Source organism: Agelaius tricolor, unplaced genomic scaffold, assembly GCF_023055355.1.
Source record: "Agelaius tricolor isolate 1412-34295 unplaced genomic scaffold, bAgeTri1.0.p SCAF_6, whole genome shotgun sequence".
Lineage (NCBI taxonomy): Eukaryota > Metazoa > Chordata > Aves > Passeriformes > Icteridae > Agelaius > Agelaius tricolor.
The window spans coordinates 21,166,330-21,286,549 of record NW_027269266.1 but is presented as its reverse complement, the minus strand read 5'-3'; the positions used below and the strand labels follow the sequence as shown (position 1 = coordinate 21,286,549).

At 38.0% G+C, this 120,220-nt stretch overlaps 3 protein-coding genes across 9 annotated transcripts; 1 reads left to right on the top strand and 2 right to left on the bottom strand.

Moving 5' to 3' along the window:
- Nucleotides 1–1,909: 1,909 nt before the first annotated feature.
- GATAD1 (GATA zinc finger domain containing 1) lies at nucleotides 1,910–6,746 on the bottom strand. The gene is made up of 5 exons (XM_071428993.1): nucleotides 6,386–6,746; nucleotides 6,151–6,276; nucleotides 5,798–5,857; nucleotides 4,555–4,738; nucleotides 1,910–3,759 (listed from the first exon to the last, which is right to left on the bottom strand). The coding sequence occupies exons 1-5, from the start codon at nucleotides 6,599–6,601 to the stop codon at nucleotides 3,569–3,571; spliced, it is 777 nt and encodes a 258-aa protein (XP_071285094.1). The 5' UTR covers nucleotides 6,602–6,746; the 3' UTR covers nucleotides 1,910–3,568.
- A 4,622-nt stretch (nucleotides 6,747–11,368) lies between these two features.
- Nucleotides 11,369–98,212, bottom strand: ANKIB1 (ankyrin repeat and IBR domain containing 1). 5 transcript variants are annotated; one of them, XM_071428988.1, is made up of 20 exons: nucleotides 97,768–98,212; nucleotides 65,646–65,911; nucleotides 52,791–53,091; nucleotides 46,453–46,635; nucleotides 41,493–41,610; nucleotides 37,856–38,064; nucleotides 35,553–35,641; nucleotides 33,725–33,869; nucleotides 32,267–32,433; nucleotides 28,023–28,111; nucleotides 26,874–27,004; nucleotides 22,376–22,510; nucleotides 21,735–21,821; nucleotides 21,575–21,641; nucleotides 21,062–21,207; nucleotides 20,290–20,468; nucleotides 19,682–19,733; nucleotides 16,608–16,719; nucleotides 14,980–15,023; nucleotides 11,369–14,542 (listed from the first exon to the last, which is right to left on the bottom strand). In XM_071428988.1, exons 2-20 carry the CDS (start codon nucleotides 65,831–65,833, stop codon nucleotides 13,790–13,792), a joined length of 3,195 nt encoding a protein of 1,064 aa, XP_071285089.1. In that variant the 5' UTR covers nucleotides 65,834–65,911; nucleotides 97,768–98,212; the 3' UTR covers nucleotides 11,369–13,789. The 5 variants fall into 5 exon arrangements, with proteins under 5 accessions (XP_071285089.1, XP_071285084.1, XP_071285088.1 ...); XM_071428983.1 differs by having other exon boundaries at nucleotides 14,890–15,023; nucleotides 97,768–98,210; XM_071428987.1 differs by having other exon boundaries at nucleotides 14,890–15,023; nucleotides 16,608–16,701; nucleotides 97,768–98,210.
- A 32-nt stretch (nucleotides 98,213–98,244) lies between these two features.
- On the top strand, nucleotides 98,245–119,530 carry KRIT1 (KRIT1 ankyrin repeat containing). 3 transcript variants are annotated; one of them, XM_071428991.1, is made up of 18 exons: nucleotides 98,245–98,364; nucleotides 99,474–99,546; nucleotides 100,462–100,583; nucleotides 100,871–101,030; nucleotides 102,149–102,241; nucleotides 103,019–103,148; nucleotides 105,288–105,531; nucleotides 105,817–105,932; nucleotides 106,359–106,502; nucleotides 107,684–107,840; nucleotides 108,107–108,214; nucleotides 109,850–110,006; nucleotides 112,165–112,316; nucleotides 112,948–113,114; nucleotides 114,965–115,052; nucleotides 116,735–116,941; nucleotides 117,247–117,363; nucleotides 117,804–119,530. In XM_071428991.1, the coding sequence occupies exons 3-18, from the start codon at nucleotides 100,482–100,484 to the stop codon at nucleotides 117,870–117,872; spliced, it is 2,211 nt and encodes a 736-aa protein (XP_071285092.1). In that variant the 5' UTR covers nucleotides 98,245–98,364; nucleotides 99,474–99,546; nucleotides 100,462–100,481; the 3' UTR covers nucleotides 117,873–119,530. The 3 variants fall into 3 exon arrangements, with proteins under 3 accessions (XP_071285092.1, XP_071285091.1, XP_071285090.1); XM_071428990.1 differs by having other exon boundaries at nucleotides 99,474–99,603; XM_071428989.1 differs by having other exon boundaries at nucleotides 99,474–99,791.
- Nucleotides 119,531–120,220: the final 690 nt, after the last annotated feature.

The following is a 120,220-nucleotide window of genomic DNA, read 5'->3' as shown; positions in this document are numbered from 1 at the left end:
GAAACAATTGCCAAATAAAAAATTCTGTTGTCAGTGATCACGAGATTGTGTAGTAGGGAGCACACAAAAAGAACTATTAACAACTGTTAACTTTTGTAAAAGTGTTTCTGCTTGGGCACATAATCCTCATCCTCCATAATTTTGGAGGGATGTAGTCTCCTATCTAACAGATGTACCAATTCTATCTGTGTGAAAATATAATTTTATTTTATAAAATATAAAAAGAATAAAATTATAATTGGTCGTCCTAATTCAGTAACTGTAAAGAGCAGTTTACACTTCAATACTACACCTATTGATATTTTTGTTCTCAGTTCTGTAAGACTATTTAGAGCCTTTATTAATCATAATGAATTATAAACCACCAACCACAATAAATGTATGCTTTGCTTCTTGTATAATATTAATGTTTAAGTTGAAGGCTGCATTACATGAAAGCAAAGCTATTGGATTGGCTTGGATACCAAGCTGTAGGGGTTTAATCCAGCCTCTGCCAGGATGATTGAGATGATTGTCATGTAACACAGCACAGCAGCAAGAGAGGAACCCCAGCTTCAGTTTAGGAGCTCAAGGAGCCACACACTTATTTATCCATTGTGTTTGCATCACATTTTCCCAGAAAGTATTCTGCTCCCAACAAAGCCATTGCCCAAATGGAAACCCTTCTCCAGTAAGTATTGTTTAGGTACGGTGAAGTTCACATGAAAGATAAGGGCTACTCATCCCACAAATTTCCTGCAATGTGTGCCTTAGGGCACAGGCCACATGTCTATGTAGTACTCAGTATTTTATATTGGCTCTGTGGCTTTTAGCTCTTGGCTGCAAGTTCCATCTTTAGAACTTAAATGCCTTGATGAAAATTATTGTTGGCTGGTCACAACTCTGGAGCTCAACCCGGGGCCATAAATTCAGCAGCAGTGTATCCACTCACAGTCCAGTGATACAAATATGAAACCTACCTACATTTTGGCATGGGGAATTGCCAAGCTAGAAGACAGAAATGGGTGAGCTCAGCTCCCTCAGCTGCAGGGCATCAAAGCCTGTCCCCACAGGATCCTCTGATATCCCTTCTGCTCTTGAGTCCATTTTGCAGGTCTTCATTTTGTCCTCCATTTTCTTAATATGAAAGAGATGAAGAATTTTCAGAGACGTTGCCCTTGGAGGTCCCACTCTTCAGCTTGTCCATCCATAAGAAGCTGTCTGGAGAGTTAATAATTTTCCCTGTGTTACTGGGTGATGTTCTGAACACAAGAAAAACAGGACAGTGCAACCATTCAAACTCCTATAAATGAAGAATAACACTTTAGTAACAGTCATTGCTGGCAAATCCACTCTCTTTTGAGACCTTACACTCAGAATTCTTGTTCATCTGAATTATTTTTAACACTTCCCAGTATAATAAAAACTAAACTAAAATAAAAATACGTAGTGTTTACTAAAGGAAGTTGTTCCATAGCTCTCTGAAAAAAAAATGTTGTCTGTTTAGACTGCAGTTAGAAGTATAATACTTGAATCACCAGCAGCACTGAATTTTAGAAAGGTGTATTCTGATGAAAAATGAGTTGTCCCTTTTATGGTACAATTTACTGGCAAATAAGGCAAATGGCAAAAAGTACTTTTGAGTTCCTATAAGGTACACCAAATGAAAAAACCAAAACAATGTAAAGCATTGTTTCCCTCATTATTCCTGAGGATTTTACAAGGAACACAGCTAAACTTCATTGGGCTCAATGACCATCAAGGCCTTTTCCAACCCTGGTTATTCAGATAAGGTAAGACAGCCCACAGAAGAGGACAGGTCCATGGGTCATGCTGAGGCAGCACAGGGACTTTACAGTGATCCCAAGTGAAAACCTTGAGGACTGCAGAGAAAGGAAGGAAAGCATTTGAGTCAAAGAAGTCAGTCTGGTTACTGTAAATATAGGATTTGTTATTTTTATTTTCTTGGAATTGCTAATAAAGAAATAAGAAGAAAAAAACCCAGAGGAATTGAAAGGAGAGAATGGAGAGAAGGGAGGTCACCTTGGGATTAATCACTGCAACACACTCAACACAGGCACACATCTCATCTTTGTAAGTGATTGAAGATTAAGATTTAACTCTGCATTACCAATCTACTGCTAATTTCTGAGCATTTTGAATTACTGACAGTATCCCTTAACTTTAGCATCTACTCCCTTAAGGCTGATTGTTCTTCCTTGTATTTGAAGAGGGCAGAACAGAAGCTGCAGGCCAAAACAAATCTGTCAGGTTCCTGCCCTCACAGGTCCCACTGTACTGAAAGTTGTCAATACCTGAGACTTTCAGATATGTTACATCTTAAATCAAAGCCTTTCATAAAGGTAGAATATAAGCCCAGTGCAACATTTTCATGCATTCATGCAGTATCTTAAAGGTGATTTGGGCCTTCTGGGTGCTGGTCACATATCCCATACAAAATTTAAAAAAACCCAGAAAATATCAGTACATTTAAATTTAAGGCCACTTACAGCTCTCATCCTTCACAGGCAGCAGGAACCACTAAGCCCTTGGAATTCAGGCCATTACAAGCACATCTCACTGTGTTTGGAGCTGACTGGCTTGTAAAAAGTTTAGGGCAGAAAACTTCATTGGTATTTTAGTATGTGGCATTTCTCCCATTCTGGTATTTATACATATTCGTAGTTATGCTGAAACTGTCAATACATAATTTTTTTTTTTCCCTTATTGATTTTTTAAAATTTTAATTGCCTGACCATTTTTTATTCTTACCATCATTAATTGTGAAGAACTCAAAAAACAATTTAAAATCAATTTTATGAGTCCAAGCTAACAGGCAAACAAACAGTAACAGTCTGAAACTCAAATCATATGTCAGTGTTGGCTTGCTCAGGAAATGCAGATACACTTCTGCAATGAGAATGCCAGGATGGCAAATAGCATTAATTTTTGAATAAACATTCAATTTTCCAGGAGATTTATGTCCTTATATAAGTAAGTTTAGTAGAAAGCTACACACATAGCCCACATTTCAGATTCAGATTAACAAAATCCCCATAAAAGGTGACTGTTAGAGTCCCTCTTTGTGGATGAGGTTTTAGCCTGAAGAAATCCAGGTAGATCGCTCCTCTCCATGTAATAGAAAACTGTTAACTGCATCACTGGCCATTTTAGTATTTAGGTGAAGCTAGTCTTAAATTATTTAAGAAGGAAGTAAAACCAGCAGTCACAGTTAACTAAATTAAACAGTCATATAAAATGGAGGATGATTATATCTTTTAAACTCCTCTTCTGGAAAATAACTTAAAAAGTAAGAATGAATACTAAAGGCAACTTTCAGAAGTCAAAGATGACATGAAACTTGTGGTTTTGTCCCAAGATGAGCAATAATGTCTGAAGAGCAGAGCACCGAAATGATGCATCAACTGGAATGAAAACTTCCACTTCAAAGGTCTGATATATCTAAAAAAATAAATATCATAATCTGTAAAATAAACCGGCACATTTTATAATTTTTAAAACTTCTTGTAAGGGGTTTACAAACTGGAGGATACACACAAAATAACTAGTCCAAAGAATTCCTTAAAAATTATAAATTATTGGCTACAGTTTCTTTAATGGAGATGGCAGGAGTAGGTCCCACATGAGTCCATATATAGCCCTTCTCTGGCCTTGTAGGAACAGTAGGGAAGGGAGATGATCGAGACTTGAAATATTCTGAAGGTGCATGACAAACAAATTCTAAATATTCCATTTTTCTTGGGAGATCTTCTTCTGGTCCTAGGAAAAAAAATAAATTCAAAGACAAAACATAAGGGCATAAAACTAAATATGTTGAATAAAAATATGCCACAACAGGCAACATTCCCTTACAGAATTTGCCTTTGCAATCCATGGCTTTCCTAGGAAGGTAGCCTCCTGTATTAGGCAAGAAATCTCTACCTTTAATTTTGCTGGCCTGATCTTCCCCTCCATCCCACTTGAAGCACTCTAATATTTGAGTGAATACTGTAGTTAATGTATTTAAAATACATTATATTCTATTTTATTAACTACAGTCTATTCTATACTGTAGTTAATTTATTTAAAATACATTCTATTTGTGTCCTGCCTGTTAGAAGGACTTTTCTGAATTACCAATTTTATCATCAGTAGCAGGACAGTCTCTGTGCCAGTGCTTGCATGCTATGTTAGGATAAAGATCAAGTAATTCAGGTCACTTTAAAAGAAACAACTTGGACTGGTATATCGGAATCAAAGTTACTATGGTTTAAACCTATCTATAGAGCAATAATTTAATCTTTAAAGCTGCATAACTGTAATTGTACCCACAAACTGTACTCAGATAATCACAGTATAAGATAATCACATACTGCAATAGCAATAATCATATTATATATACAAGATAAATAAAAAGTGTTATTATAGTAAATGAGATGTTTACAAGATTGGAGTCTAAAATGTGGAACGTGCATAAAATACCTTGAGAAGCTAAAATGTTCATTTAAAGAAAACAACTGTGCATTAGCATAGGTACATCCAAGTAGTTGCACAAAGTGAAGGCTCAGAGATTACCTATGATATAGGATGCGGGGTCAAAACAGTCTTTGGGGCTGGCTTGTGTAGGAATGAGCCAGGTTAGTGCAGCACTCTTTTCACAGTATTGGTCCTGAATAAACCCACGGATCTGAGCGTAGTACGTTCTTCCATCCTGCTCATCAACCACTGAAACAACGTCTCCAATTTGGTAGTACACACCCTAGAAGACATACAAATGACACTGAAATCAAACAGCCTGATTTTTGTCAGTTTTACTTCACATCTTAAGTATCAGTACCCAAAATTGTCCTCATTTATGCCAGTCTTGAAAGGCAACTTCAATTCAGCCACATGCAAAAGAATGGTGGCATAAGAAAGAAAGGGGTTTTTAAAACAGATAAAAAGAACACAACCCCAAACGAGCCTATTCACAACAACACTGCAAAGTATCAAAGTAGCAACATTCTATATAAGGAGGACAGAAGCTTTGACATAGTTCTTAGGAATTTCTGATAAAAACAGACACACAAGACAGTAGTTCTTTTCTGAACTGGTCAACAGCAAACAAGAGATCCATCTGGAATGCCAGGCATGAAGCATCAGGTCCCTGGAGAGTATGGAATCTCAGGCCACCACTGGCTGTGCAGTCTCCCACTGCCCATCCTGACTTTTTTGGGGAGGAAAAGGGGGAAAAAGCATTCTGTTTGCTTGTACTGCTGGGAAACAAAAGCAAATTTCAAAACTTTAGAACATCAACACTTTGGCATGCTGGTAAAGCTGCTCTCAAGCACGAATGTGAGGAGGCTCCCTCTTGCTTCACTGCAAATGCCTACAGATCTTGTTCCCAGGGTGTTTGGGACTGCTTGCACCAGCTCTCAAATGGGAGCCAGCTGAGATGCTGGGGCACTGCAACCCACCCCCTGTATGGGAAATATGTTCTGCACCTAAGGTAGGAAACATCACACAAGTCCAAATAATCATCCCCAGTCACTTGACCTCTGCACAGTGCAAGTTAAGTTTAAAAATGCTGACAGCAATAATTACAAAATTGGAAGAGAAAAAGCTGGGACAATGGTAGCTATTTAAGCTACTTAGGTAAACTACCTTGCAAGACTTAACGGCAATAACTATGGCAAACCAAAATCCTACACAACTGTTAGGCAAGGAAGAACAGTTTCTGTGACTGTATCTCTAGAGCTTTCACTGTCCATGATAATTCTTGACATTGGAAACAGAAACAGGAGAATCATTTTTGAAAACAGATTTGCATCAACCATACCTTATAAAAGATTGATTCTGCTGTAATTATAGTGGACACAGACTCAGGAGCTTTGATGGGCTAAAAAAAGAATACGGAAATAGAAAATCAAGAGCATTAAAACAAATCAACCGTAAAGTTCCAGAAATTGTTTTTCTTTTTAGACAACATACAGATACATTATCTTCTAAGAAAACTAGCAAACATCATTACACGAAAGCTCACAGCAACAGAGCTAACGTTTTCAGCTCCACGATTTTATGTGGAGAAGCGCGTGCTGAACTCCCGTGACCGCTTTCTCGTCCCACTCCTCCCGTGGGCTCCGTGGCCGCCCCAGCCCGGCACAGGCTCCCGCCACAGGCGCTCCGCCTTACGTTTTTCAGTTTGAAGATGTGCCTCCTGCCCTTGCCCTTGGTGGAAACCTTCTTCTCCGCGGCGGGCGCAGATTTGTACTTGGTGTTCCTGAGCCGCGCCGAGCGCCGGTGGATCTCCTGCTTGCTCTGCGGGGAACAGCACCGTGAATACGAGGGGGACGGCCCGAACACCCCGGCCCCGGCCCCGCCCAGCCCCGCCCGGCCCCTGCGGCTGCATCGCCCTCGGCCTCCTCACCTGCTTCCCGCCGCCGCCGCCTCCGCCGCCGCCGCTGCCGCCGCCGTTGCTGTGCTGGGCGGCGGCCGCCGAGGTGGTGGCGAAGGCGGCGGGGGGCGGCGGCGCCGAGCGGGCCGTGCAGTTGTTGCACAGGATCTCGCCCTGCCCGCCCTTCTTCCACATGGAGGAGGACGTGCTGCGGCACACGCTGCAGGTGGGCTTCAGCCCCAGCGGCATCCTGAGGCCGGCGTGGGGCCCGCGGGCCCGACAGCGAGCGGCGGGAGCGCGGCGCCCACAGCGGCCCCGGCGCCGGCCCCTTCCCGGCGGCGGCGGATGTGGCTGCGGCGGGGCCGGGAGCAGCAGGGCCGGGCCTGCCCTCTGCTGGCGGCGGCCGGACCCCGGCCCCGGGACAAACGGAGCCCGGCCCGCTCACGGGCTGCTCTCGCCTCGGCCCGAGCCGTGGCACAGAGAGCGGTGTCCCGTCGGTCCCGGTGACGGGGGGAGGCGGGCCGGGGGAGGCCCGGTGGTGCCTTTGGGGCTGGTCAGCCCGGAGAAGGTCTGTGGAGACCTCGCAGCACCTTACGGTGTCTGAAGGGGACCTACAGGGAAGCCATAGAGGGACTCTGTCAAGAACAGCAGTGACAGAACAGGACAGGGGAGAATGGGTACAAACTGAAAGATGGAGCTTTTATATTAGATGCTAGGAAGAAATTCTCTACTGTGAACGTGGGGAGATGCTGCAGCTGGTTGCCCAGGCAGGCTGTGGATGCCTCAAACCTGGCAGTGTTCAAAACTGTGCTGGGTAAGGCCTGGTCTAGTGGGAGGTGTCCCTGCTCATGGCAGAGGGGCTGGGACTAGACGATCTTTAAGGCAGCTTCCGACCCATAACATTTTGTGATTCTGTACAGTAGAAGCCGTCTCTGGTGCTGTTCCTGTTTGCAGGGGATGCCAGGTTGTCACAGACATATTTTATGAAAAATCCTTTCATTAGGATTTTTTCTCCTGAGAAGCTGAGAGGCCTCAGAAGAAAAAAAAAACCCCAATAATTATCTGCTGCTGTAGAATGCAACAGGTGCCTCTTTGATTGGTCTCATGTGGTTGTTTTTAATTAATGGCAATCACAGTCCAGCTGTCTCGGACTCTCTGGTCAGTCACATTATTTTATTATCATTCCATTCCTTTCTATTGCTTGCTAGCCTTCTGATGAAATCCTTTCTTCTGTTCTTTTAGTATAGTTTTAATATATAACTTTCTTTCAATATAATAGATATAATAATATAATAAATCAGCCTTCTGAAACATGGAGTCAAGATTCTCATCTCTTCTCTTGTCCTGGGACCCCTGTGAACACCACCACACCAGATGCTGTCATTCAAGGATTTATAGTTGTCACTCTTTGGCTCAACAGAAAATCAGGGGACAGGAGATGGATTGCAATGATTGTTCTGATTTAGGAGAAAGTGTTGGTGGATATTACTATCAACATATACCAGTTTGGGCCTTCATTTAGATTAAATATTTGGAAAAAATCCTCTGCTTTGAAGGTGGTGAGGCACTGGAACAGGCTGCCCAGAGGAGTTGTGGATGTGCCCCATGCCTGAAAGTGTTCAAGGCCAGGTTGGGTCAGGCCCTGAACAGCCTGGTCTAATGGAAGGTGACCCTGCCCATGGCATGGGTGGTTAAAACTAGATGATCTTAAAGGTCCCCTTCAAACACAAACCACTCCATGATGCTCTGCCCCTCTTGTATGAAGCCTCAGTCATGTCTCAAGTAGTTCAAAAAGCCAGGGAATGAACTTGTGCCTTTGTGAAGCTTTGAGAGCCAGATGTAGGAACCATGGATCTAACAGTGCTTCCTCACCTCCTGCCACTCACGTGGCCCTGGGCCATCCCATGGAGATGTTTTTCTAGTCGGATGATAGGAAAGAAATGCCCAGTCATGCATGAGGATTTGCAGTCTCTTAGTTCCCATATTCAGTTTCTCTTCTTAAGGTTTATTTAAAGCTTCTTTGGTGCAAATGAAATTGATTTTTGCCTTGTCCTCAGTGGACACAAATTTGCAGGGATCTATTAATAGATGCTCCCCTCATGCAGCGTGCTGTTGATGCAGTGTGCCTGGGTTGCTACTGGCTCATGGACAGCTATGTTTCACCTCTGGCATGCCTCTTTCACACCAAATTTGACTTTCTTGTCTCAGATGCCAAATTTATTCCTCAGTTTTGATTTAAATACTGATTTACCCTCATCTCTTTTCAAGCTGTTTATACTTATCAGGTGCATTTTTTCTTGTTTACTCTTTCTTTAATGCATCTCTCTGTAGTTGTATTTTGCAGATCAGTGATCTCTCAGAGCCCTTAAGCTCTTCCCACCACTTTTGTTTTTTGCAGCTTCTGCCTGCCTTTGTTCCCAAGCACCCACCTCAGCAGTCCTCCACTGCTGGGCCTCTCTCACTGCCATCACGTTGGCACAGCTTCACTAGTCTGCCTAGAAACAGGCTAGAAATGAGTGACAATGTCCATTTCTGTCCAGATAAGTATCTAATACTTTGTGAAGGTTTTTATTTTGTGAATTTTAATAAGATTTACTGTTAATGGATAGCAAATAAAAATTGCAATGGTTGTTTTTTTTCAACGCCAGTTCTACCATCTTCCTGGTTTCTAACCCCTTGGTCTTTCTGAAACCATGTGCAGGGTCTTTTCTGTCACAAATATAGAATGTGTGTGGATTACATATACGTGTATACTCTTAATTAAATATGCTACTGTATATTGCTGATAACTTACCCACTGTGCTTATTCTTTCTTTTAAATTATAACTTGAATAAAAAAACCCCCAAATGAATAAAGCTTAAGCTTTAAGAAATCTAATCTGAGGTGGTAGTTTAAGATAATTAAAAAATGGTTTAGACAACCATTTTTATGTTGTCAAAAAGTTTTAGTTTAGTATTTCTTGACAAGTGTGGTTCTGTGATTTCAATGGAACCACAGTAAAACAACATCTTGAGATTACAGTGTTCTTGGTATGATTATTCTGTTGGCCTTGTGTAAGGCCAGAGAGAGGCATGGATTGCTGTCAGTGCAGTCTGATCATCCCTGCCTCACCTGGAAGGTGACACAAAGAACTGTGGTTAGGATGTTTTGTCAGAAATTACACCCAGCATGTCTTTTATCTTGGCAACAGCTGAAATGTTCTGAGACTTGCTGAATACCTGGTAGTTATGGGTAGAAGGAGAGGTGGGGCTCAGGACTTTTAAGTAAAGTACCCTCTTTCCAGAGAACCTCAAGCCTTAAAATGTCAATCCCGAATTTTGAGCATCCTCTTCAGTTTCCCGATTCTCCTTAACAGAACTAGCCTGTCCTTGGAGCTGGAGTGGGTTGACTCAGTCTGAGGCCTCACTGGAAGTGCTTGATGCAGCTGAGGCATTTTGTACTGTGTAAGCTCAGCTAAAGTTGCAGAGTAAATGTTTTCTTCCAATTAATGTGTATTTTCAGTTTATTTTTACCCCAGTAAGAGAAAGGGCTGCCCTTGGGAGTTACCAGAACCCATCCCTGCTCTGTGAAACCTCCAATGTAGACTCCACAAAGAAGTGGAGGAAATAAAATGTTGGCTCCACCTGTGGAGGGGGACTGTGTTAGACACACTGGCTGTCAGTACAGAACCATTTCTCCTCAGGAGCTCTCAGTGAGAGTGGTTTTTATTGGAAGTGATGCAAATCTGCACACACTGCTCATTTCCTGCTTCAGCAGTTGAATTGTTCTGCAGTGAATTTAATTGCATTGCTTCCTCCTAGCTTTTTACTGCTACCCTGCAGTCAGCTGGCTCACAGCTGAAGAATCCTTTATTCTTATTATGTGTGTGTCACTGTTCCAGAGTCAGCTGCAGAGGATGCACATGGACCGCTTCTCCAGAAATCTTTGTGTTGTAAATGCATGAAATTGGGTATAAATGGACTAGTGCACGCTGCATTTCCACATGGTTCTGTTCTAAGGTTCTGTACTTAACAGCTCTCTTGTGAGAAAAGCAGCTTGTATTCCCTTAATTCCCAGAGCCACAACTGATGCATCTGTCTTTGCTGCTTTTGGGTCTTAATTACTCATTCGAGCTTGTAGTAGAGCCAGGAATTCACCCTGGATGTTGTGAGGTCTTTGGTTTTTGGGCCTCATGATGGACGTGGGTAGGTAAAGGAATGGCAGAGATGACATAAAATGCCATGAGCACTTGGTTCTTTCAAGGCACGTTAAAGCTGTCTCTTGAGCCAGACAATTGCTTGTAAACAAACTGGCTATCTTTGTGTCCATGGCTATCTTTGTGTCCATGTTTTGGCTTCCACTGTCACCACCCTCCCTGAGCAGTCCAGTGGGATGCCTTCAGGGAGGGTGCTGAGGCACTGGAACAGGTTGCCCAGAGAAGCTGGGAATGCTCCATCACTGGAAGTATTCAAGGCTGGGGGGGATGGAGCTCTGAGCAGTTTGGGGTAATGAAAGGTGTCCCTGTGCATGGAAGGAAGATTGGAACAACATGGTCTTCAATGTCCCTTCCAACCCAAACCAGTCTGCAATTCCATGATCTTGGCATGTTTGGTGGAGGAGGTTGATGACATTACTGTAACAATGAACAAAATAGTTTAGTGCTATTAATGTAACAGAGGCACTCTGGAATTTCCAGGTGACAATGGAGAGTGGATATTAAGTGGCACTTAAGTAACACTGCTTAACAGAATCTTTCACAAAAATTACTCCCCCCTCTTTAGCACCACTACTCGTAGTGACATGGCATTACTCTACAAAGAACAACTGCAAACATGGCTGTAGCAATTAAGACGAAATCTATTTTAGATTTTTTTCAAAGCTTAAGGATGGTACTTTATATTTACAAATCAAAACATTCAGCTTACTATATGGTGTCAAACTAATCTGGCACAGTACTGAACATACCCTACAAATGTCTGTCAGCAGTCTCAAGGACCTGCTACAGTAAGTCTAAGATGTAATGAGACAGAACGGAATTAGTTTAAGTAATAAATGTTTAATCAAAGAATTTTACATATTATTAACAGCATTCATTTGGCCAAACATCTACATGGTTGTAGTATCCTACCTGTATATAAAGTGGGAATGTATCAAGTATAGACTATGAAAGTGCAAATAACAATTCAAGGTTAGAGTAATTTTTTTACATTATAAAATTAACAGGTTTACAAAATAGTCTTGCCAAACTTTTATTTTTGAATTGTAAAGTCAATGACTATGGTGTTAAAATAAGTACCAAGAAAATACAAATTTAATAGTCTAATTTCATGCTCATAAGAGTAACACGGAAACAATGGATATACTGCACAACCTAACCAAATTACATAAAACCAGAACCCACAAACTTCACTATCTTCACAGAGAGCACTCTTACATATCTTACTGCAACTTTGCAAGACATCTCAATGCAATACACAATCTTTTTGTGAGAATCTTTCTATTCAGAAATTACCATTCAAGGAAGCTATGTGAGTTAAACAACTTTCAGACCAATTCATGATGACAGTTCATGAAGGACCACTTCAGTTGAAGGACTTTATACCTACAGGTATTTTTCAAAGGCTCAATATTATGTCAGTAGTAGGGTGGCTAGAGGAAAAGTTGGAAAATTATTTAGACTATTCTAATTCATTCTCTCTAAAGATGCTTGAAAATGGACAAGGTTTTTATGGGGTAAGGGTAAAATACTCTTATTTCATTTTTTACTACTCTGAACCTTGTAACTGCAAGGTTCCAAAGCTGGATTTGCATGAATTAGTTACCAAAACACTCACTTGAACTCACAGTAATCAATACATAAACTTTGCTATCATGACACTTGCCTATACACACTCAGTAGTAATAAACTTTTATATCATATCAACAAATCCCTGGTAACAGTTAAGCAAAACTTAAAATGGAGTGTATGTAATTTGCTCATGTTATGAAAAGTTTTGATTATATGTAATTAAAACAGCCATTTGAACAACTTATTCTAGTTGTAATTACATACTGTACCATTGTATCTCACTAACTGTAGATTGATGCTTTTAAGCAAATCTAAAACCAGTATTTTTGTTTTTCACGGTACAACAACTAGGAAAAGGTTTTTTTGTATTTTTTTTTAATTTTATTTTTTTTCTTACACTAAACAGTAATCACACAGCAAATGAATATTGTGCAATTGAACAAATACCTAGTAGTGTTTTCTATATGCAAAAACACTGACTGAACGTTTAGTTATTTACTGTAAAGGCAAGGCCATGGGTGGTTTTATGGAGGTCTTTGCAATTAATAGCATAGTTACTCCAGAACAAACACTGAATTTGAATTACTTGTTTAACTGTGGCAACTATCCAGTTGGGTTAGGCAAAGGCACCGTAACATGTTGAGCAGGATGTGTTATCTTTTAATTGTGGGACTGACTAATATATGAAAATTCTGTATTCCTATATTTTTATAAAATGTTATCATTAAAAGTAATTGCACTATTAGTGCATAAAATGCTTTGTAGAATTATGAAAACAAAGAACTATGATTGCACTTCCATTAAAGTGTCTCTTAAAATACAGCATAGCTGTTGCTAACTCACTGTATTTTAATATTTAAAATAACTGTTTAACAGCAGCATTAGGTTTTATTAACTTAAGATACAGGCTACATTTAATTAAATGCAGTCACCATGGCAACATATGCCAGTTAAATTTGGAGATGCAATGCTACCCAGTGGTTTCTTCCATTGCTAAGAATTGTGGAATTAGTTGGATAGGGTAACACTGCACTGTTTCATTAGGCTACTGCCAGTTAACTTTTCACAGTTTGGCACATTTGGACTGTAAATAGACATGAAAAAATCTTTGATTTTAAAGGGAGAGAATATCCCCTAAAACTTGTTCCTGGAGCAGTACTACAGAGAAGCATTAAATACCTCCGTTCACACTGCTAACAAAAATGAAAAATTACTAAGGAAAAGTTATGGAAAACAAAACCAAAATGCAAATGAACTGCTAGATGTTATTTTGGTGAAATTATGAGTTCTAAAAAATGGAATAAACTATTTCTTAGGAAAACCAAACAAAATAATCAGTGTAAGCCTTTAATCCATACTTTCAAGTTAAGGATCATCAACCTAAGGCTAAACAGATGCTGCATTGTATTAGGAATGTGGAATACAACCTACTTATTCCTTTCTCTTGAGAGCAAAAGGCAAATACTACCTAATTAAATGCAAAGGATATTCCTTGAAAGGTTCACATCATTATGAAGAACTGCAATTCAAGAGGAACTCCTAAATATCCGTTGTTACGTCAGTGGTTACAACTGAGCTGCAATTATGTGGATCAAAGCCTCCATAATGCTTGCTCCACATACTGTACCATCTGTCACTGCCATTCTTTTACTCCAGATTTAGTTTTTATTCATACCAGATGCACGTGTTCAGTCCATTCACTTGAGGTTTGAGGAGTCTGACTTGAACTATCTCCTGAATTATCTAGGGTGCTTGTTATCTCCCTGTTACTATCACCAATTTGTGATACTGTTTCTCTTGGAATAATGTTTTCTTCAGAAGTGCTTTCCTCTGTTTGGGTTCCTCTGCCTTCATTTTTGAGTGCATCCTCAAACAGTGCATGCTCTTCCTGAGGCTCCAGCCTTGTGTCTGTAAGATTTGGTTGCCCTGCTGACCCATCTTCAGTGCTGGGCTGCTGTGACTCCTCATCTGTTTCTGTACTTGTTGAAGGAATCAGGGCAATACTCTGTGGGTTCATGTCATGAAACCAGGCCATAATATTTCCAAGCAGATTTTCATTGGTATTGGGATCTTGACTGCTGGAATCAGCATCACTTGAAGTTGAGTATAATCCACTTCTTGTCTCGCTGCAGGGGTGGGAGTGAAGACGATTGGCTGAGAAGGGATCATTGCCTGCACCCAGTCTCATCAGACTGTCACCAAGTTCTAGCAGCTCAGAGCTGCTCAAAGCACCCCTTGGGTTGTCTATACTGATGGGAGCAGAGTCCAGTCTTGTAGGCAAAGAGGTACCTATTGCTCCTAAAGATGCCTCATTATTTAGAAAGTCTCTAGTTTCTTCATCAATGGCCAAGCCAGATTCTTGTAAGGACAGCTGAATAGCTAGCAGGATGTTTGGGTCATCTTCATCCAGAGAACTCAGAGCCTGTGGAAATACATAAGGATGCTCTCAGAATAAAACTTGCATCTTGTTACATATTTTGGATGAATAGCAATTTTGTCTCAATCTGAAATTCATTCATTATTCCTACATGTCCTTTATCAGAATCAATTTTTACCAACAGAGCTGACAACACAATTTAAAAGTTAACTATTGTTACGTCAGCGATTGTTTAGCAGTTCTTACCATTGTGAATGTATAATTTGTTGTCCTAGATTCTCCCTTTCTCCTTGAAGAATTAAGAAAATTTGCAGAGACAAAGTGACACAGAAAGGCAGAGCAGAGGAGAGCAAGCAAAGCAGAGAGAATGGAAAAGAGATTGGGGGAGATACCTGAAGAGAATCCTGGTTTTCAGAGCGACTGACAGGGGTATAGTCATGAAGCGAAGAGCTGTGCAGAATACCCATAGAAGCTGAACTCACCATGGAGGTGCCATGTCTTCTACTGCTGCCACCTTCCTGAGTGTCTGTTTGGGCAACCAAAACAAAAGTGGTTGAAGAACCAGTGAGGAAGCCTCCTCTGCTATGATTTACTGACAGAATGTCTTACTTCCCTTTGGATTCCAGTTGTGCAATTTTACTCCTTTATTCACTCTGAATGAAAGAATCCAAACCACTCCTTCCCATCAGCTCTTACACAGTGAGTAGTGAAACACCAATCTCACTGTTTTAGGAGTGACTCCCTGGCTCATTTGTCCTTTCTGCCCTCAATACCCTTCTCTGAAAGCATGGGCTATGCCATTGGGAGCAGGGGCAGAAGGGGCAAAATGCTTCTAAGGCACATACATGATCTATGGAAAGCCCTGAAAATTACTGCATGTGGACACAAATACAGGATGCATTTATAGGTGGATTACAAATCATGTTTGCCTGTTTCTCTGTTCAAAGACAAAACCTCAGCTATAATGTTAACATTATAATAATCTTTGCTGTAACATTGCAGCACAATTAAGAGTAGAGTTGTTAGGGAATACTTCAGCAATTACTGACATTGCTGTTTTCTTAAAAGCCACAAAAAATAGAAGTAAGATGGTGCTTCCAGAAAAAAACTGCTCTGTAATAAAAATAAATGTAAATCTTTTGACTTTGGAAAATGGAATTTTCCACTCCAAAACTCAAAATGTGATAGACTGAAATAAAATAATCTCTTGCATGCTTTAACAGCGTGTACTTGGCCATCAGTACTATATCCAAGAGTTCAGTCAAAATCTATTCCTTCAGCTAACAAAATAGCTTTGCATTTTATTTGTAATAGGGAAGAACCAAAGTTCACCAAAATTTTGATTACTTTTTCTAAAATAAAGGATGCATGTGATCCTTTCTCCTCAAAAAAGGATCTCTCCTCTTAGTTTTAAAGAACAAGCTAAGTTTTAAGTTCCTGAGACACAGCAATGAGAGTTTGTGCAGCAGGGCAGAGAGACTGAGCACACAGACTGGCAGCTCTGCAGAAACAGTGCCACAGTATGATTTGGGTTCAAGCTATTTCTGTACCTGTGCTAAGGTTCTGGCAGAACTGAGCCAGCCTAGACAGCCAAGTCACAGAGAGACCTTAAAGGACTGCACTACCAGCCCTCAGAAGAGCAGCACTCTGGAAGTCACAGCTCAGGCCAATTTCTTTCCTGGCTGCCTTTGCCAATACAGCTTCTGGGCAGAGTTTTGGAATCCAACCTTAGGATGCTCTTCCACAGGCCTGGAGCCTCTACATTCTATGCACAACTGGTTCTTTTCATTGGTATAGAGGACTTGTGTATGAATGAATGACCTTTAGAATTTCTTCAGAAAAGCAAACCTGCGCTGGACAGCTGAGAAGTTGTTAGTGGGGAGATCAATGAAATTCTCTTTTAGAACAGCAGCAGCCACAGTGAAGTCAACAACACTTCTAAGATCACATAAAAAAACTGCAGAGACAAGCCTTTATGTTGTACCCTGGAAAATACAGCAATGTATTTGAAACTTCTTTAAAGTGTATCCACAGAAGACCAGGCCCTGTGGTCACTAGCAGTGATTTCTGAAGCAGGAAGAGCAAGGAGCCAGCCCAGAGAGGCCCGTACCTAATGTACTCTCACTGGGGTCCTCGGGGTCGGGAGTGTTACTCAGCAGACTGTGCATGTCTCCGCGCCGGCGCTGTCTGTGCCTCCTCCGATACTGAAATTCAGCATATTCCTGCATAAACCAAAGGTTACAAAACACAGGGCAGCATGCAGCACTATTTTTCTGAGTAACAAGCACCACATTTTTATAAAAAATGTGTGATTTTATGTGCTTATTATAAAATCACCCGCTTTCAGAAAAATGAATTGCAAGTTGTATCATGCGACGCTTAACATAAATAACAAAAAAATCCAAGGTAATCCTAGATCTATAAAACAACGAATTAGCACCAAAAAAAAAAAAAAAAAAAAAAAAAAAATTAGATGTACTACCAAAATTTTAATACTTGCAATCTCCTTTTTTACCAATTCCAGGAACACATTTCTTGTTTAAATCTCTGATGCCGAACTTTATATATGCACCTATTGACACACTTTTTAATAAATGCATACTCACTGATTTTAGAACATAAAAACAACTGATGTGAATTAGACCAATAGATTATCTCAGAATCTCTGCTGCCAGCAATTGGCAGTAGAAAAGAACCTTGAAAAGACAACAGAAAGCTGTTAGACATACACTGGAACTTGATATATTTCTCTGAGCCCCCAGGACACTATGGCTCCAGAACGTCTAAAGCCACTTCTGACACTCTTCTACTGGAAAGTCTATGATGGATTTTTATTCCATGGATTTTTTTTATTTTTACTTCAGATCTCCTCTACTTTTGCTTAACTTGAGCTGCTAATGAGCCATACCATATGGATCTGAACTCCCACAGCCTGTATTTTCTCATATTGTGTGTGCTTAGACATTTCATATAGCATTTCATATAGCATCTTGACCACATCAAGCTAACATCCCAAGGGCTAATTATCTTAATACTTGGAACAATTTGCATATCTTTCCTAATATGAAGGAACTAGTTCTATGCTTGAAAGGAAATTTCCAGATATCTTTTCTGGTATGTCCAGCTGACATTAAACCTGTGTAGGCACCACTTTGTGTAATTTCAGTTATTCCTACACACAAGGCAATAAAACTGTGCACACAGGTACTCGCTCTCCTCTTCAAAAGAATATTGTTCTTTATTTCTGTGAGCTCCAAGTTGGGAAATCTGTAATCCAAGGGATTCATTTGGCCAAATGAATTGGTAAAGATAACAGTATCATTAGTTTTCCTTTCCTATATTAACTCTTCAACATCTAAAGTACCTAAAACTTAAATCCAGAAGTGCTATTTCTCTTACACAATGACCTTATTAATGTAGATGGTATTAGGAGAGTATGTTTTCTTCCATGAACTTTCTCAGACCAAGTGCTTACTCATAATGACATAGGCAAGACAAAAGAAATAGTCACAAAATCATGGGTGTGGGCAGATTTTTATCCATGGAAGTTGTGAGAACATCAAAAAGTAGCTTTATTGGACCAGACAAAAGGTCCATTTAGCCCAATATTCTGTCTTCAACAGCAGTTAGTAGTATATGCTTGTTAGTCTAATGGAACACCATAAAGAAACAAAGCAAACATGAAGTGATTCTTCTCTAAAATGTTCTTCCAGCTTTTAGGGATCTCAGGGATTTTCTAAATGCAAGGCAGAGCCTCAAACAACAGAAAATTAAACCTTGATATAGAATAATATAACTGAATTATTAAAAAATAGATATAATTGTATCACTCTGAATCAGAAAAGGAATCATGGGAAGTGATCATTGAACACTAAGATATATTCATCACACCAGATCTTAGTTCTCATTTGTTTGCAATAAATACAGCTCTATGTAAAATACTTTGCAGTGAAATTCACTAAAATAAACAAAGATGACCATTATTAATTCTATAAAATTCCTTTAGCATAGGTGGTTGCAAGTATTCGTGATAGCTACATGGCAAAGAAACCAACTTGCATCACACAGTGCCACATTAGGCAAATCATGGACACTCATAAGCAGATCATCTAAGCACAGCTGCAATTGCACCTCCTGCTAAACAGCTTTTCAACACATTTCTTACCAGCTTCTTCTCATAGCCAGTTCCACTGTCATCAGTAACATCAATCAATCATACAGTAACATCACAATGAGTTTGATGTTGTCAGATGTGGGATTATTTCAAACAGACTAAAGGAAGGAACTGGATAGGAGAAGCAGCTGATTTTTTGTAGAGAAGCGAGCCATGTTCTCACCAGCGTGATGCTCACCAACAATAGCAAAGGAAATATATGGAAAAAAGTACATGGAGTTTTCTAGGATGTTTAACAATGACTAGCTAGAAAGAAAACAGCAAACAAGGAAATGTTGAAATGAAGTTTCCTTCCTGACTGAATGCTTTAATCTAATGTTCTCAAAACATTAACTAAAAATTAAGATGATAAAGAAATCTTTATAGGAAGTTTCTCATTTTTTAGAGCAGAGTCTCAAAAACTACTTACTCTTTCCCATATACAGGTCATAGAATATGAATTAAAAACTATAATTTTCATTCTTGGTAAAGTAGCAGAAATTAATGTCACTTAAGTATGCAATTTCCATCCTGCTTTAATACCTAACAATAAAAATAAATATTTGAAATATTTAACAATATTTAGGAGTACGACTGCATGTTTTTGTTGGGATTTTGACAGAGGATGGAAATTTCATAAACTTTTTGTCAAATTCTGCTGAACTGATATTGCATTCAAAAGTAATCTACATAATTTCATACATTTATTACTTTAAGCCTCTCCAACACACAGACAGCAGTTTATATTCAATTTTAAAACTGCTTCTGTACTTGAAAAATGGATGTGAAATATCTAAGGTTGCATAATGCCACCTTAGATAAGTACATCCATGTGAGAAGCATTATTTATAGTCATTGCACAATTACCTACATATATATTTCCTTCTATTGTGAAATAAATGAAATGGAAAGCTTAACCAACTTGAAATGCTTTGACTCAAGATAAGGAAGCTCTTCATGCAGATTGTGATCATACCTGTGTTTCTAGCAAATGCAGAACTAAGTTAAAAAATTAAAAAGAAATAGTTTACCTCGGGGGATGCAAATCCTAAATACTCCCAATCCCATGTTCCACCAGCAAAGCTATAAAATGGAAAGATACACCATCAAATTTAGAAATAGAACAAATATGAAAAACCTCCAGAGCTTCAAAACCTATTGAAATCTGAAAACTAGGGCAACTGTAGCTCTCTAAACTTAACAAGTCTTCCCCCTTAATTCTTAATTCAAAATTAATTTTGAAAACCTTACAGAGTTAAGTTGTTGACTATTCCAAAACTGCCTGATATGTTTAGAAAATACTTAAAAGAGTTTTGAAGCGTACCAGGGATTTAGTGACAATCTTGATGGAAAAAAGTAAAATGGAAGCCATGACATCTGATCATTAATATATCACAAATGGGGAAGCAGTTTAGGTTGCAACACACATAGCAGTGATCCTCAAAAAGAAAAATATGTTTTTCCCCAAAGGCTGTAATTCCACAAGGATGAGATGCCCAAGAAATTATCGCTATCACAGTGATTTACAACCACCACACTCAGCATCTACCTCATAGTCAGAGAACAGCAGTGGATTCCCCCTCTTTGGCAGCTACCAAAGGAACATTTTCTGCCTTGTGCAGCGTTCTGGGTGGATTACCTGCGCCTGGGTGCCTCTGGGGAGTCTGCAGGGGCAACGCCGCGGGCCACAGAGGCCAGGAACTCCTGGCGCTTCTGCTGCACGAGGCACGCGGCTCGGATGATTTTATGGCGGGGTGTCCGAAGGTAAGGCCGGTTCACTTTCTGTGCAAGGTCTTCAGTGACCATTTCTAGGTCTGTCTGCAAGAGTTAATGATACAGAAAAAACAGTTTTACAGGGAAATGCAGATCAGGAAGAACTCTTCATGAACATTGAGGGGAATGATACCATTTTCCTGAAAACACCTTATGAAACACCAAAATACCCCAAAATATCTGTCCCCATGCCTACTCTTTTACTGACCTACATTCTGTCCTCCAGCTTGGAGCAGGATTTCCCTGCACTCTGAAATACTGAGTATCTTCAAGGGACCCAAGGGACAGGAAAGGAGGCAGCAGTCCCAGGTACTCCCCCAGTTTTGCCTCCTCCCAGATGTCAAGCACATCAGAAGAGAAAGAAAGAAAAGAGAAGCTAGAGAAGGAGATGAAGACTGAAGCTAAAATGTTACCCTCAGAAAGCAGGTTAACAGGAAATTTTCTTACTTTCCCCTTCCATCTGTCCTTATCCTTTTCCTTTGCAAAGTGATATAAAAAATATGCTACTTTTTCTAACTTGGTTACAAATATAAAACAGGCATGTCAGTTTTATACTACAAAAATGGCAAAAAGACACTGATAACTAATATAAAAAAAATAAAGTGCCATTAGGAAAGTAAAATATATCCATATATTACCTGCATAAGTTCAAATATTTCTTTCTTTGTGCTTTTAGGCTCCAAAAAGAATCCATATGGATAAGAACACTTAAGAATGCGGCGAGTTTTTAGAAGCTCTTGCACTGCATCTTCAATGAATGTGGTATCAGGACAGCCTCCCTCAGCTGCAATATGAAACAAGCATTGGGAAAGTATTTTCCTGCTGATGTCAGCATTACTTTTGTACATATCAGTTAAATATTTTGCAAATAAAGAGCAGCAAGTTCTCAGTAACTGCACAGTGTTCTTAGGAAAAGAAATAAGCACAGAACATTAGCTTCTACCTTACTAATGCTACTTCCTCCTTGAGGCTTTGGAATAGGTAAGATTTACTCTACATTTAACTTTCATCCAATGTTTAGAAATTCTAGTACTGGAGGGATGACATCACACAGCAGACTTGATGTGAGCACTGTCCAACAAAGAACAGTTTAGCCATAACTGTGTTGATGTGATTTCAAATCAAAGGCACAGATCACAGCAAATACTTACTTCCACTCAGAGCTCTACTCAATTGCTCCATCTTTTCTTTGGCTGTTTTTAGAAGGCGCTGTTCTAACTAGAAAAAGAAAATAAATAAAATAAAATAAGATCATTATTTTTGGATTAATAAAACAGAAACAAACATCAGTAAAAATGGCTTGACCCACACCTGGTAGCTAAGTTCATGGTTCTTAAATCTTGTATAATAGTGCATAAACCTATCAAGCTCTTGAAATCTTCTATGCTTCTTTTCAGCCTGGAAAACAATGGAGAGACAAAAAAAACTAAAATAAATCTCATCATTTAATACAACAATCAAATATAATTAAATAGTGAACTGTTTCTATTCAGACTATATATAAAATGTTCTGCACAGTGTGTAGTGCCATGTAAGTAAAGAGATAAAGTTAATTTTTGAAATTCACAACGCTGCAAATACTGCAGCCAAAGAACTGATGCACTGACAGTCCCTGCTATTTAAAGCAACTTTCCAAAAGCCAAAATTAAGGTATGTCTTCTGTAGTGCACAGCAGCTAATTGCAGGACCAGTATGCTCATTTCACAAAAGGAAACCATGTCACAGAGAAGTAAAATGACTCGAGTAAAGTCACCAGTGGTTGCTAACTAAGCCAAAAGCAGGAATCTTATGCATCTACCAATAAGTACTGCTTTCTTTCTGTCTCTTTGATATGTTTAAGGTTGTATTTTTCCATTTGGAACTCTGGTGTGGAAGAATTTTGATTACACTTATCCTGAATGGAGAATTGCAACATTAGTGCTATTTTTCAAATACACACGTTCATTTGTTACCTCTACTGTCATCTCCTTGGACTGCTCCTCCACATGCTGAATAACCTCATAGCGAGTGCATCTGTAGTAGCCCCCAGTGGAAGAGCTGTGCTTCTTCCACTCTTCTAAGCATATCCAGCAAAAGTCATATTTGCACTTCAGAACAAAACAGGAAAAAGGAAAGAAAAAAAAAAAGAAGTTGAAATGTCTTAGATTTGTAGTTAGGCATCATCATTCCTCTACGGACAACTTAATTAACCGCATTCTGAGTGTAAAAAAATTTTGAGGAGCCTCCTTCCTATTTTACTTAGTCAGGAGATCTGTTTATCAAACCATATCAAACCATGTCAGTCATCATTTTTGTTCCTTGGATCATTAGACTGTGTTAGATTTACACGTTAAGTTTTAAGCAGAGGAAATGAACCAAATGGTAAATACAGCTGATCAGGCCTGTTTTCTTGTTATTGTTAGAAAATCAGTCCCATTTCTTTAAATAACACAGAAATTATTCATGAGAAAGAATGAAAATTTTTCCCTAATATTACTTAAAAAACCATGATTACTGGTATTTTTGTCATGTGGTGTTCCTGACACAAAATATGAATAACAACTGTTAGAACAAGAGAGAAGAAGTCTGAACATAAACTTTGATGAGTGATTACTTTCAGGTGAGCCTTTTCTGCACTGACTGACTTAAGTGCTTTCAAAATAGGTAAAACCTTACAAGGAAGTGTGAGGTGACTTATTCAGGCTTCTCTGCATCAGAGAAGATCAAACTGTGTAAATATTCTCAATTCAGCAGCGAGTGTTCAGCTAGTTAATTTCAAAATAACTGGAAGCTATTTTTGGACGGATAAGCAAAAGACTTCACGATTTGGTGAACCATGTTTACCTGTCTTATAGATGAGGAGAGAAAATTTACATTAATTAATATTAAGCCTTGGGTATTATTAGTGGCATTGGATAAATTAAATTGCATTTATTCTCTCTTTGGTAAGTTTAACCTTTCCAGGAATACCTACTTCATACCAGATGTGTTTGTCTGTAGTTATTTCATACAATCACTTAGATGTATTACAGAAGGGATGAAATCTAATTCTTGGACTGTGCTTTTGCTAATTTTGTCTCAAAAATCAGTAGTGCTGATTTCCTTCTAAAAAGAAATGAAGACTAGAATATTTCATCTTGTTATTGTGTGTGGTATTCACATAATTCTCTGAACAGAGAGAGACATAATTCTCTCTCCCAGGATTTTCCTGGGAAGCTGTGAGATGCTGTGAGAAAGCTCACAGAAGAAAAAAAATAATTCTTATCTTCACTTGCTGCATCTGTTGTTGTGCACATGTGGAATGTGTTATGGAGACTGTTTACCAAAAGGGATTTCTTAATTGCACACTGGTGATGGTGGTTTTGATTGACTGACCAATTAGGTCAAAGCTGTGTTGTGACTGTCTGAAAAGGTCACAGGTTTTTAGTTTAGTGTTAATATAGTACAGTATTAATATGTAGTGTAATATCATATAGAACAGCTTAATAAAGCATTTGTTCAGCCTTCTGAAATCATGGAGTCAATGCACGTTACTCCCCCATCAGGGGTCTGCTACAATAATTGTGCTGTTCCTTCTTGTTTTCAAACATTTTTTAAAGCTGCTGGCTTATAAAAATGGTGAGAAGTGCTGAGAAAGAAGTACAAGAAGAACTGTGTATAATGTGTTAAGTATCACTGCATCATTTGCCTACCATTCAAACCCATTCATATTCATTATAAAAAAAAGAATCTTTACAAAATATTTAAAAGATCATATGAAACAAGATATTTCACAAGCAACTGAACTAATAAAGCTCAACTTCCTATTAATTTATGTATATATGCTCCTACTGCAGCAATCTCAGCTCTCCCAAATTATCTCCTATCTGACCACTCTATTATATTTACCTTTTAATCAATCTCTCATATCTCCAGAAGCCTCCTCAAAACCCAAGAATCACAGAGTGTTCCCAGATCCTCCTTCCAGTATCTCAGTCTCATGAGACATTCAAAACCACATCAGCTGTTTCTACACACCTCTCAAACCCAAAATCATTTTCAAGAAAGGTAAGAAGGACAACCCTGAAAACTACTGCATGTCAGGCTCCCTTCAGTGCATTACTCAGAGGTACTGAGCAACACCCAGAGGACAATGCAGTCATTGGTCACAGCCAGCACAGCTTCCTGAGGGAAGTCCGGCTTGTCAAACCTGATCCCCTTCTGTGACAGGGTGACCCAGCTGAACAAGGGGATCCAGGTGATAGAACCTTTCTGGACTTCAGCAGAACTTCTGATAAACTCACACAGCCTCCTTCTGGACCAAACATCCAGCACAGTGCTGGATAACCGTGTTACACGATGGCTTCCCTGGACACAGGACTCAAAACTGAGTTTGCACTAAATGGGGAGGAGCTGTCCACTCCCTCGAAGGCAGGGAAAGATTCTTCACCCACAGGGTGCTTGGCCCTGGAACAGGCTCCCCAGGGAAGTGTCACTGCAGCAGGCCTGAGAGTTCAAGAAGTGTTTGAGGCACATGATGTGACTCTTGGGGTGTCCTGCACAGGGCCAGGAGTTGGACTTGCTCACCCTGGTGGATCCCTTCCAACTCAGCATATGATTATTTATGATTAACTATCTATGATTAACTCCTGAGCTCTGTTGTATGTGTCTTTATGATCACTGAGCCTTGTATCACCACCACCTGGGCTTAACAAATCCCATCTGCTGCCTGGCAATGGTCTGAGCCAAGCAGAACAGGTCATTGCTGAGCAGGCAACAGCTGGGTAGGTATTTCAGCCTCTCTCTTGGTGGCAGTACAAATGAAGTCTCTGCACCATCCAGTTACCAAGTTTCATGAAACTTGCAGCAATTTATTATCTATGAACCTCCTCCTGTTCCTTGAAATCAAAGTACCCATAAGCTTAAAAAATGACTATAGACAGTGGAGTGAGAGAGCAGGACTGTGTAAGCCCTGCCTCGTTAGAAGCTGCACTCATAAAACAACAAGAAAATGCCTGCTTAAGTACAGAAACCAGGGTTTCATGAGTAAGGAGTATTATCCTCTACACCAAGGTGCAAGCTAGATGCTACAAAGCAGCCATAGCCCATCAGGTAGTGAGCTTGACCTCACTGCAAAAAAAGGCAGAAGCTCCATCATGAGGGATTGTAACTTCAGCAGAGGAAGCAACAAGTGAGGTGACCACTACTCCTTGTGTCCAAGCCCTGCAATGATCTTGAGGACACCCTTCCTCACCCTCCTCACCAGGGTGAGGGGAGGCAGCTGCTGTCTGTGCAGAGATTACCCCATGACAAAAGAATCTGACTGTTTTAAGGACACTTCAAGCTGCCTATAACAATCAAAAAGGAAAAGAGACCTCTGGTTGCCAGCTAGTGCCTTAGAATGGCAAATTATCTACATTCATCAGTGTTTATTGGCCAAATCCTTCTCCAGCCAGAAGCCACAACTGAGCTCACTGGCAACAGGTGCAACAAACATACCTTAGAGAATTTTTAGAAGTACAGAATTTATGAGCTCTTTTTAAAATAATTTAAGACAAAAAAACCCTGAAACCAGCAAACGTGGCATAAATCAAAGTGTAGGAGAATTTTCTCTGCTGCCAATGATACCAAGAAAAGCCCCAATCTTCAATTTGTATCACAGAGAGAGAATATGTGACAATATGAAGAAAATGGGATTTGTGTAGCAATAGAGACCTGCACATTTTCAGAAAAATAAAGAGAATTCCTTTCTAAATCTGTTAGGCTTTTATTGTAGGCCAACTATGTGAAGTGTTTACTACTTTCTTATTTTTAATGATGCTCCTCAAAGAGGTAACAGTTGTAGTTATAGAAGATATTTCTGACACAAAGAAATGTCTAAATATGCTGCTTTTAACTAACTTGAGTGAAAAAGCATTTTCAAATGATACTGAACTCAAGGCAAAAATATTTTTTCTATTTTGGTAGCACAGTACAAACTTGTGACTAATTCTCTGGCTGCTGTCATCGATAAATTTTCTTTGGAATCACTCTTTGCTGTCTTTTCATTCCTACTGATTAATTCCTGTTTACAGTTTTCCACCTAAACTTCTCTGCTTTGTTGCTATGTTAGAGAACCTTCATTAGACCTAAGCCTGTCTTAAAATTTTACATCTGCCAATTAAAACTGTTCTTTCTCTTCTACATTATTAATGACAATATAACCATCAATTATTTGTTTCATACTGTACTGGTAATTATTCTTAGGTGTTTACGAAATTTCAACCATTTTAATGTAGACCTGTCAGCCAAACAGATTTCAGTAAACATTAGAACATTTTCTAAATACATGTAACCTGCCATTCGCTCATTATCTAATTCTTGCAACAGGTTCCACTAACTATCAGGCATGACCCTTCAGAGGTTCTGGACCTCTGTGATCCTAAAATATACACAGGACATACAAAGCTGAATTCTGATTCCTCAAGAAATCCCACGATGGCTCCTTGTTACCTTTGCACACTGCATGTGGTTGCAGCCCTCGTTCTTCTGGATTGGGGACTTGCAGTTGGCACAAGGTTTGGAGTTGGTCAGTAACCACAGGCAGTTGGCAGCGTCCTCATAGGCCTCACTCACTCCCACAACTTTTTGAAGGTGACAGGAGGGTATGGAGCATGCAAAAAGAGAGAGGTTGAAATTGTACTTGTGTAATCTTTTGTGAGAATCGGATTAGGAATGATGCATATTTCCCTGTTTCTTGACAAAATATTGAAGTTTCTCACTATACATATTTCTCATATATATTTTATTATTACACTTTCTAGTTTATACATATATAATATGAATACACTTATTATTTCAATGTATTTCCATACATCTATTTTAATACAAATTTATATACAGTATATGTGACAATTACAATATATAAAGGGGCAAATTCATATATGAAAGCAACCGGTATAGTTTCAAAAAGCAGGGTGTATTTTGCCTCTTTATAAAATTTTCTATGCTTTCCAACATATTTATAACATACTATGGAAAGGCTCTGAGCTGTGGTAACCAAGTTAGTATGTATTGAAATTGCTGTCATCTTTGCTTTATTTGTTAATGTTGAACTAAGAAAATATCTGTCCTGTGTAAACCCAACCTTTATTAGTTTTTTTTAGTAAATGTTACCTATCATTAAGCCATTTCCTACAACTCCCTTGCAGTTCCCCCTCAACCTTACTATTATTATCACCTATTGGCTTGAACTAGTTTTAAAGCATTAAAAATCTTCACGGAACACTACTCAATCACAGGAGCAGACTGGGCTAAAATTCAAAATTGGACAGGGCAAATGAAGTTATATGCAGGAATAAATTGACTAATTAATGAAAAAAAGCTTTAAAAGGAAGGGAAGGAGTTTTGCAAACCCTGACTGAACCACACATGTATTTGTGGGGAATGGTCTACAAAGAACAGTCTACCATAGTGCTGCAGTTAAAGTGTAAGCAGCCTCTCATTCAGGAGTATAATTTTCTTCCCCTTTTACCCTATTTTTCAACCAATGTTGAAACCAGTTTTTACTTTATGCAACTAAAAAAAATCTGTCTAAAACCAAAAGATCAAAATGGCATCAAAACACCCATGCCCTCCCTGTTGGCCCTGCATGGCTCTTACGTTCTTCTGGTTTCATTTCAGATATTTTCTGTAGCCAGTCCTTCCAGGTCTGGCAGTCACAGGGTTCATGTGCTTCACCAAGACATTCCCTGAAAAAGAAGGTGCATACACAATTACTTAGAATTAAACACAATTATTTAGAATTAAAATGAAAATTGGTTCAAGTTAAAAGGAAAAAAACAACCCCCCCGAAAAAAAAATCAAAAAGAAACATGCCCAGAATTTAATTAAGCCAGGAAACCAAAAGCCAACTAAACAACATTGTTTTAAAATACACTTAGACTATTTGCTCACAAGCTTGGATGACTATTATTGATAAAGAATTTAAATGAGACAGGAAAGGAAAGAAGCTTCTTAAAATTACCAACTGGAATAAATCAGCTGGCTTGCAGTTTGTTCTTATACCTGAGTATTATTTTAGTGCCACAAAAGTGCTCGTATAGTTTCTGTGATAAAGGTAGATCAGATTACAGAGTTTATCCAAAAGTAGGTAGTTTGCTGTAACAGAAATGTATTTTATGTGGAATTACTTCCATCTGTTCAGTTGCAATAATCAACCTTTAACTAGATTCAAGCTTTTAATCTAGAAGAGGATCGAAGCCCTTCAACACCAGCACTAAGTATTTATGGATATTTACTCCTTCCACCAGAGCCTCTTAAATGGGGCCTTGAACTTATTTACATGGACACAGTGGAGTAATGAGTCTCTTGAGCTTCTCCTGAAGTTCCTACTAGGATTAAGGATGGCAATCACTGCTTCACAGTGGCAGCAGATATATGGCTTCCAGATGGTGCTGCAGTGTGGATGTGTCAATATGCACTCTGGATTTGTAATAGCTCCTTTTTTTCTACTGGAATGGCAGCAAATAGCCTCAAACATCTGCCATATCAAAGCAAATAATTTCAGATGGGCACCAGCTGCATCAGAGCATACACAAGTTTGCTGCAGACCCAGTGGTGAACTGCTCTCTTGCAGTGCAGGTTCAGAAGCTACATCAATACTCTTCTGATTGCCCTTGTCCACATTTTAAGCAGGAATTCAGGAAGAAAGAAAAGGTTATGGGAACAGTTTTGAACTTTTTTACCCTTAGCTAGTCTGCAAACAAAAAAGCTTAAATTCAGCACACATGCATCTCTGGTTTGGACTTAAGATCTTAGCTAGGAAAGATTGTACTAGAATGAATAATTGGTCTGTAAGAAGGTGATTTCAGCCTTGGTTCAAAGTTAACACCTTTCACATCTGTGGGACAGTAAGACACTTAAATCATTGACTTCAACAGTGCCAAGACCCTCTCACAGTATATAGTATTTGTTGCCAGAAAGGATGGAAATAGCAAAGATTTAACATTGACAAGCTCAGTTTTAAGTTAAAAGCTGATTGATTAGTCAATTTTTTATGGGGGGTGGGAGGAGGGTCATGTGTCTTCTTGATACTTTCAGGTTTGTAGATGTGTGGATTTTTAATGAAGTTCAGTCATATCAGTATCTAAACCTTTATATCTGTATCTATCTATATAAGACAGTTACAACAGTCGTTCAAAAACAACTTCTCATGGAAGAAGCTCTTTCCTCAGCCCAGCCCAAAACAAGCATTTGTATGCTGGGATGTCATTTTACTAGAGTAAGAGCATTGAGCCTACTGTTCATGAAAGTTTTTATGAAAGTTGTATTTTGGATAGACTTCCAGACAGCAGTGGATGAAAGGAACTCACAGGAGCAGCTGTGCCAATGAACAGCAGGAGCCTCCCCAGACGCCTCGCTCAATGCTCAGCAGGAGGATTTATATGAAGGCACAGCACATATTTATTAAAATCATAGCAAGTTTCAACACAACAAGTTAAAATTCATGGTAGGGCTAAAAGAAGAATGTAATTCTGGATTTTTTTCCTCTCATGATCATACACTTTGAACTAAAACAGCAAAACACTGTTGCAACTTAAAACTGGTGTCCCAAGTGCACCCAAGGAGCTGTGGCTCCTGCAGAATGAGACTCTGCCCCCTGCCCTTATCTAGGGTGAAAGGAGTGAGGACTGGTGGTACAAAACTAAGTATGCACTGCCTGCTAAGACTATTTTCCACAAGTGTCTGCTTGCTACAATTCCTTGTGCTTCTGAAACTGCATGAAGGGGGTTCTAACATGTTGAATGGAACTGATAATAAAATGATGTAGGATTTGTGCACAGTTTTAATGTATGCTACATTTAAGTAATTCAGAATACTTTTTCTGAAAGGGAATAGAATTTTGTATTTGCCACAATTGATTACATTTTGTTGAAGATACTGTTAGTGGTGCATAATGAAAACCGAGTAAATTCTAGGATACTCTGCATTGAAGAGGAACATTCCTACTCCTACATTAAAAAGAGAAAAAAAATTGCTCAATAGACTCAGAGAATTTTCTTGCTTCTATGAGCAGGAAGGCTATAGATATGAAAAAAAGTGATTATCTAGGGGCTGGTTTTCTAATACATAAATTTAGAAGAATCTCATACTAAATGCAGCATCAATTGCTACTACAATGTCTAAGTTGTAGATTACTGGGGTAAAACTTGCAGAACTGACAGAAATATGGGACTGTGAGATGTGCTGATTGAAATTTAAAGAGACAAAGCAAGCTCCCTTTGAGCACACAATAATGATGAAAACTCTTGAATTGAGAATACATTTTTTCTCCAGAGGAACACATTCATGCATAGAGTTTTTGTACTGTAAGACTAGTGGGGTGTCCTTAGCAAATGGTTCTGATTTGAGGTACTGCAGGATGCTTTCATTGCTAGCAGAACTTTCTTGCCATTGCTGAAACTCTCTATTCACTTTTGTGGGGATGAAAAAATAGGCTTTGGAAAGGCCTTCTTGGACATTTTGTTGCTAACTTGAAGTATTTTTCAAGACCTTAACTATATTTGCTTGTGCAGTATTTCAAAGTATTAATGTAAAAAGAATTTACAGAAATATTATCAGGAAACATAAAAACCCCATTTCTCCTAAAAATTAGTCATTCAGAGGACATTTTCACTCTCAGAGAACATTCTAGGGAGCTAGTACATTCAGTCCACATAAAGGCAGCAGAAGCTGCCGTTGTCTGAAGGTTCATGTCAATATGACACTGAAGTGGAGTCAGGTTCCTCCAGGTTAATGGAAAAATTGTTTCTTTACCATCAGAAGTAGGCTGAGAGGATGGTACATGCTTGTGGAATAGCATTAATTTTTATTGTATGGTCATTGGTTGAAAACATATTCTGGTTTGTTTCCATGGGATTTGCTTCTTTCTGAGTTCTCTGTCCATTGTAAATCATGTTTTCTGGCTTTTGCGGTCGTTTCATTAGGTCTGTTTTCTTTTTTTCCCCTTCTTCCTTTCATTCATATGGGAAAAGAACTAAAATCAGAAGCATCTTTCATTAAGAATGATGATACTTGGAATCAACCATTATATAATGGTTTCAATTGAAAAATGCAAAGAATTGCTGAACATTGTCTGAATGTTTGTACTTTGGTTGACCCTTTTCCATTTTCCAAGAACATAAAGATGTCCCACTACAATAGTCATAAATTGTCAGTCTGATAATGTCAAAGAAAAATATGTCAATTTTGTTTTTACTTTTGTTGATGCTCTTATATCCTTTTCTAGGAAGTGCTGAAGATCAGCAATCTGAGGGATATTTTAAAAAATATCTGGCTTTTTGTTCCTTTTTGAGCTTGTATTCATCTTAAAACCCAGGAAAACATAACAGAAAGAAAAAGTGCTGAACCTCAAGTGAAATAAAGGTTGGAGTGATCCTGTAAACAGAATAGCTGTGTGTGAAGGAAATGGTCCTTTATGGCCCCATTTCAACTCCAGCTTCTTTGATGTGATTCTAGTAAAATTCAGGAAGAGCTAAACATTGCTGGTTTTCTACACTACAATAGAGAATGTGCCATGTTTTGATTTTACAACTATCCAGACACAAAAATCCCTGTTCCAGTATCCCACTTTTCCTCTGTTCCCTCAGAACAGAACATCACAACACTCCATGCTGTTGTTTTGCACCTAGCAGAGACAATAATGACTACTGGGTTATAAATCTTTGCAGTGCCCCAAAATACTACAATATTTGTGTAGTGCATGGATAGAGGATAGAACAGTCATTTACCATTCCATACTAATTTCTGTTGCACTCTTGGTACCATGTGGGACTTTTTAATTAGTCCCTGGAATAGCAGTGACTGTGAGTTTATGGAGAGGCAGGTAAGTTTCCAGTACTGACCAGCAGAAAAGATGTCCTTTCCCACAATCTACTGCAGGGGCTTTCAGCATAGGGAAGCTAAGAGTATCTGATCCTGTTGAATTTGACCCTTGTCTTGTCAGCCTTACTGCTCTTTCACAGCCAGGTATAGGACACCATTTAATAGCAGGATTATTTTCAACAAAGGCCTGTGGGGACAAAAAAGAAAAAAAGAAAATATTTTACTACATAAGATCAGATTTCATCCTTGATGTAAAACAATCTGTATTCACAGTTCTCCTTTGGAGGAACAAAGCAAAAAAACTATAAGGACAGTCTTGTAGCTACCTACCTAGCTATCTAAGGATAGACTTTTATAGTTATAGAAAGGGAATAATTGAATTTCCACTTCTTTTTAGTAACAACAGTACTTCAGACTTACACTAAGAATAAAATTACTTACATTCCAAACAAATGTTCAATCTCTGCAAGTTAATTCCTCTGTTATGTGGCTTACAGTAAACTACTATATACGCACTGGTAATACACTCATTAGCAGAATTGATTCTTTCAGTTGGAAAGAATGAAAACCTTACTGATTAAACAAAAATCCCATGGTAAACCAGAAATCAGAACTAGACTATCTCAGTAATTTATTTCCCATCTTTTTTGGTTAATGTAACAGGCCTTTTGTAAAAACTGTATCGAATGAGGAGAAAAAAGGAACTTCCACTACTTTGCTTCAAACCTATTCTGATCAACAGTCACTTAAAATAAAATATGCAAAAGATGAGTCAGAACTGGTAATTTAATTTGCATCTCACTGTGCAATAAAGAGACTTGTTGCAGAGAAAGTACTGTACTGTAAATGAAAAAATATTTCTCAACCTCTGCCCTGCCACCACTGATAAAGTAGCACATTTCTCAAGCCTAGTTCATCACTACACTAGTATAAAAGAATAAAGCTGAATTAAAAAATTGCTTTTAAAAACTAATTGCAATGTTGAAAACAAATACATTAAAAAACCCAGGAAAACCAAATCAAGCTTTTCCCACTCCTCTACCCATATACAGCAATCATATCAAGCATTGTACTAGGAAGTTTTTTAAAAGGAAACAGGTGCTATCTCTGAATGCAGTAAAAACAATCTGAAAACTTTTAAAATTTCAGATTGCAAACACAAACAACTCTGACTGATTAAACTGTCATATCACTTGTTACAAAAATGAGTTTGATCAAATTATTTTATTAATACTGCATTAGGCAACAGACAATGGAAATATGGCATTTCTTTTTAAGGAATACATGAAATGTTCTTTCTTTTTTTCTCCGTGGTACAGCAAACATTGATATCATGCTATATAGGAGCCAATACATATTTGCACATATTTGTTTATGAATTTCTACTTGGAAAGTTACAGATATATTGTAGCATTTCATACAGAATCTTTAAGTTACTTTTTATAAGATGGAATAGAGTTCAAGAGTTGATAATTTACCTTAATGTCAAATTGAAGGTATCGCTTGTCCATCTCCTTGGAAACCACACTTTCTATGATGTCTACAGGCACAAGCTGGAAACAATCATATGCTGGGCAAAAAATGTTGTGAGCTTCACCCTCCTGAATTTTCAGATTCAAAAATCTGCCAGAATTTTGCCAGTCAGTATTTGTGAATAAAAAGTCAAAGTTAAAAAGCTGTTGAGTACTTTACACTATGTTCACAGGTATTCACAATGATTACTTTTCAAATAGAGAAATAGAAGTATCTTTTTCTGCTTAAAGGAGCTACAAATTTGATGAACAGCCTAATTAAAAAAAATAACACTGTCATGGTTCAAATGTGAGCATCATCAGCAATATTTAGCCCTACGTTTGTGGTTTCCATCCTGGCCATTTATCACACAGCTCTGTATTGTTTAATTAAATTGAGCATAATTTCTACCTTAAATCAGAATATGTAAGTGTAATTAATCTAGGAAAGAATTGATTTAATATGGAATTATTTTCTACAACTGTGCTAATAAAACTAGGCCTGGTTTTGGACACGAATGTCTGAATACAGAACAAGCTCAAAAATCTGCTAAAAGCTAGATTTTAACAGTTGTTTCATTTCAAAGTTGTAACAGGTTTATTAAACTGACTACAAGGATGATACCATTCTAACTTTAATCATTTAAAGCACAGGCAGTTATTCCAAGGTAGTCACCTGAGATCCTTTAATAGTTAAGATAAAGATACCTGTCAATTCATCCCCTCTTAGATTTGTATCTTAGAGTTGGGTAGTTCAGTCCTGGCTATGCTCCAAGTGACTTAGGAATGACTGGCTCAGAAAGCTGAATTCCACCCTCAGTGTGCCACCACAAACACTTGCCATTGAACTGTGGCTCTGAGCTGGCCCTGTGTCCTGCACAAAGGACACACAGTCCAGCAGCCAAATTAGAAGCACCACGTCAAACCAGTGATCTCTGGTAACTCCTACATCCTGCCTAGGGATTTGCAAGGCAAGAGAAGCACGACTAACAATTTTCTTGCCACTGAAAAGAACTGCCTTTGGAAAGCTCACATGGAAAAGAAAGTTCTCTTCCTTAGCACCAGGCTAAGGTTCATAGGAATGGGGCTGATCTGCAGTAGGATTAGCTGTGCAGAAATGGTGCTGTAACAAGACACTGCAGGGGTAGAGATCAAGTAGTACAATCTCCTGAATGGGGACACAGATGAATACAAAGCACTGCATACAGATAAAATTATTGCTGGGAAATATGATTAATATTTATACTACCATAATTATCCATGTCTGAGTTTTTCACTAGCATGACTACTCTGACCTATGCAGTGAAACAAGAGCATTAGATTAATAAAACTTCTAAGTGAAATCTACCCCTCAGTTATTACCCTTCAACATAAAGAAATAATTTTAATTGCTTTTCTGATTGGAAATGGATTCACAATGCCTAAGTTTAGTGTGCTAAACTCAGAGATGGAATTAAGCATGTGCTTAATTTAGAAACTGTAAACCCCAATGCTGCCAACACCACACACACACACACACTGAACGAATCAAGAGTAGGCTTATCTATTTACACACAAGCTTAAAACATTTGATTAAGAATTTTGCTTAGTCAGAGCCTAAACAAACATTACATAAGCCTAAACCAGTTGGTAACAGTTGTTTTAGTGACAACTAAAATGTTCCATAGGTTCAAACCAGCAACTCTTTGAAACCCAAACAGTAGTTTAGCATTTGCTGTTTATGGTCTCTGTCCCTTCCTCTTCAACACAGCAAGTATGAAAGTTTCTCACATGATAGAGAAGTACAGATACTCACGCCTCCCAGCAAGCTCTGCAGAAGTCATGTCCACAAGGCATATCCACTGGGTCTTCAAACACAGAAATATTACACATGCAAATGTCACACTGTAAATGACAAAAATGCTTCTGATTAAGAAATACTCTAAAGCTTTTTGTATTGTTAGCAGAATGAGTTATGTTGGAAAATCTCAGCAAAAATTTAAAGCAGTGCTCAGCAGGGGAAAAAAAATCAAGCTGTATCCAGAAAAAAAAAGTTATTTAAGCTATAGGAATGGGAAAGATTTGGTATCTCTGTTTCTGTAACTCCCTATGCAGAGAGCATAATTTGGGCGGCTTTTTGCAGTGTCCTTGAGCTCAGGAAGTGCTTCACCCTGCAGAGTGTTGGAATCTCAGATTTCTAGGTGCAAATGGAGCTGTGTTTTTCATCAGCTTCACACACAGGTAGAATGAGTTTGGAGATGATAGAGGCTACAGGAAATGTTTAGCATCTCACACAATCAGGTCTAAATCAAGGTGGAGCAGTTTGAGTGTGCAGCAGCAGCAGCAAATACTTTAAGTAATTTAAATACAGCAAATACTTTAAGTAACCTACATATATATAAGTTTTTTAAAAGACTTTGAGGTTTTTGATCATAATGAAGAATAAGTTACACTACAAATACTCCAACATAAGATATAATTGCTGAATTTTACAGAAGTAGGTACTAAAGAAAAAATAACACTGAATATTGAGACCCTTACTCTGAAAGAGTAAGGATGAAAATATTCACTGCTTATGGTTATGTGTGGAAATAAATACTAATGTTCTTCAAGAAATGTAGAAGGAATTTCTTTTCATTGAAACCAATGTTGACACCATGAAAATGTATTTCAACTTTGAATGCATTAGGTATCATAGGACATTTTCAGAAAGTTAGCCTGTGGTATGCCACTTTAAAGGCACTTACTTACATTACAGCCAAAACAAAATCAAACCAAAAAAAAGGCCTTTAAAGTGTAAAACTCAGTGAAGATATGTATTGTTTCTTCATTCATTTAATCTTATTTCTTGCAAAAATTAAATATTTTACAAGTTGACAATGCATTAAAAAATAATCTCTATTAAATTTATATGAGCTGTAAATTTTGTTTAAAATGTATCTTTAAAGTAAGGAATTTAATGGAGCCCTGAGTTCAAAACATCAAATAAAAACATTTACTAGAACTGTTTATAAAGTAGGATGCAAATTCAAAACATGTAAAGGAGCTTTATACCTTGTGGCTTTATTTTATCTATTCCTTTTAGTTTTCATTTTCCTGGCAAAATGAGATTTGATAGCTCAGATAAGATTCTTAAACAAACAGGAACATTAAACGTGTAACTCTGGACTTGGAGTGAGACACACTAGATCTATAATGGCAGTCATTATCCACACCTGCATTCCTGGCTTATGGACCATCAATGGAAAACAAAACACACAATGTAAAACTGAGGATATATGATCTCCTGTTCAACATTTTAATTAGGAATTATTCACGGACAGTATTTAACTGCTAATGGAAATTAACGTACAATAACAATATGCCTTCTATAGAGCTTCTTTTACAGCATTTTACAATTAAACAAATAAAATATTTCTATGCAGGGATGTGAGATCTTAATTTTTATATGAGATTTAGGGATGATCCATCTGAAAGACTGCATGTAATATTCTAAAAAAAATGCTTAGATCATGGAGCAATAGTTTTATAATGCTGCAGCTGTGGATTATTAAAAAGAGAACTCTGTCTTCCAAAAGAGCCACACTGATTTTAATGAAAGGCGCTTTCATATTTCAAATTTGCAATAGCTTTGTAAACTGCTTGAAGCAGCCCACACATAGTAAAAGTAATTATAAGCTTACAGTACACCAGTGGGCTGACATTTCAAAATGCAGACAAAGACAATTTTGTTTTCTAAAGAAAAAATTTTCAAAAGGCAGGGTTCACAGAACCGCGTACATTCGGGGAAATGGATACAATGAAAGTGAACATCTTGATAGGGATGAGATGAGAAGTTCAAAAGAGCCAAATGCACTGATGTGACTGCAGCTGTCTAAAATGAGAGTTTGTGAATGACAGCCAAGGTAAAAACAGAATGGTTTGTATTTGCCAAATGCTCAAGTGTTTTATCATATAGAATGTTTAAGGTGTCATCTTCCCTGTTCACCACTTTTGGAAAGAGAAACACTTCAGACTTCCACAAAGGTATTTTTGGCAGCTCCCCTGTCTACACAGGTGCACTGTGTTTAGAAATCAGCTGTTTAGCCCTGCTGGTTGAAGCTCTGTTTATGAATTTACCACAGCTGTGTCCATGTCTCCTGGTGAGGGGCTGATTTCATCGGGGGAGGTGACAGAGGAGCGAGTGGTGCGCGGGGTTCGCGGGGAGGGGAGCGTGTCCCACGCGTTGTATCCGCTCGGAGGGGGCGTTGGCATCTGAACCCCTGAGCGCTGGCAGCAGCTCTCTGGGTTACACATCCAGGCTTCAAGCAACTTCTCCCTGTCCCAGTCTTCAAGAAATACAGAGATACAGGAAGTTATGCACCTGACAATGCTTAAAATATAGTTTGTAACTATACCCTCAAAAGAACACTAAACAAAACCAATTAAAATAAATAACTATAATGACGTGTGATTGAATGGAACTTTAGCCATTACATTTCAGAGAACACACTCCAAGATAATATGTAATGCAATGCATTTTTGTAAATAATTGCATGACAAGCATCTCCTTTCCCTGTAATATGTCTTAACATTAGTTTTGTTATTTATTTACAGCAGTTGTAGTAGCTAGAAGACTCGGTTGAAAACCAGAACTGTATTGACTATCACAGACAGATGAAAATATAGCAGGCCCCACACCAAAGAATTTTCATTATTTTTTCATTCTATTAAAACATAATTATTTAATATGGATTCCATTTTATCTGTTGTGTTTTTGTTTTTGTTTGTGTATTTTTTAATGAAGCCAGGAAATACAGGAAGAAGACTAATTACAAGAAGATTTGTGACTTAATGAGTTTCCAGTCTTTATATATATGCATCTAAATTATGTTTTTCTAAGGGGGGAAAAAATCCACCTGAGTGCAAAGAAAATTCCATATATTCTCACTACATTTTATTCTATAATTGTTAGTGAATGTTTTACTTTTATTCATAATTAACAATGCCCATTTATATACAAAAAACAACTAGTGATACAAAATATAATATCTTAAAGCTAAATCAAATCTTTCTTCACAATTGTTTGAAATACATTCTGTTTCTGATTCCTAAGATTAATACTAAAGATATCTTCAGAATAGCAGTTTTTTCTACCAAAAATACTTAAAAGTTCTCATTTAAGTATAAATCTATCAAATTTCTATAGAGATTTGAATCTAAACTCATGAACACTTCATGCAGATCAGACAAACTTGATGTTCATAAACTATTAGAAATTTCCCAGTTTTTCCTACTGCTTTAAATAACTATTTTAAAGTTTGAGGATTTTTTAAAGTGCTGGGTCCTCCCAAAGAAACATCAATGTTATTAACCAAAAGGTGTTTTATTTTTATTTAGTTTTATTTTTATAAGGAAAAGATAGTTCTCTTATCCTATATTAGTGCTGGGAAAAAATATATGTGTTCTAAGCATCGAACTTAGTAAAAGTATTGCCTCTGTAAAAAACCTCTTTGAACTGCAGATGGTTTATTGATCAGATCCTTACTCATCTAAGCTAAAATATATCACAGGTTAGTTTAATTTCATTTGTTTAAAGATATGGACCCACACACTTGCATGTCAAAATTTCCAAATTTTATCAGCATTTTTTCATACTACCCTGAGTTTATAACCTTTCAGAGAGGGGCTGACTGATGTTAAGATGCAGATAAAGTTTGCTAGACATTTTCTTGACCTTCTTTGTTGCACTGTATCTTTAAAATAGGCAAGGGCTAAGGCAGGTCACTAAATGGATCTACTTTGTTCTCTTCACTAACTTATGAATTTCAGTAAAACACAAGGTATGTTTGTTGAATTGCCTATTTTTTTTCCCGAAATCCATTGCTGTATACTGAATTAAAAGAGAACCAATGTTGAAAAACACTTGTAGAAAAACTGTAAAGTTATCTGCCTTTGTGACTGCCACAATAACATTTTTTTAATCTTGGCTTTAATTCTACATACTTCTGTCTCTCAAGTAAAAAAAAAAAGGAAAATACACTCTTAATGTCTGTGTCAATAAATGGATACAATGAAAGAAAGTAAAGTCTAGTGGATTAAATATTATATGCCTGTAAACTATTAAACTTAGTATACATGTATGACCTATCCAAGATTTTAAAACATGCTTTTCACACCTTGTGTGAATTAAACCAAGATTTCACGTTATTCTTTTGTGAATTTCAAGATTTAATGAAAAAAAATTACAATTTGTCATTTGATGTTAATTCTCTAATCCTCTGCAAACACCTGAGTTATTTCCTTTACTAAGCTGAATCAATACAGCTACAGACAAAATAGTTGACTTTCTCATGACTTGCTAATTGTACACTGGCCAATTGCATTAAGTTACCAGAACATCACTAAGGCAACATCAGTAGAATGACCTTTCCAACACAGACTGATTTCTTCTCAATTTTCAATTCCTGCTTGCTTGATGCTGGCAGACATTTCTCCACCATTTACATCAACCTCACTGATTTTCAACTAATTGCAGACTGAGCTGAGAGTTTGAACAGTACTGCCACAATTTTCCTCTTCAAAATATCTGCACAGGTTATGGAGCCTACTCAGTCAAGTATTTATAATTTTTAGCCTTACTGAGACTATTCTGGCAATACAACATAGCATTCAAATATTGCACATATTTTAAATACAATATAAGAATTAAACAAAGAATCTACATAAATATTTAAGGACTGTGCCTTAAATATTATCATACTGGCACAAGTTCATGTTTACTTAATTCAATGTTAAAAGGAACACAAATACCAGCTACAGAAAATAACATAAAAGAGACGAGTTTCAGGTACCACAACTCCTCATAAAAGTGTACCAAAAGCTGTGGGTTTAAAATAATGTCTTTATATTTCATTTTTCCCTCTCCCAGTGACTTTAACAAGGAGTCCACAGAAATAATAGGGTATGAAAGCTTAATCCAGCAACACAGTGATGAGCACGCAAACCATTAACTGCCTGAGTAGTTCCTTTGGCATAAAGTAACAATGAAGATGCTTCAATAAGCATAAGTTTTGAATCATTGAATCAAAGCCTAAAGCTTACAGCAAGTTTTAGAGATCCTTTTGTTTGGAGAAAACACACTGAATCCAGTATATCCCCTTTCTGACAACCCCAGTTTAACTTGAACAAGAATACAGAGTTATTTCAATGAAAATAAATGAGTTACAGATATGCACATGGAAAAGCATACTCTGTATGAAAAGTGTAACTATAAAAAATCCTCCAAAGGACATACACTCATATAATTTAAACCTCAAGGCAATTTCCAACCACTTATTACAATGGTCAGACTGCTTTTATTGCAAGAAAAAATAAATTTAAAAATGTTGATCTGGTTTTATACACAAATACATAGTGGCAGAAAACCAATGGTCAGCCAAAAACAAGTTTGATGAATTTGATTTTTTTGACATAGAAAACCATGTAAGTTTTACTGCTGTGTCTCTCACCAAAATAGGGTGGTTCTGTTTTCCACACTGTTTAAGTTACTCTGTCCTCAATTATAATTCCTAGTTTGAATCACTTTTCTATCAGCTTCCCTGTCTGCCTCAGTATTTTTTGTCTACTGCAGCTGTATTTCTTTCTGAAATACTGTGTGGTCTGTTTCCTGCTACTAACCATTACTTCTCTTTTCCTTGGAAATAAAGTGCAAACATAAAGCTGTGGGTTTGAATTTGCTGAAAGCAGTTTTTTAGCCTTTAAGGTTTGGGATTACCATGTGCCCGAAGTAGAGCTTCTGCAGTGAAGAGTGGGGCTTGAAGCATGTCAGCAGATTCCACGATCAGCATGTCCTTAAGCCTTCGCAGGTCTTGAAGTCTTAGCCCCTCATATGGCTTGAAGAAGAAGAAAAAAGATAATTCATGTGTAATGTTTTCAAGTTAATCTCTAATACAATACTAAAAAGAATGCATTCAAAGCACTGTCACTGATCACCATCTCAACTGTGAGGCAGTATGGGACAAAATTTGTTCACCGTGCACACCAATGACCATGCAAAGCTACATGGAAACACTGTCATTTTGTAATATTTATAGTATGATTTTTGTAAACTTCAAAATCTAAAAGCATTTCTTCCAGGTATAATGGAGAACTCTCTAAAGTTCTCCATTATAGCAGGAAGCCATCTTCAAATGATAAGCTAGCCTAACACTGACACTCTGTCTCTCCCCCACAAGAAAAAGTGAGATTTTCATATAATCTAGATGAACTTTGATTCAGTCATTAGGCTTCAGGTATTGTGGAATAGGTATGAGAATGCATTACTAGATTTGAACTAAGGATTTAGAGAAGAACTAGACAAAGGACAGGTGCAAATAGATTCTCTGACTATAGATTAATGGAGACCTGTTAATTCTGAATTGGTCTGAAGGAGGATACATTGAGACATTAGACAGTGAGAAGTTTGTGAGCAGAATCCAGTATCTGGATCTTCTGAGGCAATATCCACCCTTTCAGAAGCAAAGTCAGTCCTGAATGGGACAGATGAGACATGCAATTAGTTGTTCATAGAAACACTATGAGGGTTGAGGTTGGAAGGAACCTTCAAATGTCATTTGCTTCCTCCTTCATTGCCTTCCTCCTCAATCAGAGTCACTTAGCTAGGATGATGCCCAGATGGCTTTTGGATATCTCCAAGGCTGGGGATATATTGTACATGGAGATATCAAAACTCTTTTTGAGAAACAATGGCCAACTCGCATAGCCCTACAGAGAGCAGATCATCCAGCTGCCTTCCTGGTCTGGAGATCCATTCCCTTATTACAGCATTAAAAAAGGTCAAATCAGAAAGTCAAAAAGAAGTAATTTTAGGATTCTGAATTAGCTCCAACCAAGAGAGCAGAGATACTCACATATGTTTACAGACTCATTTTTAAAACTAAGAAAAAAGACTATGAAACAAATAATGTATGTTAGTGTTGCACAGAGAAAATGCCCCATAGGTAGGAAGAGGAAAAAAAAAAGTGGGAGTGTCTGTAAAGAGAATGGATAGAGAAAGGATATGTAAAAAACACTACTCTTACATGAACTGGTTTTATTTATTTAAAGGGTAGCTAACAAAATATTTAAAGCATTTGACATAAAGTGTTACATGCTCAGAACTAATCAGGAGCCTGGGCACCAAATGGCAGTTGTCTCCAGCAATTGGAGACAGAAGGACACAGCAGCAGCAGTGACAGATAATGACAGTTAAGACTATGCATTATTATTTACTATCTATATTTTGGTTTTATGTAGACCATAGTCTAGGACTCACCAGTGCTAGATTGTAAGGACACAAATGTATGCATGCATACAATAAGCAGAAAGCAAAAGACTGGTTCTGTCCTGAAAGGTTACAATCTAAGTAAAAGTCTGCTGTCCCCTTTAAGGATAACATGCAGAAGGCAGAAGTGATGGGGAGAATGGATACCCTGGGGTTTGAAATGATTTTGTTCTTTTGAGACACCTACCCTAAAAATGTAACTTGCTTCCTGTATTCCAGACATCATAATTAACTCCACAATGCATCTAAAACTTATGACTGACTCATACAAAGATGTTTCCTTGTTAGCTAATCAGTGAAATAAACAGGTGCTTCTCCATACTAGAAACTTTGTCATCAGCAAGAGTAATGCTCCACAGACCTGCACTGGGTCTCTGCTCTTGTTGAGAAAGCAAGCAAAGCAGAAGAGAAATGACCTGTGAGTGTCCTGACCTTTTCTTGATTGCTCAAGTTCAGGCAGTTTCTCTGTGTCCTTCCAGTGCTGATCATGCATGACTCAGTAAAGGACAATCTGAACGTTAATGGCTTGCACTGAAATAAATCTGGGCCACTTGGATTAACAGCATGCTGGAATTTGAGTGACCTTCTTAACTTATTACAAAAGAGATAGTTTTTAAAAAACATTTCAGAGAGACAGGGATAGAAACAACTGTGTGCCAAAATGATTATAATTGTGCTGCATGTACAGCAAAAAAATAGAAGCAGAATGGTCATGACTGAATCTGAACTCCATTTTGAATTGCAATTGTAAAGCAATCAGCTGCATCAGCACAACCATACTCAATTCTTGAAGACCATACACATCATAAGAAAAAATATCTTTTCTGTTAAATTTGCAACATATAAGCATATTTTAGGACCTGGTATTTTATCCTGAAATGCAGATATGTTCAGAATTATATTTAACTGATTGGTTCTAGGTCAAACACTGCCAAGTATCCCCCCTTGTGTAAAAGACTACTATATTACCTCAGCTGGAGCATTCCACACAACCTAGGAGGGAGTTTTGGATTTGCAATTTCTAAGAATCCTAATTTTATCTTTTTAAGTAATGAGGGAAATATTCTCTAAGAATGTGTTTGAAACATCAGACATTTGTTTCATAAAATAACATATGAGCCCACAGAAGAAGCTGAAAGAAAAGAAATTTTAGACTGGCACTATTAGGGAGGTTAATCTGGAAACCCCAGAGTGAAGACTTTATACAATGGGAACCTTAAAAATTTAATGTGTACAGGACAGTCTTGTAGAGATTCTTGAAGATACAATCTTTAGTTATGAGGATGAACATCCAGGATGTAATATCACATAGGTTTGTTTTTAACTATTTTGAACACTAAACTGAGAGAAAAAAAGTAGAGGATCATTCTTGAGAGGCAATTTTGGTGAAGCATCTGTGCTCTGGGGCTTTTGACAGGGGCATCACCATAGGCAGTGGTAAGTGCAGCTGGCACTGCCCATCCCTGACATTTGTATTCCAACCTGGAAGATGAGGAAATGCAGTCATTTGGATTGCAGCTCAGTGCTACTCTTCCTAAGGCTGTTCTTTCAAATGGGTTGAGCCATTCTGAGGGCTAGGATTGAAAGAAAACTAGAATGCTCTTGGCATCTACCTTGTGCCAGCACTTGCTCTCTTAGAGATAAAAAAGATGTTAGAGAAATTATCCCACTGGAAAGTCATAAAGAAAGGGGGAAAAAATCAGCAGGGAGGATGTGAAGACAGAACTGCTCTATGTAAATCCCCAAGGTCATCAATTGGTGTACCAAATTCCAGGCTGACATTTTTTGGCTTGTGAACATTTAGAGCACATGGGAAAGCTGCCCTGGTATGTGAAATGGACAATTGTACAGGCCTTTGAAGTCTTCCAGCTGGTTTTGCTCAGTATCTACCTTAAACAGGCATGAGACAACATCTTCTCTTGGAGAAAAGCCTATTCAAGTGGCTCTTAATTTGTCCCACCCACACCTGTAAGTTCCTTGTCTTCTTACCTGTGCTGGTGTATATGCCAGCAAACCCCTGGTATAAATATGATAACAATTATTCAACTTAAATAATACAGTTACATATTACCACTCTTTAATTTTTTTTTTCTTTTAAGCCAGAACATTGCTATGATCCAGCTGAAAACATAAGCTTCCAAATAGTTCTACTTGCATAACCAAAGGAGTGGTAAACTGCAATTGTGGCAAAAAACTGCTGCAGACTTCTGAAGTCTTTCTGCCAAGAGAGAATGTAAGTTCAAACTATCTTCGTACAATCTAGATGCCTCTACATGGAAATATTTAGAGAAATTAAAATGAGTTAATTACATTTGCTATTTCAACATACTAAGTACATTAAACCTCATCTCTAAATGTCTCATCTAGGAATAAACTATCTAATTAAGGCTGTTTGTATTTGAATTTATCCAAGTAAAAATGGTCAAAAAATTAAATGGACACTACAAGGACTTGCTTACTTTCAAATAAAAGTGACAATGAGTGGCATTTTTCAGGGGAATAGTTAATGTGATCTAAGCCTATTCATGTATTTTCTTTTAAACATCATTAGGTCATAAGTGGGCCCAGCTAGTAAAAGGCCAGGCCATGCTATTTCTGAAGGGAGTAATCACAGAGAAATCTATTGTCTTTTAATTTAAACAGAATTAATTTGTAATATTTACTGAATGATATAATTTATATATGTATTCTTATTTGGAATTTTAGAAAACTAAAATCTGATCATGTATGGTCTTTTAAATTATCTGTATGGAATCACAGTTGCCTTTAAGGCATAACAAAATTCAAGCCAATTTTTTGTCAGTGAATTGTCTCCCTCCTTCAAAAGTTTACTTGGAAGTAACCCCACTTGTTATTACCTGTTTTTCATACAAACTCTGGTATGCAGTAGCTTCAGGCACCATGTTATAAAACAAGAAAGTAAATGCACTATGTTGAAGTCCTGCACTAGTCAGTTTTGAGTGTTTTTTGTAACATTCAACCCAGTCTCAGTCCAGGAAGATCCAGGAAAAGTTTCCCTACTCTACTCCACAGATCTTCTCCTTTTCAGAATTTCTTTTGTCCTAATTTTTGAGACAAAAAGGCATCTTAAGAAATTAAAAAAAGAAAAAAAAAAGTTTGGTTTAGAGAAACTGTTTCCAAGCTTACTGGCCTCACTGTATCTCTTCCAGCCCCACAGCCCACAAGACAGTCCACATAATAAGATATGAATAAAATTTCTGTTTACTTTTGACAATGCACTTGTTATGTTCTCAGAGCTTAACCTGAAAATTATACAGAGCTGTGCTAAAACTGTTTACAAATACAAAGTACAAAGTACAGTACCTACTGAAATACTTGCAGACTCGTGTCACAGTGTAACTGCTACAAGTATAAATGTGCAAAATACTTCAGATTTAAAGTATCCTCTGACCTCTTTTTTGTCTAAAGCAGCATACTCAGCTTCAATGCTTTCAGCTTCAGGATCACGTGAAAATACCATTCGAGATTCCAGGTTAAGAGCCAGCTCTTTGTGGTGCTGTTTCTCTGCACAGTCACATGGGGTATCTTTATTTTCATTTTCTGCAAACAAATCTCCACCATGTTTTACTAGAAGCTGAAAAGTAAAATGGCAAAGTAAGCAGTTATTTATTAGCAACTCTAATATCACCCTAAAGAAAAGGCATGTGAGTTAAGAAGAAAACAAAAAAAACCCCAACAAATCAAGAACAGAACAATTATTACAATAATAATAATAATAATAATAATGGTATTTAGAAACAAGGATTATCTATTGTTATTAAATAAATTACTGCTTGCTTTTACACATAATTATACCTATATCCACAGTAATTCCACAGAACCACAAAATTTAAGGAATACATTACAAGGTAATTTTTTACAATATATAAGTTAGGTTTTAAAGACTAAAATTCTCTTTACCGATATGGTCAGTGCCCCGCAGAGAATGAGGGGTCTGAGGCCCTCAAGCATGTATCAGGATGGAGCTAAAAACACCTTCAAATATTCTTTCTACACAGGTACAACTCCACCATTTGTACACTTGTGCTGACAGAAAATAAGAGATTCCTTGGGTAGGACAGATCAGAGGATACTGATTCACAGGGAGCACAAAATTCTACAGGCAGCTGTACTTTGTTTTTGAGGACATGAAAAAAGTGAAATGAAATAATGCTAATTCTAGCAATTCTAATACAGTGCAGTATTGTGCCATTTCAACAGACTTGTGTCTTGCCAGTAACCCTCCCAAAATGCAGTCTCTAACTACCAAACCTTTGTGCTGCTCTCCTTAACTTGCTAACTTGGTCTCCTGCTATAAACTGACCTGACAGAAGCAAGGACAGCATATGCAAGGACAGCATATGCCAGAGATTTTAAAGGCCCAGGTGGACCATTCTGCTGATTTATTATGACACCTTTATATCATTACTAAAATGATTCATCTTGTTTCTAAATAAAGTCTATAAACATTATCTTCCCTTCAGAGCATGATGTCTGTAACTACACTATCCAGAGTATTTCAAAACTCAGGTTCTAATTTTTTAGTACTTCTAAAAATCCCTAAACTTCTCTAAAATTATCTGGTTTTCAGATACACCTTTTAGATCATGATGAGACACTCCTTAATTTCTTCTTGAGCAGAAGAGAAAATTTCCTTCATATCTCACTGCAGAATACAGAATGTCTTTTGCAAACCTGGGTTCATTCTTGTAGATTGGGAAACCTTTCCCACATTCTCTAAAATAAAAAAAATACAAATTCAAAAATACCACAAACCAGTGCAACACCAAGATTTAGTTGAGAAGATATTAGTGTCATTGTGTATTTGATCTTCATAGCAGAGTATCAGGCAGAAATACAGATGATACTGGGATAATTACCAAGATACACAGCCAACAGTTAACCTTTGTTCTATCTAAACTTCCTAACATTGCCAAAACTTTGTTAACCTGAGTATCACACTCTGTCTGTTCATTTTAACCTCCAAGAGAAATTTAACTGAGGCAACTGAGACACCTTCTGAGGAAAAGGAATGATAAATACATTTGAAAGAACATTCCATAGACTTATGCAGCTCAAAATCAAATCTGCAAGACGAGGAATTTGAAAAGCAACATGTTTTTAATAATGATGCCATATTTCTCTAGAATATGGCATCATTGTTCAAAGCACTGTTAAAAAGTCTTGTGTTGCTTGATTAATTGAGATTAATAATCTAAACAATCATATTAGTCATTTAAACAATTGTAAAAATACCGTTTAATATGCCAAATATACTGTGATAGTGTGGAATGTATCTGCATAAAACCAAATCTGTTCAGCATGAAAGTTATTATTGTCTATTCAGTAGTTTGAAGTAAGCACATAATTTTACCCAAACTATCTTTAGCAATGGGTTCCACATAGCTGTTCTGCTTGGAGGAAAAATCTAACACATGTGAATGGAGCACATTTGACTATCAACTTGTAGGTACTTCACCCAAGAGGATCTATATTTGGGGTTTCCTTTTCTTATTTGGGTGTGGTGGGGATAGGCAAAGATACAGAACTGGGTTTTTTCTGAAAAGAGGTGAAAAGTGAAGGAAACAATAAAAAGGAATGCTGCTCTGAAGTGAGAGTAACCACCACAAAAAATGGGAAAAAGGCACTTCTGGGGTTCTAAGAGACCTTCAGTTTCTGGAGAGAGGGAGGACAACTTGAGGATTAGGATCAGTTTTTTTTCTCTCTTTTTTTTTGGTTTTTTTTTTTTGGTTAAGAATTTTAATCCTCAAATACTTCTAGGAACAAAGAGATAATTGTTAAAGTCCTTCACCGATCTCTTGGTTTCAGGCTTGCTGAAGGCATGTAGTGTTCCTGTACATAAACCTGTTCCTGTTGAAGGAGTTAGAAGGACTACAGAGAACAGACTGGAGAATTTAGGATATCTCAGATCCAAGGTCTTCTATCCCATGGTAGGGCAAATAAAGAAGTTTGAACTTGGGGGGGTACACTGTGTTTCTAATGCAGAAACCATGACTAGTTAGGACTACATAACTCTGGCCAACAGCAATCCATGTGGATCAGACTGTAAATTCTTCTTCAAAGACAAACTGAAAGCAAATTAAGTCAGAAATGGTTTACTCAATTACAATAGGTATTGCTAAGATAACATAACCCAGTTTATATAATTAAATGGGGAACTAGCAGACTAGTACCTGGATTTATCAAATGAATCACATTACAGACACTGAGAAATACAACCATAATTTGTAAAGAAGCACAAACCATGAACTTTTATGATGAGTTAAAAGCAAATTGACTTTAGTCTGCAGTTAAAAGCTGCAGCCCAGCTCCAGAACCACAATTCACTCTGCAGCAGCTGTGATTCTTTCTGACATTAGTCTGCCTGGATTTTACTGCATGAACCTTTTGCTTCACTCTCTTGAAATTGAAACTTTTTAAACTGGTGTGTCTATCTCTAACACCACTGTATAGCCCCATGTAGGGATATGAAGGCAGAACCAGGCAGAAGACTCCTTGCTCAAATCCCTTGTAAATCTGAAGCCTAAGTTTGTAAATACTAGATATTGAAATGCATTGGAAACTTGTTACAAAAGTTTTCTTCCGTTTACCATTTCTCTACCAGAAACAAACTTTCTTACGTCAAATCATTTTATGTGTGTGTTTTTCATCAACATTTTTCAGAGGTCCTTCAATGCTAATTGCTATCTCCCATTTTTCCCATATGACATGCACATTTGTCCTCTATTATATAATAATGTAAATAAAAATATGTTTAAAAGCAAATGTCTCATCTTGAGGAAGGGTAGATAGAACACCTGTGAGTGAAATGCCTATAGGCAGAATTTATCAGGGAGTTGGATCAAATAAGTGGCACTAAAACAAGAGAACAAGAAGAACTTATACAGTCCTTTGCAATTAGCTTCTTTATCAAATCTGAAAGAATAAAAATTTGACAATCAACATAAAAGCAGTAGTAACACAGACCTTGGAGACAGCCTGATATTTGTTTACAAATAAATCACATCACAAGAGGCTCTAAATCAGTCTTATAATCATGACTTATTTTGTTTGAAAGAGCCAGACAACACCTCTATGTCATTCAGTTACCATGTATATAGTTAGCTGGGTCTACTGTAGACTTCAGCTAGCACAGACTGCAGGGTGAATTGCCTCCCTGGTGAAAATCAGTCAGTATGTAAATAATTTCTAAGCACATGTTGAAGGCAAACTGCTGGTGTGGAGCTTGAGGAGCTGTAATAACACATGAAAAGGTACAGGGAAAAGAGAAGGTCCAGGGGCAAGGTTCAGTCTGTGTTACTGGAGGTTAAGTAACAGCATCCAACAGCAGCATCCTATTAACTCCTCTCAGTACTGAGCAGGGAACCAGAGAGGCAGAAGCTTAAATAATAGCATAAAAAATGGCATCAGGAAGCTGAGTTTTCATTCATTAGAAGCTCAAAAAACTAAGAATGATCTGTATACCAACAGAATGAAAGAAGGGTTGGATATTGGAAATAAAAACACACTGTCTGAACTTCGGTAGAAAAGACTAATGAAAAACCAGAAGGTAAAGAAGAATATTCAGTTCAAGGGGTGCACAGCTGAGGCTGGGGAACTGAAATTACAAACTTTAATATTTCCAGACAATATCTGGAAACTTGGTGGAATACAATCAGCAAACATAAAGCGAGAATCATAGAGAAGGTGATGCTATATACCTTCTTTTAAATAAACACCAAACAAATTGATAAATAAACAAACTAACTCTGTCAAGAAATACCAGTGGAATACAATTCTGTAATTAACAAAAAAAAAAATCTTTGGTGAATGACCTGACTAAAACCATAGCAATCTATTGCTAAAGGTAACATGACTACTAAGAATAAAAGTGCTGCAAGGAAGAAAACACAAAAATAAAGGGAACTTCTGTCACTGCATCTCCCAAGTATATTTAGAAAATATATAAGCTAATAAATGACTCTGAAATTAAAATTTCAGACTATATAGGTGACTAGGTAATAGACAAAAGTCAGCAAACACATGAGAGGAGAAGCAAGTCCTGACTTTGTCCAGAGTAGTCTGTAAGACCTAATTCAAAATGTTGCTATCAAACAACCACTCACTAACAATTCCCAAGGATTCATTAAACTTGCAGAAGCTGTAAAAAAACAAGAAATCCACTGCCCACTTTCAAAAATCAGTACTAAGTAAGTCAAGAAATCCACTGCCTACTTTCAAAAAGTGGCACTAAGTAAGTGTGGAAAAAATTCCAGAAACATCAGAAGAATCTGTGAAGAGAGAAAAATAGGACAGAGTCATATGGAAAATAAGAAGCTGAAGTTGTCTCCTTGTGAAGAATATGTAAAGAACAAAGTCTGGGAAAGGTAAATGCAAAATCACAATAAACAAGACTGACAGTTTTTTGAGCTGTATACATGGGCATAAAAACCCAGAATAAATAATTTTAAAACATCACACAGTAAATCTTTCAATGTTTTTGTAAAGTTGGTTGCTGGACAAAGTGTAAAAGCAATCTCATATTACATATAGCAGAAAATTGGTATGAACCGTTGGATTCTCTGTGGATGTTTCACACACACTTTATGAAGGACACAAAAGAAAGGCTTTCAAATTGAAGTCTCAGCACAAGAGGTTCTAGAAAAATCAATAAACCAAATAGTAATACAAATACCCAGCATCAGATGGTACTTCTAATGGCCCTAATGAAACTTAAATATGAAACTTCTGAACTATTTATTATTATATGCAGCTTATTGATTAAATCTGTGATGGTACCAAATTAGAAGGTAGTAAAGGTAACACCAATACTAAAACCAGCTCTGGAGAATGTTAGGAAAGATCATCAGGTTTTTACTTCAGAGAGAGGTCACCAGTGAAGTCCCAGAGGTTCTGGGACCTGACTGTTTAAGATATGAAGTTGTTATCTAGAAGAGAAAGTAAAAAAAGAGGTGCTAAACTTTGCTGATGATAATAAGTTATGGAGCACAGTTTGAATAAACATGAAATTATGAACAGAAGAAAAAAAAAAAGTAAATTTCACACGCAAATGCTGAACTGTGAAGTAATTGTTGCCATTGAAAATACAATTCTTGATGTTAAAATAGACAGACTTATGAAGATGTTAGCTGTTTTTGAAAATTTTAGATGTCTGCTCATGTTCTTTATATTAAATTACCAGCACAATTAAATACTATTTCTCATTACTTGATATAGTTTAAAAATAAATCTGAGGCAAGGTCTTTAAAAGTAATTCCCAATTACTCATTACTATCCCCTATTTTCACAAACATTAAAAAAGCTGGACACTGTAAATTAAAGACATCAAATCTGTTCTTGAAACATGGACAGTATTTCCAGTCTCATCTGCAAAACGAAATAAAAAGAGCTCTAATTTTCTCTCAAGTTATTTCACTTTTCTTTACACATATAGGATTCTTTGCCTACCTTTAAAGCTTTTTCTCCACTGTTACAGTCTTGTAATAAATTCCAATTTTTATATGCCTACACGAGTCTTCTTCATATAGGTAATCAATTTCTTTAATTTTTCTCTACAGTGTATGTTTTGGGCTGTTTATGTTTGCAATTTTTTCCAATTAACGAAAAATAGAATTAAAAGTTAATTCAATATAACATAACAGATTCCCTCCCCCAAGAAAAAAAAGCTTTGTGAAACATTGTGCAGGTCAATTCCTCATAACATATATAAACTTATAAATGAACTTTTACCTCAACACAGGTTTTCATCCCTGAGGCAGCAGCATAGTGCAAAGGTGTATTTTTTTTGTTATCAACAGCATCAATGGCTGCTCGTTCATATTGTCCTTCATCCAGCTTTGCTCCCTTCCACTTCAGGATCATCTGCAGACAGTCAGCCCTTCTGCAGTCGTCTTCTGAGGGTCGTGTCAGGCGAGGATGGAGAGCTCCCTCTGAGATCATGATCTGAGGTCCCATGCACAGTAAGTGCATAGATGTCTCATTGTGCACGTTCCTTTTGTTTGGGTTTCCATCTCGAACAAAAAGGAAAGTTCTGCAACAAGGGAAAGAAATTGAAGGAAACTAATTAGCACACAATTCCATTCACTTCCTTGAAGTGGGAATAGTGGATTATGGTAACTCTCCTTCTTGCAAAGATTCTGATCACCCATGCTAGTGACAAATGTTCTTTAACAGAGAAATACCACTGGACAGCTCTGCTCCATTTCTCTTTGGAGTCGAAAGCAAAGATCTGGACGAATTATTGAAATATCACTAAGTACCATATACAACTACTTTGTCAGGATATGAGAAAGTTTATTCTCCAATTGTGTGTTGCATTGTGATAAATGTTTTAAAGGCACAAGATTGATGAAATAGCTACTTTATTTCTTCTGCTCTGTCCTGAATAGTAGTGCATTTGGTAGTTGGCAAATAGATAATGACAGAGCAATTTGTTAAAAATTCGTTCTCCTTTGCCATATCTTTAGTCAGATGTAAATGCAGCACTTACTACTTCTTAAAATATTATAAACACTATTCCTCCCATCACTGCATGCATTGAGGAATGACTATTGACTTTTTCAATATGGAAGTACAACATAATGCAAACTCTCCCCTATATAGGTGACAGAAGCTGGCAAGAATTTAAGTGTTCTCTTGAATACTTTAGAGCCAGCTCAAAGTGGACAATATTACCAGCAAAAAGAATCACCTTAGGAATGAAAGGGGAACAACAGGCTGATTCTTAGAATCACAACAATCTCTGAATCCTAACAACACCTGACACAATACAGCTCCCTTGCTGCTTCTTGCCAGCAAGTATTATAGAATTTACAATCCAGATCTGAAATGGAAAAACCGAGACAAATCACACAAGCCCCGTGCATCCAAACGTGCTTTAGCCTTTTGAGGTACACTAAAAATATTTTTTTTTAAGGGAGAGTAAATGGTAGGCAATGACAGAGAGGAAAGATCACCTCTTTGAAGGACTGGGGTCAGAGAGACAGCAATGGTAAAAGAACTCCATGTGAAGGGAGGAATAACAGGTATTGTTCCCTCAGGTTCCCAGAAAGGTAATACCAAGCTAAATCTGAAGCATGGCACATGCATTCAAGAAGTCACTGCAAAAATGCCTGCACTGTTCCCATAAACCCCCTCACACACAAAGCCCACAGAAGTCACTGGATGTCTCCTCTCCAGGCTGTTCCCTGACTCCAAACAGTTTGCAAATATGAAAAAAAATGAGTTATTCTGGAACCCCACTAAGTTAGTGCAGGGGATCAGGTTCCACCCTCCCTGACTACACCCCTAAGACTAATGAAAACCAGTTTCAACCATTTTCAGGGAGCTCAGCCACCTGAAAGCAGGTGCTGGCTACATACAAAATCAGACAATATTACTCCTGGTGAGCAGTGGTGAGAAGAACTTGACAAATGTACCCAATTTGACCAAAAAAATCCCGTTATTTACCTCAGTTACTACGTTATGAGACAGCTACAAGTCTAAATGCCATCTCCTCTTTCTGTTGTCCCTGCATACATACCACCTTTCTCTCTCTCAGAGCTCACTCATACTTTGTTCAGGACAAAGAATAATCCTGAAACTATTTTATTAATAAAGGAAGAGGCTATACAGGGTATATGGGAATTTCCCTTTCAGATATTATTGAAAATAGTCTGGACAAGTATTTCAGTAGAAAAAACTAGACACAGATGATCTGGTCCTGCAATGGAAGAATGTCTTGACAGCTGTTTGATCAGTTGGATTTCTGTCCTTTCTTCCCCCTGAAAATCTCTGAGTGGTTTGAATTTAAAAGAAAGCTTATTATTAAAACACTATTCTTTTAAATATATGGCAACAAAGTATTCAGAGGAAAACAGTCTCCTCTATGTTGCCCTATTTTGACAGCAAAAATGTTCCTTAGAGAAATCTCTCTTTCATTACATGATAGCTGACATGATAGATGCATTTGTTTAGAAACATGAATACACCAAACTTGAGATTAAAGATCTTGTCAAAAAAAGTAACAGCATATTTTGTTTCCTTGAGGTTTTTTGTTTGTTTTCAGAGGGAAAGGATTAAGCTAGACAGGCAAAATACTTCAGAGCCAATTACATGACATGGTAAGACTAACCAGTATCAAACACTATCCAAAGTGCATTTATTTGTTTGAATTAGCTTTACAGGGTATTAAACTAGAGACAGAAAGAAAGGAGGGGAAGGAAGGTGGAAAAGTCAAAAACAAAAAGAGAGAAATGGGAAGGAGAGAGAGAAGAAGATGGGGACAAGAAGACAGATTCTATAGAGGCACTTGGATATGATCATTTCAGTATAAGGGGAAGTCAAGTCAATCCTGAAGAGCCCAGCCAAACCCATGACTTAAAAGTTCAGAAATGACTAGTATTCAAAAATGGGCAAATAATACATTTTACATCCACAGATTCATTACTCAACAAGGCTCCATTTTTAACAGTGGTATTTGGTGCATAAGACTTTCACAGAGCAGTGCTGTAGATCCCTGCAATTTGGCTCACAACTTCAGAGGCATGAGAAGCTAAATTTTGCCTGGAAATGTACTGAAAGAGTGAAAATATGCATTGCCTATGGGAAATATCACTTAACCACAAGGCAGACAGACTTTACTCTAGTTGCAGTTTCCAGATTTTGCTGCAATCTGTAGCACTTTGCAGAATCCAAACTTGAGGTGACAAAAGTATCATAAAAGTGTTGAAAAAGTGACAAAAAGGAAAGGGCTGTAACACTCACACCTACTACTATCTGTATTTGCAAAAAACCAGCAAGAAACTCAAGATCACAAGGCTGGGAACTTGAATAATAAACAACTGGGACATGTCCTCACTTGGGGAAACTAACAACACAACTATTTCTTCAGGTTTGGATAAAATCTTTGATGTTTGGGGCATGAAAACCACCATATTTACAGTTTATTTCTCTCTCTAAACAAATACTATTTTTAGCTAGATATAGATACACATTGCTGGAACTAGATGATCTTTAAGGTCTCTTACAATCCAAACCATTATGTGATTCTATGCTCTATTTGTATGCATAAAAAATATACAAAAATATACCCAAGTGTAGAAAAATAAAAATTAAAAACCGATGTAAAATGAAATTATAAAACTAGTTAGAGGCTAAAGCTGGAGGCTAAAGCATGTCTGAATATGCTCAAAGACAGTGAAAGTAACAATTTTTGAAAGCAAAACACTGACATACACTGTATAAAGTAGATAGTCCTTTTAAGTACAGCTTGCTAAACAAAGTTACACTGCAAACTCCAGTGCAGGCATGAACCTAAAGCTCACAGCTTTAAGAAAAATATTAACAGAAGAATTTTAAGGGCATTAAGAGAAGTATGGGTAAGCCATGAGTTACAACAACATATAGAAGAGCCAAGTCATGTTATCCAGTAATTTAAACTCATTTGCAATGAACTAATTCATACAATTATTGAATGATTCAGCTTTCAACACAGTAGGTCAATACTGAGGCATTCAACCTTGAATAACTATGATTATTTCACTAAAAGTACTTTTCTCCTAAATATACTGAAGAAAAACAACCACAGTGTACCAGTAACCACTTGAATAAATCTTTTTAGTCATTACTGTTTTAAATAATTTTGGGAAGAGTACTGGTTTTTACCTGATGTTGAAAGCCACATCCAGTAAATATAATTATTGTTATTCATTATATAGTGCTAGAAAGTTATTTATTAGTACTTCAAAGTTCTTCTCTGTTTCACTAAGATTCTTAAGCATTTCTTACATTAATCCTTACATTTGTTATACTGCAGGCCAAAGAAAAATTCTGCTTTATTTATGGTTCCTATGACTGTTAGGAGGAACAGCAGCACCAAAACAGAGATTAAACAATTCCTAATGCAAAAATGTATCAATTACTTCTGTAAGTTTCTTGTAACCAGAACACTATTGTTTTTATTTATGAGTTACTTAAGTTTAGCATTCCCTTGGACAGTCAGGAATACTGATTCCAAGATCCCATGCCTCTTCTGGCTTTTATTTCAATATTCTGAGTGGGATTTCAAAAGAAATAGAGCTGAATGCCAAATCAGAAGTGGCTTCCACTGAAGCTGGCTGCTTACCAGCAGCTTTGTGACAGTCCTTGTAAAGCAAAATCTGTGTGATTTGCATCTCTGTCTCTGGCCCTTTCTTATACACATCTCTTGATGGCTAGAACTAATCCTAGGTGCCATCCTTCCAGCCTTGTCTCCAAATCCTTCCTTTGAACACAGATTTTTTCTGAGACCATCCAGTCTGAATTCTCTTCCCACATAAATGTTGACTTTTAGTTTTATATTGGTCTCAAACAAATGTGAGATGAAATAATAAACATGAAATTACAACCAAATGTTCTCATTGTCACCTTTTAAACACACAGATTTGGATTTCTGCACAGGACAACTATCTTTGTATGTTTGTAAATGACCTGGCAGAATATACTATCTAGTGTTGATATTATTTACATAGCAATAATGAAGAAATTACACAGTGAATACTATAAGCTTTGCATCATTTATATTTCTTAAAAACCATAAATGTATTACAGAAATTATCTCATCTTTATCTCTCCCACCATAAAAATGTTTTCAGTTTGTATGTCACTTTATCTTTAATGACACTAATTATTTTCCTTACATGTCCCAATGATGTAATTTTATTACATTAAATAGAAAAAAAAAGTGTGAATTTAAAAAAATCAAATCATCCATGATCTGTACCTTGGCCAAAAAGAAAGCTGTGTCTATATACAATGTCACTGAATATTTTGCTTGGATTTTGCAATTAGATATAGAAATGAATGAGTTATTTCTGAAATTTTTGAGCCAACAGATCTCTCTGGTAAGGAAGGCACATGTGCCTCTAACCCCAGGGTGAAGTGAAGCCATTTGACACAATGATTCAGTATTTACCAATCAACTCAACAGAGTCACAAACTCTACCTGACAACAAAATTAGTTGAAATAAAGATGTGGTCATTCTGGTTGGCAAGGACCAAAGCTGTACTCCTCTATAAACCAAAGAAAATTTTACTTTGCCTGTGGTAAAATGTTCACAAGGGCTCTAAGGAGAACAGACAACATAGAATAAGAAACCTTTAAGAGTGTACTGCATTAATAGATCTCATTTCACCAATCACTAACAAAGCAGTCTTACTCTACAATGTGTGATTTCCACCAAGGAAAGTAAAATTAGAACAGTTTCCTCTGGGTGCAAAAAAACCCTAGCAGCAAGAAGAAGCAATAACACACTCAAGAGTGGCAGCTGTAGCTGGAGAGCAAAGGCTGCGCTGTGAGCAACAAACTCACAAGCATCATGTCTCTTTAACCTACTAAGGTTAAAATAATCGAAGTCAGACAGAAAAGAGTCAGCTTTAAGACCTAAAAACACAGCAGCTGATTCGCTTTTGATCTCTGTTTGTAGGTCAGACTGTGATTAGAATAAAGTCTACTTTCTGTTTTGCAATTTGTGAGGAACTCATGAGGAACACCAGGGAAGATACCTTGGGAGGCCACACACGTCTGCTCAGTGAGAACTACTCATAACTGAGATTTTCAGCTTTAGGGAAAGGAAAACAACAGTCAGTCAGATAAACATCTGAGTTTTTCAGCCTGCCTTACTGTACTTTAGAAGACAGTGCCCAACTGGGTGGCAGCTTTTGAGGAACAAAGCAAATGCTACTGCTGCTACTTCACATCTGCGGCTGCTCCTCTAAGTGTCTCCTCTGGTTTTTTCTGTCTTTGGCAGTTTTCTCCAGGATTTAGTCACAGTAAAAACTTGATCACTTTTAAAGGCTTCCTATTTATACTTTGTACATCATCTTGACTTCTTTTTAGACTGACTATGATGAAAATGACCTTATCAATTACTATTTTCTACCACCCAGTCAGATGCTCTGCTACTGAAATCAGGGGCACTTCAATTCACTTGGTCCTCCTGCTTCTTAATAAACATGCCCACAAAGCCCTGTGAGATCATACTCTTAATTTATTATTCTCCTTCATCTAATCGAGAGCTCCCTTCAGTAGTTCATATTCCAATGAATTTGAAAGGTGACCAAGACTCACAACAACACAAAATGACTAATCTAAAAAGGACCTTACAGAACCAATTTGGCAGCTGAGTGCAATGACAACAAAGCAATTTGATAAACACCTATCCTCCCACTAGGACAGATCCAAACACTGCACAGATCAGTCACCACACACCACCAAAGGAAAACATTTAACACTATACCACAAGCAGTATCTCCCACAAGAAGCATTCATGTCTCATATTGTAAAATCATAAAAGTTTTCATTTTACAACTTTGCAGGTGCTTACTATTCAATTTTACACATTCAGTATAATGTAGGATGAGATTCATCTTAGCTCTGGTGACTTACAATGCAGACAACTACAGCTGATCCAGTTCTCTTAAATTCCCTTTGAATCAATGGGAAGAAACAGGCACTGCTGGCACACCCTTAATTTAGAACACTTTATGGTCACCTTCACAATACATGAATTGTGCTGTTGCCTTCAATAATTATTCTGACTAGATTTATTACCTATGTCTATATTGACTATAAAGGAGACCTAGTAACCTAGTATGAATAATTCCAGTGGAGACATACTTACTTTTCTGAATAAAATTAATTTAAACAGAAGTATGATTGAAATGGTTATCTGTATAATTGTTGATAATTAAAAACAAGCTTGCTTTCTGTTACTCAAAGTGAATGATCTGGACAATGACATTGTCCAGATCATTCACTTCGTATATTATAAATTATTCAGATGAAGTAGTGTATCATACACTTTAAGTTATTAAACCAGAACAGAATTATTTTGTTATGTGGGAGAAAGGGAATATAGTTGGGTGGTTTTCTTTTGTATTAAAATCAGATGCCAAAACTTAAAAAAACTACTTTTAGGACACTAGCTTAGGCAAATATTATGCCTTCATGATTTTTCTTCCAAATGAGCTTTAAAATTGGAAAACACCAAGCAAATGTAATAATTCAAAGAATTACCATGACAAACAAAAAAAAAAAAAAGGAGGAAAAAAAAGACTCCTCCAGTTGTTTTCTGAGCCACCTACTTGAAAACATCCATACACTCAATACAAATTTCCTTACACTGGATCCTGTTGTTTTGGTTAATAACCCCACATTTTCCCCATTTGCCCTTATTGGACAAAGAGCTGCTATCAACCTTATTAGTTCTCTTTTGCTCACATTTATATCAAAAGTACTGTTAGGAAAGCAATTTAAAAAGGAACACTAGACTTACTGTCAAAGCATTGAATAGATGTTCAGAAATTTAATAAAGAAAAAACATGAATTTTAGCATCTTTCTGAAGATTTCAGCATGAATCATTTAGGTCTATTTGCATCTCAAAGTTTAAATATTTACAGAACTTCTGTCTGTCAAAACAGTGAAGTAGCCTCTTTTCGATTTCTATCTCCAGAAAAAAACAATATCAAAAATTCAGAGCCGCTTTAACCTTATCAGAAAACAAGCAACTACAGCACTTCTCTAAAGCCAGATGACCAGCAAAGAACAGGGTTTTCATCAATACTTTTCCTTAACATCTATTTTTGCAGCATAAAAATCCTCTAATACCCTCTAAACTTCAGAGAAATCTTGTTCTGAAAACAGTCTACACACATGTCCCTCAAAATCATCCAAAACTAATTTTCAACAAGACTCCAAATGGATGAAAAGCCAACAAAACCTGGCATGGGAAGAGACATTCCTGAATGTGCTCTGACGAATGCAGCATTCCCTATGGGGTCAACAAGTTTTCTGGCAAATTCATCCTTCATAACATGCTGGAAATATCAGCATACATTTTTTGATTGCATTACAATTGCTTGGACCAGTCTTCACTGAAACCTCTTTAACAGGCAGAACAGAGGGGGACTGTAGCTGAAATTGCAAGAGATGCATAGCCTAGAGGAAACCACCACTATTTTGATGTTCTGTCATTCTTCTGAAGTGAAACTTACTTCCCAAATTATAGCAGTGAAACAAGAGATATTGCCTATGAACAAATCCCAGGCACATTTACCAACATTTTCTCTCTGACTGGCTTAGCTATGCCTTCATTGCCAGAGTTGCTTGACCACTATTACTGAATGGCAGACATCAAGAATGTTAAGAGAAGTGGGTTTGGGTTTGATTTTTTTTTTCTTTAGTTTCAGAATCACCTCAATTTCCAGAATCTCTGTAACAAGAAAGTCTTGTTTTTCTTGTTCTAGGAAAAAATCAGCTTTGTAAACCTGTCCTGTCTCCCCAGAGTTCCATGTTTCTGTCATCTCCTCCTCCCCCCTCTTCAGGCCAGGACCAGCAGCAACTGCTACAACAATCCACTTTTGGCTTGAATACCCGCAAAGTGCTCAGATATAGCACTATGAAACACACAATGAGGAAAATCTGTCACTGGTCCAAAAAGCTTCCCAGCAAAGCTGCAAAACTGAAAGTCACACCACATATATTGCAAAATGACAGTTTATCTAAGGGGTTTTTTTTCCTTTCAACGTCAAGCAAGTCCTCGTGATTTCCAGTCACTCCATCTCAAGCAGCCTCTGGAAAGTCTGTTCTCTTGTCATAGCTCAGAGTGCTTCACCAAAAGCCAGACTCTAGTGAGTAACTTTCCACATTGATAGCAATTCTTTCAAACTAAGCAGTCAGATGGTCTAAAACGTCCCTTAGGCAAAAAAGAAAAACAGAAAGCCTGAAGGCATTGGATGTGCTTGATCATCTGAAGTCTGCCTTTTCTAAAGAAAACATGTTTCCAGTGTGCTTTGCCTGTAATATTTTTGTACACATTTGGGGAGTGAAATTTAAACTATCTTCTTAAACATGAATCTTCTGTCAAGACCTTAATTCACAGGGAAACAGGATAAATGTTTGTAGTGGGATGAGACCAGTGTGGATGTTGTATAAAGCTCTCAGTATTCCTGTGTGGGGTGCTTCATGGACTGCTCCAGTGTGGGTTCCTCCACAGGGTACAGTCCTTCAGAAACACACAGCAGCAGTGTGGGTCCCCACAGGGTCACAGGTCCTGCCAGAAATCCTGCATTTGTGTGGGCTGCTCTCCACAGGCTGTGCAGCTCCTGCCTGCAGCCTGATCCAGCATGGGCTCTCCATGGGCTGCAGGCTCCTTCAGGGCACATCCACCTGTTCTGCTGTGGGGTCCTCCAGGGGCTGTGGGTGCCTCTCTGCTCCCCATGGATGTCCAGGGGCTGTGGGAGGACATCCAGCCTCAGCACAGCCTGCACCACGGGCTGCAGGGGAACCTGCTCCAGTGCCTGGAGCACCTCCTGCTGCCCCTCCTTCTCTGGCCTGGGCTCTCTGCAGGGCTGTTTCCCTCACATTTTTTTCACTCCTCTCTCACAGAAGCTGTGCAGCATTTTTCATCCTTTCCTAAGTATGCAGAGGTACCACCAGCATCACCAGTCTCAGCTTTGGCCAGTGGTGGGGCAGGTTTGGAGCTGGCAGACAGCAGCTATGCCTGGTGTGGGGCACTCTGATCTCTTGTCACAGATGCCATCCCCACAGCCCCCTGCTACCAAAACCTTGCCCCATGAACCCAGTACAATGCCCTTCTGCCAGCTCCTCTGACAGGTGCCACAGATGGGGGCTGAGGGTTATCCTGTGCCAGCCCTGGGGCTCCTCTCTGCTGATGAGCTTACTGGCCTGAGATCAAGTCTTCGAAAATTCTTGTTTGAGCTAATTAGCTGTGGTCAGCAATTTTTGGTCTTTAAACATTAAATGCTATGTTAAAACAAACTGGTATGTCAGGTAAACATTATTCAGGGCTGCAGACCAAGTTATACATTAATGGAATGTTGACTATGTTTTGGTTTTTATTTCAACATTCCTAGTATACTAAAGTTTCCTATGATACTCATTAAAATGATCAAGAAATGATCCTAGCATTTTAACAAAATCTTGCTGGATCTTGTGAAAAGAAATTAACAGCAAATTTTCAAATTTTTACATCTTGATCCTGTTTCTGGGCTGTAAATATTGGCTGAAAAATGCAGCAGCCAGATGACTCAGATACTTGCTTCATAATAACTGAGCAGCTCGAAATCATTGAGAAATTTTTGTTGGCTTAAGTTTCTGCCAGTAGACTTCATGCTGGATTAAGTCAAGTTTGTGCAGGTTGGCAGTTTTGCTTTGTGACCCTTTCACCTCTTCTCCAGCTGCTTGGTTCTTTCCTTCTGAGATCACTGCAGCAGGATGTCCCCAAGTCCCTTTCACTGCAAACTTGGTGCCTCTGCTTTCACTGTGCCTTTGGCCAGTCACACCACCCTCAGCACTGCCAGATAGGGTATTTCTAAACATCCCAAAATATCTCTCTCAATGCATTCTGTAATGCAAAAGGTGGACCAGCAACTGCATCACACTACTCTATTTTGAGATAATCTCACACAGTAAACTGTAAACACGTCAGTTCATATCCACCCACAATAATACTATTGCCTATAATGAAAAACTGAATTATATGGTGTGCATGCAAGTAAATGCTACAGCTTGTAGGTTGTGGTGCTACAGATTCCCCAGTATTTAAAATGTTTTATGAAAAGATAAACATAAAATATTATACTACTATGGACGTCTCATAATTGTAAATTTCTCTCAAAATACAAAGAAATTAGAATTAATTTATATTTAGGCACTGAACTTTATCAGTACATCAAAGCACTCCTTTCAAAAATCAGCTCATTTAACCCCTGCCATATTCAGGACTTTCTGCATCAAAAAGAAGCAGCTTAACTCCAAAGCACTTGTGCCCTTTCTGCTATCAACTTAGCAAATAGACACACTGTAAGGCTTATATTTATTCACTTTTACTACTTTATTTAGATAAAAAGGCCACATTTATGTGTAGCACATGTTAAAGAGAAGCCCTTAGAAAGACATCAGAAAAATTAAAAACAAAAAAACTTCAGTAAATTGTTCCTCACAAGTGCTACAATTCTAACAGTCTGGGTTTACAGAACCAGACTCCAGCAGATAAAGGCACCTATCTCATGTTTAGGGACAAAAAATGTATTACAAACCCTTGATTCAAACAAGGTAAAAGAATGATTCTTTTGATCATTAGTTTGCAATGTGTGAAAAAAAAATTCTCCTGTGAGACTTAGATGTTGAAGGTCCTATGTAGCTAGTAGCACAATGGCATTTCTAAAAGACTTTTTAGTCTTAAAAAAAATTAAAAATTAAAAAAATACAAAGCAGTTATTTGAGACTCCATCATAATGATGCAATATGAATTAACTGACACACTGCTCAGAAGTCAGTAATTATGACTATTTCTTTTCATATGTGCAATTTCATGTGTCCTTGTTGTCTCAATGAGGCTATAATTTCTTAAGACCTATTTTCTTGAGAGAAATCTGAAAATCTCAGAGGAAAAAAATCATACGGAAAGTGTAAGTAAAAACTGGGCACTATTTAAAAAAAATTATTCATGTTAGTTAACTCTTTTCTATAATTCAGGAATAAGGAATGAGGGGAAAAATAAACAAAAAAGTTTCAGTGATGAAATGAAAACAAATTAAAAATAGAAATACAGAATACATAGGGAAGAAGAGAAAAATATTTAGCCAAAATTGAAGTAAATTAGAAATTATAAAATAAAAATCTGATTAATCTAGAACACTGAGGAAGAATTTATGGTGAGAGGCCAGAAAGCTAGTAAAGTTACAGCATACTAGGTACAAAACAAGGCTCATGAATACTACAGGCCTATTTAGACATAAACACAAAAATGAAAAGAATATTACCAATAACACAGTTTAGTATTTCTTTTGGTTCTGTTTCCTAATATGAAGAAGAGGATATTTATAAAATTCTCTCTAATAGTGCTTATTGAAGAAGAAGAGGTTTAGCAATGTCTGCCTGGTACTACCTTCACAAAATACTAGATGAGAATAGCTTGTGTCTGCAATGTCTGGACATGGGTAAGATGTTAATCTTTAATTGATCTTAGAGCACTGACAAAAACACAAAAGAATGGAAATAGCTAATATAAGGGATTGCTGTTCATGTTGACTGCAGCAACAATAAACTTACTCATTATCAAGATATTAATGTTCACTATTATTATCATCCAACTAAAAAAATAAAAGCTGCCTGAATAACACAAGAATAAATCTATATTGTACTATCTAGAAGTAGTTACACTTAGTGTAATATCCACAAAACTTTGCAAACAGATTATTTAAAGACAGGAAAACACATCAAGAATGGTGGAACAGTCACTATTTTCAAAGAACAATAATATAGGAGTCTTAAGGAAACAAGCTAAAACTGCCCAAGACTAATTTTACAAGAAAGGAACAGATATTGAAATAAAATTAAAGACTGTTTATCAGCCTGTGATTACAGAATAATTTGCATGTTTTCTATTACTACTCAAACTTGTTACAAATTCTGTCTGTGCAACACACACATGCACATACATGTGTACACCTATGCACACACACACCAGGTGTTTATAACCTGGCTGACACTCTTGCATTTTCAGGTCAGTTTTTCACAGCCAATTTCAAATGCTGCTTACCCCAGGATACGATTCATTCCATGCCTAGCAGCGTAATGGAGCGGAGTATTGTGCTGATACGTTTCTCCATAAGAAGTATTTGGGTCAAGAGTTTCTTTGAGTTGAGGGTTGCTCTCATAGATTTGGCAGGCCAAGTTTTCATCTCCATTTATAAGAGCTTTGCGGAATTTGGTGGTTGTATTTCCCATGTTGCTGTCCTAGCTATCAATGGCACTTCCTTTCCCCTTCATCCACTTGTTGTACGGTTCTGTAACATGCTTCACAGCCTAAAAAAGACAAAAAACATTCCAGTTATTCTGTAAAATACTTTTTCCTAGATGAAAAGAAAGAATGCAGAGCACTGTAAATAGACAGGTGAAGAAGAAGTACATAGGGCCTATGTACTTCTCCTCATGAGTGGCTGAAATCTTTCTAGGTAATGCACACCAATTCCCAATTCTTCACAGATCATTTCCCTGATAAATTGTGGATCTCCTTCCCTCTGCAAATATCTTCACTACCTACACTCTTTAAACCTATGGAAAAGAAATGGCTAATATTGACCTGTATTAGAAGACTGGCATGAACACTGAATTTCCATGAATGAGAAATGAATTAAAAATTAGATGTTACTTCAAAAACAGAATAGATCTAAAGCAAAATTCTTACACAAGGAAGAAAAATTCTTCAAAAATATGCAATAAAGCAGACATTAGTTTAACTTTTAATTAAAGAAAATCATATTAAAATATGCTTGAAGCACCTGAGCTTGTATAGGTGGATGTACACAGCACCCTTCTGTGCCAGTAAGATGAATGCCCATGAACTCAGGAATTACCATGGCCCCATCTTAACAGCTCTGCTAAGCAGACTCTTTTAAACACCTAGCCCCTTACACTTAGATCTACAATGAATGGGTCCACACAACATCTGGCATTTGTACTGGCACAAACCAACTGCACCTTACAGTACTCTGAAGTACTTTCCAGCTGCTGTGCTCCCCAGCCTCTCACCTTTACCTGATGGAGGCACCAAGCAGATCAAGCTGCAAAAAGACAGGGCAGAGAGAGCATCTCTGCTCATGACACAGGACAGCAGGAGATCATCTGGATGTGCAGCTGCAGAGAGCACATGTTGGTTTATGCCAGGGCACAGACAGGGGAGTCAGCACCGGCTGCAGCTGGTAGCACAGTGAACCTTCTAGGAGGTCCCTTTTGAGCATGAGTCATCCCATCCACACTGCTCCATGCCAGACCTTTCACCCCACAAAGCACACACAGGGATCCAAATATGCCAGGCATAGCAGGTTAGGGGATTGAGACTATGTTGTGCACATAAAATCAGACAGGGAGGAGCTGCCCAGTACCTTAAATTCAACTTGCTGGGACTATCTCAGAGCTACTATTTCTACACTGGCGTTCCAACACAGTTACTGGTGCCTCTCCAGCCTCGTGGACAGACAAAACCTAGATTATTCAATCACACTACAGATTCTGCAGTATCCTTCTGTCATTGACTTATTTTAAAATACAACATGCAGCTACTATGCAGATATAATATTTATATTCTTCAAGAAAGTCACTGCATGTTGACATTACTATGTCACAACTCTCAGTGCCATAAATTAATGTGTTTTCAGATGCAAAACTAGATGCATTACTCTACATACTGGGTAGTTTCAGGCTTTAGTCTATAAACCCTTTAGTCTATGAAGAAAAGTTCTACACTCTTTTATTTTTATAACATTCAACAATCAGGATCACAGGAATAACTTGAAAGAATGATTTCACTTAAGTTTAACAAGATTAGTTTGTGGTACTGTATTATCTGTCAATCCCTATCTACCACCAGTAGCTCTCAAGACTATAAACTAAATTAATGAGAACAAAGGCCTAAAAGATATCAGAATCACCATGGAAATCAATAATGAAGATCCCACTAATGGCTGTAACACTAAGAAAAGCAAAAATCATTTGAAATTAGAACGTAACGGCACTGATTTCCATGCATTTATTTCTGGAAATTAGCACACAGATAACTTGCATCAGCTGCATAACATGCTGCTTCTTGCCCAAACTGGAACATTAAACAAACCTGGGTAGGGATGAAGGAGAACACTGAGAGTGGAAGGAGATAAGATGGTGCCTCCAGGCACCTGAGAGAAATCTGGGACAGGGTGGTTCTGTTGAGATGTGAAGATGAGATCGGAATGGATTTAGGCAGGGGTATGGAAATGCATGGGAGAAGTGAGGGTCTCTATGGGGTGAGCTAAAAAGCTCAAGTCATTTTTGTGCATAAAAGGAAAAAATTATTAATTCTTTTGTACACTGAATAAACTTTATTTACTTTTGATGCAGTATGGATATATTAGAATGTTGGACTGTCATCAGTGACTACTAATATAAAAGATGTAGGCACATTGCTTGGACTATTATGTACATTATCATGTCATCCAGAAATTTTAGGAATTTGCAGACTGCACCATGTAAGTCACTGAAAACAGCAGTGACATCTGCTTTCTTTAAAAAAGCTGACAGCCTATGTGTCCAATAAAGGGCTAAATATGACAAAGACATAATACAGAAAGGTGAATGAAATTGAAAGAGTAAAAAACTTGTTTGTATAAAAGGATCAGACTCCAAGGGAACTGAATCTCAGCCAAAGGAAAGGGAGAATTTTAAGAAAGATTATGAGACAGAGCTATGATATGGCTTTGAAAAGACACAAGTGAACTCCAACACAAAACCAAGAATGAATGCAGAGGTATTGAAAATTTAGCAAAGGCTAATGTAAATATAGCCATCACATTATCAAAATAAAATGAAAGATGATAGAATGGGGATAGTCAATGAAGGCCCTTCAGGTGATGGCAAACAGTTTATATTTAATGTGATAGCAAGAAACTGATCTCTGGAAGAATGGAAGGAGAGAAGTGACAGGTCAAAATTAATCCAGAAAACAATTCTCTACTTAAAACACATGATGTGATAAACTACATAAATGTCTGTCACCTTCATACAGTATCCACAAAATTTTTAATTTTTAACACTACAATAGGCACTATTAGCCTTTTATGCTTTGGAAATTTGGTGGGCCACACAGTAGTATTTTTTGTTTTCTGAAGTGTGATTAAACAGGTCAGCAGAAACAGAGAAAGACAAGGGAGAAGCTGTCTCTGTACCCTGGCTCTAACAGTTGGCTCCCAGCACGCTTGGAAGTCCAGAAGAAAGAAAGATGTGACAGCTGCTGCCTCTCTCAAGTTGCTGTAGTTGATGAGTGCCCTTCTGTAAAATATTCAAGATCTGCCCATTTACAGTCATCAGTTCATCTTTCAGCAAACAGCCCCACTGCATCCACCACCAAAGCAGCCTCTGCCTCAACTGAAGGAGAAAAAGGACAAAATGTCAGCTGATGCAACAAAATTCTGACCTGAGAATGGCTGAAAGGGGCCCTGTCTGATGTCTTTTAGTGTAGTTATCCATCTTTCATGAAGAGCTTCCAACCTGTTACATTCTCAGAGAACAGAAAGTTAATGAGCAAAGATGGAACCAGACATTCAGGGAAAGGAAACTTGGTTCACTTTTTCAGTCTGTTATTTTGTGGTTTTAGAGGTGAAGGGCATATAACACATACATTGCCTCTGACACAGGTGGCAGGGAAGTGTCTGGAAGGTTATCAGCCAGTCAGCCTCAGAGACCTGGAGAGCTGAACTCAGGTGTTGTTAAAGCAGTTTCAGCAGCTCCTGGGCTCACATGGGTAGTGTGCAGTATCAGTGTCACTGGCCTTGCTTCCCTCTTTGTATAAACCCTGCATTTAAAATTCTTAGGCTATTTTTTAGTGTCCACATCACAGTGGGAAAAAATGACCACACAAAAAAGAAAATTTTCTAATATTTTATCTAAATAAAATGAGACTTGAATAGAATTTTACAGGACAAATACAAGATAAAATTTTCGGTAGGGAGATCTATTCACTGAATTGTCAAGCTCTGTGTTAACAGAAAGACTCTATCATGGCCTTTAGCATAACCTCCTATCATTTATCATAACCACAAACATCATTTTATACCAAAGAACTCAGGAAAAACTAAATGTAATGTTTGAAAAATATTTCCCATATTAGTTCTGAATTCCAAACATCAAGTTCTAATTTTGAGAGTATATTTATTACTGTATTGCCAAATAGAAGTTCCAGCCTAACAAAACCCAAAAACCACCCTAAAGTGTAAGGGAAGATTCATATAAACTCCATCGGGGCCATCACATTTCTCTGCCTTAGCAAAGAACAGTAATTTCTATGGCTTATTAGCAACACTTGGTATCACAGCTCTATAAAAATTTAACAAAGAGACAGCCACTCTCATAGGAGCTTGACAATTGAGTACAAGATGATAAAAGTGGATAAAGAAAGACATGAGTAGAGCAAGGAAGCAATGAGATTCTGAGGGCAGCTGCCCAGTTACTATTGATTTTTCCATGGGCATCATCATAGAAGTGAGTCTGAAGAAGAACAATGATACCATAGGATTTTAGCAATGATATCATAGGATTTTAGAAGGAGCTCTTCCTTTCTAGGTGCTTGCTAGAAATTTGTCAAAAATAGTAAAATATTGTACAAGGGGGATCAGGTAAGTATTTTGGAAACATCATACATCTAGCACTCATTTAGGAACCACATATTGAACACAAAAGTCTTTCATGACATGCCATATCTTTTCTCAATTTACATTTTAATTGCTTTAATACTAAACCAGAATTTCTTACTGAATGGAGGACTGGCACGTGTTGATAGAGCAGCTGTTCTAAACCTTAGGAAATGAAAAAAAGGGAGACAGACTGTACTGCATCACACTGCTTAGAAAATCTATCAAAACCAGTAACAAAATACTCAGGTTTAACAATGAGAAGAAAATGCTGTATATTTCTTGCACCAAAAAACCCTAGTGTTTATTTAATGAGCAAAGATCAGGATTGAAGCAAATAATCATGTGCAACTTTTTTTTTTTACATGTAACACTTCATAATTACACAGCTTAACCTAAAAAAGTTTAAGAACAATTTGCAGATGAAAAACCTTAAAAACTACTTCTTAAGTAGTTTGTCATGTAAACTAAAGAATATTCTTCTGGAAAAGCTAAGTGAGCCAAGATCAAAGACTACGTAGCTCCTCATACTTAAATCTTAATATTATTAAAATAAAATATGTTAAATAAAATTAGTGTATATTACATGGCTTCTAAACCCTTCAAAAGACAAGTGATAACAAATTAGTAAAAATTTGAAAAAGGATAAAAAGATATCAAACATACTTGTTTTTACCTGGCTTTTGATGAAACTATGAAATACTTTGAAATTGTATTCTAAAAGCATCTTCTGTTTCAAGCACAGTTAGCTCAAAAGGTAGCTATTTTATTTGCTTTGGATACACAGTTAAACAGCTCATTTTTTAAAGCTGAGTTTCTAAACTGTTTACTGCAGAGTCTGTCCTACATTATAAATAATATTTTTTGCAGAAGGGAACCACAAACAACTTCATGGTTTAGGAGAAAGCCTCGTGACCTGTGTGCTTAGGATGAGTGTCACATTATGATGTTGATAATTTTAATCCTCACTTCTGGGAGAGACTAACACAAATAAAGCAAGTCAAAAGTTATGCTCAAGAACTGCCAGAGTACCAGGCTGTCGCCCAGAAACAGCAGAGAAAGCCCTCAGTAGAGCTCTTCTTCCTCTCTTAAAAAGTTTAAAAAAAAACTTCCCCTCTACACAAAGTTTTAAAAAGAAAAAAAGAAATCTCACTTTACCAAGAAGACAAAACTAAGAACGAAGCACTCAAATGTGCATGCCTGTTTTACATATGGATGGCACAGATGCCTGTAATTAAGATGCAGCAGAAAAGGCTAAATCTAATTTTTACATGTTTATAGTCAAGATTTAAGATTTGTCAAATTTTAATTAATTACAAATTGTTCTCTCTGGATACCTGTATCTGGGACAACTTTTCTGCAAAGTCTGGTAACAAATGCACTTGTAAAGCTTGAGAACTGGTTATATAAAAGACTGGTGGTGTTTAGGGTTTTTTTTCACACACTGAAATATGCTAAGGTTTGTGCCAAAAGTTCTAAGTCATCAACAGGAAATAATGAAAGTGTCTCTGCCACTTTAAACCTCGGTGAATAGGACTTAACATTATCAAACTCTTGTTACATTTTACACATCAAAATGCAGAAAAAAAAATAATTGCTATGCCAACATCTCACCCTTCATACAATGATCACCAATATAACATTCTCTATGCTTTAAATACCAAGGTTGAAAAGTGGCAAAAATGTTGAGAGTTGACTTGAATAAAACATAGTGTGGGCTAGTGAGAGAATTAATTATTTCCTCATTTATATGCTTGTGGGATAGAGAGTCTAGCAACTTAGGTTACAATCTCTTTATGCTAGCATATGTACCCACAAGTTGAAGGTTAAAATTATTGCTCAATTTAGTAATTTGAGACTCTGGCTTACTGACTCAGCCATAAAGACTTTCATCCAGGTGGAATATTTTCTTTCAGACACGCTTCTTTCACAACTGTAGTTTGTGGAGTAAAAAGGATTTTAAGAATGGCTTTGGTTTTCTTTGCACTGTTGCATTTAAAGGGATGCAACTGGGCCAGCTGCAGCATTGACTAGAAGCAGTTTAAGAAAAAACTGTTTAGATGTAGCTGAAGTAACAGCTACATTAATTTTAACTGTGCTGTCTACAATACTTGCATTCATCATTTTAATGAAATGTGGTAAATCCATTGTGTTTTAGGTAAAAACATACATGTCAGGAGAGATAAGATACTATGCAGCCAAACCAAAGGTACATTGTGATAGCTGGACAAAGACTGCATTCCTGCAGGTAGTCAGGGAGAAAAAATCCAGCAGCACAAGGTAAAAGGAGCAATCTGTTGTGGTGTATACTTTTTTTTCCCCTTTAGTGAACAGCAATTCAGTAGGATGGAACAAAAGAATCATCATTCTATAATTATGCTCTGGAATATCCATTGGCCTCACCTGTAATCGTGAATTAATTTCAAAATTCTTCCCAGGGTCTCATGTCTGTAGAAATTTTTAAAAAAAATAGCAGCAAAACCCTCAAAGTTCCGTGAAATTCAGATAACACTTTGGAGTTGTTCCCAATGCAACTGTCTGTCAAGGCCTTAATAATCTTAGTAATTTAATTTGCTGTACTTTAGTCAGTGATATGAGAGAAATCAGAGAATCATAGAACATTTTGAGTTGGAAAGGACCCACAAGGATCATCGAGGTCCAATTCCCAGCCCTGCACAGGCCAATCTAAGGAATCACACCATGTACCTGAGAGTGTTGTCCAAAAGTTTCTTGACTCTGTCAGGCTTGGTGCCATGACCACTCCCTGGGAGTGTGTTCCAGTGCTCAACCACCCTCCAGGTGAAGATATTTTTAATGGTATTTTTAGGTTCCAGGCATAAAATACAGCAGAACTTTTTTAGGGCTAGCTCTTCAATCTTTAGGTTATGTAGACTACTCAAATCTAAAATCTAAAAGATTTGTACCTAGTCTACCAACACTAGGACCCTAAGCCCTTCTCTACCTAGATCAAAAGGTGAAGAAGCAGAAAAAGAAATGTTTGTTGTTTTATTAGATTAAGTCAGGCCACAGACAGACACAGTTCTGGCATCTCAATCCCAAGCACACTGTTTTAGTATAAAAAGCTCACTATAGACTGTTCCACTAACTAAAGTAACAGTACACTTTAGGTAAAGTGCATAAAAAAACCTGTCAGTTTATTAAGGATCTATAAAAGTGACTTTTGTGTTACAGGCAAATGCTGATAGCATCACTTTTCATCACAAAGAAGTGAACAAGTGTCACCCAGCACCTGTATAAAGAAGCAGCAGCAGCTGATGACTCACAGGACACTTAGCATCAGTGAGAAACTGAAGAATATGAACCAGAGACTGGTAATGTTCTTAAGCAGTGCAGCACCTCCCATGCTGGCAGCATGTGAACACACTCCAGTCACCGTAGTGCTTCTCTGGTTTCTCCCTACCCTCACACACACATCATGCCCAGAGGATGGGAATCTCTCTGCAAAAAACATCCAAACACACTTTGCTTAGCTGTGAGATGAACTGAACTGAGCTGAGTTGCTGCTGAAGTCAAATGTGTGTTCTCTCTGAAATCAGATTCAATAGCCAAAAACTACAGAGAAACCACCCACAGGAGTTACAAGGCAACAGTTCACAGAGCTGGGGACAGATGGGACTCACAGACTGATGCTGTATGGGGCAGAAAGTCTGAAGAAATTTGTGTATTTCTGTCAGATTGATATGCCTAGAAAAAGTGAGAGTAAAGACAACCAGTCCTGGTACAGAGCACAGCCAGAACATGAAAGGAGGAATGAAGGTGGCAACATAAAGAACGACAGAAAACCTCATGGGAACTTGACTGATCGATCTCTATAGGGTGCCTGGACCCTGGCCTTGACTGGGTCCAGGATGTATTTTTCAAGTACATTTGCTCACCTTAGCACAGGTAAACAAGTTTGAAACTGCATGAGGACTCAAAGCCAACCTTCTGGAGAACCTCTGGTAGAATATGGCCAGCCAAAAGCTTTAATACCAACTTCATTTTCAGTGGTGTTTAACTGAGAATTGAAAACAAAATTTGCTGTCTGCAAGGCACATCCACAGAAAGTGAAACTAAACAGGATGGCAACATAGGGATGCTCATGAGGACACTCCACATTAAAATCTGAAAATCCCTTACACATTTAGAATCCTTGGCATCTTCCTGAAGCAGAAGTTTCTCAGTTTGAGGAAGCTTTTTCATATGCAAGAGTATCAGTTTGTAGGGTCATACTGGATCTTGTAAATATGAAAGAGGACTGTATGGTAAATCATCAAATGCAAGGATAGCTACACAAGGTCAGGCACCTGCAATAAGACTGCACACAACAAACATCATTCCATCCTAAAAGCATGCAGTCTCATTTGGAAATAATGACTATCTAAAGTTAATACGTTTCAACATAAAACCTACTGCTTTTATAATCAGTAATGTGTTTCAAATAAAATAAAAAGGTGAAGGAACAAATAAATCTAGATTTTTCAATGTCCAGTCTCACAAAACATGCTGTATTTGAGAATGTCAGAGGAAAGCAACAATCACCTATACAACCACTGCCTTTTGGCTCATAAGAATACTACTGGGAGGACCAGTATTCTTTATGTAGATTCTATTTGTGATAGTTCCACAGATTGCATGTTCTGAATAAAATAACCAACACTTACTGTATTTCCTCTATTATTACCCAGGTGACTTAAAGCACTGAAGAGAAGACTGCACACCATTTCAAGGAATATGCAATTTTGTCAGCGTTCCCTACTTACACTTAAGCAAGCTACACTTTGAAGACTAGACTATATCTCTATTTAGCACAGTATATTAATAGCATTAATATCTATGGATGAAATTTTGTAAAATATACTCTGATTACATGAAAGGACTATCTGTTTCCATGTTTTCATGTGAAGGTGAAGAAAGCACATTCAACTGTCTGAGACATTTGATGAGCATTGTTCACAGACGTACTGGACCAGAAAGAAACACGCACGTACTTTCATTGTTTCCTGGAGGCATTCTTACGTGCTGGTTTTGTTCCTTGTAAAGCTAAATGACAATGTGACCCTGCTGATCTTTCAAAGAGATCTTGATTTTTTTTCAGATGAATGAACAAATCAATTTCCTTTTAACAAAGAGGTAATTTAACTCGTCAGCACTCCTTCAAAGCAATACATTCATTTAAGGTCTAAACACAGAATCTGGGAGATCATTGTGTGTCTAAAATGAGATGGATTCCTGTAACAAAGTATGTTTTCTACACAGCATTTAAGAAGCATTTTACAACATTTCTGAGAGACAACTTCAGGAACAATTTAACTCTGTTTAGTCCAAGCACCCATGGTGCTGACTCCCCACAATCCCAAGTGTCATCCCTGCTAACTAAGAATGAGCCATTCAGGTAACTGCAGTGACAAGGATTGTCACTTGCATCTTATGTACACCAGAAAATTAGAATTGCAACTGCTGAACTTTTGATAAAATGTCTAATATACTCACTAGCAAAATTCTGACTTTGGCAGGGAAATGGCAAAAGACATATTGGATCTAATCTAAAATTAATTTAAACAAACATATAACTTGAAGAAGTATTTTTAACTTTTGCCAGAACACCTCTGCTGAAATATTTGGCTGTTTTTTCCAGTGCATACAAACAGTTTAACAATTTACATAAAGGCTATGGATAACAAAATTTAATTATAGTATGTCATATACAGTCTGTATTTAGGAAGATTATTCTTGACACCAGTGTAATTACAATGAAACACAACCTTGTTGTATAACGATTTTTGGCTTTAGGATGAGTATCAAGCCAAAGAAAACAGAAAGAGAATAAAGATTTTAAAGAAATCCAATATTACCTTAGCTTTAATCACAGAAGGGTTTGTACTGGAAAGAATCTTTAAAGATCAAAATATCCAACCCTTCTGTCCTGGGCAGGGACATCTTTCAGCAGACCTGGCAGCTCAAAGTCCTGTCCAACCGGAGCTCAATCATGGGGCATCCCCAACTTCAGAGAACCTGTTTCAGTGCCTTGCCACCCCCATCATAAAATATTTCTTATGTCCAATCCACACCTACTTCTTTCTGTTTAAAGATGTCTTTTAATGCCTCTTGCCTTGCCAAAAGTGGCCTTGGTAAAAAGCCTCTATCTTTTCACAGAACCCCCTCTAATTATTGAAATGCTGCAAGAAGGTCTCCCCAGAGCCTTCTCTACTCTGCTTCTGGGCTGAACAATCCCAACCCTTCCAGCATTTCTTCATAGGAGAGGTATTTCAGGCCTCTGACCATTTTTGTGACAGTCCTCTGGACTCCCTCCAACAGGCCCATTCTTGTACTGGGGACCCCAGAGCTGGACACAGTGCTCCAAGTGGCATCTCAAAAGAGCAGAGCTGAACAGAGGGGGGTAACCTCCCCTGACCTGCTGGCCATGCAGTTCTATTACTTCTTTTATCAGTTCTCCTACTAACATAATCAGCATACCTAGGGACTGATGCAGACACTATTACAATACAAATGACTGCTGTTCAGTGTAGAACTGTTACTGACCTTTCCCATGTAAGGCAAGGAACGGAAGAAGGAGAAATGCAAGGTACCAAAGTCACTTACTTTGCAAAATCTTACCTACTTGGCATCAGAATTACATGAAACAGAATATTATACAGGCTTAATATTAGAAAGATTTTCAAGAACCAAAGTAGTTTTACCCAAGTAGTAAAATATTCATCATTTTAGTAGAGAAGTTTTTCAACTATTTCCATGAAGCTTTCACCTGAAGTAACTGTACAGACACTGGGACCATAAATAACTGTACAGACACGGTGCCTGATGCTTAGTGGAACTTTCCCTGTGATCACATCCAGGGGTCACGCTGAAGCCAGAGAAGACAGTAACAGCACTCATGCCATTTCTCCTACGCTCTCACTATTCCTGCTGGCAACCAGATAAGACTGGAAAAAGAGCAGCAGAAGTAACAAGCCTGGCTGAACTGCCAGGAGCAAGAAAAATGCAGGAAACAAAGGAAAACAGCAATAGGTTGAAATGAGAAAGGACTCTACAGAACTTTCCTCATCCATGGGCCATTGTCATGTGAGACAAATAAGGCAGAACTAGTTGGTGTTTATTTTAACTAAAGGACATATTAATAATGGGCCCACACAAGTAGGTGAATTGTGATTATCCTGACCAAACATTCCTGATTCTGGCTTGGTTTTTTTAATTTCTAGGAAAGAGCTGAGGCTGCATAAGTCTCTTATGAATATTTCTTTTCTGCTGAATCTTTCTAAGATTAAGGCTTATCAATACAATGCCCCCTCCAGTAAGGACAACGAAGTTTCCTTCAGAAACAAAGAGAAATATAAACTAACAATTAATATTACTACCCTTCCTGACATACAAGCTTAAGGAAAAACAAATCTTACAATGTGCTTTAAAGTTAGTATTCATATGAAAAATCTAAGCCATAAGCAAAGAAAGTAGATGTTCCATGATAGAAATAAAATATTTTTTTAATTTTAATTTTTCTTTGCTCTTTTCACAGCTAATATTGCTGAGAAGTTTGGGAGCATCAGCTGGGAAGTTTTCTGCTCACTCCTGGCTGGCATAAACTTCAGCTCACATGCCCAAAGAATATTACAGAATCACAGATGCAGTATTTTTTTTTTTAATCATTCTTTTAGAAGTCTTGTTCTGCTTATCTCTTACAGTCTTCTTAAATAGCAAAACTTTGATATAAACCCCATACTTTATATTCAGAACCACAACATCCAGGTCACCAGATTCTTACATCTTGTGTCTGCTGGAACATTTCACTATTGCATCCACTGTTTCAATTTCTTATTATGCCTGAAAACAAAAAACTCTCTGTTCATGCAGAAATGTGTCATAACAATAAAAGAGCATCTGTGCTCCAACAAATCCAGTGGCATTTGTACTGGCTAAGGCTAACCAGTTTGCAGTAAATTTTCATCTTAAATTATTGCAATACAATTGTAGAAAGCTAGGAATGGTTTTGTTTTACTGGTTTAGCACACAGACTACATCATACTTCACACAATCAGCCTATATAATCAAATTATTAATCCTTCAAAGTATTTTAACAGTTTTCCACTTTACCAGCAATTTTCAAAAGAGTGAATTAAACCAGATCCAGACATCTCTTTGGACATCATCCTGTGGTTATGCTAAAAGATAAAGGCAGGTAGACAAGGCTGTTCAAAGGTATCTGAGGCAAGATATAATCTCAGCCAGACTTGATGATCCGAAACTATTATGTCAAAGCAATGTCTGACCTAGGTAAATGGCTACAGCAAAAGATAAAGATGTAGACCAGCAGATTCTAGATGAAAACTAGTGCCCAGATTTGTGAAACTGTCCATGATTTTCTAGAGAAGAAAGAGAGCAAGTTTTTAGGTACTGAGAAATAAAGAATCCTTGATGGCAGTAAGGGCTCCTATCCCCTTACAATTTTCTAAGGGAAGAAATTTCTTTAGACCAGCAACTTAGTGATTGATCTTGTCCTGAAATCAGAATTCTCCATTCAACACTTTTATTTACTCATAAGTCTTCTTACTGTTTGCATCCACAGTGTCCAATGCTTAAAAAATTGTAATAGATTCTTGGAGCCAATGTGTTCTTGAGATTCTGAGTTCAATTGATTTTCAGTTTGGAAATTTGAAAAGTTACCTGGCAGGAAAAAAAAAAAAAAACAACCTACAAAAGTAAAACCTTCAACCTTTTATAGCTCCATGACACAAATTAAAAAAAAAGTAATTACAAAAGTATGAAACAAGCCTTTACAAAACTAAAAAAGCAAAACCAACAGGTTTTTTTCAGCTCTGTAGATTTAGAAGGGCTGTGGCATAAATTAAAAATTAGCTCTCACAAAGACTGGTAAGAATCCTCTGCTGTTTTGGAAGTTATTTCAGACTGACTTGTAAAAATAAGTGTTAATCCTCAAAAATAAATCTGAATTTTGCTTAGGAATAAATATCTGTGACTCTAAATGAGGAAAAAGCTAGTTTATTCCTACTTTGAAAGAATTTGATTCCTAACAGCAATGCTGTTTCAAGACATTAGATAATGCAAGCTGAAAATTATTTTCATTATATACATACTCAAATGTTAGTAATGATAACTAGATAATCTAAATATCTCATTTACCACTTCTACTATTTATACGTCAACATTTTAATAATTAATACAATTTATTGTGTGCTTTCACAAAACAGCCTAATATCTGGTTTGGAGCCAAATTTCTAATTGTTTTAGACCTCACAAATAAAAAATCAAACAGACAATATTTAACTGCAGTTCTTTTAAAAGTTTGTCGTTACTAATACATGCATTTTTAGTTCCCATTTTCTTTTAAAGTATTGTAAACATAATAATGGCTATACTGGATCAGATAATTCCATGTCTTCTCATCTCATTCCTTGTCCAGAGCTAATAGCAGAGTGTACCAATGAAAAGTACAAAAACTGGGCAAGAACAGAGGGACACTTCTACACAACACTCTCCCAGTCTCCAGCAATTTACCACTTGACAAATTTTTGACGTAGATATGCTAGGTTTATATTAATAACCTGTATTGCGTTTTTCTTCCACTATGTTGTTCGAAACCTCTCCAAATCTATGGAAAATTTTAACAGACAGAGCATCCTGAAATTTCACAGCTTAATTATTCATTGTGAAGAAATATCTGGTTTTAACTGGCAATTTGTTATTTCATTTTAACTGTCTACAAGAACTGAGAGGCAGACAGCAAAGAAACTTTCCATATTTGCTCTCTCCATTCCACTTGCGATTTTAGAGATTTTCACCTTCTGTAGGTGATCACCCTTACATCATACCAATCTTTTGCTCTTTTACAGATTGATTAGCCCTAATTCTGAAGAACTGGATTCTGTGCCATTTTTAGGATGATTTCTGCTTTTTCAGATCTATTTCCAATGCCACTAACACCTTTTTAATTTAGGACATGCAAAATGAACGGATTCACATCACGGCAGCATAGCTTCTATTTTGACACTTCATTTACTTTTTTGGAGTGGTACTAAAGACTAAGCTAATTTTCTTCAGAGTTTTTAATATAACCTCAAGATCTTGTTTATCAACTGAAATAATTAAGAGGATAATACTCTATATAAATTTAGGACCCTTTTTTCCCCCCAACCACATGAATCTTTCAGCTTCAGCTATATTGAGTTTTATATCCACCATTGTGTCTCATAAAATACTTTTGCAGTGGGCCCTGTTTGTAGTAATCACTGATTACATCTTTTCTATATTATTTATTCTCACATGCAACAGCAGAGGTCCTAGCACTGATCTACCTGGGACTCTATCAGTAACCTTCAAGCACTGTGAAAACTGCCTCTTCATTTCTGTCCATATCCATAACCATCTTTAAACCAGTCACTTCTGCATACAATGGACCCTTGCTCTTTCCCAAAGCTGTTTGGATTGTTTAAGACTTCTAAGTAAGGGATCACGGGATACAACACTTGAAAATTCAACCAGGTTATATAAATGTATTTTGCCAACTTCTTTATAGAATTTAAGTAAGTTTGTGAGATCACAAACTTACTTATGGTATTAGATTGACACATCCTCAGGACACCACATTTATTGACACGTCTGCTAATTATTACATCATATTACATCATTTCTACTAATATTCCAGGAACAGCTTAAGGCATTTGTTGTCCAACAAGCCTGTCTTGGAATCTTTTAAAAATTGCATCATGTTAACACCTCTCCAGTAATCAGTCACAAAGTTAAGTTCTTAAGAGAGAGGCTAAATATGACAAAATGCAGGGGGGCTGCACAGTTTTAATTAACAAAGAAAATAATATTTGCACTGAAAAAATAATCCAAAACAGATTTTTCACAGTTTCTCCCCAAGATTCAACACAGACTGTCAGTTATGAGATTAGACCTACAAAATCAGACTCTGGCTCTCATCACCAAGTACTTTGGCAAATGATACTTGATCATGGGATGATGTCTGCTAATCTCCTTTTACCTTGCTAGAGGTTTCCAGCCAGAATGCAGGAAACCTCTAAAGCGCATTCAAAATATTTTTTACATTGAGATGGAATAGTGATATTCTGTCATTTAAGAACGCCGAATTATTTTAAACTTCCCTCCCCATTTTCTCATGAATGACCTCTTTCTCTGAGAAATGCTGAATTAATTATCAAGGAAAGACTATAGCTAGATGCTATGAAGGGGAGAGGAAAGCATAACCAGTCTTATGAGTCCTTTCTCTTACTCTGGCAATGTTCAAAGTATCACATATGCAGACCTTGCTTCTTTTTACTCCTCTCTACTTCACTGCAACAACGAATAAAATGAAACTTCCTCCCAAAACTGCCTCTCTTCCACCAATTTTATTGTTCCCAAGTGCTTCTGTAGTCTGTAAAGCTTGTCACCCTCTTTACTGCTCTTCATTTCATGTTTCCTGGGAAAGAACAAGGAGACACCTCACAGAAAACCCTTGCATAGCTGAAGCATACCTGAAAAAATTCATCAATTTTCCCAATATGAAGAAAATTTCTCTATTCAGAAACAGATTTAAGCATTCAACACTACTTACACAGTCAGAAAATATTTTACTTTTTATATTTTGAACCAGAACACTGCGGCCTAAAAAAAGGGAATAATTATAAAAAGATTTAGATTGTAATTGACAGTTATGCTGGACTGTCACAGAACCAGATCACCTGAGGTACCAGATTCAAACCTGTTCAATCTCAGATTGCTAATGGTCACATGGTAATACTCCCCTCCTAAGCAAAAGCCTTTGGCTTGGTATCCAGTACCCAAGATTCTCTGATGCCTTGCCCACGCATTGACCCTTGTGTATTGCCCAGATTTTGGTAGGATGTTTCTGGGGTTTTTCATGGAAAACTGCTGCCTTACCTTTTTTACAGATGGCTACTGTGCCAGCAAGCAAGCATTCTGAAAAGCAGCATTCACTAGACTTACATTGCCTTTGTTTCTAATACTGCTTGCTTAACACCACCAGCTACTATCAAAATACATAATGGGGAGTTCACACAGTTTATGTTCATGACTGCCTCTGGTCCATCCACATCTGCTTCACAGAGTTCCCAGAGTCATAAGACAAGAATGACTGAGAGTGCTGAAGCACAGCTACCTCACCCGTGGATCTGGTACTTCTGGTTAGGTAAGGTGACTTTTAGGACCTCTGTGTCCCTTATTTCCTGCTACATTAGACAGGGAGGTCCTGCAGAACAGAAAGATCCAGGTCACCCTCCTGGGCCGGGAGGTGTCAGTGACACTGCACAGGAGGCTCTCAGCCAGCGCTATTTCCGAATGCCGCTCACAAAGTCACAGAGGACATCTGCACATGGGCTTTCCCTGCTGTGGTGGTGCTGCTGGGACTGGGACAGCATTCCCTTCCTGCTGCCTCCACAGCTAGGCATGCCTCCTCACAGAAGGGAAGACTTTAAAGTCTACCAAACCTGGCTGCAAAGCAGTGACAGCAGATATCCAGCCCAAGATGGTGCACGGCTACCTGAGACTATGGAATCCAGCCTGCTGATGTAGAAGAGTGAGTTTACTGCTCTCTGTAAAGTCACCACGTCTCTTTTTCAGCTTGACAAGCCCATTCAGCCTCCTCTACCATGACTCATGAAGCAGTTCTTGCACAGCCTGACCTATGCTTAGGAAAAGTTCAATCATCAATCCAGCATTTACTAGTACTAGCAAACTTATATTTGGCTGTCAGAAAATGAGACAGAAATCCACTGGGGTCCACTGGGGTAATGTCCAAGAATACACAGTTTGTTAAAAGAAAAATCCCACTGCCAGTTACAGAGATTTGCAGGAAAAAAGGCAAGCAGTGGCAGACGAGACAGAAGCTGGGGGAACCAGCTGTATTAGTCTCAGCAGCTTGCAGAGCTGGGATGCTCAGGAACCCCTTGGTGACTGCCTTACGAAAAACCTGCTCCAGTGCCAATGTAACACACAGGCACTTATTTAAGAATAGTTCTTTCTGCTTGTAAAATAAAAGGCACTACAAGAGAACATTCCCAACCCCCACTCTCCACCAGAAAAAAGCCACAAAAAAGTGCATTTCTTTTTCCTCTATACTACTTCTTTTCTTGGGTTGTTCTCCTCCCTGGGACTCACTTCCCTGCCCAGACCAGTGTGAGACCTCTATCAGACTTCCCTGAAAGCTTCAGAATTTATAAAGTAATTTTTATAGTTTCTATGAAGCATGCACTTAGCAAGCTGGAAATCTGCCTCCAGTATCTTTTAATGACACAAATGTTGCTTGAGAAACTTACACTGTAGTTTCTTAAGTGGTTTTAATTGACACCAGAGCTGATACTGCCCTTTTTGTTTCTGATCCACCCCCCTCGGTTCATCCATATTTTCACAATTTCCCTTGTTGGTTTATTTTGGTGACTGAGAAGCAGAATAGATCTAACTCAGATTAATTACCTCTTCTGGGTTTTCTTTCTGGATACTGATGGTCCAAACAGCCAGAGCATGGCAGCAGTGATAGGAAGGCAGGACTATTTGTAGCCTGCATACTGTATGGAGTGGAAATACTTTCAAAACAGTGTTTATTCATACTGAAGTGCAGACAGAGGCAGAAACATCACCAATGTGCAAACTGTGCAAAGCCCACGGTTGGGTGCTAGAGGCAAGGCAGTACCACTGCATTAGCTAAAGTCAAAACAGTTTTCATGAAATTTCTTTTGTAGTCTAGCATTATTTTATCAGCTGTTACTCTGACAGCAGCCATACACTCAGAAAGGAATAGTGGATGGAGCATGAACTAGAAGATGTTGCTGGGTGGAGTGGGAGACTGCAGAGCAGGCATCACAGTACCAAAGGCAGCACTGGCTGCTGCAAACTGCACCTAAGCCTGCAATAACCCATGTTGGGCAGCGTACAAGAGTATCAAATCATATAGGATACAAACTCACAACAAATAACTGATATAGTGACTTCACCTCAGCCCTTTACAAAAATGTCAGCAAAACAGGTACCCTGTCTGAGTCCAGTTTTAATTTCACAAAGCAAAACCTCACATGACTGTTAATAGCAGCAGCTGATGCTGTTCAGGTGTCTGACACTAGGCAAGCAAGACCTGTGTGGAAAGACAACTAAAATCCCTCTCAAACAGGCTGTGAAAGGACAAAGGTGAGCTTGCATTTATTAAAGGGAAAAATTCAAGCCTTGACAGTCAAAAAGCAGGTATTGGTGAAAAAGGTTTAGTGTAGCTGCAGGGGCTCAGCAGGACTCCAGTGAGAACAAAATCTACTAAACTAGCACAAAGCTTTTTGAACAAATACAGTCTTGAAGGGCAGAGAGATGGGAAATATATCTAATTTAGTCCCTCTTCACCTGCACTTTGGGAAAGAGAGATGTTTAAGAACAGTATCTTCCCCCCTATAATGTTACTCCTGTTGCACTATATTTCATAATATACTTAAAACTTCTGGGGGGAAAAATCCATGGAGCTGATTTTTCAATTGCTGCTAGACATGAAGAAACAATACTTTATCAGTAGGGTTGAAATATTCATTAGAGGATTAAGTTTTAAGGTCTTCTGAAAATTTCAACAGGCACAAACAGCTTTAAAAATCTACTCTGGTATCACTCTGTGTATTCATACAGCATACTGCACAGCAAGAAGGATGTTCCAATTGCACTAAACTACTCTCTAGAAAATACAGAAGGCAAAAAAAGCAATAGACAGGAAATGAGAGAAATGGAAGACTATTTGTTATAAAGTAAGAAGTATCTCTGAAGCAAGCATCTAACAGCTTAAAAACCAGCCTTGACTAACAATATACAGTAATCAAAATATACCTCTATAAAGAGAGGAAATAAATAAAAGAGACTCCCTTTTCAAAGGTTTGAGTGGTTTGCATGAAAACCTATTGTGTTGCAACAGAAAGGCATGAGGCTGGAATGTTCCAGGAAACAGGGATGATGGAACCAGCTACTCTAAAAGGCATATACTCCACCTATGCAAAAGCTTGCTCACTTTTTCAGGATGTAATCAAGTGTCTGAGTGACATGGAAATCTTATTTCCTAATCAATTAGAATGGCAAACTATTTTAAAAATATCAAAACTTTGCATTTTGCAGCCTTATATCTCACTGAATCAATTTTGAAAACAGAATACTGCTCTCATATCTTCAGCTCTGAGTGGATAGATTTTAAAGCCACTTTCATTTCATAGAATGTAGCAGATTTAAATAAAAATGATTTGTTATCCCTCAACTGTAGGAACAGGGGCCACAATTATTGCATCAGAACATTTCTTGTGTGCCCTCAGCTGTTTGGATACAGCAGCAGAGTGGGCAGTTTAGAAAGAGAACAGGAATCATCAGAGTTACAGTAAGCAGGCTCAGGCAGTACTGGGGAAAATAAAAGTATACAGTAACTAAAACAAGGCATGATTAGGGTGGACTGTCTGGCTTTTAGGAATGTGAAAGGATTTAGTTTCACAGTAAGCCATGGGCAGACTGTTTCAAGAATATTTTTTCTGTTCAAAGTTCATACTGAGGTTTTATGTTTCAAAAAACTTTTTTGAACACCTCCATTTAGCAATAACCCAGTGTGCTTTGATCTGAATGTCATCATTCCTTTGAAGAAGCTAAAACATGCTGAAGTTTCATGGAAATCTGTTTGGTTTTCCTAGAAATTATATTAGTCATACAGAAGTTATTCCCAAAAAATACATGAGTTTGGGTTGTAGGATTTCTTCCCTTGCACTCATGAGTAGATTCTAAAATTGAGAACATTTGTATATTTCCAAAATACTGAAGGACATAATTATGAGTAACTCTTCACAGCTACCCTAATACCACAACTTAACAAAACTGAAATTTATTCAGTATACTTTTCAGGCTTGTGACTAATTAAACAGAAATTTGACTCATTGTCTTCATCATCTATTTATATAGTAGAAAATTATACACATAGCTAGAAGAAGGGGGGAGGGATAAAAAAAGTTAACTAATCATCTTCTTAAGACTTATTTCAAAACTCTGGTAATCTGTATTGATTTCTTACTCATATATACATGAAGGAAAAAAACCCAGGATTTCTGAATGAACTTAAAAGGTATTACTATGAAATAAAGACAAATCAAGAGGCAACTTACATCCCATTTATAGTAAAATAATGTGACTGTTTTATTAAGCTTTGCACACTTTACATTGCAAATAGATCCAGAGTAACAGAGACTAAACCAAATCATCCCTTTTTAATTAAAGATTACAACAAAGTATTTTATACTGGAACATGCCTGTCTAACTCCTATTCCAGACAAGTGAATTTAATTTTCTATTTAAGTAATAATAAACTTTCTTTATTAAGCGAGTAATTATAAACTTAAAGCAGCTTGCTTATTGAGAAAGTCTGAATTCATGAATTTTGGGGGGAAAAAAAACCCAAACAAACCAACCACACAAAAAATACCCAACCTCAACAAACAAATAAAACCCAGAATAAGCCAGTATTCCAATTACAATTATTAATTTATTTAATTGCCTGAAAGAATGCATCAGTAATTGCTCTAGTTCTACTAACAGTAAGCCATATTACAGAAAAAAATTCCTAACATCCAACACTCTGGAAAAAAATCTCATTAAGGATTAGTCTATTTCGTGACAGAAATGTGAAAATTGAAAACATTAAAGTGATCACTTAAAATCTTTGACTACACAGAAGTCAGGTTAAAAATCAGGGTTAGAGCCATATTATACAGTTTATTTAAGATGACAACATTGCTCTCTTCTACAGAACTCCATAGCTCTCTGGGCCAAACACATCAGCTGGGTCAGAACCAGTTGCATGCAGAGGAGAGAGAAAACAGTTGGGCAATCATACCATGAGATATGGAGCAAGCACTTATTTACATTAAAGGAACCTCTGGAGGTCAACAGTTTCTATCCTTTACTCAAGGTAATCCTCAGAGCCTCAAAGGCTCCTCAACGCCATTCTCACTGAAGTTCAGAGTTTCTCCAAGTGTGGAGATCCCACAGCCTCTTCAGACTATTTATCCCAACATTTGACCACCTCACTAATGATATTTTTCCTAATGTCTAATTGAAACATCCCTTGGTTCAACTTGTTTTGTTGTCTCTAGCCCTATCGCCCAGCTCCTCCAAGAAGAGTCTGGTTCTGTCTTTTCTGTACCCTCCCATCAACTGAAAACAACATCCACTGCCCTAGTCTCCTTTGAACAGAGGACACTCACCTCTTCCAGCTTTTCTTTTTACATTATGTGCTTCTGTACCCTAATTATCCTGGCAGTCTTCCTCTAGGCCTGCTTCAGAACGTCAGCTCCTCTCCTACACCAAGAAGCACAAAACTAGGCACTGTTGTTGATGCCGTCACACAAATGTCAAGCTGACAGAAATACTCACTTCTCTCAGAGACTGGCTTCATTCTTGCTCAAAGGTACCTTGCTGACTCACATTCAAGCCAAAGCGACATCATTTGCTGCCATGCTGCTCTCCAGCCATCAGTTCCCAGCCTGTACTACTGTGCAGAGTTACTGCACTGTTCCTATGTTCAGATTCTGCTGAACACCAACCACAGGGTTCTTGTCAGCCCCTTTCTCCAGCCTGCCAAGGTCTCTCAGAGGAGCAGCCCTGCCCTCCAGCCCACACAACCTTGGTGTCATCAACAAGCTTGCTGACAGGGCACTCCATCACCTCATCCAGGTAGTTAATTAATATCATAAACGCAAAGCTGCACTACTTAATTTTACTGAATACTAATTACCATGTCCTGAAAAGGATAAAGGACTTCCATGCAGTTTAATTTTAACTAATTAACAGGCTGGTAAATGGGATGTTACAAAGAACTTGTACTTCAATACACAAGTCACCAAATAAAACCTCTTCAGTATTTTTTTTTAATGGGCAGTTTGCACTTGGTGACTCACTGAAATAGCTCCAATGAAAGATTTCTTTCCAACACATCCTTCTAAATATGGAGAACTAGATACACAAAGTATCTGTGTCAGTGACTTTCAAGAAGTCTGGGAAAAGGGCCTAAATTAACAGCCATTGTATATTTATACTGCAATAAGCTACAGAGCTATTAGTAATGTCTCAGTACTGCAGGCTGTGTACTTCCATACACAAACTTTCAGAGAATGCAAGTAACAGGAATTCTTTCAGAAAGAACAAATGCTTTGTCTTAGAATATTTAACTCACAATGCTTCATGGACCTAGATTATTTGCTAATACAATTTTGCAGTAGATCTATTTCCATAGAATAAATGTGCCAGATCATTGCTGAAGAATTGTGTTTTGCTATGATGAAATCTGCTATACAGCTAGGTCTCAAGATTTGAGCTTTAAAATATCAAAATCCCCAACCTATGGATATATAGATAACTCCATCAGTCTATGAAGAATTTTAAAATGTATAACCTGCATTATTAGTGCAGCTGGAACTTTGGTCTTCATAGTTCAGTAGGTACATATTTCTGCAGTTTCTTCACAACATTGATGAAATTCACCATTTTTCATTCAAGAAATTAACAATTAATTTTCTGGGCTCTACTCTGCCAGAACATTTCTACATGTCTATCTGTAGCCTTTCAACATAGTAGAGATAAACAGAGATGAACACATTTGCTCGTCCCTCAGCTGCTTAGAGATCTAAAACACAACAGAGCCACCTGGATTAAAAAATAAAAAAATGCTAAAAAAATGACAATTCTGCAAGTAATTTACAGAGGCAAGAAATAAGAAATAATATTTTTTTTCGTTAATGAAAAAAAAAATACTTATGGGGAAAATTCTATTGCAACAGCAGTTACAAGTTACTACTGTCAAAAATTAGTCCTGATGAGTGCATCCAGTCTTGCACATCTTACACACATAGTAGCTAACAAATACAAAGAAAAACACACAACTGCATATCACAACAGTAACAGTCAAACCCTTAGTAGAGAGAAGAGTTCATTAATAAACTACAACTGTCCTACAATTCCTACTCTTAAGGCCACAATAAATTTGAATAGTACCAGTATTTGATGTATTTTATTTGCAAAAACATTGACAAGTATGTATCATGACATTTTCTCATAGTTTTTTAGCTATTTCTCCAAAGGCTGGTTCATAATATTTCAATTATCATCATCAGTGCTTCATCTGAGCATCCTAAAAAATATACTATTTTTTTTTAATATAGTCAGTTTTGAGTTTCTACACAACATTTTTGTACCATTTTGTACCACAACATTTGTACCAAATATACCATTTATAACTTTTGTCATCAAAAATTCCTCTTAGAAATCCATTTGAAATAGAAGGGCAGGGGGGGCATTGCTTATCCAAACTAACATCTATGGAACTTCCCTAAGGCAAAAATTTTAAGTGGACTAAAAGTAATAAATATATCAAATAGAATTTTCTCCTCAAAGTTATTTCATTTGTAGTAATTTACAATCAAGGTCAAAACCAGGACACAATGTTCCTACCATCTCTTAAAGTACCTGCTGTAAGAACAAGCAGGGCTTGTTTAAAAAGCAGAATTATAAACTAGAAAAATCGAATTATTTTCTCTATGCTAAATTCCAGGAAAAGTGATCATCAGGTGAAGTACTTGTGGCAGAGGATCAGTTTCCAGCTTATGTCCATTTAATCACAATTGATCAGAGACCATATAAACCAGTCAAGAAATATGCCATTAAAACATATATAATCAGCATTATACATTAAGTGTATTTTCCCTAAAAAAGCTTTGAAACCTCCAGAACTACATCTTTCTTCAAGAAAGTTGGGGATGTGAGGGGGGAAGTGAGAGATTACTAACATCCCTATAGGACACTTTGCAAAAGTAATTATTTTAATTAAGACAATTACCACGAAAATTAAATTGTGTAAGAATTTTCACAATCATTTTTACCACTTTTCCACGAAGTTGTATCACAGGCTACCCCCAGCTGACATCATGCTGACCAAAGCCCCAGGTTCTTTTCTGGCAGGCAGCTTTCCAGCCACTCATGCCATGCCTGTAGTGCTCCATGGGGCTGTTGTGACCCAAGGGCAGGATCCAGCTCTCACCCTTGTTGAACCTCATACCACTGGCCTCAGCCATCGATCCAGCTCGTCCAGATCCTGCTGCAGAGCCTTCCTACCCTCCAGCACATCAACACTTTCACACAACTTGGTGTTGTCTGCAAACTGACTGAGGGTGCACTGGATCCTCTCTTCCAGATCACCAGTGAAGACATTTAACAAGACAGACCACAACAGTGAGCCTTGGGGAACACTAGTGACAGCCACCAACTGGATGTAACTCTATTCACCATCACTCTGTGAGCCTGGACATCCAGACACTTTTTTTGTCCAGAGAAGAGTATGCCAGTGGAAACAGTTTGTCCAGGAGAATGCTATCAGAAATGGTGTGAAAGGCTTTACTGATGTCAAGGAAGACAACTTCTGCAGCCTTTTACTCATCCACTAAGCAGGTTACTCTGTCCTAGAAGATAAGCTTTGGACCTGGCTTTCAAAACACCCTGGCTGTCCTATATGTGCCATGGGATGGCTCTCAAGATGATCTGCTCCATGACATTCCCTGGCCCTGAGATCAGACTGACAGGCCTGTAGCTCCCCAGATCCTCCTCCCAACCCTTCCTGTACAGGAGTGTCACATTTGCTAACCTCCAGTCACTTGGCACCTCCACTGTTAACCAGGATTGCTGGTAAATGAGGGAAAGTGGTTCAGTGAGCACTTCTGCCAGTGCCATCAGTACCCTTGGGTGGATCCCACCCAGCCTCATAGACTTGAGTGTGCCAATGGCATAGAAGACCTCTGACCCTTTCCCTTTGGATTACAGGACCTTTATTCTGCTCCTTGTCTCTTTATTCCAGCTCAAGGCACTGGGTACCCAGAGAACAGCTGGTCATGCTATTAAAAACTGAGTAAAAGAAAGCATTAAGTTCCTCAGCTTCTTTTCTTATCTTTTGTCACTTTGCCCTCTCATCCAATAAAGGATGACGATTCTCTTAGGTCTTCCTTTTGTTATTGGTACATTAATAGAAACACTTTTTATCAACTTTCACAGCAGTAGCCCAATTAAGTTCTAATTGGCTCTTCTAATTTTCTCCCTGGATAACCTCATGATATCCTTGTAGTCCTCCTGAGGTGCTGGCCCATTCTTCCAGAGCCCATAGACTCTCCTGTTTCTCCTGATCTTAAACCAGAACACTCTGTTCAGTCAGGCTGGTCTTCTTCCCCAACAGCTCCTCTTTAGGCAAATGGGGACAGCCCACTTCTGCACTTCTAGGATTTCTTTCTTCAAAAATGTCTATCCTCCCTGGACTTCTCTCCCTTTTAGGAATGCCTCCCAGAAATTTTTTCAACCAGTCTCCTCAATACGCTGGTCTGCCTTCCAGAAGTCCAAGGTAACAGCTCTGCTGACTCTCTCCTGACTTCTCCAAGAATTGAAGACTCTGTAATTTCATAATCACTGTACCCAAGACAGCCTCCAATCATCACATCACCCACAAGTGCTTCTCTGTTTGCGAACATTGAGTCCAGCAGGACACCTTCCCTTGCTGGCTTACTCGCCAACTGTGTCAGGAAGTTCTCTTCCAGACACTCAGGGACCTGCTTCCTCTAGACTGTTTCCCCTCCACTGCATTGTATTTCCAGGAGACATCTGGAGATTTGAAGTTCCCCAGGAGAACAAGGGCTAGGGATAGTAAAACTTCTCACAGCTGCTCAGAGAATATTTTGTCTGCCTCTGAAAGCTGGCTAGATGTAAGAGACTCCCAACCAGGATATCTGCACTGCTGGCCTTACCACTGATTCTCACCCATCAACAACCCTATTGGCACCATAATTAAGCTCTAGAGAATCCCAGCACTCCCTAAAACACAGGGCTATTCCACTGCTTCTCCTCCCTTGCCTATCCCTTCTGAAGAGTTTACAGCCATCCACAGCAGCCCTCCAGTTGTGAGTCATCACACAATGACCAGTTTCCGTAATGACAATTATACCATAATTTTCCTGCTGCACAATGGCTTCCAGCTCCTCCTGTTTGTTGCCTGTGCTGCGTGCACTGGAGCAGAAGCACTTCAGTCAGCCTATTTATACCTCCACCTTTTTTAGGGAAGAAGTCCTAATTCCTGTATGACCAATCTCAGATGCTTCTGTGGTTTCTAACACATGGATAACTACTGGTCTTTGCTGCCACATGGATCTTTATCCCCTGTTTTCACTGAAATGGAAGATCAAAGGACATCACTAGCACACTGTCCCTCAAACATGGGTGTGCTGCCCTCAGGCTTATCTCTAGTGAGCCTGGTTTTATCAGTTTCCCCCTTCAAGTCTAGTTTAAGCTTTTCTAATGAGCCCTTCTAACTTCTGCGCAAAGATATTTTTCTCCCTTTGAGATAGGTGTACAGCGTCTGTTGCTGGAAGGCCTGGCAACACCAGCATCATTCCTTGCAACTGGAAGGACAGAGAAGCACACTATTTGTGCTCCTGATTCCTTAACCAAGGCCCTGAAGGTTCTCTTCATTGCCCTCATACTTCTTGTTACAACTTCACAGCTGACTACCTGAAAAAAAAAATAAAATCAATAATGGATATTAGTCTGAGTGCCATACCAGGATAGGACACTTTCTCCCCACATCTTTAACCCAGGCCTCAGGGAAGCAAGAGACTTCCCTGAGAAGTGGGTCCTTGTCTTTGAGTCTTCTGCTCCTTTCAGAAGAGAGTCTCCTGTGACAATGAGCTTTTGCTTTGTGGGAGCAGATTTGATGCAGGGTACAGGTCAACTTAACTTTGGCAGCAACAAGCTAGATGAACCATCATCCTTGTTACTGGTTTCATCTGCAGAGGCTCCTAAGGATCCTAAGGATTATGTAAGGGCATTTGGGAAGGTAAGGCAGTCACAGAAGAGCCACACCTCTATGGCATTGGGCAGGAACTTGTCACCATTGCACCATACCCCTTAAAGTCACTGCACTCAGCTGGGCAGGGAGAGCATAGGGAGTCTTCCATATCATGTCTACTGCAAGTTCTTCAGGTGTGTCAAAAAGGTAATCACAAGCCACTGGGAAACTCCTTTAAGTAGGGAAAATCCCCAAGAAATTTAATGAATTTTTTCCAACATAGAAGCCTGCACATAAAAACTATTTTTATACAGAATTAGTAATGTAATGCCTCAGTTATGACTATGTAATATATAAACTACACTAAGTTATTGCCAAAGAATAATGTTACCATACTGAAGTCTGTGTGCAAACATTGATTTCTAGGTGTAAGTTTATGCACAAATATATACCTCCTTTTAGAGGATTAATTTTGTCCCCTGGTCTTCCTTGACAGTACAGAATTAAATGGGAGAAGTTACAAGAGTAACTTTCTTTGCAACACTGTAACACAGCTGCTCGATAAATCCCCACCCATCCCATATTTTAACTGCAATTATCCTCCGACAGGAGTAGTTCAGAATTTACCCCGTTTAAAATACAAATCTAAGGAAACCATCAAGTGAAAATCTCTCTTGAGCAACTTCAACAAAACCCCGTAAAGAAAATTCAAGAATATTAGTACTACTACAAATAAGCTTTAGGTCAAAAGAAGTGTTTGCCGTATCTAAAACAGTTAAAAACTCTCATTCCTTTTCCTGTAAAAACAGGCCCCAGTAAAAACTCCTTCTTGTGGGCTTCCTTTAGACACCCAAAGGTTGCAACAGCATCTCCTCAGAGACTTTTCTGATCCAAGGTGAGCAACCCAACCCTCTCAGCCTTTCTTCACAGGAGAGTGTGCTGTAAACAGCAGGCCTGTAGAAGGCCTCACAAACGAAATCCTAGTCCAACACAGCTGGGGGAAAGCTAACAGCTCTTCATGAAAACAACAGCCTGCAACAGAAAAAACAACTTGTTTCCCTGCAAAAGAACTCTACAGATAAAGACTGTTTTCCTCCACCTGTTTCAACAATTCCAACTGTCTCAGCTTTAAGAATGAAAACAGTATCTCACAAACAACCCTTTCTTACACATAAACACCTTGTCCAAGACTGACCAATTACTATGAGATGACAGCTTGTTACCATAGACACAGGAGGGTTTATAAAACTCTATATAAAGGGATATATAAAATAAAGTTCTAGATTTTTCTGCTCCTTAAAAGACTGTGCCTTGTCTCTCTGAAATGAGGTCAACAGCAACAGGAGAGCTGCTCTGTGTTCGTGTCCCTCCCCCAGACCCGCTCCCACAGGTTCATGTCTTGGCTGTTTGAGGGGCCCCAGATGCTGCACCTGGATGCAGCATCCCAGGCAGGGTCTCTCCCACCAGGGCAGAGCAGAGCAGAGCAGAGCAGCAGAATCCCTTCCCCTGTCCTGCTGGCCATGCTGCTTTTGATGCAGCCCAGGATACAATTGGCTTTCTGGGCTGCAAGTGCAGACTGCCAGCTATGTCCAGTTTTTCATCCAAAAGTACTCTCGAGTTCTTGGCAGGGCTGCTCTCAACCCCTTCACCCCCCAGCCTCTAGCAATACCAGGAGTTGCCCTGAGCCAGGTGGAGACCTTGCAGTTGGCCTTCCACTGTCACAAACAAAGACTAATATGTTCGTTTCCAGTAATTCTGGAAGACATTTAGCAGTTATGAAGAAAACAGCAGTTGTTACATTAGCTAGACATCTCTGGCTTGAACTTGCAATGTAAAATGTAAAATAATCCTGCATGAAATAATCTTTCCTCCTAAAATTTACACATAAGTGTGATTTCTATAATGCTCCACGGAAAACTACTTGGTATTGTATTTCGGGATGAGGAAGCAAAAGCAGTAAAACTCTTGCCTGACGATAATGATGTTGAAAACAGAATTTTCCGTGTCTTTTTGAACATTTCAGAATTTCCACAGGGCTGCTCTTCAAGTAAAACAGATGTGTCTTTGCTATGTGTCATTACCAATTAAGCAAACACAGTAATATGATTAGAAACGTAACTGGTTCAGCACACGTATCAGTAACCTCCAGCTTCTCAATTTTCCTTCTTACTGGCATGAGTCACCTTAGCAAAGCTGACAAAACTTCAACAGTGACAACTGCCCACAGCAACCTCTAGTTATCAGATTCCAAGGAGAAGTTAATGAACTACTCAGGTAACGGTAACTACATGATATCTGAACAGCAAAAATAAATTCAACAAACAAAACCCCTCAAAAACAAATGAACAAACCCCCCAATGCAAAAAAAACCCCACAAAAATATCCCCCCAATACACAAAACAAAAAGGGTCTTAAAAAACACAAATAAACAAAAATAATTTTAAAAAAATCACAAAGCTTGCTAGCCAAAGTAGTTAATGATTAATAAACAAAGCCCTACTACTGAAACAAAAAGAAACATGGTGATAAGCAATCACAGCAGAGATGTCACAGACCAGGGTGATAAACTGTTCAGGACAGAATAAAACAACCATAGCGTTAACAAGGTTTTATACAGTGAATAAAAACATAATGACTTTTTCTAAAACCATTTTCATAGTTATTCCATTGAATAAAAGCTGACAGCTTTAGAAGGCATTCCTTTTCATATTTACATGCTTAGTTTTCTTTAATTTTCTGAAGTGTGTAGGCCAGATAGGAACACTTAAGAGATACATGTAAACATGTTTTGTGCAATAAGCCCAATCATGTACTTACATACATACATACCTAGTCCTATATCTAGATGTGTATGGCATGAGCAAAAATAAATGGGACTGCATAAAACTTACTTGCCTAACTTTTGGGTATTGGCTATTGATATTATTATTATAGTGCCACTGTTGTAATCCTTCTTTTAAAATTAATCTTGATTCATAATACTCTGCTGATGCATATATACATGAATACAGAGCACCACCAACATTGTTTAGCTTTTTAGTAGATTTATAGCAATGCTGTAATTCAGGAATAATAGACTGTATTATTAAAATATCTTATTCTTTTGATTAAGGACTGAAGTAAAATTTGTTGAAGAAGGAATTGACAGAATACAGGATCACAGAAAAGCCCGGAATTTAAGTTTTCAGAAGCCTCTTCTGTGATTTACTCCATTTACTTCCATTTACTCTTTCCACATCCACAAAAAAAAAAAGAAAAAAAGGTTGCTATAAATTCTACCAGTTTGCTTCTATGTAGAAACAAGTCACATGTTCTAAGTAGTTGAAAAACGCTGTTGCTTTCCTTATGACTAAAGCCTGTTTTCCCCCCCAAGGAAGAAGAGGAATTTTCCTCTGTACACAAAAAAGATTAAAGAGAAATTAATCCACCACACTTCACACCAAAAATCAAAAAGATGAAAGTAAGGATAAAACAGCCATACATGTAAGGAAGACACAGTCTCTTCTCGTTGCTAACCTCTGCAGCCAAAATCCTCTCAAAAGCCGTCTCTCTCTTTAGTGAATGTACTTAAATTACAGCACATTATTGATGTTATGTCTACAACTAAAGCTCCATTTCTGGAACTGGTAAGCACAGAAATGCACTCAAAGAAGGTGCAATCAAGGACGGTTAGTCATAATGGAGGGATCCATGCAAACAATTTAAGCTGTAGTATTAGTTCTTTATTCTGCCAAGAATGTTTTCGTGACTCTGTATATCCTCTGCATACTATATGAACTGTAAATAAGAGGCAGACTGACTAGTCATGAAATAAAAGGATTAATTTTTAAAAGTTGCCCAATTTCCAGTATGTGCTCAGACATGCCTGGGATAGGGATACTGCTACGATACCTAGACTAAATTTTTTCCACTGGGTTAAAAAAGAAAGGAAAAAAAAAAAAGGAAAAAAACCCCAAAACCAAAAAAACCCCACACCCCCGAGATCGCGAGCGTTTAAATTCATTCAAGGGCTGCTCTGACGGCGTTACCGAGGCAAGAAGCCAGGTCACTCTGTCACAGCTCGCCCCGCAGCACACGCTCCCACTCTGACCACTGACACTTTTTCGCTTCTGCCTTCCAGGCAGGATTTCCCGGCTTCGAACAAGGCGGGCATGAGCCCAGCAGCGGGACCTGGCTGAAGCCAGGCCATCGGGCAGCTCCAAACTTTACGGCGGTCCCGGCCGCCCCGGGGCAGCTGCCACCGATACCCTCACCCACCCAGCGAGGTCCCGGGCGAGCCCCCCGCCCTCCGCCGGCCGAGAGCCCGGCCCGGAGGCGGCCTCTCTCCCCGCTTATGCCCCGGCCCGGCGGCCCGCGGCTCCCGCCATCCTTTCCCCACAGCCAGCCCCGTGCGCAGTAACCTCGGTAACCTGCCGCTTGTTCACCTCCGCACTCCGGCAGCTCCCTCCTCCCGCTCCCCTCGCCTGCCGACGGCACCGAGGCGCCCCCGGAGCCGCCTCCCGGCCCGGCCCCCCCGCGATGCGCGGCGCTGCCGACGCCCCGATGTGCGGAGCCTCCAGGCTCCAGCCGTGAGCGGGCTCCGCTCGCCGAGCCTTCCCGCAGCCCCCGCCCGAACCTCGCCCAGCGCCGCGGGCACTCACCGGCTCCTCACAGGGGCTCTCCCCGGCCCTTCCCGGCGCCTCCGCGCCCGCCACTCAGAGCTTCCATGTGCCTAGCGGCCGCTCCTCTCTCCCGCTCCACTCCGGGTACGGCGCCCTCTGGAGTGCCCGCTCCAGCGGGAGCCTCACGGGCAGCCGGGGCTGTCACTCAGCTCGCCGGGGCCCCCGGCGCGGGCACGGCGCTGCGGCTGCCGCCTGCTCGCAACCCCTTTGTTCGGCGGCGGCGCTGACAGCTGCTGCCAGCGGCGCTCCGTGGGCCCGGGCGGCCGCTCCGCCTCGGCGCCTCCCCGCCCGCCAGCCGCGCCTCCTGCTGCCAGCCCGGCCCGGCCCGCGGCCCCGGCTTGCTCCCTCCTTCTCCGCCCGCGGTCAACAACCAGCGGCGGCAACACAAGTTCAGGCCGCCGACCCGGAAACTCATCGGCAGCCGAGGCCCGCGGGGCTCCGACGGGAAGCGGATCCACCGCGCCGTGGGAGGGAGCGGGGCGGGGACGGGGCGGAGCAGGCCGGGACGTGGGGCCTGGGCGGCGGGCGCGGCGGGAGGATGCGGCGGGCAGGCGGCGGCAGGCGCCACCGAGGAAGGCAAGGCAGGCAGGCAGGGAGGGAGCGGGGCCGGGGCGACCTCCCTCACCCCGGTCCCGGGGCGGTCCTGAGCGCGGGGGAGCCGCTCCCGCCCCGCGGGGATTCAGCGGGAGCGCCCCTCGGGGGCCGCTGCCCGGCGGCTTCTGGGCACGGCCGGGGAAGTTCGGGGGCGTTTCCCGGCCGGGCGGTGCGGAGCGGGAGATGCTGGGGCGCGGCGCCGTCTCCCGCCCGTCGCCCTCCGGCCGTGCCGAGCCGAGGCAGCGCTTCCGATGCCCCCGGCCTCCCTCCTCCCTGGCCGGGGTGGCGCGGCCGGGAGTCCCGGAGGGAGCCGCCCTTCGCCTCCTCCCGGCGGGTCCTGCGGGAGGCGGGAAGGGTCGGCGGTGCTGGGAGAAGCCTGGGTGAGGTGTCTGCCTCAGACCGGCAGCTTTTGGAATGGGGCCGCGTTGTTAGCACCTGGGTTCGGTCAGAATCAGTTCGTGGTGGTGTTTTCTGAAGCTGGTTGTGTTCATTGTCACATCCTTACAGCACACCCCTCCCTCCCCGCCCCCTTCATCTTCACTTTTTGATTTCTGGAGTCATATTGCAAGTCTCAGCGCTGTCGGTTTCACAGACATGCTCATTCTGCACTGGATTTAGTGCAGAGCAGTGGCAGAGGGAGTTCCCCCACTGCTTATTCACCTGTCCCGCCACCTGGCATCCAGGTGACCCGGCCGTACCAGTGCAGGTTCCCTCCACACAAGCCTATAACCCAAACCCTGTGTATCCAAGCACGTGTAAGGAAACCCAAGGAGCAGACCATTCCCAGCTGTGCATAAGGGATGGTTGTTTCTTTTTCCGTTTAAAATTCTTAATATCCTAAAGTAGGAGTTCTTGTAAGTCAGCATGTTGCTTCTTTCATGTTTTTAGATCCTACTGTAAATGGCATTCTAAATACTAATGTAAATACTGTAAATTTGCTACTGCAAATCATTAGCTGTTTCTCTTCAGATATTATACTGTTCACATACCATCATTGAATCCTCTAACTAATGTATTTATCTTAACTGACGGTGAAAATATCCATGCTTATTATTGTTATTTATATTGAGGTTTTTTTGATATCTTTTCAGGTAGTCTTGATCCCAGGAAAAATACTGGACTAAGGGCATAGGAATCTGAAGACCTCTATTTCTTCTAGAAGAGGTGGAGAAGCTAGAAACACTAAAATTTAAAATATGTGGAGGAATTAATCTGCAAAAGGCATGTGCTTACTGATGCTATGGAATGAAAGAGTGTTCATTTGCAGATGAAGAAAATGATCAGGTGGAAATGGTCAGACATAACCTTCTTTCTGGAAGTTGATATGTGATTTTGCTTTACGAGGTTTTCCATATAATTTCCATACAATTTTGTGATTTTAGGAATTGTCACCTTGGTTTAACAGAAGGGTAAGCAAAGCTTTTTCTTAAATCTAAATGCTTCTATTCACTTTTTTTGGAAACTAAAGATTTATTCCTTTCAGAAACTTGATTTGAATGAATTGTGCACCAGTTTGCAGCCTCACTGAAATAAAACTAAGCAAATGAATCCATATTATAGTTTATTTTTATCAGCTTGGTTAGTTGGCTGTAGGCAAGACTGTGTTCTACTTTGCATGGGTAGATGAAAAGCAGGTATTTTCTTGAAATCCACACAGAACTAATAGAAGTGCAATACTTGTTACAGCACAATTTATAAATCACAGTGCTTGTCACTTTGAAATGGCTTTCTTTTTCAATTTCACATCTTTTCCAGAGTTCAAAATTTCTTTGGCCTTTTGTCTGGTTTGCAAAATGGGGAAGATAGTTTCAAAGTGGAAAAAATAATACATTGCTTTTATTTTAAAGATGGGTTAGAGAACAAGCTTATTTGTATCAAAATGATGTCCTATTTTCCCCTTTCATGAAAAGGAAGCAGAATTATATCAGCCATTGGCATTTCTCCAGCTAAAAAACAATAAATGAATAATGCAAAGCATCAGTGGATATGAGCACTGCATCCTGAAGTTTAGTGTTGTGTTGGATTGTGTTGTGTTTTTTTCAGCTGAACCTTTTCTTCCTGTTTATTCATTATTTCCAGTGATAAAGTAAGAAGGAGAGATGGGAAACCCAGAAAACATTGGAGATGCATACGTTGCTGTGATTCGTCCAAAAAATACTGCTAGCCTCAATTCTCGGGAATATCGAGCTAAATCCTATGAAGTAAAACTATTTATTTTCTTTATGTATTAGTTATTTGGCTTTTTAAACAGTATAGTAAATAAGTAATAATAAACAGAAGAGAATGTAGCCTTGTCTTTTTATCTGCTGCAGAGGTCATTCTGACTTGACCATTCTGCTCCTCAACGTTTAGTACTTCTTGAATTTTGTTACTGCTTTTACAGTGTACATAATAAATAATAATATTACATAATAAATAATAATTTTTTTAAAGTTCTGTGCTTCTTTCAGCTGTGCTTAAACTTCTTGGTTTCATTATTGTTTGAAAGATTTTGCTGCTTGAAGTTCCCATTGAAGGCCAAAAGAAAAAAAGAAAGAAAGTTTTGCTAGAAACTAAACTTCAAGGAGGCACTGAGATAACCCAGAGCATCTTGGATTATGTATTAGAAGCCACCAAACCAATTTCACCAGCCAATCAGGGTATTAAAGGTAAAACCATTTTAATCTAATATACTGTTGATAGCATTAACAAAATGTTTTTTAAATTGGCATGGCAAAGTTTTGCAAAAGCATGAAATTAGTATTAAGAAAGAAGATTTAGTATTAAAAATTAGTATTAAGAAAGAAGATATTTTGAGGTTAATCAAAAAAACCTAAGCCTACTATACAGCTAAAACCTTTCATGTACCTGTGTTTTTCTTTTCCTTCCAACTCTATAAAATGTTTACTAAGTGATTGTTAATAAATGAATCTTTGTGCTGCTTCTTCACCTCAAGTTTAGATTTATAGCTAAACTTCCAGTAAACCAGATCAAAATGGCTTTTGTATCCATAACTTCAGCTAAAACTTGACTTGGACTAGAGAATTGATAGATTATAAAGTCAGTTGTTCAGGGGACAGTATCTATATGAAAATATTTCCAGCAAAACTGTATCGCTAACAGATGGAATTTGATGAGTAAATTTTTTTCCCTTGTTACATAGCCGATCTAGCAAAGAACATCACACTTGTGCTGACAAATTTGTTTTAGCCAGCCTATTATCCAGGTTGGTATAAAGTATAATGACTAAAGGACTTCTGGTCTTTGCTGTGGACTTCACTCTGTTGTTTACATGGTAAAATGTTGCAGGTGGCAATAACTGCAGCTGAGTGGATGTAACAGAGCTAATAATGCAGCAAACGCAGAATAACAGAATTAATACACATAGAGGAATGCCTTCTAAAAGCAAATACTCTGTTCCTTACATAGTTTGGAGAGTTTTAATTTGACTCATTCAGATGGCCCAGGCATTAATTATTCCCAGCTTAGTTTGTACACTGCTAAAATATGCAGCTGAGGTTGGAAAAGTTAAAAAGGACTATAGTCATATAATTTTTTCATGTTAATAGGCATATACATGTTTATGTTCTTAATTTTTCATATGTATTTAAATTTTCTTCGCTTTCCTTAGATTATAGCTCATAGTCATATTTTTTTCTTCCTAGAAAATAGGAAGATTGAGTCTGGTAAGCTTTCAGATAGCCAGCTCTAGATTTTTTTCTTTGTTTTGATGATTAATTAATTGTTTTGTGGTTTGTCTATTTTTTGTTTTTAAATAATGTGCTAGGAAAGCGTGTGGTGTTAATGAAGAAGTTTCCTCTAGATGGAGAGAAAGCAGGCCAGGAGGCATCTCTTTACATTGTTCCAACTGTTGTGAAAGGTAACACTGGGCATGATTTGTGAAGCTGCACCCATTTTAGCAAAGTTCACTTGAGGGTTCATTTTTTTATATGACATATTTAAGTTGTATATATCTATCTCATGGATATATGATTAAATTTATAATTATATATATAATATATGAGATATTGATATATTTTAATAAGATATATGGCTTTTTCTATATTTAAACATTAAAAGTTGCAGGTGCAGGCAGGTGCAAAACTCTCTGAATATTTTAAACTTTGAAGAACTTACTTTAAATCAAGGAAGAAAACTTTGGTTTAATGTACTGCCTTTGTTTCTGTAACAATAGCACATTTCTGGTTCAAGCAGTATTTGTACATTTGGTTATATTTCAAAACACAGGCCTTGTGTAGAATTTGCTGAATGCAACTCTAAGACATCCTACTCAGTTCAGTGTTCTGTACTCCGAGAATAAATAAGTCTCTAAACAGTAAACAGATTCTTTAAAAAGCCAAGTAAATTACTTGTCAAGAAAGTATTTCTAAAAAATATTGAAGTAAAATGTGTCCTTTTGGGGAAACTTCTTCATTTTTGCCTTACTTATAAGACTTGATAAAATCTATCAACTAGATACCATTGTGTATTGCTATGTAAGGATTGTATGTAATTGCTATTAATTATTATTTGGAGAAAATTAGGTCACTCTAGTCTAAAGTTATAGTCTTAATTAAGAATTGTAACTACAAAAGGTGCAGAAGGGAAAATAAGATTCTTCTCATGGATGTGTCTTCAGAGAATGTTTCTTTTTTAGATAATACGAAATATACATACAGTCCTGGATGCCCTGTGTTCTACTGTTTACAAGACATCATGAGAGTCTGCAGTGAATCCAGCACACACTTTGCTACACTTACTGCAAAAATGTTAATTGCCTTGGATAAGTAAGAGACATCATCAGTAAAAATACATTAAAATGAAAACTTTGATATTTTATATCAAAATATAAATATATATTAAAAAGATAATTTGTCAGTGTTAAATGATGTAATGTAAAACACATAGTTTTTATAGCATTCTTGTGGTTAAGAAGGAAATCATCATGGTATTTTCTTCATGTTTATCAGAAATTGAAACCTTGACAACATATTTCTAAAATTCTTTTTGTAAACTCAAGAATGGTGTGTTTATCTAAATCAAGTAGCTTTTTGGAAGTTCATGCTCACAGTGAATGTTTTGTAAAATCATAATGTTTAATCTTCTGTAAATGACATAATTGTCATTTGAGTAAGAACATTTGCCAGAGTGAAGTAAAAATATCCTGTAATTGTATACCATTAAGATTTGCATTTAAATTAAATCTCCCTGTAGAAAGGGAGTGCATCTTCCCCAGACACACAAATTTATTTGCAGTAGGGAATTAACTTTCAGATAGATGATTAGTTGTTTAGCCAGATCTATAGTAGTTTGAATACATGAACAGGTTTTTTGTTGTTTTGGTGTTTTTTTTTTGTTTTGGTTTGTTTTGTTTTTGTTGTTGTTTTGGGGTTTTTTGTTGTTTTTTTTTTTAATGTACCCTTAACCAAGAAATACCAGACACACTTATGTATGAACTTATTTGCAGTAATAAAGTTAGCTGAAACCTCTGGCTAACGTAAAAAATCATGCCACAGGCTATTACCTAAAAGGTTCTGTGTTTAGGCTTTTTACAGTTTATTAGTAGAGTTGTAGTATTTCCATATATACCATCATATCAGTTAAATTTATTTGCTGCTTGCTGAATGCCTTCAGGCTCTAAGTTCTGCTTAAAAGTGTTTCAAGCTTCACAAGAAGCCTTGGAGGTATAATAGAAAATAGTTTATGTTTTTTTATTCTTTATGTACATAATCTGAAACAATCCTTCTCAAAGATTCAAACTGCCATAACTAATTTATCTACCAAATATTTAGAAAAAAATGCCTGAAAATACCTTAGAGGGTGTTTATAGCACAATGACTACGATTTTACTGTTCTTTCTGCCAGGACCATAAGTAAGTGAAGAGACTGCTGCTTTTGCAGGACATTATAGCTTGGATTTAGGACTTAAAAAGAGGCCTAAGCAAATGCACTGAACTGCAGATTATCTTCTGCCATCCTTATATATGCTTCTGGGACAGACAAAATCTAAGTAGTCTGTCAGTGGATGTCCAAAGCATGTACTTACTTCTCTTTCTTCTATTTCCAGGCTCAATCACTAAACAGAATTTATTGTATTCCAGCAAAGCACATTTTTACCTCAAGCTTGTGAGAAAGCGTGTGCAGAAACCAAAATACAAACCTGCCTTTAGACCTTTAATGCACCACTTAATATAACACTAAAACAATCTAAAAATTTGGTAAAAATATATTTATCCAAAACTTGAGATGAACAACTTGTCCTGAGCCCTGTGTTATATTGCATATGTGGTGGGAAAAATGCAGCAGGTGTACAGTACTGACTTCCTCTGGTAGTACTGAATAAGAGAGCTCTAAAGCTCTTCAGTACTGTCAGTAGGAGTGCACTGAGAAGAGAATAAACTTCAGCAGAGCTTTATAAAAAGGCAGGTGGTAGCCTATGTGAAAGAGACTTGGCAGTTTAAAAACTGGACCTTCTATTTGCTGCCTTTTCCTGTCTCTCCCTAATGAAACACATGAGTTGAAAAGCTTAAGTCAGTACAGATATTGAAACTCACCCTTAAAAAAACTGCTTTAAGTTTCAGAATTTGTTCAGAGTGGTACTGTTAATAAACTGAAAGTAAATGAAATGTTGGTGTGGTTTTGTGGTTATAACCCGTGTTACTGTTAGTGTATAATTTCCTTCTCTAAGGGTTTGCATCCACACAGAATTGAGCAAATACAACTGAAACTGAGTGTGGTTAACAAATTTCACATTCAGGGAGTAATTTAGTCTTATAAAATTTGCTGTGAAAATTATAATAATTTTTTTTAATTCAAATGTGTGATTATCATATATGCCATCCCTAATCAAAGAAAATAATGGACAGCATGACCAAAATGATCCTTTTCTACCTGAAAATTAATTACTTGCCCATTCTCTCCTGTAGGTGGTTGGATGAACGGCACACCCAGTCTCATTCCATCCCAGCTTTATTCAGACCATCTCCTCTTGAAAGAATTAAAACAAATGTAATAAACCCTGCATATGCTATAGAACCTGGTCAAACAGAGAGCTCATTGCACATGGGTTATACTGCCCTGGAAATAAAGAGTAAAATGCTGGCATTGGAGAAAGCAGATATGTGTATCTATAATCCTTTGTTTGGATCTGACCTTCAGTATACCAATAGGGTAAGAACTATATTTTCATTTTATATTTGTGAAACAGACATTCATTTCCATTTTAGAGTTCATTCATTTATTTGATATCAGTGTGTGCTCACATCAGAGTTGTTTATTTAGCCGTAAGTGTGCACTAGTTTTTCAAATCCTGATATTTGATCATAATTCTCTTCCATTATAAAATGTTACTATCATAACTTTGGTTTTAAGAGAACACCTGACTGGAATGGGGGATTGTGTAGCCAAATCTCAGTAAGATATTTTTTCAGTTGTGTTTAAATTATGTCTCCACAGGTTGACAAGGTGGTAATAAATCCATACTTTGGCCTTGGAGCCCCAGACTATTCAAAGATTCAGATTCCTAAAAGAGAAAAGTGGCAACGTAGCATGAGCAGTGTCACAGAGGACAAGTATTATGTTACATTCTTTTTTCATTAATGGATAATTTTGTTTTGTTTTATTACAGTAGCACTTGGTAGACTTAAAAGGAGATTCCTATTACTTTATGCTTCACTGTAGAAGTACATATTTTAAATGAAATTCTATTTGAAATCTTAAAGTATTGAAACACAACAGTTAAAGGATGAATCAAGGAGTAAATTATAAACATTAGAGAAACATTTCTTACTCTCATAAATACAGCTGTGGCTTGATTTCTGTGTGACAAAAAACCTATTTATATGAATACTGGCACATTTTAGCTGCATGAACTTCTCTTTTATTCTTCATGTAGATCTATGGTTAGTGCTATGTTAGTGACTTTTAAACAGTTGATGTTCTCAACAATTGTAATATATCTGAATGGTGTTTTTCCTGCTTCCCCTTTTAATTCCTAGGGAACACCAGTGGGTAGATGATTTCCCTCTTCACCGCAGTGCATGTGAAGGAGACTCTGATTTACTAAGCCACCTTCTGGATAAAAAGTTTTCTGTTAATCAGTTGGATAGTGACCACTGGGCACCAATCCATTACGCATGCTGGTGAGTCAAGCATAGTTTTGCCAGTCAAGTGCATTCTAGCTGTTGTGATTCTTTAGCACTATCATTTATGTAATTTATCAGCCTCCAAAAGAAAAAAAAACAACAAAAACCTCTAGACTTTTTATGCTTTCATTTTAATATATGCTAATGTTAACCTTCTGAAGAGAAACATTGCTTCAGGTTTTGAGATTATTTTAATTTGAATGGTTTTTGGGGAGACCAGTTGTGGAGATCATGTCATCACTTACTTATTGCCCCTTGTATCTCTCCTGACTATTCTAATTCCTGCTGGAGGCACTGGGTCTACTTTAGCGTGGTAACTTTCACAGTCTGTGTTGGTTTAAGCCTGGGAGCAGTTTTACAGCACAGCAGTAGCTGAGCTGAGCATGTTTTGGTGCTGGACACACTTAAAGTGGGAAGCTGGATTAGGTGATTTACAGAGGTCAGCATGTCTGACTATAACTCTGTGATTTAATCGGTAAGTCCTTGAAAGCTTTTCTCAGTCATAAAAATGTTTTTGTTTTATCTTTATGGAAGTTAGTCTTTTGTATATATAGTGGTCAGTACGTCTGATGATAGGAATAACATGAAAATCAAACTTGATTATAAAAAGCCCACATTCTTACTTGCTTTTTAGTGTTTGTCAGAAAGTTTATAAATACTTTATACATTAAATATACACAAGAGTTACCAGTTATAAGCATGGGAGTTAAGAATCCTCAGGATCCATCTGTGTGACAAGCAGAAGCTGAACTCTGATTCTCAACTGATTATTTTTTTCCAGACAAAGCTGGACTCTGTTCTGCCATGACTGAATTGCTGCAACTACCCAAACTTAGCTAGCTTAAAGCAAGGTTCTGTTTGTCTATCATGAATCCAATAAATGGTTACTAGACCAGTAATTACCAAAGAAGTGTAGAACTGATATTAATTTCTACAAACTTAATTATGTTCCATTGTATCTGGTGTAATTTGAAAGCTAAAAAGCTTTTCAGTGTGGAAAAAACCCACACTTTTGTATCTGGTGTAATTTGAAAGCTAAAAAACTTTTCAGTGTGGAAAAAACCCACACTTTTTCATAAATAGGTCCATCTGAAGAAACTCTTTTTCATAATTAGGACCATCTGAAAAAAAAATATTATGTATTCGCTGTGTCTGTTCTGATTTACATATGTCTGTAGGTATGGAAAAGTTGAAGCCACTCGAATGCTGTTGGAGAAAGGGAAATGCAATCCAAATCTTTTGAATGGTCAACTGAGCTCTCCTCTTCATTTTGCTGCTGGAGGTGGGCATGCTGAAATAGTACAAATTCTACTCAATCATCCCGAAATTGACAGAGTAAGTCCTGTTTGTGTATAGAAATAGCAGATCTAGCAACAGTTTCTAGCTTGGGTATGAGAAATATTTTGGTGTCAGATCAATGATCTTGTTTAGCAATTACTGAAAAATGGTTAAATGTTTTTGATTACCTCTGCTTTTCCCATTGTGTATCAATTTAATGTTTGAACTCTGGTGTCAAGGATTTTAATTATCTCAAAAATGTGTAAATATTTACCTGTCTCCAGCGAAATCAATGTAAAATTGGTGTTTCTGTTTGTTTGTAGCACATCACTGATCAACAAGGAAGATCTCCACTGAATGTCTGTGAAGAGAACAAACAAAATGAATGGGAAGAAGCTGCAAAACTACTGAAGGAAGCCATAAATAAACCTGTATGAGTTAATTTTCTAAATATTTTAAAGTTTGTAGTTAATTTACTCTTAATCTTTTAGAAGAGCTAGAGTCACTTCTGGCTGTTACTGGAAATGTGCAGAACATTGAAATTGTTAGTGTAAATATTGGCAAACTGGCATTTTGTCTCTTTGAATATTTCTGCTTTGTTTCATGGCTCAAGAAATACATGAAAGACATGTAAACATGATGCTCCAATTTATTTGTAGGAGCATCACATCAGGTACTGATTTTATGTCCTTTTTTTGATCATGCAACCATCAGCTTTCTTTATGCATTCTTACCTTATATGTTGATAAGCAGGAGCATTCACCTGGCTAAATGTAGGCTTCTATGAAATAGGCTTTTCATCAGTTAAAGCCTCAGTACAGGCTTCCTTGGCAGCCAGTGGGGATTTAGCCAGGATAGGGAACAAAATTTACAATGCAATTCCTGTTATCCTGAACTAGATTTAAAATTAGTCAAATGATATAAACCTACTTGTTTCTTTTCTTTGACTTCAGATGCAACCTATATCCCTGTAAGTAGGTGGTACTAAACCTGTCAGTTTTTCAAGATGTTTTAAATTATCTTCATTTCACTCTGCATGAATGATTTCCAAAATAATTAAGGAAGGAACTGACCTTCATTTTAAGGATCTTACTGTAGATCATGTGATGGTGTGTCTAATGACTCTAAAGAATAATGGACATGTTTTAAGTAGATTTCAGAGTGTAATGTGTGATGTTATGTTGTCACTTATTACTATTTAATTAACCCAATATATAAACTCCCCCTATAAACTACTGCAATAGGAATGACAGTGACTACTGCAGCAAAAATAGATTGATGTTTTCCATTCCAACCTCATTTTCAATCAGTTGTCATTTTCCAAGCCATCCATCTTTTTTTTCCAGAAGTTTTTAGGAACTCAGTTCTTGATGACTTAGTAGATTTGAGGAAGAGAAATAACAAATTCCTGAAATATTTTTATTCAAGCAGCTGAAACATCTAATCTGTTACAGAAGTGAAAACAAGACACTTCATTGATTTATGACTTGTGCATGTATGCTTTAAGCACCTGATTTATGTTTGTCTTTCAGGAGGCATGCTGTGGGCTCACATGCAATTCAGTGAAAGCTATGAGAGTTCTGAAGGGGAAAATGATTTATTATTTATAAGATTTATTTAGATTCTATTACAGGAGCACTATAAGATTTAGTGAGATTGTATTTTTGTAGTGGGTTCTGAGTAAAGGGTGGTGCTTCCCTCTCAAAATAAGTCTTTTTAGTATAGGGTGGAAAAATTCATAACCTACCAGTAATAGCAAAGTGAACATTTTGGGATATGCATAGGCAGCTGAGCCCAGATCCCTCAGGGAACTTTTAAATACCTACTTGCCTTTGAGTTCAACAGAAGTCCTCAGAATACCATCAAGATCTTTTTTGGAGTTACTGTTGTAAAAAACACAGTATAAGAACTTACACAGAACATGAAGCAAGCAATTTGGGTAAATAATAAATACATACAAATTGTGCAATGTTCTTTTTCCCAACATTACAGATGTTGCTGATAAACACACAAACAGAAAGGATTTTAACAAATTGTTTGTGTAATACATTGCTGTTTTTATGTAGTATGAGAAGGCACGGATTTATCGTATGGATGGCTCATATCGCTCTGTGGAGCTGAAGCACGGAAACAACACAACTGTCCAGCAGATAATGGAGGGCATGCGCCTGTCTCAAGAAACTCAGCAGTATTTCACTATCTGGATCTGTTCTGAGAACCTCAGTAAGTAAAAGGGACAATGGTTATACTTGAGGGTTTATCATAGTTTATTTCTGTTTGCCTTTAGGAAAAAGTAATGCTGTCTTAGGAGGGTAGGGGACATGCTCTCTGACAGGATTCACAGCCTGATGTCTCCAAACTGCTTTCAGGGCTGTGGAGAAATTCTCTGTTTTAGCTTTTACTTTGGGTACCCTCAGTAGGTCTGACTGTATCACTCTGGCACCTATCATGTATTTCATCCAGGAAGATGAGGCTGTTCCAGGTTGCCTTTCTGTTACAGGGCACCTTGTATGTCATAGGCCTTACTAGTAGCTTATCCTGGATTTATCCATATTTTTCTTCCCAGACTATCTGAATTTTGATGCATGTAGTTGTTTTTACCAATGTCTTGTCTTTTTAAAACTACTAATTAAAGTAAGATGTTTAATGGTTTTTGCATTAGGTCCTTTAATCATGAATTTTCCTGTGTTTTGGGCACCAAAATAATTTTGATAAACAAGTTTTCAAATATATTTGATGGGAGAGAATTCTGATGTAAAATGTCATGTTTATATTTATGGTATTTTTTGGTATTTTTGATCTAAATAGAAAAGATGTTATAGTTTTAATTTGAGATATATACTAGAAGATAAGTAGAAGTCCAAGAGTCAACAAGTGTGGTTGGGTATTTTCAGCTAATGTGGTCAACAGTACTGCTGCAACAGCATAGCTATGGGACACCTTGTGGATTACAAAGCTCAGGTGTGGTCTGGTAGAATACTGTGTTGAGAGTGTCATTAACACAGAAGCCTTGCATTTAAAATTTTATTTACCCTTGCCAATGCTCCACTACAGTGGTATTGTTACTTTTTTTTAAGTAGCTGTAGTTATTGCAGGAAATCTTTTCTTTATTTTTCTTTAGTCTTTTTCTTCCAGTGTCATACCAAGGCCTTTTTACTTTGCTGTATTGCCACATGACTACTGTAACCCCCAGCTAAGCATAGATGATAATGTGAAGAAAAGGAAGTGTTTGAGGGTTAAAGTCTTGCTGCTTTTGCCTTTTCTAAATATGTATGTCATGTTTTCCTAGAATCATTGAGGTATTACCCTTGCATTTGAGGGGAAGAGCTCACTGATAAATTGTTTGTGTAACAGCAAGTAATTCTCTAGATATTTAGCCTAGATTTGAAAATGAGCTCCTGGTTTATGGCTTCAAACTACTAATGGACAAGTTTCATTTTAAAGTATGTTGCAGTTTGTGTACAACTGTAAGGACAGTAGGTTTCTTGCTTGTGGAACAGATGATGCTTTTCTGTGTTTGAATGTAAGATGGATAAGTTAAATGAACAGATTGTTCCCAGTGAAAGATACTGTGCTATAATGTACCCATTTACACTTTTCCTATGGTGGGAAATGCCACAGTGTGAAAGGCAGAGCAGTGAGGGTGAGGCAGATAGAGCCTCCTAGAGACTCACTCCTAGGAAAAGGCAAGTGATAACCCAAGGACAGGCAGGGTGAATGAGTAAGCCAAAGATACAGATTCTAGTACATAATAGGACTGCAGCTGAAAGCTCTGTATCAATTTCTCAGCTCTCATATACACAAGAGAACACGAAACATTGATTGACTTTAGCCTGTTAAGAATCAAGACATTTTACAGATTAAAAAGAAGAATGTCTTCTGAAAAGAAGAATGTCTGTTCTGAAAAGTTTATGGTTTTTATATATATACAAAAAGGGCAGAAAAATACAGACATAATTCATCATAAGATGAATTATATCTGTATTTTTCTGTCAGAAATAAGATTATTGGATTTTATATTTTTCTGTATTTCTCTACAATAATAGAGACAAAAGTCTCTCATGTTTTATTATTGTGCTTTTAAGGCCAGTCTTGGTACTCCATTAAATTTTTAAATAGCACTTCACTCCTGAGAAACTGAAAATAACAAAGTTTCAACACTATTGCATTTAGTGAATTGATGCTAAAAGAGTTTTGTCAATAAATCTGTATTTTCAAAACATTTTCTATATAGCAGTTTAGAAAACATAGGAAAATGCTTGTTAATGAGTCCTCAATTTCAGGTACTCTGAGTTTGGTGCAGCATTTAATTATTTATATGTGTGTGTATGTGCTGGGTTATTCTGTTTGTTTATTTGGAAACAAACCTGTTATTTTTCAGGTCTCCAGCTGAAGCCATATCACAAGCCTTTACAGCATATTCGAGACTGGCCTGAAATATTCACTGAACTGACAAACTTGGATCCTCAAAGGGAAACTTCACAGCTTTTCCTGAGAAGGGATGTGAGACTTCCACTGGAAATAGAAAAAAAGGTCAGGACTTGGAAGTGAATGAAATTATGGTCAGACTCAGAACACTTGAACCATCAACACTCAGTGTGTGTAGTGACTGTAGTAATTTCCAAACTTATTTAAACCTGGCATCTCCTTTTCTGTAATGGTTTGAGTCTTCACATTCTTCCTTCCTCTCTCTTGCCTTCCTGCCATCTCTTTGTTCTCTCTCTCACCCTCTCAGTTGGGTTTATCCAATGTCTCCATGTGTCAGTCTCTGTCTGTCATACAGCTAAAAACAACCTGCCTGATTTTATTCCTTCTGCTGTTGTTTTTCAGTTATTTAATTGGTTGATTTCAATGGGATTATTCAAACATATTACCAGAAATGGATTTATGGCAGAAGAAATCTGCAGATACCAATATTTCTGTATTGAATTTTTGATTTGGCATGGTGTACTAGTTGGCTTTCATTTGTGTGTTAGATTAGTGAAGTGTTGAAGTAAGTCAATGAAAAACAATGCTTCTATTACAAAGCACCACTAAAATGTACACTTCAGTCAGGATCACACCTTTGTCTTCTGTCTCTGAATCAGTGAGAAACGCTATTTGTAGTTTCTAAGCTTACTTTCCTTTTTACAAAGAAATAATATTATTTAAATCTTTTTAACAGATTGAGGACCCCTTGGCAATTCTTATACTTTTTGATGAGGCCAGATATAATTTACTGAAAGGTTTTTATACATCACCTGATGCAAAGCTGATTACACTGGCAAGTCTGCTTCTCCAAATAGTCTATGGAAATTATGAGAGCAAGAAACATAAACAGGGCTTTCTAAAGTAAGTATGTGTTTAAAATTTAAAATTATGGGTTAGATTAAGTATTTTTAGATAGCACTTCCTATGGAACCCTCAAACTTGAGGTCTGATATATTTGTCAGCTTTCTTCATCACTGAGCTATGGTGCAGAGTAATCATGTAATAACCCTTGTAACATTAATAGAAGTTGGGCACTGTGTGTGTGTGGAAATGTATTAATCTTAATTATTGCAGTCCTAGACAGAGGGGTGGATGTTCTGTAGTGTGTGAAATCTGTCCTGAGATACAGTAATACCAAATAAGCAACAGTATTTATTGAAGGATTCTGACAGGACTGAGGCCTTGAGCAATGTTGAAGAAACATCTTACCCTGGCATTGGACCAATGTCTGGGATTGATTTTCTCTCTTTGGACAGACCATGTAGCGATATTGTGTCTCTTCTGTCATCTGTAGGAGAAATGCTGGACTAAATTAGTCAAAGCCATAGCACCAGTAGGGCTCAGCCAGATGGTATTTTTCTCTCCCCTTCTCCCTGCATGCCAGCAGAACAGTAGCTGAGCTATTTTGGGATGGCTTGTTCTTCCCACATACATTTCTGCAGCAGTATCTGAGCCATGAGGATCCCAGTTCTCTGCTGTGTGCACCTTCACCCCCTGCTGTCTCCACCTCACTTCATTCATGGAACAGCAGCTATGCTGTTCTGGGGTGCTGCTGTGCTTCTCATCTTCTCTTTTTCACAGCATCAGCTGAGCTGCCTTGGCCTGATGGGTTTTTGCATGTATTTTCCTGCAGTTGCACAGCCAGTCAAGGGAGCATGAGTGGAACAGGATTTAAGTGGGACTGCCCTCCTATATGCCTATAGTATGGCTGAATTTTGTATACATTACTCCCTGCTGGCTCCCAGCAGCTGCAGGGTGGTGTTCTTCTCCACACTGAGGCCTATCAGTCCTGTGGTTCCAAGTTAATTCTGCTCAGTGGAAGTGTTTGGCTCTACAGACAGGACTACCTGCAAAGATAGGTTGGGCTAGATAAAAAGCCATTTGGACATGCTTTCCATTCAGATTTACATAGTTCTTCTTCATATAGAGGAGGAGTTTCATAATCTGTTTTTCTTTTTGTAGTTGACATAAATGTTCATTAAAAGACTGGTAATTCCAGAAATACATCCCTATTTGTTGTTTGTATGAGAGTATCCTTGACTTAAAGATCTGATGCACTGTCCTGTGCAGGGTTTTTGCTTGGCAGAGCATATATACTGCCAAATACAGTTTAAATAGGTTACATCACTAGGTCTTGAGACTGTCTTAATTGTACATAAAAGCAAACTAGTAAAGGCTTGCATTCTTCCTTTTAGTTTTTCTTTTGTTTCCTGCATTTTGGGTTTTTTAAAAAAGGCAGTTGATGTAAGTAGCTTCTCTTTCATGCCATATAGCTTCAACGTGGAAATTAATTGGGCTGAGTCCTCGGTAGTGCTGACTGCAGGAGTGGAAGGAAGAGTATCTATAGTCTGTCATATTTTCTGAGTATGTGATATGCTGATGTAAATGGCATTCTGTATATAATTTTGGCTTCCAACCTGGAATTCACCAAACTGCTCTTTAGCCAAGTGTGCGTTGTGTGTTCTGCTGGCATTTCCTCTCCATGCCGTGTCCATGATGTTTGACACAGAGTATATAATGTAAAACTGGATTTTCATTAACTGAGAGTTGCAGTGTATCTTAGGAAACCATCTCATCTGAGAGGCGAGATGGAGTAGGGGCTGACTGTCTAGCTCAGTATGTGACTTGAAGGTACACTGTGGCAGACATTGTTCTTTTTTCTTACTTTGTTTAGTGAAGAAAAACTTTGTTCCCCTTTGTTTTTCTCTTAGTGAAGAAAATCTTAAATCTATTGTACCAATAACTAAACTAAAAAGCAAAGCTCCTCATTGGACAAACAGGATACTTCATGAATACAAGGTAAGATAAATAAGCAGGTAGTAGAAAATCCTGTTCTTTACTATTTTTGACTGTTTGGTTGTCAATTAATGAACAGAAATACTGGTAAAAAAAGCTAAAAATATGTATGTTCTGAATTTTTGGGATGGGTTGTCGGAATATATTTCCTGTACAGATACAGATCTCTTTGTTAGAAGTAAATGTGTTTGTTATCTGTTCACTTACCTTCAATGTTAGCCCTGTATTGGGCACAATTCCAATTTGGGCATAGGTGTGAAAAAATCTACTCTGATTTAAATTTCCATGTCTGCTCGTAGCAATAGATCCCCAAAGTTCTTTTTGTCAGCATAACTTGTATCTTAGGGACCTGGTAGTGCTGCTGATGTGCATGTGCGCGCACACACGCGTGCGCAAGCTCCTTTGTTTAGAGCAGTTAATTGAGCAAAAATTTTTTTTTACTTGGGCTGCTTGTGTAAAAATGCATCTTAACCGAGGGCTGTGGGTTCCAAATGAGGTCAGATTAAATTTGTGGTCTTCACAAGTAATTGTGGAAAAAGTGAGGTGTGTCAGAAGGAGAACTGTGCCAGCTGATGTGCATCACTAAAGGTAGCTGCCAGGAAACATTGCAGAGGCACCTAGTGAATGTTTTCAAACCTTGCTCCTCTTTTTGAGATGAGATTACTCAGTCATAAATCTTCTTTTGGTGCTCACACCTTTTTTGTCACAAATTAGCAGATCATTCCTATTCTTTCTAATAGAGATGAAGAAGGGGGTGATGGTGCTCTAAGACTATGCTGTAGCAAACTCATCTACTCTGTCATCAAATCATATGTAAGGATGAGCATAGCTTTCTTGCCTTCTGCTTTTAAGATATTTTGGGGTGTGGGGCATGGGGGGAAGGGGAAAGAAGTTGCAGTCTTCTGTTCTGAAGATTTTACATGTTAGAAATGGCTGTGTTGAATTCAAACAAGCTGTAAGGCAGGGTATGGATCCAGAGAGGCTGATCCTGTCTACCACACCCCCAGTCATGGCCCCCTAACTGTTGAAGATTTGTGTTCTCCCTCGTATCCGTGCCTTCTGATCTTGTCCATGGCCCAACCAATTTTTTATTTGTTAGAGTGGTTGTTATCATTCTGGTTTGAGGAGCACTCCAGCAATAGTTTGTTCTGACTGCTGCACTCTACTGAAGAGGAAGGAACAGAAGCCTGTCTCGTTCTGAATGAAGGCTCCACTAATGAAAAGAGATCTGCACCTCTCTTTTGCTTAGAAAAGAAAAAAAAATCCATGTTTTTGGAAGGACGTATTTGGTCATCTTCCCATGTCTCACTGGACTGGACTCCTTAAAAGAAGGAAGAATACTTAATTTTAAGGATTGTGATGCATTTGGTGTCAGATGGGTGCATAGCTGCTGATCCCAAGTCCCAGTTGCTTCTGGGAGAGGCAAAGCTGTGGGGCCCTTCAGAGGTTGTGTCTGTGCTCAGATTTCCAAGGCTCTTATAGGTATCTGGGTTTTGCCTCAGTCTCTTCTAGCACTTGAGCCTTTCCATGGCTCTAAGATTTAATTTAGCTGTAGGAAGATAGTTGATGGGAAGGCACTTTGGCAATAAGCCTTTAGTAAGGATTGCACTGAACAGTGGGTTTTCTTCAATCAATCACAGCTGTGTGGAAGGACTTGTTGATTGCCATTGTTTCTTTATTTTTAGAATCTCAGCACCAGTGAAGGTGTCAGTAAGGAGATGCATCACCTTCAGCGCATGTTCTTGCAGAATTGCTGGGAAATTCCTACTTATGGAGCAGCTTTTTTCACAGGACAGATATTCACCAAAGCAAGTTCAAGTAGCCATAAAGTCATCAAAGTGTACGTAGGAGTAAACGTAAAAGGGCTGCACCTCCTCAACATGGAAACAAAGGTTAGCTTAAGTGAACTGCCAGTGATAACTATAAAACTTCACTCTCTTCTCTTAAATCTTTGTACTAGAAGTGATTTCCCATCCAACTGTTTAATTAAACTTGACTGAAAATTTCCAAGATTTTAAGGTCTTTATAAGTCACCAACAAAGTCTTGTATTTTTTCATTTTACTACTTTATGAGCTACAACTGTGTTGTGGAACATAGTGGTTTAAGTCTGAATTCTGTCTTTGTGAATGAAGGGAAGTTCAGTGTGCAAGTATGGAGGATATTTTCTGAGTGACAGTTTCCTACATTTGGTCATAGGCTTTACTCCTCAGCCTAAAGTACGGTTGCTTTATGTGGCAGTTGGGAGATGGAGATACGTGTTTTCAAATCCACAGTCTGGAAAACAAAATGAGCTTTATTGTACATACCAAACAGGTAAGCACTATCATTTTACATCCTTTATGTTCAATTCTTTTTTTCCTAAATTAGATACACAAGCCTCTTTTCTCTTGAGATTAACCACCCTTGCACAGTATAAAAGAACTCTAAGCCCAGCCCCCACAAAAATTATTTTAAAAAATGTTTGCTTGTTTTCTTAGCATGTGACACCTTCAGAATTCAAAATACATAAAATGCATCTATAATCATTAGGGTAAACCTTTTGTTTAATTGAAACTGTTTCTTGCATATGCCCAATCCCTCATTGTCTTAGATTGATTCCAAATATAATGAGATTCAGAGAGCTGGAGCCACTAACTTTGTGATCAGAAGTAATGGAGTTTGAGATGGGACAAAGCTGAGAATTGCTTTTGTCATGTGCTTGATTGTCATAGTTCTGAAATATTGATAGAATTGAATTGCATCCCTTTACATAGGCAGGACTCGTTGTAAAACTCCTGATGAAATTAAATGGCCAGCTAATGCCAACTGAAAGAAATGAGTGATGGAAATGAACAAGAGTTATGAGATGGCATCCAATGGCTGAGCAAAAAACAACTTGTTCCTCCTCGTAACAGGACTTCCATGTATATGAATTTTACACAATAGAAAAGTCAATTTGTACAGTTTTTTAACTTTGTACAGAAGCTGCATGGTTTATTTTTTTAAAAAAACTATACAACATATCTATTATTTTTATAAGTATTTTTGTGTTTCATATATTAACTATTGTAGGGCTTGAGCTTAACCAATAAAGCTGATGAAATCTAAATGGTTTACCAAGTTTGACGAGCATGAATCCAGTAAAGCTGTTGTTCCCAGAGAAATATGGGACTACCAGTGCCATTAAGCAAGTCTCAGTTAACCTATTTACCTTTCGTGTCATTGTGTGGAATGTCAAGGAGGTGGTATATGTTGCAGTATTTTGTAGACACCCTCTATTTTTAAGATACTATTGATAAATATGCTTAAAAGACCAGTTAGACCTTTGAGCAACTACTTTTGATAAACTCTTGTTTTTTATTTGGTTTCTGACAAACATTTTAGCTCACGTTATTTTTACTCTTAACTTTCTCATACTTTGTATTCATATTTATTCTAAAATACTGCATGAGGATGCCAAAAGGGAAATACTTTAAATCATTCAGAAGCCATATTGAATGTTTAGCATGCATGTTTTGTAAAATGGATTTTTACTTTTGCTGTGCAATATAAAATGTATGTATGGAGGAGAGGGAGACAGGGATTTACAGATGAACCTTACTCAGAGGACTTCAGAAAGTTTTATAAATCGTACCCTGGATTGCAACACATATGCAGTAACAAAAGCTCATACAGGAGGTACTAAGTTATTTCTCTTAAATTAATTTTCTCACTAATTAATTCAGTTTCTTCAGGCTAAAAGCAGTGCAGGATGCAGGAATGAAGATGACAAGGAAGAAACTGTTTGTAAGCATTCTGCCTGCTCTTTGTAGAGTCAGGGTTGGGCCCCCACAAGTTGGGTCCCAAGTGTAAGGTGGGATTCTATGCAGTCTCAAACATATCCTTGTACATTAAAATAGAATCTGTAACACAAATCTTTGAAGTTTCTGGTTGTATTTCAGGGTTATAAGTGCACTTGACTATTTCTTCCGTGTAAACTGCATGCTAAAAACAGTGTGCAATATTTTGTAAAGAAAAGCTTTTATAAAAAATAAAAATTAGCACTTGCCTCTAAGTTTTCAAATAAAAGCTAAAATGAATGTGAAGAACTGTGCTGTTGTATAGAAACTTTACTCATACCTTACTAGTAACTGCAGTTTAAGAAATTAAAGTAGTAAGCTGTTAAAAACATGAACAGGAGACTTGTATTTTGTATTCTTCTTAGCAAGCTGTACTTTTCTACTTAAACTTCACAGGCCTAAATTTTCATGGATTGTTATGCTGTATTTAAGGTAAATAATGCAACAGTCAGGTCCTTCATCGTGCATCCCTGCTATCACTTGGCACTGGTATCAGAAATACATTTCTCTACATAGCACTTTTCTAAGAAAACTAGAGGAAGATGTTAGGAAGGTGTGTCAGTTGCCTATATAACTATATTATCAATATGCCTTACTGCTGTATAGTCCTTTCTGCTAAATTCTTATTTATTACTACCTAATAAATTGTTTGCAACAAGTCATACTTGGTGTTTCTATTTTTATAGCCAGCATGAAGGTGCCATCAAATGTTACACCAAGCAGGTGTTATTACCAAAGGGCAGTAGTTTGTAACAGGCTCATCTTTGTAAGGTATGTAAGAAGAGCATCAGAGAGGACCAGAGAAGAGTCCCATGACTCTAAATTAAGGTAGAACACTTTGGAAACTGCTCAGGAATTTACCAGGTAAACTGGAAACTCTTCATTTTGGCAGGACAGAGGTTTGCAGATGTTGCACATCAGTGGAGCCACTGAGCAGCAAGAGCCCAACTCTGCAGTCCAGAAGCTTCTGGCACCTGGTTACACAGGAGCGTGCACTGCCCTGCTGGGGCAAGGCAGGTGTGTGCTCTCCTTTCATCTGGAAGCAGGGAAACAAAAAATGGGAACAGAGAGAAATTCAACACCACTGAGACAGACCATTAGTAAGAACCCTCATATCACTACCAAAAAAAACCCAATGAAAATGAGCTGCAAGATGGGCAAAGCTGACACTTGTGCCTTTGTAAACATGAGATGCCCAGCTCACCACCTACAGTCCATCTAACAAGCACATTCTTAAAAAGCAAGAACCTGTACAGCTTTGCCAAAAGCAAAGATTTGAGTAGAACACTCAGCCAGGCCCTGTAAGGCAAGAGAGTAACTGAGAAAACTATGAAAAATAGGCAGGATTTTAC

Coding starts and splice junctions, on each gene's coding strand:
- GATAD1 (XM_071428993.1), bottom strand. CDS start 6,601: ATGCCGCTGGGGCTGAAGCCCACCTGCAGCGTGTGCCGCAGCACGTCC. Junction 6,277..6,385: donor GCGGCGGCGGCGGGAAGCAG/GTGAGGAGGCCG, acceptor TGTTCCCCGCAG/AGCAAGCAGGAGATCCACCG. Junction 4,739..5,797: donor CAGAATCAATCTTTTATAAG/GTATGGTTGATG, acceptor TATGTCTTCTAG/GGTGTGTACTACCAAATTGG.
- KRIT1 (XM_071428991.1), top strand. CDS start 100,482: ATGGGAAACCCAGAAAACATTGGAGATGCATACGTTGCTGTGATTCGT. Junction 101,031..102,148: donor AGCCAATCAGGGTATTAAAG/GTAAAACCATTT, acceptor ATAATGTGCTAG/GAAAGCGTGTGGTGTTAATG. Junction 110,007..112,164: donor GATCTGTTCTGAGAACCTCA/GTAAGTAAAAGG, acceptor GTTATTTTTCAG/GTCTCCAGCTGAAGCCATAT.
- ANKIB1 (XM_071428983.1), bottom strand. CDS start 65,833: ATGGGAAATACAACCACCAAATTCCGCAAAGCTCTTATAAATGGAGAT. Junction 46,636..52,790: donor GGATGAAAACCTGTGTTGAG/GTAAAAGTTCAT, acceptor TTTACTTTTCAG/CTTCTAGTAAAACATGGTGG. Junction 21,642..21,734: donor ACCATGAACTTAGCTACCAG/GTGTGGGTCAAG, acceptor TTCTTTTTCTAG/TTAGAACAGCGCCTTCTAAA.